General features: G+C 42.8%; 3 protein-coding genes across 3 annotated transcripts; 1 reads left to right on the top strand and 2 right to left on the bottom strand.

The window, feature by feature from the left end:
• Positions 1-9652: 9652 nt before the first annotated feature.
• Positions 9653-42817, bottom strand: cngb1a (cyclic nucleotide gated channel subunit beta 1a). The gene is made up of 39 exons (XM_085351228.1): positions 42692-42817; positions 42096-42135; positions 41946-41997; positions 39825-39927; positions 38622-38641; positions 38492-38506; positions 38092-38191; positions 37570-37594; positions 37413-37485; positions 36730-36830; positions 36128-36179; positions 35748-35777; positions 35500-35560; positions 35374-35401; positions 32857-32990; positions 31817-31914; positions 31528-31665; positions 31301-31339; positions 29605-29724; positions 27766-27780; positions 26692-26905; positions 24484-24520; positions 22916-23057; positions 20688-20789; positions 20452-20600; positions 19973-20203; positions 18611-18819; positions 18472-18522; positions 17428-17514; positions 17284-17348; positions 14483-14605; positions 13715-13856; positions 13461-13620; positions 13271-13368; positions 13077-13160; positions 12797-12915; positions 12321-12467; positions 11187-11379; positions 9653-9913 (listed from the first exon to the last, which is right to left on the bottom strand). Exons 1-39 carry the CDS (start codon positions 42815-42817, stop codon positions 9653-9655), a joined length of 3984 nt encoding a protein of 1327 aa, XP_085207354.1.
• A 6815-nt stretch (positions 42818-49632) lies between these two features.
• On the top strand, positions 49633-58813 carry LOC146639226 (annexin A2-B-like). The gene is made up of 13 exons (XM_085351227.1): positions 49633-49712; positions 52440-52501; positions 53054-53147; positions 54724-54818; positions 55885-55998; positions 56126-56216; positions 56323-56402; positions 56848-56907; positions 57363-57456; positions 57810-57905; positions 58103-58161; positions 58254-58376; positions 58485-58813. The coding sequence occupies exons 2-13, from the start codon at positions 52451-52453 to the stop codon at positions 58542-58544; spliced, it is 1017 nt and encodes a 338-aa protein (XP_085207353.1). The 5' UTR covers positions 49633-49712; positions 52440-52450; the 3' UTR covers positions 58545-58813.
• Positions 58814-120064: 61251 nt separating this feature from the next.
• On the bottom strand, positions 120065-120988 carry LOC146639225 (forkhead box protein B1-like). The gene has a single exon (XM_085351226.1). The coding sequence runs from the start codon at positions 120986-120988 to the stop codon at positions 120065-120067; it is 924 nt and encodes a 307-aa protein (XP_085207352.1).
• Positions 120989-121896: the final 908 nt, after the last annotated feature.

The raw sequence follows: 121896 nt of genomic DNA, 5'->3' as shown, positions 1-121896 counted from the left end.
GCAGGAACAGGAAGCGTCTGACTCCAGAGGAAAAACTTCAGCAGCTTCTCGTGCAGCTCGCTTTAGGCCTCATCTGCGCGCGCACACACACACACACACACACACACACACACACACACACACACACACACACCTTCTTCCTCTCAGCTGAAAAGTTTCCAGCATCTTTCCTGAGCCGAGCTCTCGGCCCGATTCAAAGCGCCACAACGGCGAATGTTTGACTTCAGGTTTAAACAGTTTATTCAGCTGAAAGAAACCCGCAAAAGACCAGGAAGCAAGACCAACACGCTGAAGCAACTCCTGCAACCAATGCAACCACGGCAACCAAAGCAACAACAGCAACGACCACAGAGTGGTAACAGTCAGCTGACTCGGCGTTTACAGGTGCTCAGATGTGAAAACGTGACACCTTTATTGGTTCTGCTTTCTAAGACTTAACTGTGAACATCAATGATGAAGATCCAGAACATTTCTCATTGATGCGTCTCAGCAAAAACGATAATCGATCATTTTTAACAGAAGTCAGAAGACTCCTGCTCTCCAGAAATAAATGTAAATAGATCACCATCCCACCCCAGGCCGACCTGATGGTCCTAAACGTGAGGTTGTAGGTCTACTGTTCTCCTCAGAAGTTCTTTAAACGCGTCACTATATTTAAAAATGAATTAAAGTTGTTCTGACTTATGACCATTTTGCTCATTCTTGCTCCAGTTATTGATGGATATCAGATAAAAGAAGGCAAATTTATTCCCTCCGTCTGTAAACTGCCTTAAATGTGACTGTTTCTCCTGCTGCTGTTTAAATGCAACTTTCAGTAAATAAACTCCTCGCTGTTCCTCCTCCGCTCTGCACAGCTGCTGCTCAAGGACACGAAACCACAGCAACGACAAACCGAACCAAATATTCATTTTTATTTTTCTGCTCCGATGATCGTTTAGATCAAGTTTGAAAATAAGTTTAAGATCTTTGAAGGAGAAAATCCAGATATTTGTTCTCCTGCATCTCTCCCTCTTCAGCGTTTGTACACTCACAGACTAAACCTGCGATCTGCTGATCAAAGCTAACAGCAGGGCAAACGATTAATCGATTAGTCGATGAGGTGGACACCGTCTGTGTCATTTCCACGAGCATGCATCTGCTGCCACTCTGAGAATAAACTCTAAAAACAAACCGGACGCGAAGCAGAAGTTTTCTGTGATGTGGACAAAGTGTCCGAGAACACGTGCGTGCAAATATTTCACTTTTCTGACTTTTTACTGAAACTCCGATGAGCTGAAAACGTGTTTTCCCAGCAGTAAAGCAGAGAGCTGCTGCTTTCTGCTCCTGTGAGGTAAAGAAGCTGCTGCTGACAGAAACTTGGTCGTCTGCTGATGGTGAAGCTGAGCTCTGATCAGCGGGATTGCGTAAACGCAGGTTTCGGACCTCTGTGCTGCAGGTCAAACTGAACCCCTGCCATCGATCAGGGCATGAACTGATGGAGCGGTATTGACAGCCGGCGGGCCTGTCGTCATCATCACCATGGAAACTAACACGTGGAGAGCTGGCCAGGTGAGGCCGCGGGGCTTTTGTCCGCGTAAAAACCGCTGAGAAAGAAAAGAGCTTTGAAGCGGTGGAAGCTGCTGGACGGCCGGATGAAAAGAGGCAGAAACAGGCGGGCCGAGCCGGGTCAGACCCGGGTCATGTGAAGGACAGCACCCAGAACCCAGACTCTGAACAGCTGACAGCCCGACGGAAGGAAAAGTTTAGAGGAAGCAGACTTCTCCTTACCTCCCGGTCCCGAGCAGCGCCTCCTCTCCCTCCTTCTCCTCGTCCTCCTCTTCTCCCGCTCCTTCCTCGCAGTGAAGTCTTCTGCAGACTCGGGCAGACTCTCCAGCAACCAGACGCGGATTCAAAGTGAAACCTGCGGATCTCCGAGGCCCCGAATCCGTGTGCGCCTCCTGCCCTGCGCCGCTGGAAACTCCGGACTGCTTGCTTGGTGCTGCTGCCTTCACGGACTGTGGGATATGCGGTGACTCTGTGGTTGCGTGTGTGTTTGAGCGCGCATGGGCGGAGTGGAAAAAATGGCACTTTTATAGACGGAGGGCGGGTCTGACTGTGAGACTGTCAGTGAAAAACATCAGGCTAAGATCTGGCACACATACGTCATCAGCTCAGATGAGCTCTTTAAAATTTAGATTTTTCTTTATTTCATGATTATTCTTTTTTGTTTTCTAAAACATCAGCATGACCCGCACATGTGTCAGTATGTATCACTGCAAAGAGTCAAACAGGTGACAACATGTCAGTAATATGACTGATACAGACATCTTTACAGACAGTACAAAGTGGCCAGTGTGTCACGTTGACCCACTGCAGCTGAAACTGTTTACATAACAGAAGCTCTCATCTTGGTGTTTTTGGGCAAATGTGACATATTTTTACATAAAACCTGCAAAGAGAGCGCGAGACATGTTTTCACTTTGTGAGATAAAACCACAACAATAAGACTTCAGACTTTATATAAATGCATCTATTTATGCAGTATTTGCAGATGCAGGTGAGCGGCACAAATAACAGGTGTTTCCACACAGGTGTGGGGGTGTGACTTAATCCGGACTTTGGACCTCAGTGCCACCCTCCTGAATGCATCACTGTAAATGTACACACCAGCACAATGTTTGGACACACCTTCTCATTGAATGGTTTTTCTTTATTTTTACTTCTCTCTAAAATGTAAACACAAACTGAAAAAAATGACAACTAACTCTAAATATGTTTTAGATTTTAGTTTCCTGTAGCCGCCCTTTGCTTTGTTGGCAGCGCTGCAAACCTCGCTGCCTTCTCTCAGTGAGCTTCATGATGTAGTCACCTGAATGGTTTCACTTCACAGGTGAGCCTGTCAGGGTTCATTTGTGGAATTTCTTAATCTGGTTGGGACCATCAGTTGTGTTGTGCAGAAGTCAGGTTGGTTCACAGCTCACAGCCCTACTTGACAACTGTTAGAATTCATATTATGGCAAGAACCAATCAGCTAAGTAAAGAGAAACGACAGCCCATCATTACTTTAAGAACTGAAGGTCAGTCAGTCCAGAAAACTTTGAATGTGTCCCCAAAAACCATCAAGCACTACGAGGAAACTGGTTCACATGAGGACCGCCCCAGGAAGGGAAGACCAGGAGTCACCTCTGCTGCTGAGGATAAATAGAATTTTATATATAATTCTAAATGCAAAAAAGTCAAATTTAGAAAGTGTTTCTAACTTCTTCACTTGAAAAAAAGTGACACAGTGATCTTCATCCTTCATCTTGGTGAAGGAAGCAGATTTAAAGATTTAGGATTCTCGTTTAAATCGGGCTTTTCCTGCTTGCTCATAGGAAGATGTTTGAGTTTGGGGGTCTTCTCTGTATTATTAGCATCTTAACCTTACAATATAAAGCACCTTGAGGTGATTGTTGTTGTGATTTGATGATGTGTAAATGAAACTGAACTGAACTGGCACTATGTTAACCATTTGAAAAAAGATGCAGGAACCTGCCCTGCAACGGTGCGCTGCATAGTGCTGCTCCTCTGGCTCAGTGCTGCCATGGGGTTTATGAGGAGGCCAGGTTTACCTTCATGCAGAAATCCCCAAATCAATATGAAGGAGAACAGGAGAACGTTCATTCTGAACATCTGGATGTGTCGCTTCCTGTCCATGCAAGTAAATGGAAAGGACCTGAGGTCACGCAGAGCTTCATCTTTAAGCCTCGGAGAAAGAAATGCATCGTGTGTGCACCGAAACAAGCAGCTGGTCCTCAGACTGTCGCCACAGCAGAAACCTGTCATTACCAAGGTGAGCGCACAGTTATCCATGAGGCAGAGCGAGCAGCAAACTGACCCACGTGTTCTCTGGATCCAGCAGCAGTTTATCTAACAGCCCAAACAGGCACAGGGAGAAGATGCAAACAGCAGCGTGACGCCTCCTCCTGAATATTCTGTTTTATCAGACTAACCTTTAAAATGTTGTCAGCGGCTATTTCAGTCGCTGCTTTGTGTAAAAATCTTTCAGCATCTGTCAGCAGGCACATCTGTTGCTGAGCTGCAGGTTTCAAGATTCACAGGAAAACTGATGAACACATGAAAATGCTCTCCAATGCACCTCCCACCAGTTTCATCCAGCAACTGGAAGCCTCCCAGTCTGTTCTGCTGCTGCTGCATTTCATTTTACTGGTGGTGGAAGTTTCATCATATCCCACAGACGTCTGTGTGGCTTCAGACTTTTGGTGATTTTCCACCTCAGGCTTCGTGGAAAAAGACGGCGACGTGGAGGCTGGAGGCCTGTGGGTCTGTTATAGGGCTGAGTCTCAAACACTGCAGCCAATCAGGACGTGCGAGGATGACCCGCAGGTCTCTGCTGTGAGAAAAATTCCATATTCTCTGAGGTTATGAAACCATTACTCAGTCAGAGCTGAACATGTGAAGCGCATGTGTTTGGGCTGAGAGTCATTTCCACTTCCTGTCCTCGTCTCCTCACTGATATCCATCAGGAAGCTTCAAAAATCACTTAGAAATAGTTGCCGCGATCCAGCAAGAAGTCTGAAATCTAAAATCGTCTTATTTTAATCAAAGCACAATTAAACCTTTGAACTAACTCAGCGTTTTCTGTCTAAAGAAGCCAAAGACTTCACACAACACCCACGTTTAAAGGAAGCTTTTTATGTTTGTATTGTTCATTTGTTCACTTTGGTTTGAGGACGTGCAGGTTTGTTTGTTTCAGTTTCATTTTTGAGTTTCAGCTTCTTCACGTTTGATCAAACTAACAGAAACTAAAACTGACATGTTAGATTTTGGTAAATGGCCTGTATTTGTATAGCGCTTTACTTATTCCCTAAGGACTCCAAAGTACTTTACACTACATTCAGTCATCCACACATCCACACACTGGTGATGGCAGCTACATTGTAGCCACAGCCACCCTGGGGCGCACTGACAGAGGCGAGGCTGCCGGATACTGGCGCCACCGGGCCCTCTGACCACCACCAGTAGGCGGGAGGTGAAGTGTCTCGCCCAAGGACACAACGACTGAGACTGTCAGAACCGGCAACCTTCCAATTACAAGACGAACTGCCAACTCTTGAGCCACGATCGCCCATTTTACTTTGCAAGTATAGTTTATATTCTATTTCTACTAAGAAAGTATTTTTTTCACATCTGGTTTTAGTTTTTAGTTTAGTTTCAGTTAAGAGAGTTTATGTTTACCCATGGACCCTGAAGGCAGCACCTCTTACGCTCACACAAACACGTGAAACACATCAAGGCCTCAAACAGTGAAGCAGTTAAAGACAGCAGCCTCTTTAAAGGTAAACTGAAGGGTTTCATAGTTTTTCCATCAGTGCTGAAAACAAGGAAACGCAGAGATCGTTAATCGACTCGAGATCACAAACCGAAACCCCCCAAACACCTTCCTGTTTTCTAAAACAACAGTTTGCATCCATGCAGTGTTTATAAGAGACACACAGCCTCTGAGTGACGACCTAGACCTGCATTGTTTGCAACAGCCAGCAGGGGGCTACAATAACACAGAGAAAACCTCAACAATCACGCAACCCCTCTATGAGCAAGCACATGGCCACAGTGGGAAGCAAAAACTCCCCTTTAACAGGAAGAAACCTGGTAATCATCTGCTGTGGCTGGTCAGGAGTGAGAGGAGGACGTCTATGAGACAAGGAGCCTCACCTCAGCTCAGTGAACACTTACCTGATGACTTTGGTCTCAGTGCCTTCAGGTTTGTAGAAGCTATCTGCATTTCTACACCTGTGGTCATGGAAGTGATGGAACACATCCGGATGGTTGAGTGACAGAGTGCGAGCTTTAAAGGACCGACACTTGGAAGCAAAGTCCATGCTGATATTAAGCAGTCAGACTTGGTGTCACGAGGTTCATTTCCAGTCTTTGGGATGACCATTCTCAGAGGAATGCTTTTGTTTGCTTAAACCTCTTAATCCCAATCTATGAATCATTCAAGCATAAAAAGGCTCCCAACTGAAGGGATGAATTGGTGTTGTGTCGACACGTAACAGACAAGTTAGCAAAGAACCTGTTTGAGCTTCAGGCTCTTTGTTACGAGCCGCCTGTCACAGAAACACATCACTGACGGCTAATAAGTTTCTTAATTATTTTGTGGACAAGGTTGCTAGTTTGAGACCTCCGACTCTACCTATTGCTGACCCAGCCATGCATGGTTCTTGCTCAAGTTTGTTCTCTGCTTTTCTACCAATTGTTTTATCTGATTCAGAGAAACATGTGCTGAATGCTAAACCGTGTGGCTCTCCAAATGACGTTGTTCCTCCCCGTTTTCTTAAAAAGGTATTTCCTATCATCGGACCACACATTCTGAACATTATTAATACTAGTCTTTTGTCTGGTCAGGTACCTAGGTAATTTAAGCATGCAGTCATGCATCCTTTACTTAAGAAACCGGGCTTAGACAGTTCAGTCATGTCAAATTTTAGACCCATCTCTAAGCTTCCCTTTCTTAGTAAGATTCTGGAAAGGATTGTTTATACTCAGTTGATGGACTACTTGAATGACTCTAAATTGTCAGAAATCTTTCAGTCCGGCTTTAAGCCATTCCACAGTACGGAGACAGCCCTCGTAAAAGTTATGAATGACTTCCTGATAGCAACAGACTGTGGTAAATATGCAGTGCTGGTCTTGTTGGATGTGACCGCTGCATTTGACACAGTGGATCACGATTTGCTGATCTCCAGCTTGCAGCACTGTGTGGGAATTTCTGGTTTGGCACTTTTGTGGTTAAAGTCCTATCTCTTATGTAGGACCTTTTGTGTTAAGTTGGGGTCGGCTTCATCCTCTGTGGCCCCTCTGCTTTGGGGTGTGCCACAGGGATCTATTCTTGGGCCGTTATTGTTTTCGTTGTACCTCTTGCCTCTTGGCGCGATTTTCCGAAAGCATAAAGTGCCATTCCATCTATACGCAGATGACTGCCAGCTCTACTTACCTTTTAGTCATTCTGATAGTCTCCCAACTGGACCTCTGCTTGACTGCCTTACTGATGTCAAAGCATGAATGGCAAAAAACGTTTTAAATTTTAATGATCGGAAGACAGAAGCAATTTTATTCGGCCCAAATCGTTCTTCTCATACTCTGGATGTTGATCTTGCAGCTTTGACTTCCCAACTAAAGAGTTTGATCACAAATCTCGGAGTTAAAATTGATTCTGCACTTACCTTTGATGACCACGTAAACGGCGTGGTAAAATCAGCATTTTATCACCTCAGACGTTTATCGAAGGTTAAGCCCTTTCTTTCCAAGCGTGACTTGGAAAGTGTTATTCATGCCTTTATTACCTCACGTTTAGATTATTGCAATTCTCTTTTAATAGGGGTTGGGCAGGGCAGTTTGTCACGCTTGCAATTAGTGCAAAATGCTGCAGCACGATTTTTAACTGGCAGAAGGAAATTTGATCACATCACTCCGATTTTGGCCTCTTTACACTGGCTTCCTATTGAATTTAGGATCCGTTTTAAAGTCCTTTTATTGGTTTTTAAATCTCTAAAATGGTCTGGCACCTGTTTATTTGTCTGACAGCCCCACGTCCCCACTCGTTCCCTTCGGTCAGCTGAGCAGTTGCTGCTTTCGGTCCCAAAGTCACGGCTGAAACTTAGAGGAGACCGAGCGTTCTCTGTTGCTGCGCCGATGCTTTGGAATAACCTTCCTCTCCACATTAGACAGGCTGCATCAGTGCCAGTTTTAAGTCTTTGTTAAAAACCTATTTTTATTCCCTGGCTTTTAACTCTGTGGATAACTGATTCATTATTATTTTTTATTTTATTGCTATGTCTGGTTTTATTACTATGTGCATATTGGCAGCAGCTTCATTTTCAGCATAACAATGCCGTAAAAGCACACCTGGTCTATCGGTCATGGGTCGGCCTCCCCAGAGTCGGACCTCAGCGTTACTGAAGCAGTGTGGGATCATCCTGACAGAGAACAGAAGGAAAGGCAGAAACACCCAAAGAAGAGCTTTGAACATCCTTCAAGAAGCCCTGAGAATAAAGGTGCTACACCAAATATTCGCTTTAAGCTCACCGGAGTCGCGCAAACTCTGATTTTGCCTTTATTTCCATGTGTGTTTGCATGTTTCCCTACAAAATATGAAGAAATGAAATGTGCAGCAATCTTAGCTGAAACACAGACGCTCGTTATAATCATTTTATTTACAAACTGGTTTTTAATTCTTACAGTGACGTCGTTGCTTCAGTACAAATACAATAAAACCTGAATTCTGAGCCAAAGCAGCACTGTTACATGTTTCTTCTTCTACTCTCGACAATCAGCAGTAATCACGAAGCTTCCTGTGCTGCATTGTTTCTGTTTTCCCGCCTTTTTCTCGGCTCGGCCGACACAGTTTCCTGCGCTTCCTGAAGCTTTTCCTGTCCTGTATAAACACTGCAGCAGCTCTGTGGGCAGGAGCTTCTACCCCCAGGCTCTTTATCCTATCATAAAGCTCAGCAGCGCCCTCCAGCAGCTACAGCTAAAATGACTGTAGGCTTTATTGTATTAAAGCTTGCCTCATGATTTCATTTTTAATTGCTTATTTTAGATTTTTCATGTGCGGTTTTTGTTATGAACAGAAGCTTGTTTCAGTACATTTTTGACATCATAAATTCAAAATTTCAGGTTCAGTATCCCCAAATTTTATCTTACTTAGTCAAACTTTTTGGGCAAATTTTGGTTCATAAATGGCAGAAAATCTTTTTTTCTATGATAGAAACAAGCTTCCAGAGTTCAAACAGTGAACCATTTGTTCTAACTATGATATTTTTTACTGTGTTATAGGAAAAGCAACATGTTCAGACATTAAAATATATGCTGCACTTTTGTGCGTGCTGATGAAGACCTCATGACTCAGAGGTCCAAACTGACCCGCTAACCCTGAACCGTCATCCTGGTGACCCTGAATGACCTGGAAGCTGCCGGCTAAAATCATTGGATGTCCTCAGAGCTCAGCTGATGTCAGACAGCGTTATCGAGCAGCTCTCGGTGGAAAATCAATCAGCGGCTGTCAGATCTCTCACACGCCACAAATACATGTTCAGTCTGTTTTTACATGAAGAAGACGCAGCTCACGCCTTTCTTCTTCTTCTTCCCGCTGCTTCCTGTAGTTCCCAACACATGCCTCTAAAATCAGCTGAGGGAGGGCCCCAGAAAGTCAGTGGTTAAGAAGCTGCAGGACAGAAACCGGGGATTCTGGGAAAATGAGTTTCTTTAATCATTTCTGTTACAGACACACTCCTCCTGCGTGGTGAAACAGCGCCCCTCTGGGTTCTAATGGCTGGTACATGTAAGTCAGTTCGTGTGGCCAAAGACGGTACTGCAGCCAGACAGTAACCTCCGTGAGATCAAAGTTCTCTGAAGCTCTGAGACCTGAAAAAACCTGAATTAAGGTGGGAGGAAGGAAGAAAAGAAGGAAGTATTCTTTCCGTCCTTGCTTTATTTCCTGCTTCCTTTCATTTACATCATTCTTCTCCTTCCTTCCTGTCATGTGACAGTTTAGATGAAATGTGTTTTTCTGTGACAATAAAATCCACCACAGAAGAAGAAGCATGTCCTACACCTGAGAGTGTCCTGTTTCCTCCTTGGAGCAGGTGGAGGGCAGCAGCTTCCTGTCAGCTCACTCCTTTGACGGCTCCTCTTCCTTCTCCTTCGTCTCCTCCTTCTCCTCCTTCTTCTCCTCCCCCCCTCTCTCTCCTGCCTTCATCTCCACGGTGAGAAGCTCCTCCCCTTTGTGCCGCGGCGTCATCCTGATGATGACCGAGCTGTCGGCTGTTTCTGCCACCGTTTCCTCTCCGTCTTCCGGAGCTGGACTCAGGGGTACCGGAGACCGGCGGTGCATTGGAGAAGGGGGCGGGATTGGAGAAATGGAGGGAGGAGCCTGAAGAACAAAGAAGGAAAGGACAGGATGAAAGATGGAGGACAAAATGACTTTCCTTTGCTGCTGGTCTCTAAGGGCGTCTCCAAAACACACAGGAAAAATCCAAATCCTGAAAAACCCACGATTAATTTTTGATCCCTTTTATCTTCCTTCCTTTCCATCTTTCCTTTACAGTCTTTCTTTTTACTTCCTTCATGCTTTTCTTTATTCCTTCTTTCCTTTCCAACTTTCATTCTCCTGTCCTTCCACCCTTCCTTTCTTCCTTCCATCTTTTCTTTCTTCCTACCCACTCTTCTTTTCTTCTTTTTACCTTCCATCCTTCCTCACTTTCTTCCTTTCTAACTGCTCCTTTCCTTTATTTCCTCTTTCCTTCACAAACATCCTTCCTTCCTCTTTTCCTTCCTCCCTTCTTTCCTTGCTTTCTTTTCTTTCCACCTTTCCTTTCTTCACTTCTTTATTATTTCCTTTCTTCCTTGCACCGTTACTTCCTTCCTGACCTCCTCCTTGCTTTCTTTCATCATTTCTACTTTTTTTCTAAAATTCCTTACCGCCCCCCACTGTTCCTTCCTTCCCTCCTAGTTTGTGCTGTCTCCCAGGTGCTTTGCTCCTCTACAGAACTCCATGGCTAACATTAGCTAACATTAGCTGACATGAGCTAACATTAGCTAACGTTAGCTACCTCTACCTAAGAAATGGAGTCTGCTAATTTGAGAAAACTCTATGTGGGCACAAAAATAAAAGCTGATCCAGGTTCTGAGAGCGTTTAACGTTATCAAGTAAGTTAAGGTCAAGCAGTTTTAGTGATTGAGGTGAATGTTTCCCGAAAACAAACGAGCAAATTAGCTTTTATATGAACATTTCTATCAAGGGATGATGTTCTAAATCTGTTTCTTACCAATCAGCACGCATTAGGACATGAATCGTTTCATTTCAGTTTTGACACATTACTGATATTCCTAATATGGCAGTGGACGCAGTAGCCCCTCCCACCTGCTGATCAAACCTTCTGTCCATGAAGAAGACCCAGTCAGAATAAAGCTGGTTTAAAGAGGAGGAGTTAAACAGCTCATTTCAGACAAGGGATAACGTGAGGGCCTCCACAACAGTGCAGCATCAGATTAAGGTGGCTTATTATAAACTGTGAATCATTCAAAGCTGCTCTGGTGGAGTCACTGAATAAAGCACTGAAAAGAACCTTTCAGTCTCCTCACTTTATCTATCTATCCTTCCTTCCCTGCAGCTGCACAGAGGTGATGTGGTGATGCTGGCCTACCTGTGCCTCTCCCGCCTCAGACGGTCTGTATACTTTCTTCAGCTTGGCGAAGGTTCCCTCGATGCCTGCCTGCTCCGTCACCTTCAGGGCGGCCTTGAACATTTCTGGTGTGTCCGGTCGTGGCGGGATGACTGTCTTTGCACCTTTACCCTCCTCCTTCTCCTCCGGCTTCTTGTCCTTCGTCAGCATCTTCCTGCACAAAGACAAACACAGGGCGGCAGTCCAGACAAGCTCAGAAACTGAAAACCTTGCTCCTACATCTCCAAACCTCCACAATCTGACATTCAGCAGCTCCGGCGGCTGCCGCGGCTCCGGCCGGTCTGCTTCAGCGCCATGGCCTGACTGAGCAGATAAAGGAAGGTGGATCACCTCAATGAGCTGACCCGATTCTCAAACACAAACTAGAGCGAGCGCCGTAAGCTGATTAGAGGTGAGTCTAATCCTGTCCCGGACAGAGAGATCAGACAAACGAGAGGAAGGCGAGCTGAGGAAGCAGCAGAAACAATCAGCCTCCTATTAACTGATGGTTGTTATTAGCAAGTGGGGCTGCTTTACTGACATGCTGGATCCGCCTCCAGCCGGATGGTGACCAGAGTCCGGCTGGTTAAAGTACAAATCTGTCCTCAGGTATTCATCTGTAAACTGTGGTAACATAAGTGTGTCTCTACAGACTCTGCAAGGTCATGAATGCAGTGAATCAGTATTTATTAATAATAGTGTTCCTACTGTGACAGGACAACAGGACCTAACCCTTCCAGCTCAGTGTGAGAGTCTTTACTGCTGTTTATAAAACAGAGCTGGTGGGACGCAAACACTAACCTCGTTGTCTCTCCACCCGACGGCCGTGGTTTGGACAACGTGTTGCAGGTTAGCAGGTTCTGTAATAGTTCTCCACCTTAACTTCCCAATAAACCCTGACAATATGCTTTAAAAAATGCCAAGAAGGTTTCTTGGGGTTACGATGGCAGCCATAAACCAGAAGGTTGTAGCTGAAGTCTTTGCTGCTGCGAGAGTAAAGATGCTGACTCAAAGACGAGCTGGTTGTGTTTAAATGTCGTAATTCGGTGTGAAAGGACTCGCATTTGGATTAAAATAATTAAACTGCGTTCCGCTCTAACAGGGTCTCGGTCTTACTTGGCCTTCTTGCGCAGCAGTTTTTCGGACTCGGGGTAATGCACCAGGATCTCTGCCAGGTCATTCTTATCCAGGATGAACAAATTGGCAAATCCGTGGGCCTTCACGTTGGCTGTGCGCCGGTTTCCTCCGCCTCCCGCCAGCAGACTGACCAATCAGAGACCACAGAGAGTTTTTTCAAAACATCCTTTATTATGATTATTGATCATGAAAAACTAATCTACTGACATGATTTCACTTTTTTGAAACATTTAACACCCTGTTGGGTAAATTTCATTCTCCCTCTGTGGTATGAAAGTTGTCTTATTTTTATCATTTTAACAAAACATAATCACAGTATGATGATATATCTATAATATATTTCAGTCTGGCGTGCTGCCCAGCCGCACATCCTGAGAACGATTGAACGTCTTTATTTGCAGCCGCCACGTGCAGGTTTTTAATTGTTTAACAGGATGACGGGAAGCAGCTCTGACCTGATCTCTCCAAACACCGAGCCGGCTCTGATGGTGACGAACACCGTCTCCAGGTCAGGACCGCCCACCACCTGAACCTCGCCCTGCTTGATGATGTACATCTCCCTGCCGATCTCCCCCTGAAACACAAACACACACACACACACACACACACACACACACACACACACACACACACACACACACACACACACACACACACACACACACACACACACACAGAGTCTGTGTCACCATCAGCTCAGTAACACCTCTGCCGGCTCGACAGGTGCGTTCTTACCTTTTTACAAACAAAGTCTCCGGGCAGGTACACGACAGACTTGAGCCTCATTAGCATGTCAAACACCATCTGCCTGTCACAGCCCTGAGACACACACACACACACACACACACACACACACACACACACACACACACACATTTATGCATTCATGTGTATAAAAATGTTTTTATTTTTTATTCGCCGTTTCTGACCTGAAACAGGGCGACTTTACTGACGATGGCGTAGTTAACGTCCACGGCGATGTCCGTCCTCATCTTATCGGGAAGCTGGATCAGAAGCTCCTGCTCATCTGCACACGGGACACCACAATGCTCACTGTTACTTTGAACTCGAGGCGTTCAGGGACCAGGTCTCAGACAGCTTCTCTCAGACATTTCTTACCCAGCATGCCCTGGCTCTTCCAGGTGTAGTCGTACCAGGTCTTGATGCGGTTCTGGACCTCGCGAGGGATGTTGTAGGAGGTCATGTACTTAACCGTGCTGTCCATACAGGCACGGTAGTAGTTCTCCCCGGCAGTCGCCGCTCCAACTACATCCCTCATCTGACACATTGCACCAAAAACCAAAGGGGGCGGAACCACGTTAGGTCATGGATGGCCAAAAAGAAGCAGAGCTGTAAATGGTGGTTTTACCGACCTGACCGATCATGATGGAGAAAGCAAAGACGCCAACAAAGTAATTAATGAGTTGGAAGCAGATTTCAAAGACAGTGGTTGGGTCGGGCAGTCCTCCAATGGTGATCAGCGTCTTCACGGCAAAGTAGTAACAGCGGATGTACCTGCAGGAATGAAAACAGTCCATCGATTCATGAAGAGCTTCAGCTTTAGTTTAGTGGAAATGCACTTTTAAGATATTCTAACCTGATTTGAAGAACCTAGAACATTTTAAAATTCAAACTTCTACTGGGTTTTGATTCCTTCAAGGATTTCAGCAAAATGCAACATAAAGCTGACGAATCTGTGATAGTTAAAATTTAATTATATGGGTAAATTCAATCAATAACCCAGCCACAGCTGTGAGGCCAAACTAACCATCACCTGTGGATCAGAGACACAGTATAACACATTCACATCAGAAATTTCCTGTCAATTACAGTGAATAAAAGGTTTTGTTACAATAAGTCGGTGACCCTGATGTTAGTAGATCTGTCCACTGATGTCTGAGCTACAACTATAACCAAATCAGACACAGTGAAAATGAAGCACGATCACACTGCTCCAGTTTTACAGATGACGTAACTGCCATACAGTCTGTTTGCCCTGTTGAAGAGCAAACAGTTATGGCTCTTCTATATTCAGATTTCCTCTTTCTTCCTCATTCTGACATCCAGAAACAGACAGAATCAGTCTCACATCGTTAACATTGAACCCTTCTTATTGCAAAAATATAAATCTGAATTCTTACGCGTTGCCTTTTCCATTGTAGACCCACTTGGTGGATCCCAGTCCTTCATAATCGGAGCCCCAGTAGAAGAGGCAGGCGTTGATGTGCAGGGAGTACAGCAGGTACATTGAGGTTCGGATCACCCTGACATACAGCGGCAGAAACAAAAATAACATCAAAAATTCAAGAACAGCAACAAGAAAGAGATCTACTGAAATAAATTATATTTAACCTGGGCGTTCCTCAAGGATCCAAACTGGGGCCACTACGAATGCATTTAGGCTTTTTGCAGATGGTACACTGTTTTTGTTGCTCTGGGTAAAAACTCTTTTGGCCATTTTTGGTGCCTAAATGACAAAACTTTCTCCCATCAAAATAAAACTAAAATGATGACCATTCTTATCAGCTGAAAAAACTGCACCATGTCCCTGAACCCTGCCACTGAAAACTAAACTAAAGTAAAAGAATAAAATAGTTTTTCTGGGTGTGTATTTTATATTTTTATGCTGTTAAATGTAATATTTTACCATTTTTATGTTGCTATTTTCATATTTTCTATGATCTCTGAGGTAAATATTTCTTACAGGGCAGAGTCAAAAAAACATTTATCCTGATCGGAGAAAAGAAGTTTAACGAGGTTTGTGACATCATCACTTGTCAGTTTAGATGTGTGAAGATTCATATAGAGCTAGAGACAAGACTGGCAACCTTCTGGGAACCTCCGGTAATCAGAGATGGGCAGTAATCTGATTACTTTTTTCAAGTCACGAGTAAAGTAAGGGATTACTATTGCAAAAACGGTAAATAGATTACCGTTACTTTCCCGTAGGAGCGCTGCGTTGCTGCGTTACTAAAACCATGATTTTTTTTGCGAGAATGTCTCATGACAGTGACGTAAGCGAGTGCGACGTTCGTGACAACAGCTGTGTGCAGATCAACAGTGGATCATATATCGAGTGCAGAGAGAGTATGAGCGTGCAGCGTTTAAAGCGTGGAAGTACTGGCCTTACTTTGAGTTTGATTCCATACAAAGTGACAAAAACATTAGTGTCCGTTGCTCACTGTGTGGGAAGAAAACTTCTTTTTACAGCGAAAAAAAACCCCAAACTTCCAAGCAAGCACCGAGTAGCTACGACGTAATGGGAAACTCACAGAGAAACTCGCGGATTAATAATAATAATGGATTGCATTTATATTGGGATGCCTCAAAGCGCTTTACAATACCACTATTCATTCACTCTCACATTCACACACTGGTGGAGGCAGCTATAGTTGTAGCCACAGCTGCCCTGGGGCAGACTGACAGAGGCGAGGCTGCCATATCGCGCCATCGGCCCCTCTGGCCAACACCAGTAGGTGGTAGGTGAAGTGTCTTGCCCAAGGACACAACGACCGAGACTGTCAGCCGGGGCTCGAACCAGCAACCTTCCGATTACAAGACGAACACCCAACTCTTGAGCCACGATCACCCCCCCCCCCGGATTCTTCAACTGACCGCTGCAGCACACCTGCACCAGGGTAAACCTCCGCCTACCCCACTCCCGCTTTACAGGTGAAAATAGAGCAACAGGACCGCTGAGTCTTTGATTTGATTTATTTTCTGCAGTGTTTTACTTACTTACTTTGAAAGTAAACACAAAAAAGATTTTATTTTATGTGCTGGAATGTGCAGAAAATAGGTTTAAATGTTAAACTAATTTCTTCCAGTCAGAGAATGTTGCATATAATTAAATTTTTGCTTGATGCATAAAGTTAAAAGATTAAAACTAATAAAACAAGTTTTAAAAAGAGACTTTTCCATTTGATTATATTTTGTATGATGGATTATGCAGAAAAAGTAGAATTGGGCTGAAAGATCTATCACTTTATCACCTATTCAGGGTGTAAATCGTGTTTTTAAAAAGTAACTAAGTAATTAATTACTTTTGAAAATAAGTAATCAGTAAAGTAACGGGATTACTTTTTGGGGGAAGTAATCAGTAATTAGTTACTGATTACTTTTTTCAAGTAACTTAACTTAGTAACAAATATAGAATGTGCTTCCCTGACTGGTTTGTGAATAGTTCCTGGTGTTTCCTGGTTATTGCTCACAGTAGGACTGCATGTGTCTGATTGTACACATCTTGGCATTATGGGCTTGGAGGCAAACGTTCTCCATTTCTTGCACTTTTTCAAGTTTCACTGCAGCTAAGAATTCAGTTAGTGTTTACAGACAATTCAGAGTCTTCCATCAAATAACAGACGACCGCAGCAATCCTATGGACGGTTTTGGTGCATCGCACTCTTTGGGACTGATGACATCCAGCAACAGCCAGCAACCACTCACCAGCCAGTCAGGGAATATGCTTTCGGTAAAGACAAAAGGCTGCTGGATGGACTGCAAGCCTGTGTGACTGAGACCTAAACGACTGATAAACCTGCTGAAGGTAAACGGGACAAACTACACCCTCAGCAATGAAGTGAAACACTTCCAGGGTGACCATCGTGCCTGTTACGTGGAGAAATTGAGGGCTTATGTTTACTTACTGCCTCCGGGCGTGTTTGATGCTGTGATGACGATTTCATTATGTCATCAACAACGCCTCAAATTATATGGGACAAGATCTGAAGACCTACAAATTTTGGGTGCGTCTTGGTATTTTGTGCCAGGATGGGTTCAAACATCAAACACAGGAACAGGAACAGGTGGACACCGGTCACTGCTGAGGTCTTTAAAACATTTTCTTTACATTTTCACCTTCACACCTCCAACCTGAACAGTGATCCTGAGTGATGTTATGTCCAGGACAAACAGTGGAGAGTGAGGCTGGAGACCTTCTCACCTATAGATGTACGCTTTCTTCATCACAGATTCCATTCTGTCGTTGAACTCAGAGAAAACCATGTACTGAGAGAGGAAAACAGAGGTCAGCTGTTCATCCCGACCACAAAGATCAGCTGTGAACAAAGCAGAAAAACCTTCTGACCTTCAGCAGGCGAGGGAACCTCAGCAGAGAGTTGACTCCAGTGAAATAGTAAAATACCTCCAAAGGAAACAGGCTGATGATGTCCATCTGCAAAGCACACAGCAAACACTCACCAGGGGGAAACCAAAGGGTTAAAGAAGTTCTAGAGATCTGAATCAATCCGTACTTTATATTCAGAGAACCTGAATATAAAGTACGGAGACAGCTGAGGTTGTGCTGAGTTTAAAAAACTGTGTGCACAATGTAAAGACGCAAAAATATCAAAGATGCAGACTCGTTTGTTTTGTTAGGATTCATGAATCTATAGGATTATAACATCTTTTTTCCAGCAGCGTACACATATTTTAGCATCCACATTATGACCATTACCAGATACATCAGCCATCACTAGAAGCCAGATTTTATAAACCGGTTTATATTTATACATCTTATAAACCCACTGGTCCTGTTTTTAAGACTTGTCCATTGGCATCTTAGATTTTTGAAGCCAGACCTCATAAATGTGCTTTATCACTTTTCCCCTGTAATGTGACCATGATTCACAAAATAAAGATCAACTTTAATGTACTAATATTTAAAACTAGAGACTGAGACTATAAACTGTGTTTACTGAGGTCAGACTTTACATTCGCCCCCTGCTGGACGTTAGAGAGAATGCAGGCTTCCACAGAGAGTTATGGTTTTTATATACAACAGCAGATCCTAAACTTCAGATGAATGCAGCAGTTTTAGAAATATGAAAATCTTTTCTATCCCAGCCGAAGCTTTAGTGACAGCTGTGTTTCTTTATTATTATTTTTGATCTCATCATTTTAGTTTTTCCTGCTATTTGAAAAAAGAGAGTTCCGGGTTGAGAAAAGGTCAAAGGGAGAATAACGTTTGTTATTTTAAGTGATTTGATTTGTTTTTTAAAAAGGGAATATTAAAATGTAAACCCAATTAAAACATAATTTTTTTTAAATTATCATTGTATTTTCTAACTTCCTGTGGCCCGCTTGCAGTACCTTTACCATCCACCAGGTGGCCCTGGCCCAAAGTTCTCACCTTAAATCTCTCTGTGGTCATGTAGTGCTCCCTCATGTCCTTCTTGTCGCACTGTGGAAAAGAAGTTCCAGATCAAAGGTGTTTGTGAGAGTTTATGAGATAAAATCAAAGTTTTATTTATCGTTTCATTTCTGCTGACCACGATGTCTCCTCCGCGGACGAACTGCAACCTGGGCTGGAAGACGAGGATATCAATGATGTAGATGAAGTCGAAGGTGTAGTCGGCCAGCAGCCACAGGTGGATGTTTTCGGGGGTTTGGTAAGGAAACGCCCAGCGGACGGGGATCAGCCATACGTTCCAGTTCCACGCCGCCACCACGAAGAACAGCCAGATGACGTAGATCAGGTCTATGGGGCAGAAATCCACAGTCAAACGTCTCTCTGACCTCCGTACATGACGGAAAAAGAAGAACCCATAAAAAAACCCTGGTAGCAGAGAGCTGACTATCATTTAACTTCATGTTCTTACTGCAGCGCCACCTGTTTGTGGTGACCTGAACTTCAGATAACCAAGAACCTGATCTTTGTGTAGCGCATCGTAAATTCGTCCCCCCCGGTGACAGTCTGACCCGGGGGGATGACCTCACCTGACGCGTCATGTTTCATCTCAAACCAGCTCAGAAACTTTTTGGCCACCAGCGTGACCTTTGCTCACCAGATTTCACTTCCTCTGACTTCGTCCACGTCCCACAAATAAAAATCAAGTTCAATCAAATTTCGATCCAACCTTAAAACTTTATGGTCAGTGCGTCAAGTGTGACATCATCAGATCCCTGTGACCCCTGATACAGGCACTTACGGTGTTCTGGCCTCTCTGCACCTTCTGAGGTGTCTCCTCCACAGGATACATGAGAGACTGCACAGCTTGTGTTTTACACTTTGCTCCAGAAGGTGCCCTGATGCTGCTGCAGCATCGCCCTCTCACTCGTCTGGGACCCTCTGAGCTCCTCACTGATCTATCTCTGAAAAGATATTAAAGACCGAGCTGCACCTGCTGGGCCAGAGTTTGAAGATCCAGAGGTGCACGACAAGGTGAAAGGACACCAAAGCAAGGTGCGCACTGCCATTCAACGGGGAAACAATCTACTTCTTTGTCTCTTGGCTCCTCCCTTTAGGGGCCACCACACCAGCTCTGTCACACCAACCCCCTGCAGTCCTCCTTCACTACATCCATGAACCTCCACTGAGGTCTTCCTGGCAGCTCCGTCTTCATCCTCCACCCTCCCTCCTCTGCACATGTCCAAACCATCTGAGCCTCTCTGAGCTGTCCCCCTGATGGACGCTCGCTCCCAATAAACATCTGAACATCTTCAGCTCGGCTTCCCGTGTTTGTGTCTGTGCCAACGAATCACAGCAGGTCTCACTGCCATCCTGTAAACCTCCCCTTCCCTTCTGTCACAAATTACCCCTGAAACTCATCTCCACCCAACTCCAGAAGCTGAAGCAGTGGGTGAATATGGCTGTCCTGAAAAGTGCGGTGATGGAGAACTCGATTTCTCACCGGTGAACGGGTCGATGCTCGAGGGGAAGCGGAACTCCAGGATGGCTCGGAGCCAGCCAGGCATCTGGGGAAGTTTGGGCAGATTGGGAATTTTGACCTCATATCCCAGAAGCTCAAATTTAAACTCCTTTTCCTCCTCCTTTTCCTCTTCTCCTCCTCCTGCTGCTGTGTCTTTCTTCTCCTCTCCCGGGGGAGGCGGGGGAGGAGGGGGAGGCGGAGCTTTGCTTGGAGCTGTAGGGATCAGACAGGAAGCGCGAGAACATCATTTTGATGGTTTTACACTGATGCAGCTGAAAATCATTCAGTATTTGATGCAAACTGTTTAATCTCATCATTTATTCAAATCCTTCATGCACGAATATTGTTAAACTCATACAATCACTGAGCAAACCACTGCAGCGGCGTTTTGATGCAGGATTTGGTTCTATCTTATCAAAGCTTCTGACTCGACCTGACTCGTGAAACCGGTTTCTACGTACAGGCTGCGGGACTTTCTTCCTCCGATTCGTCCGGGTCGATCAGCCGTTCTTTCTGCCGCTCCGTCCGACCTTTGAACAGTCTGACGAGCTCGTTGAGGCGGTCCTGGACCACCACGCTGCCGACGCTGGTCGCCGACAGCGGACGTGTCCTGCAGGAGGAAGAACGGGAAGGTAAACATGGTGGACAGACAGATGGAAGCAGGGAGCTCATTGTGAGTCTGTGGGGTTTCTCTCACTTGTCGTCTGCAGACAGGTGGTCTCCCTGAGTGGACCAGACTTTCAAACCGACCCTCAGCAGCTCGGGATCGTCCTCGTCTGCAGACACATCACCTGCAACACTACAGACATCAACACGGACACGTGGAGAGGAAACAATAAGATGTTCCAGCCTGCATTTAGTCCAGATTCAGAATGGCAGAACACATTAAAGCTGTCAGAGACTGATGCTCTTACTGAGGTTAAAGGAAGTCCCTCCATCCAGAACACAGCACGATAAAAAATGCCTCTAAAACGTTAGTGAGCTCAACAAATCAACAACAGCACCAATCACAATACTGAAGAGAGCTCAGTCAAATCAAGAAAGCTCAAACCCAGAAACTGTGAATCATTTTCAACATTTCCAGGAGACGCTTGGTGTTTCAAGGCCCACAGAGAACCCGAAGCTCTTGTGAGTTCAAACACAGACTTCAGACTTGCTTTTATCTTCATCAGACAGGGACCAGACGGGAGTCCTGGACAGAAATTTGTCTGCTCTTTCAACAGAGAGCCAATCGGGATTAAAATTTGCAATATTAGTGGGCGTGGCCTCTGTGACAGAGGGGGATGGTGAACCCTGAACTGGACCTCTGCACCGTGTTTGTGCTGTTGGAGCCTTTTGCAAAATAATTTTACTCCTTAGACTTCCCCTACACACAATATGTTTACTTTTTGTGTCATAGAGGGTTAAAACGGCAAAAAATTTTGCCAGTGGGATTAAATGGGTTAATGACATCATGTGACCAATAATATGGCTGCTTTGAGGTCACAGTACTATTGTACTATAGTGAGAGAAGTTCACCAAAAGCGCAGGTGTCCATATGATGCTCACATACCGTCTGTGGAGACAGACAATCTTAAAGATGTGTTTATCGTGGTACAACAGAACATCGCATTGGCCCCTGAATCAACTGATGGTTGTCTAACTTGTGTAGTAGAAGCAGAAAAAAAGCTCTTTAAACTGTTGTTAACTGGTCTCAGTGATCAATGACAATAAAGTCAAGACTCTCCACTGACTCATTCAGATAGTAGCCTTAGAATAACTGCCCCAATAACCACCCAAGACGTTACTCACACGGCTGCTGAGCGGCGAGACCAGCTTCTAATTTCGACCAGATTAACAAGTCAGCTTCATTAATGGTTTCAAACACAGTTTCAGATTCACAAAGCTTTTATTCGAGCTCTGTACTCCCCTACATTTACACTGTCAGACTCTCTGAAGCTAATCTTCAGTTGTGGCCACACATCTGAAAGCATATTGATTTGCTCTCCTGATATTTAGACTGAACCACTGTGAAAAGTGATTCTAATTTAATTCTTTGGGTTAAAAACTGCTTTAAAGATTTTGGCTTCGTGTAGCTCTGTTTTATTTTATTCCACCGAGACGTCATCTGAACATACGACTTACCTCAAAGACCATCGGAGGCCGATACTGCGCAGGAAGATTTGGGATGAAGACCCTTCAAGCAGAGCAACCGTGCATTGCTCTGCTTGTCAATACTGACAAAGTTGTGTATATTGTAGTGTGTATTGACCAGCAGTGTTTGTCACTACTGGTCATTTACAAATATTCTTTGCTCCCATTGCTTTCATTAAAGTTGCGAGAATATTGACTTGGGACCCGCCCACTGCGTGTTTATTCCGTCTCTTGTTGCTACACGTCGAGGAATTTCATTGATATCTGAAGATTTCTGGTTATCTTTGAGATCAGCAGATACAAAAATACCACCTACTGGCCAATCGGATCTCTGGAAAAGCACGTCTCTATTCCTGTAAAATTCCTTGGATGTTTGTGTGCTGAAGGTTAACTGGGTTAACTTATGGAGCTGAAGACCACCTTCAGGTGACCTCTGACCCTGACAGTGATAACATGGGTATGTCAAACGTCCTTTGGTGTGCAGGCCTCTGAACATGGAGATATGAATCAGTTCAAACAGTTTCAGAAAGGATGGAGCTAAAGAAAGATTTAAGGAAACCATTTACATTGATTTTAACTCAGAGTTGTGTTTTTAATCATATTTGGAGCTGTTAGATGTTTCGCTCAGCAACTTTTAGCAGGACAAGAACAACCATGAAAGGATGCAAAGTTGGACATGAAGACAGGATAACACAGACATTAAACATGGATTCTTTCATACATTTACATGTCTTAGCGTGGTAACAGCGCCCCCTGAAGGCCGTGAGCAGCAGCATACACGTTGTGTGTTACCTGAGCTCTGGGGCTGTGAGATTGTTCGGTTCTGGTTCTGGGGTGGTGATAATCTGGGGGATGTTCAGACCTTTCCCTTTCATCACATCCATCGCCTCCACCTTCAGCTCTGAAGCTTCAGCCAAACGTTTACTGCAGTTTTCTGAGGACCAGAAAATAAATGCAGTTGGACCTCAGGCAACGTCTTCCTACACGAATCAACTCGCCCTCAACTGAACCGCATTTCAGGTCGACGTGTTAAACTGCTGTTTCCAAAGCACCAGCGCAACTTTAAACTTCTGCTTTCATTTATTTGTAGATGATAAAATGCTGATTGTTGCCTCTGGACACATCCAGAGGAAAAAAAAGAACTGATGAGGTTTTATGGTAAGAAAAATGTGTATTTAAATAAATATATAAATTTTTATACGTTTACGGGCCAAGTGTGTTCTCCAGTTTACAGATGTGTGGTGTTTACAAGAGTTATTCAGCATTAAATATGTAAAACTGTCTGGAAATAACCCCAAATCCACAGAAGCCCCCCTGCATTTAATGTTACCAGCTCGATAAATGGCCTCTCTTATTCTAACAGGTCACAGAAAATATGATGCAGGTAAAGTCACAGAGTTTCTCTTCAGTCTTAAATGAGAATCACAGGACTGAAGTCCAGTTTTGATTTCCTGTGTCCACATAAATGGAGCAAAAACTGATTCATGCTTGCTTAAATATTTCGGCCTCAACAGGAAATCTGCATCACGCTGCTTCATGAAAATCCATCACCAGGGGCAACAACGTGGCAGATAAAGAACTCTTCAGTAACAAATCCCATCACACAGACTATCGCGAGGTAAACATGGAGATTCTGTTGCCCAGTTTTGTTGGTGATTCAGCTCTAAACGACTCATTAAAAACAGCAAAGGGACAAGCACACAGCCTACAGCAGCTCAGACATCCACCTCCTCCTGATTACCTGTGGCGCGCTTAGTTGGCAGCTGATGGTGAAGCACATCAGAGCTGCAGAGCATGATAGGAGTGAGGATGAGGGGGAAATAGGACGTTCGGAGGCACTGGAAGTGTGTTTGTTTGGTTTGGCACTTCAAAGGTTTCGATCTACACAGATTATCTAGTCTATAATCTATAAGGTGTCTCTAGGAGTCTGCTGGAGGGGGGTGGGGGTTACGGCTGCTAAGGATCCTGGGACTTGGAGTTAAGGCCCCTGAAGCGGCTGTAGATGCTCATACAGCACTGCTGCGCCTGCTTGGTGAGCTGCAACAGCTCCTGGGTCAGCTGGGCGAGCTCTGGCGGTGGTGCCGGCACGGACAGCGTGGGAGGGGTGAGGTTATGGTTACGCATCAGCTTTGTGCAGCTCTCCAGGCACTCGGCAGCATGAGGGAATCGAAGCAGAAAGCTCTTTATCGGAGAGCAAATGTCAGGAACTAGACAGAGAAACAGCAGTGAGAAGGGTTAGCGTTAGGGTCCTAAAACCGGACCAGTGAAGGTAACGAAGGGCAAAGAAATCCATGAAGAGAGCAGTCGGAACAAGAGAAACAAGAAGACCGAACAGATAAAACCTGATTTTTCAGTCTCACCTCCACATCCACCTTCTTCTGCTTCTGCTGTGCTGGTCTGAGAATTAAGAAGAAAACAATTATTAAAAACAAGATATAACTGTCAATCCGCCCTGCAGTCACAGGAACATGACATGGTTGAAATTTCCTTAGAAAACCAGTGAGTGATTCTCAAGTAGAGATGCTCTTTTCCAACTGTTTCCAAGGAACCACAGGAATTGGATTTCTCACCGACGTCCACACGAACTAATGACCTTTAACACCAACAGACTGATCTCCACGACAGCTTAGCCAGCTCGGTCCTCTGATGGAGACCACTCAATACACTGAAAGCTCAGGACAAAGTCAAGCAGCTGGAACTCCTTTCTGACATTTTAGGTGAAATATCTGGGATAATCAGAAGAAATTAATCAGAGATTAACTCTTCGAAGTACGTATAATTCAGGTTGTAGAGTGCTGGTTTAGGAAGTGAGAACATACCAAAAAAATTAAGACCAATAAATAACAGTGCCAGTGGTATCTGGCACCAGGTCAGCAGATCTTTCAAGTCCAGAACTTTTTCTAATGTGTCCTCCAATAATAAGTTCTTCAAGTTCCTAGATTGTCTCTTTGACTTTCACCAGGTTCTTCCTTTTGCTCTCTGGGAAAGAAGCCACAAAGATTCAGAGCCACTTTGACTCGGTCTTTTGTACATTCCTCCTTACATTCCTCAGGTTCTCAGCTACACCTCCCTCTGTACTCTTCCACCTTCAAGCTCATGGAGGGACACCGATTCATTCCCAACCAGTCGAGAGACAATCTCTCCAGCTTGTGTTGGTTCTACCTCACATGGGGTCTCCTCCTGGTTCGACATGCAGCAGGCATGCAGGAGACATCCTGGGCAAATGATGAACCACTGCAGGTGGCTCCTTTTCAGTGTGTAGGAGTCATGGCTCTACTCTAAATGAGTTCCTCCCCTTCCGTCCAGAGTCCCTTCAGGAGAAGCTCTTTTCCACAGGATATGTCCTCGATCTCATTCTTTGGGTCACTACCTCATGACTAGGGATGTGTACCGGTATCCGGTGCCATGATGGCACCGGTTCTGACATAAACGGTAGTAACCAGACCGAAAAGCAGCGCACATTTCAGTGCTTTATTTCGGTCCTTTTTTTTTTTTACTGAGATGTCACACACTTTGGATTCTAGCCAATCATTTTACCTTTGCGAGCGTAGTAGGCAGGCCCAGGTACGTCCGTTCTTTTAGAGCAGAGCTACAGATTAAAAATGCCCAAGGCGAAGCGGTCAAAGTCTGGCTGTACTTCACAGCAAAAGATGCAAACTCAGCAGCAACAAGTGCTTTAAGCTGATACTGTGATACTGTCAAAGGAGGTAACACCTCGAATCTGATGAAACACCTGGCAACGCATAGCATTTTTTTAAAAGCCGAGAAATGCGCCGTATTTGATAGCTTGCTGCGAGACCTCACACCGAGCACATCTACTGCGGGTGTGGTGCCTGTTATCGGACCCGGAGTTAGCAATATCCCCCAAGAACCCAAAGAGGAGAGTCCTGGCCCCTAGCCCTGCCAGTGTAGCAGAAATGATGAGGATGATGATGCAGCAGCAGCCGTTCTTCTCTGCACGAGTAGCTTAATGTTGTTCGTGTGTAATTTACGTTGAGTAGGCTAACCACGTTATTACATTAATGCATGTAAGGTGAACTAGCAAACACAGACGTAGTTACATGCGGCTGTCTTCTTGTTTGATGGCAGATACTCCCTTCACCCTGGCCAAAAAGGCTAAAATGACCAAAGAAAAAGTGGAAAACAGTTAAACATGAGAGGTTTAGGACAAAGTTTGTGTTTTTTCCATTGTTTAAGCACTGCTTCCAGCCAAGAGTGATACCATATATGCCCCATAGCTGCAGAAAAGGCTAACATTGTTATCTTTTTACAAAAAGACAGCTAAACGAGGTTTTTGGACAAAGTGTGTGTTCTCCATTCTTTAAGCACCAGTTCGAGCACCAGTTCGAGCACCGTTTAAGCACCAGCACCGTTTCAAAAGTACCGGTTTGGTACTGGTATCGGATAAAACCTAAATGATACCCATCCCTACTCATGACCAAAGGTGAGGGTAGGAAACTAGATCAAACAGCCCTTCTGTCAATCTACCGCTCACCTGTCAACATACTCGAACTCTTCTGCTTGGATCAAACTACCATCTACTGAAGCAGAATCCAGGAGACCATCACCTGATCCGTGGTAGTGGGTGGAGTTTCTGGAGGCAGTGGCTCAGGTTGTTGGGAGACTGGTTCTGCATCTGTTGAAGGAGTGGCTTCCTCTGGTGCTTCAGATTCAGTGGGTGGAGTTGGGGGCTTGTGGGTTTTGTCTGGAGCAGGCTCCACCTTTTCCACTTGAGTTGTTGCTTTGATTTCATCTTCAGCTGGGCAGACGTCTACCATGCACCTGGTGAAGAGGAGCAGCCGTCATTAACATCATAGAAGAGCGAACCAGACCTGCACAAAAGCTGCAGAGCTGATCCTTCCACTGACATCATCTGCACTGACAAGCAACAATTCACAGCAACGTTCATGTCAGAGTTTACAGTGTGAGGTGAATATCTCAGTGAGTTTCCTATGAGAAGCACGTGGGCACAGGAAAACTTACAATTGCAATGTAAGTGGCTTCTGTTTGAGGTATAATCTACTGTGGAAGGATCTGATAGGGAAATACTGACATTTGTACTCTTGGGTCCTGTTTTTCTAAATTATGAGACAAAATGTTTGCAACTGGTCAAACATTCAGGCATAAGGTTGTACCCTGAACCCCATGGGGCAAATATCTGAGGTGAGATCTTTTCTCATTTTTGCCGTTCACTGGATAACGTTGTTATTATGGGTAAGTGTGTACAGAGGACACGAATCGCATTTAAACACATCAAATTCTTTCTAGAAATGGTGAGCCAGTTTAGTTTGGTTTATTTTGTTAATTGTTGGCGGTTATATTAGAAATAACAGGATGCTGTCAGCATTATTTGGGAACATCAATATAATCGATTACAATACCTGCCCTGTTCAAGCAACACTGCTAAAGAAGACAACACTGGGCTGTGTCTGGGCCTGTTAGTATTTTTTTGTTCTAAGTAATCAAGGTAATCGATTATACAAAGCAAAATGTGCCCTCTTGGCTGTATCTTGGACTGAATCTTCAACTATAGTTAACCATAATGAAGCCACCAGAAGCAGGTGAAACACAGTAGCTGGCTGACAAAAACAGAACTGCTTTATTCTGTGTGGTTATACCGCCTATAAAAAAATCCAACCTACCTTTTGAGATCTGCCCTGATTCACAGAAGAAAAGTAGGCAAGACGCAGCAGAAAATAAAAGGTAAATGTAATCACTGGAAAAACTGAAAGAAGCAACTTCTACAGAAGTAGTGCATAGTAAACGTCTGGGCATAAAAACTATTTGAACCAAAGTCCTGCCCTGATTTCTGGATAACCATAAACTCTGAAAGCCCCTCTATACATACAACAAAGGAAACATCTAACGACAGAAAGTTAGTTGTTGGAGACCAAAGAGAGCTTTACCAGGAGACTCCACGTGAACCCATCATGCCAGTTTGCTGAAGTCAGGCCTTTGTCAGCGTAACGAAACAAGTACAACATGCAGTGAAATGTGTTGCGTCCGAGCTGCAGACGTAGCCACACCATTCCAGGGCATTCGTGGCGATCGTGGCTCAAGAGTTGGGAGTTCGCCTTGTAATCGGAAGGTTGCCGGTTCGAGCCCCGGCTCGGACAGTCTCGGTCGTTGTGTCCTTGGGCGAGACACTTCACCCGTTGCCTACTGGTGGTGGTCAGAGGGCTCGGTGGCGCCAGTGTCCGGCAGCCTCGCCTCTGTCAGTGCGCCCCAGGGTGGCTGTGGTTACAATGTAGCTGCCATCACCAGTGTGTGAATGGGTGGATGACTGGATGTGTAAAGCGCTTTGGGGTCCTTAGGGACTAGAAAAGCGCTATACAAATACAGGCCATTTACCATTCCTTTGGACCTAGCCAGGACCCTTACTGGATACTCGGAAGGAATCAAACTTACCACTACACTATCCAGCTGCCAAAAGCTTGCCCATTGTCTGCTTACCAAACCCCAGGATTAAACCAGGGACCTTTAGATCTACGGTGTAACGCTCTCCCAACTGAGCTACTTCAGCTGGCTGTGTCTGACATTCACCGTTAACAACAGGAATCAGCTTCTTAGGTTAAATCTGTGGTGTGAGGTTGTGTTGTTCAAAGTCTGGCCTGCTGTGCTTTTTGGGGCCGAGCTGTTATGACAGCTGGCTACGCTGGTGCAGATTAGGTTTGAACTTTTTATAAATATGCATTTATGTACAGGTGTCACTGATGTGACACATTTAAAATGTTTTCACAGAAGCACTGTATGGCCAAAACACATGTAGGAAATTAAACAATGTGTAGGGTGGACGTCATCAGTGACCCATCATAGGAAGGGCTGGATTTTGTTTTAACTACATGGCAAATTTTAAAAAAGTCTCTAACATTCATCTTGGGTATACAGTTTAATTCAATTCAATTTTATTTCTGTAGCACCAAATCACAACACCAGTTACCTCAAGGCGCTGAAAGTTTAGTTTAACAACCGAATGACAACTTGAAGATTTGAAATGACCATTTCTCGTTAGGTCTTATTCATTGGCGCTAGAAAGGAGCCAAATAAAACCGGGTAGTGTTTTATTTGGCCAACCAATTCCTGCAAATACATTGGACTCTTTAGTACCCAGGCAACATTAGTGCTATGGAAAAGTAAACGAGCTGTGAACCAAGTTTGTGGAAAAAGCTATGGGAGAACTGACTGCGCGGCCCTCTGGTTTTATCCTTCAGGATGTTCTCCAAGTGACAAAACTGATTTCAGCTCCTAGTGCAGCGAGTCAAGTTCGAACAAACACCTTCTGTTAAAAAGAAGAGATGCCAGCCAGGAACAGGGCAGGACTTCAGTTTGCTCTAAAAAGATGTAAAAGGTTTAAAGCTTCATAAATCTGATAATGCCAGCAGGCACGTCAGCCTCTTAGTGCACACTTGTGTGTGCAAACTATTTGAGTATCTTTTAGTTTCTTACTCTACAAGCAGACCAAATTCTATGACCAAACTTACTGCTCAGATTTAGTCTCTTCCTCAACAGTGGTCTTGATTTTATCTTCCTCTGTCACTTTATTTTCCTCAGGACTCTGATTCTCTGTGCTGTCTTCACTGTCCTCCTGCAGGTTTTGTAACCTGAACAGTGTGCAGCAAATGTTAAATAAGATGGAGAGTCCCAGTCAGACACCTGAGCTCATCTTTTAACCATTCTGAAGCTAAAGGCGGTAGCGACAGAGCTAAGCAGAGAGCAGCGAAGGTGAAGATGAAGCCTGCTGTTAAACTAAAGAGGCTAGGCCAGCAGAAACTGTCCACAAACTACACTACTGTTATCCATGGACACATGGATATGCACACAGCAAACCTTTGGAGGCCTTATGTTGAAAATGTTGATAAAATATTTCATAACTCTACAAGAACAGAAACAAGTCGCACAGAGCGACAGCAGCGATCTCAAATCAATTTTCTATCAATTTAAAGAAAAACAGGCTGAATCCAACAATAACGCTTCCTATTCCAACAGCCTGTTCTTTGAATGGGACCTGAATGTATAGTATTTTTACGATTTCGTGCTCTTCTAATTATTTTAGATGTTCTCATAATTATAACATATAGAAGTTGGAATTCTTCAAGGTTTTATTTTTTTTTGACATTTAATAACTAGTCGACTGGTTTGCGGAACCTGACTGATGTGGAAGGTCAGTGTTCAGGGAAGGATCTTACAGATGGCGTGACATAAAAACAGCTGTTATGAATGACACTCATGGTGTATAAACCGACATCAGGGGTCTGTATGACCTGTATGTCCTGTACAGTGACATTGCTGCCATACTCCTTGGCTTTGTGTTGTTACATGACTTACTGTTGGCTAAGGTCAGTACAGTATAACGTTACATGTAGTACTAGTTAGTGTTAGCAGTTGTTTTTAACTTAGATGTAGCCAACTAGCCAATAAGCATTTACATTCCAGCGATTTTCTCAAGTAGTAACTTGAGGACACTACGGTTAGCTAGCTAGCTAATTTAGCTATGTAAGCTATCTACAGAAATATGTTAGCTGTGTTATTAGCTAAATATAACACTATTAGCTAAATATGTTAGCTAATGTTAGCTGATAAAGTAACTTAGAAAAACCTAATTTATCTGCACAAACAGCCCTGGGAGTGAGGTGTGTGAGGTAGCTTACAAATCTTTAAGACTAACAAGTAAGCTAGTGTTTGCTTATATTAGCCAAGATTGACAGCTTTCAATCAAAGAGCCCCCATCAATAAAATGCTCTGCTGACGATAATCCTCATTTCCCCACACTTCAATTTGGCTAGACAGCAGTCATTAGATAAAAAAGATTTTTTCCTAGTTATTGTTATCTAATGTTGCTAGCTAATGTGGCATCCTTTGATTTGAGTGCAATCAAAGATGAGAGAAACCAGCCTGTTGTTAAAGGCAGCAAAGAGAGCTGGGAAATTTCTCTTTTCATGAAAACGTACATGTTGCTGATAGAAGTTCAGCAGTAGCATGTAAGTTATTTAACACACTGTTCAACCCAACACTTGGAATATAAAGTGCTATGTGGATTGTGTTTGAGATAAGAACATTGTCTCACCTGTCCCATCACTTTCAGGTGATATAAAAGCTGCAGCAGCCTAAGCTAGGAGCACAAAAGCAGCATGTAAGACCCACAGCATTGTTATTTGGGCTTCACCAAAGGAAACTTACTCTGGATCATCCTCATTTTCTTCTTCCAGGATGGGCAGCCTGTTCAAAGCAAACAGGAGCAATTCGAGGTTTCAGGTCACGTTGGACTGTTTTCTGTTTACCATACTACTGCTCAGATGTTTGAGATACAACAAGGATCTTTTTTGATAAATCCCAATAAGCTCATAGGTTAGAGCACTTTGCCATGGCGCTGCTCATGTGTGATGTTTTGAATTGATGTTACTTACTGTTCATTGGACTCTGGTAGTGTTTCTATTACAATCTTAGCTGAATGCTCCACCTCGAGCTGGCGGACTGCCTCCTCCGCTGCCTTTCTGGCCATCTCCTCGGCCACACGAGCTGCCTCCAGACGCTCCTGCTGCAGCCTGTAACAAGATCAATCAATAGTCATGGATAGAAGAATTTATGTGACTTAAATAACAAAGACATCTTGCTAAAATTGCTCCCCAAGAACGCCCAAGAGACATCATCATCATCATCCTTATTGCACATATGAGACAAAAGACTGAGGCTAACCTTTCCTCCATGTGAGCTAGGACTGCCTCTCCAGCCTCCTTTTTGATGCTGTCAATCAGTGGACTCAACTCATCCACCTGTGATTCTGCATCTCCAGTCTGCAACCAGCCATGATTTTAGTTACTTAGCAACAGTTCACTCGAGCAGTCATCAGTCACCTAATGAACTCTGGTAGCACCATGATAACATTTACACAAGGCCTTTGTTAGTATTACCTTATCCTTCCCCATAGTGCTGAGACTGGAGTCTGATTCTGAAAACATTGTCAGACATAAACCGGTCCATGGCGCAAAAAAGGTTGGGGACTGCTGTCATATATCACACTATTTACCACAGTGTTTACAGTTCTCCTGCCATTTCACTTTTGCCATGGTACTGGAATACTGGTATCCTGGGTCTGCAAAACATACTATGGTACAACCAGTACTACAGTGGTATTTGAAGTGCTGCAGTACCTAAAGTGCTTACTAAATAACTTATTCTGGTAGTACCAGTTTCCCACTGAAAGTGTTAATTCAAAAATGACCGTGGTAACATTTAGATGGCCACAGTACCAGCACTGGTATTAACACTTATCCTTCCAAATGCCACTGGGGTTATTGGACCCTTGTTCTTAAGGACAAAAGTTTATACACCATCTACAATCTTTACTACAGTGGTAATAGAAGTGCTGCCATTACTTTGGTGCTACCATAGTAGAGTGCCCTGTAGTTACTGTGAAACCATAATACCAAACATGGTACCATATAAATAGACACAGTGCCTACACTGGTACTACCATGTTGATTGTCCCATGGCATTGGGATACTGATATCCTGAAGGACATGTACTGGTAACTGAAGTGCTGTCATGCCTTTCTGGGACTACGACTGCAGAGCTGCTACCATACCATTCTTCCACATGGGTTAGTACCATGTTAGTATCATGTTACCTGTGGCAGAACTACAATTTGATTTAAAATACTTATGTTCATAGTGAGCATATTACACTGGTGTGGCTCAGAGCTGTGTGTTACAATCATGCGGTCAGGTCAGGCTCACCTCCTTTTTGGATGGCTTCACATCCTCTTTCTTCTCCAGCTGTGGCTCTTCCTTCACCTCCGGCTTTGTTTCCTTGACTTCTTCCTGTTCAATGTCCTCCAGCACCAGGTCTGTGTTCTTCTGTATGATACTGACTGAATGGCACATGGCAGGAAGAACAGGGCTGAAGACTTTCTCTATATTTATGTGTTTAGAAGTCTCCAAGAAGGTGCAGTAAAAGCTGGAGTATTCATTTAAAAGGTTGTAATAAGAAACATACATCAATCTAGTAATCCTAACAGATGGCTAGTATGAAACTTTTGCTTTAAAAAGGTTAAAGTAAAGAAATGGACTGTGTTTGGGGTAATTCAGGTAATTCATACTGAGTAACTGCATTTTCATTTGTTTTAGATGTGCGGGTTTAATTATTAGAACGTCTAGATTTTCAAACGGCTCCTTTTGATCCATATTGTGAAGTATTTAAGCACCTGCTACTTAACTGGCATGTCTGAAATAAATATTTTAATTGAAGAATTTAGAAATAAATGTGCTTTGAGTCCTAAAAAAGCTTAAGTTGCTAGAAATGATTAGATTTTTGAACAGTTGATAACTGATTGATTGGTTGGTTGATTGATAGGTCTATTGCCCTTTTCAGGTTTATAACAACAACACAACAGACACCTTTTTTCCAAATAATGTCTTTATTATAATAAATATTAAGCAAAAGGCTTCCTTTGTAGTCGTCTGCAATGATTTAGCAAAAACCTTCAAAGGGGACCAGTTGTGCTTTACCTCAGTTTCTGGCTGGTATCATTTTAATATGAATAAACATATTTATGTTTATTTGTATTCAAAGTTTCAAAGACTACGCAGAAGTCACTTGCTACAGGAACAGCACCCTCATGACGTACAGGCAGTACATCTCAAAAACACAAGGTGCTGCCCCTCTGTAGGCTTCCATAAGTCAGGCAATCAGAAGGCATTGGGCTTTTAGAGATGGGTACCTTGAAGAGACGGGAGCTAAAGCAGCTAGTTTCAGACAGGAAACTACATAAAGGGGCAATATACGATAAATAAGAATTATTTTCACCTGAGAATCTTGCCAAGTTACTCTGGTTAAGTTCCAGGATTAAAAGATTAAAGAGCTGGAAATGAGAACAACTGGTCCCCTTTACCAAGCAAGCAGTTGACGTGGACTACCAGCAATCCAGAGTTCCCAGTATGAAGGGGCACCAAAGGCTTGGACTTTAAACAGAGCATAGCAATAAAGACTTCCTAATCATAACTGGTGTTCATTAAAGGGGACATATTCTGCTTTTTGTTTGTTTTCCTTCAAATATCTCCTGTTCAGATGGTGGAAGTTCATATTAAACATGGGCAAAGAGTGAGATTAACCCTAATATGGTCATCTCAGACACGGATGCCCCGCCCACCTTATAAAGGGCAGCTTATCATAAGAAAGGGGGAGGAGCTAACATAATGTTTTAGACAAAGAAAGAACTTTGTGAATGAACAACGACCCGGTGTGAGACAAAGGATTATTTTGGACTTTGAATCATGCAAAGCTACTCTGTTAGAGTCAAACAATCAAAACAGGGAGCAGAAGCAGAATGAGTCCCCTTGAATAAAATCATACAATTGTGCCCCTTTTCTAAGTTTAAGTTCCGCACGATGGCTGTGCAAAACAAAAGCAGTGCAGCTTTGTGAGCGCTACAGGACTGAATCTTGCCGTAGCTGTGCGCAAACAGCTCTGAGTGTCCGTCAGTCAGTTAAAGTGTCTGCTGCTGTCAGTGTCAGTGTGAGCGACTCTGTCCCGCTCTTCCTTCTCCTTTTATTTTAAGGGGCTCTGTCCACCTTTCCCCCCTGAAACAGAAGGAGAAGAGCAGCCCAGTTACAGTCTGCCTCATCACTGACACCAACCCCTGACCTACCACTAACCAATCAATCAATTCGCCAGTGCACGTGTCACAGAATAATATAAATGGGGTCTTCTAAAAAAATAGATGTAGTAAGAAAATTACTTTTTAATTGACTTAAATCTGTAGCTCGGTTTAGGGTGTTTGTCATCGAAAAGTTTGGTTGTAACAATGAAACGCGAGAAATTTCCCACCTCACTTCTATTAAATCAGTAAATGTTTTTATATAGAACTTTAGTATATTTAATGAAGGCATCCAAACAACCAAATGCATTTTACACCCACTCCAAGAGTCACAGTGTAAGGATGAACCAGGTTTTCAGTCAGCATGATTTCTATAACCAACTTTCAGCCAACTTCAGAAAGTCTATATTGGGATCTTCATGTGTCAGTGGTGGCTGCTCAAAACAAGCTACAGCATATAAAAAGTCTCCTTTTCACGTGCATTTATATCGGATCATCGAGCTGCGTTTCCTGTTGTATTGTTCCCTTTGGGATGGATGGATGTAAATTATCTGTATCTCAGTATTTTCTGTCCAAGCTGCTCATCGTACAATTGGCCACTAATAAACTCACAACTGAGTGTGATGCAACTCTGATGTTGGTTTGTTGTTGTACTTACTGGTCTGCACCTCGTCATTTCCTGCATCCTGTATGAAGGAAACAGATGACACCTTCAGGTCACCTGACCTAACTGGAATTTTATGGCATGTTTGCGAGAGCTGAGCGTCGTGTAACAGCAACTCACCGACTTCTGCACGGGCTGAGGCAACATGCGACCGATCCCATTGACGATCCAGCCCATCATGCTGGAAGAACAACAAGAAGAGTTGACTACAGTCAACATCCGCATAGAATCATGGAGGTATGGTTTGTTTGGTTTTCAGGACCAAACCTGACGCTGAACTGCTTTTCTTCTGTCTGGACTAACGCTAGCTTCCCTGCTAACAAGGACAAAATACTTTTCTATCTCAACATAAACATGTTTCCACTTACTTTGGTGGCTCCTCGGCTTGCTTGGTGGACCTGTGAGGACAAAAGTAGGAGAGACCTGAGCTTCCAGCTTTGAAAAATCAAGCAAAGCTGCCTTAAACCTGCATTCTTCCTAATAACCAGCAGGGGGCGACTCCTCTGGCATGATTTTGTAGAAGGCTGTGAGAAAATGTACTTCCTGCTCACCTGATCTCTGAGCTAAGTAACACCTTCCGGTGAGTTTATGGTCTCAATCACTAGTTTTAAATCTTACCGAATGAAACATGATGCTCATTTTGTAAATTATGGTCCAATTTAGAGTAAAATAGATCATTCCGCAGGGCCTGATTCCCTTTTAAAGACTTTAAAACAGGACACAACACCGTGACAAAGGTTTGACTCACTTCTCGGTCTCTGGGGCTGGTTTGGGGACAGGTGGAGGAGCTGGAGGCGGAGCTTCAGCTGTTTAAAAGGGGAGGAGCAAATCATATTAGCACAATTTTACAAAACGGCACCACTGAATCCTAAAGTTTTACATGTCCAAGAAAAGGCATCTGGCAGAAAGAGGCTAAGTAGAATTACAGATGTTGGACGCAGCTTACACTGCTGTTAGCAACTGCATTTATAGTTTAAAAAAAATCAGAAAGCTGTCATCAGTTCGTAAAGATTTTCTTGCTGAATAATATCTAAACATGTATTTCCATAAAATGCTGATTCTATTGGTTTTTGTGAAGGTTATCTACAACTATGCTGACCTCTGTGTTTTCAACCAGGACCAAATATCACAAAAGTACAGCCAGTCGAAGGTGATTAAATGTCCAAATGTTTGTTTTAGAAAGAATAAGTACTCTCTTTTCTCCAGCTGTCAGCAGAACATGATGTTTCAGGTGAGCTCAACCAAGCAAAGCAGTTCAAATCAAACATTTACCACCACAACATGAAAGAAAATCTCTGAGCTAAATAGGTCTATAATGATGATTTGTGGCTGAATGAGAAGTAAAGATACCTTTAGCTGGAGCTGGAGCTTCAGCCTCCGTTTTTGAGCGAACATGGATCTCTGGCTGAGGAACCACCTTCTCGATGCCCTGTTTGATCCAGTCTATCATGCTGTGAGTAAGAACACAGGCAGATTGAAATATCACATGAACAGTTAGCTCCTGTGAGGTGGCTGAGTTCTGTTTCTTTGTGTTAACCTTCTGTTTATGTCTTGTTTGTCTCATTTTCTCCTCTGTCTATCTCAAGTTTTACTTCTTGTTTTGCTTAATTATCTTCACCTGAGTCTCATTTACCCATCCATCTCTCACCTCTAACATCTGATGCAGCGGTCCACAACCTTTTATGCCAGACAATATTTTCACGGACCGGCCTTTAAGGTGTCAAAGATAAATACAACAAAATAAAACCAGTACCAGTACCACAAAAAAGAAGATTTATTCATAACACAAGGAAAAGACCTGGGGAAACAGAGTTAACAATAAAGACATTTAAAAAATAAAATTAAAAAACGATAAAAATCTTGAAAACCATGAATTTCACACCTGAGCCTCAGCCCTAGTGGCCCGGTACCAAATGGCCCGGGGGTTGGGGACCGCTGATCTAATGTATAAATAGTTCTGTCCGCCCCTGCATCTTAATAAAACACAGACGCTTATTTAAAGGAAAGATAATGTTGTAAAACAGGACGCTGACCTCGGTGGCTTGTTTTCAGTTTTGTCATCTCGGTCCGGTTTCACCTCCACCACAGTAACCGGAGGCTCTGCAGCTGAAAGACAAGGAAACTGATGATTGACTGAGCAGCAGCTAAAATCCAGTCCGTGTCTGCAAACATATTCAGGTCTGTTCTCACCTGGAGCAGGTGCAGCCTGACGCACCTGAGGAGAAACAAGCATGTAACCAAGGCAGGAATATTTTTGGTAAAAGCTAAAAATATGATCATGGAGATGGAAACACTGCAGAATCTGTAATCAATGATTTCCCAATGTTTAAGATTACTTTTAGCTTTCCACACACTGTTGGGGTTTCAGATTGTGTTCAGGATTTCTTTAAATGATTGTGGTGGATGTTGGACTTTAGCAGAACTTTTAAAAAAAGAACTATTAATGATCTAAACACTCCAGAGTCAGATGTGTGTTTTTGTTTAAAATAAAATTGAAATCAGAGATGTAAATTAGCTTTAATAACTTTAGCTGACAGTCGATGGCCGGGTTTGGTCAGATACTTAAAACAAACACTATTTACAACAACAGTGAGACCTTCAAAATATGCTGACTGCTTAGGTGCAATTAAGGACTGGCCAGGAGTAACTTGGCCGAGACATGAACAGCTTTCAGATGAAGCTGCTGGAGTCCATCAGTCAGTGCTGGCGTACCTCTGCCGGCTGCTCAGCTGTGGGCGGCTCTTTGCTCTTCAACTCAGGCTGAGGAACAACCTTCTCCAGACCCTGAGATATCCAGGCAATCATCCCTTTGCTAAGGAAGAAACATGCATTAATAACTGTGAGAGGGATTTTACGGGACACTAGGAGGCGCTGCGGAAGATCCAGCGAAGCTTAATGAAGGATTAAACAGCAGCTCGCTATCTGGCATCTGATCTATTGGTGCTTTTCGTAAAGAATCTCGATCTCTGGCATCCTGCCTTTGATAAGCTGCTCACTATTTGGCATTCCGCTCATTGATAGGCTTTTCAAGCTGCTCACTATTTGGCAATATGCCTGCTGATCGGCTTATGAATCAGATTAGTATTTCGTTTTTATTATGGTGGTTACTCACTCGTCTTCGGGTTTACTGTCAGGGCAGAAAATGCAAAGTCCATTACTGAGTCTAACAGTTCTGACGTTTCCGGCTTCTACACAAATATCACGAGACTGAACACAGAGCTGTTTCACACACAGCTGTTTACCTGGCTGGTTCAACTTCCTCCTGTGAGTAGGCAGCATGAGTGAAAAGAGAAGGAAACACTATGAGAACAATAAAAGAGCTGGACCTGAAAGAACTGCTGGATCCAGCTGCAGCAGATGTTCAAATCGATCAGACCAAGACTCGTAAAAACATCAGCGTTTTCTGAATCACAAACTAACTTCTCAAACTGGCCCTACGAGCGCTTTCAGAGAGACATCAAGCAGGTGTGGGGTTCAGATGAAGCTTTCAGGAAGGACTACAGGTATAATCCTGGGAAACTGTTATGGTGAGATTGTTAGCCAATTATAAAGATAGTGAGCATTCAGGGTCAGGTCAGGTCTGGACACTAGAAGAGTCGATCATGCTTGGAGAATATAAGTCAGCAGAAGAAATGGGCAAAGAGATCAGTTTCTGACTGTAAGTGGTCTCTTTGTGTCTCTGCTTCTGTTTATTTTTGTCTTTTTGTGACTCCTATTATTAAAAGAAGGAACAGTTTATGTTCTGGAAGGTTCACAGCACACTTAAACCACTAATGAGATTTTAAAAAGTATCATTATTATGCAAGACTTCCGTTTGCTGATTTCTCCTCTGCTTTTAACAAGATGCAGCCTCATATTTGTGCGAGAGCGCGAGTCTGTCCAGGTCCTTGTTAACGGACAAATGTCCAGTGGGATTGTGTGAAGCTCTGGTTCACCTCAGGGCTTTGTTCTGGCACATCTTCTTTTTATTATGTACACCGACATCTGCAGGACGTCTTATGAGAACAGAGCACTGTGATCCCGTTTTACCTGAATTTGTAAAGTGGTGTGATGATAACTATCTGGAGTTAAATGTGTCAATAACAAAGAAAATGATTATGTAGTTGATCATTTTTAGACATTTCTCCTTGTATTCTAGTTTTTATCTTACTTTTAATGTATTTATTTATTTATTGACCTCATTGTTGTCGATCTCTACCTTGACATGCAACAGTGTTTGTGACTAGTGGCTCTGTGTGTGTAAGCTGCGATCAATTTTCTGTTTTTTGAAAATCTAAATCTGAAAAACTGAAAAACTGACTAAGGGCTAAAATTAGGACTGCCACCTTGTAAACCAACAGAGATTTCATCTGATGTTTATGAAAACCTCACAGACTTATCTTTTTGAAAAATGTAGCTTGAGTCTGACTCTGCGTCAGACCCAGGGTCGTTTATCAGGACCTCACCTTGGCAGTGGAGTTTGCTCGGCTCATTTTCGGTGAGACTGCGGGTTGAGGCAAAGCGCCGCTGATCCACGTCAGCATGCCGCTCTGAGACCCAGCTGCTGGGCTGAGGATGTAAACGTTTAAATTCAGGCTTTTTATTCACTCTCCTGGAACAAAGCAAAGATTTTTTTTCCCTTCTAAAGTAACACTGAACCGAAATATAATCAGGGCTCAAAATCAAAAATGCTACTGAAATTATGCAGCTTGTTTAAAGGCTGAAAAACATAAAGAGATATTTAATCTTTAGTGTGTACAAGGAAAATGTCCCTGGTTACTTCCCTCACTGGAGTCAGAGGTAAGAAAAAAGGTACTAAAATCATTAAGAAGGGAAAAGTCTCTTAGCAAGCTAATGGTGCATTCTCCAGGGGAGTATTATCACAGATAAAATTAAACTATGAGACATTCACAGTGAAGAATCCATCATTAACATCATGTTTCCATCGTGTAGTACTGTATTTTTGGACCATAAGGCGCACCGGATTATAAGGAGCAAAACAAAACACTTTACTCAACTAGTTCTTCTTGCTTCCTCCACTTCTGTACCAATGATTCATTAATATTGAATTCTCTCACAGCTGCTCTATTCCCATGTTATTGCAGTATATTAATGACTAACTCGTATTGTGGATGGATTATCTCAGTTGTTCTCCTGACTGAAGTTTGGCATTTGTCCCTAATGATCGGGAACCCTCACGTTAACTTTTATTGAATGGAAAAAAGTTAGTGTTTATCCACCAGCTTCACGGTGTTTATGTTATGCTAACATAGCTGTGCCGCTAGCCACCACGTAGCACATCATTATATACCAGCTAGCCCAACTTCAGTAACCCTACAAACGTCACTACTGTTTAGTTTTCTGTCTTCATTTATGTTGGAAGTGGTAGCAGAGCTGTACGTTTGAATTGTTTCAGAAATCTCTCAGTCAGAACATGCTATATCATGCTCAGGTGGAAGCTAGCGAGCTAACTTCCTGCTAACTTCTAACTCTGTTAAATTTAATAAATCCTGTTTTCATGGATGCCTGGATTTTAAACTTAATTGTTACACCTGGTAAAGCAGCAACGCTGATCATTTTATTACAGATGAAAGAATTTAGACAGTTTGTAACTCTCAGTGATGCTGCAGTGTTCGTTTGACTTTGGGACCTGAAGCGGACGGAGTTTTGGATCCAGATTACTCTGCGAGGCTCCTGACTATGGCAGCCGTAATGCTCCAACAATCCATCAAGCGGTGCGGCTTCATAGCTTACCAAAGTCGTACTAAAACATTTTTTTGAAAGATTTTTGAGCGCCGTGTAGCACATAAAATCAGTTCGAGGTCAGTAAGCACAACCAGAATTCTTATATAAGGCGCACCGGATTATAAGGGGCACTGTTGATTTTTGAGAAAATTAAAGGATTTTAAGTGCGCCTTATAGGCCGAAAAATACGGTAACTGTTAATAAAGTCTAACAGCTGAATCAAACAGGAATTTTAGAGCTATTAGTACTCATTAGTAAATCTGTATAATATTAGGTTTTAGGATTAATAAAACCTTTAAGTTAGGTTTTACTGAAAAATAATAATAAAAATAAAAACAATAAAAAAAACATTTTATAAAATGTCATAAATATCCAGCTATTTTTTCTATAGAAGTATTAAGAAAATTCAGAGGAAAATTAGTTTTTCAGTTATCTTTGAAGGACTAGGTTAGCATTAGATTTCAGCTAATTTAGCAGCAGTTTAGGCTAATGTAGCTATCAGCCATAGCTTGAACTGGGAACTCAGAGTTGTATATTTATCAGTTGTACCATAATGTTTGTTATAATACTGTTCATGTGTACTTTTCCAAACAAATAAACTCATTTGGAAAAATATTTGTCCTTATAAATAAAACCAGTGTGTGTTGGGATTTGCTGGAAATACAGTTGTAACTTGCGTATAAATAACAACTAATTTTTATGCAACTATGAGGAAAGGTTTCAGGAAATAAGGAGGAAAATATGAGCTGCACTGCTGGCTCCTTTTGTATAGTTTAGGTTTAACATTGTGTTTAAGTTTAAACATTGTGTCTTGTGTGGTATATTTGCAGGTTATAACTTACCCATTCTCCGCTCCTGTCTGAGGTTCCTGCATTGGTTTTTCAGCTTTTGGTGCTGTCAGTCAAACATTGATATATGTTTAATATTTTTAAAAAACAAAGATGCCGACTGAGCTACACAAAGTTAAACGATTTGCATGTGAATGATCTTACTTTCACTTTTGACTTCATCTTGAAACTTCACTTTCTTCTCCTGTTTAACACACAAAGTCATCTTATATATATTTAACTAAAATAATGCATAAAAAGTAACAGTGCAAATACTACTTCTGGATAAAAGTATTAGTATCATGATGGACATTTAGCACACACACTTCAACACCATAGTTTACAGAATCATGATAGTCCATATGGATTTGACAGTGACCGTAGTGAATTTCCTGTTCATTTTCTCTGATCAGTTTCAGAAAAAAGAGTTTTAAGCCTTGAAACAAGCCAATTAGCTCCAAGCTGAATCAAGATTATTAAAAAAAATATTTGATTTTGATGATGAGTTTCAGGTTCAAATAATGGGTCTCAACATTTCCATAGTAACGGTAACCTCCGCCAATCACCAACATTGTTGTTTCAGTTTAATATTAGACATTGTTAATAACATGTGTTTTTGTTAAAGTGTGGCGGTACCACACAGACTTGTGGTTTCCAGAACAGCACAAAAATTTGAGTTATTAAGGCAAACAACCCATTCTGCCTCACAATGCTCCGTAAACATGACACAATAAAACATTTTTTAGTTGGGCAAAGCTTACAGTAACTGGAGGCGGAGCAGCTGCAGGGGGCGGGGCAGGAGCAGGGGGCGGGGCAGCATCCTTCTGTTCTTCTGATTTTTTGGGCTCAGGCGGCTGGGGAACAACTTTGACCACCCAGCTCAACATCCTCAAAGAAGAAGAACAGACACTGTCAGCCATTACAGTGTGAACCTATTACTAAATATTATCGTCTTCTTCATGTCAGGGCAGGCTCTGTGTTTACAATCACTACGGAAACGCCTGTGGATATGAGGACACATGGAAACCAAACACAATTAGCTTCCCGCTGCACTTAATGGTGTTTAGATCATGTCTGGCTGAGTGTCAGTCCGAATTAGATCAGACCGATGCTGACCCTAATCCTCCACAGGAGGCCTGGCAGCACAAAACGGCTTTTCACTGCAGCCATACGTTCATTTACACTGGTCTCCAGTTTGGCACTTTTACTTTCTAATTGGGGTATGTGCCAATTAACCAGTTGGGAAGCTGACTAATTTGTTAGTCAGTTTTCCTTTTTTCCAGTTCTAAAAAAGGAAAGCCAACATGGAAAGATGTGAACATGTTATATTTATATTCTAAAACACTGCATTTGATAATGAAATACAACAACATTACCATAAATTTAACACTGAAGTATATTGTGTTTACGTTATTAGTCTCTATCTGGCTTGTTTTCAACCACAGAACAAAGTTGACGCGTTAACTGGTAAAGCTGCATGATTATTGTGATAAAATGCAACGTTAGCATTATGCAATGTGTTTTTAGGGTACAGATGTTACCATTTTAGGGCTGTCCCACAAAAACCACCGACTGACTCATGACGACCTGGCATCAGGATCAAGGCGCAGCAATGTGAAAGTATGTTGCGTGCATTGAAATAATGGACTCATCTAACAGCCTGAAGTCTCTTTGTTTTTCTGGAGTTTAAAGGTTGGTCGACTAAAAATGTCTTTTTCAGTGTTTAGTTGGACTAAGTCACACTAAAGAATCAGCTGTTTATTTTTTATATTTATATTTAGTTTTAATATATTTAGCTAGGTTAGCTAGCCTGGTTTCATATGCTACAATTAGCATCTTGATTACCGTCGCAAAGCTAATCAAGCCGGGTTGTATTAGCAGATAACATCACAGACTCACCTTTTTTTTTTTTTTTAAATATACGCAAGTCTAGCTTTAAAAAGTAAAACTTAAGGATTCATCTGTCTGTGTCTTCATGGTGTCTGTGTCTCTCTCACTTTTTGTTTTTGTCTATAAAGTAGCTGCTAAGCTAGTTGGCTCTTTCGCCAGGTGAGCGAATCAGCTGGTTTAGGAAAGCAGTAGAGCTTTTCGAATTGACTGGTTATTCTTTTTAGACTTTCAGATAACTGCCAAAAGAGAGAGCTTCCTAACTGATCGAACCCTCAGGTTAAACCAGATTTATCAAAACTAATCTGGACCATTGTTTTCATCCTGTAAAGTAACTAAGTATATTTTTTAAGTTACTTTCATTTTATGCTTCTTTATGCATCATCACCTCCTTATTTATGAGGTAAATATTCTACCTTTTGTTGCATAATGATGCGTTACACAAACCGTAAACTTAACCAACGAACCATATAAAGAGATATTATTATATTTCAGGAGTGTAATATTTAAAAACAGAACACTTACACATTGAATTAGTGCATAAATGATATTTTTACTTTTGCACTTTATATTTTGGGTTAATTAATACTTTCACATAAGTATATTTTTAATATAGGCTGATTTTTTGGATTTTAAAATTAGTGTAGTGCCACTTTTTACTAAAAGATTCGATTTTTGTTTCCACACACTGCAGCTCATTATTTGTGTTAAGTCAGTTTTAACTCTGTCATCCCAAATTACAAATTGCTCTCAAAGGATTTCAGAGTCACCAACACCCTCCAGCTTCAGTTCAGGTAAAGAAAAACTCACAGAAGAGCACCTCTGGTGAGTTTACAGCAGACATAACTCGGAGTTTTAAACCATTTTGACTTCATGAGCTCAAAGTTACTTAAATATACCCCTCACCCGGTTCAATTTTGCGACTTTGGGAGCTCTCCTGTTGATGCTTATGCTAAAATGTTAAAAAAGAAAAACATATTTTGAAAATTCAACAGAAACCACGTTTAATTAATCTCTGCCTCAGTTAGACATCCACAAGACCCAAAACTGGGGATCAATATCAAACAAATGAGTGTGTGTTAGCAGAAGTTCACGGCATCAGCAGCAATCAAGTTTATCAAATTTACAGGACAACCTGATAAAACCACAGACCAAGAAGAAAACAATAGTTATGGTTCAGCCTTGTGTCTCCTGCCCTGATTCGTTGGTTCAGGAAGCTCAAATTGAACTATAAGTATAAACAAATTTAAAGAGTACAAATCACCAGCTACTACCATTCGAAACCAGGGCATGCACCTGAACTGTAAGCGAAACAAGGCACCTAATCGACTTTATTTCATTGTTCTCAAAGCTACGCAGCATCCATGGAGGTGTCAGTGGTCAAAGTGTTGGGCGTCTCTTGTCCTACCTGAGTTGCTCAGTTGGGGTCCAGCAGCATCCCACAGAGCTGCGGGGAATAAGCCGTGTAGACCTGCAGGGATCTGAACACTGTGGGAGGATTACGCAGGAACTCTGCTAACAAGATTACTAAGCCGATGAAAGGCAGAGCAGGGCAAGACATGGAATCAGGTTACACTTTCAGAAGCTGAACCATGAAGGGAACCACAGTCCTCAAACCAAACCACAATGGTTTATCAATAAAGTTCAGATCTATCCAGCAATCGGACACCAAATAAATAACTGAAAAACAATCTTCCGATGGAAACCTTGGGTACCATCGATGTAAACATTATCCCCGACCAAGAACATCCCCTCTGTGCAAATGGCAACAGCCGACCCCTAGTCAGTCACTCTTTGCTAAGGAAGAGCTCACTGAGCAACAAAGAGCCCGAAGTGCTGATGGGACTGGGGATGATCAGTCTATGTTCCTGCCTCACCTATGGCCACGAGAAACAAGCTTCCTCTGGGCTTAGAGGGCTGAGGAGGTGCAGACCTGCTACTCCTCTATATCGAAAGGAGCCAGTTAAGGCGGCTTGACCATCTGACTGGGACACGTCCTGAATGACTCCTAGTTGAGGTGTTTTGGGCATAGAACAGACAAGGGGCAGAAAATGAAAAAGCTTTCTTTTGAGGTTCTGTTTTTAATGAAACGATCCACTGATTTATTTCTCTGTTATTAGAATCCCACCTGCTCCATATGACTGAATCTACGTCAGGGAAAAAGCTTCCAGGTCCAACGGTGACTAACATGTCAAGTTCAGTACCATCACTGTCGCTGACTTGTTGTAATAAAGCTGTTAATAACTCTAATTTACAGGTTTGATTCCACAAGTCAGAGGCCTCGTTTGTCCTCAGAGCCGTGGACGTTTCACTGCCTTTTTTGTCTCTGGTTTGGATAAAGGTGGTTTGGTAAGGGCCTGGTTTTGGCTCTGGAGCTTGTTTACAGCTCTGGGCTGCAGCACACTGTGGCGACTCCGTGTTAAAGCTGTTAATGTGGCCCTGAGGATTAGCTGCTAACGAGGTTAAGTCCAGTGTCAGCAAAACAGAGGATCGGATGAGGATCAGAGTGCACCTTAAATAAGGGTCGGACATTTTTCTGTCCTTCCTTCCTTCTTCTCTGCTTCTTTTGCTTTTCCCGTCTCCATTCTGTTTTTAATGTAATCTTCTCTTCTGTCCTTCCCTTGTCTCCTTTCCTGCACCCGGCAGATGTTTGACCTTCAGTTCTGCTGCATCATAAAAATTTCATCCTGTTTGCTTCATTTTTCTTTGTGTTGTGTCATGAAGTGTAATAACAGTCACACAATGAGCCTTTATGCTCTGCAGTGGACTCGGGTGAACTGGGCCTTTGCTGCCCTCTTGTGGATGATCTGTGTCGTCCTCAGTTCCACACACGGAGCAGACCTGGCTCTCGTTTCTCAGCTCTCATATCTCTGACGACATTGAGTTTCTGATTGTGTTATCAGCGCCACGCAGACAGCCCTCATTTTCTTTTTCTGCCCCTCAGAGTTCAGCTCGTCCCTTCGAGGGCAGCTTGAACTCAGCTTGCATTCCTCTGCATTACACCACTGTGTAAAGCTCCTCACCTCCCAGCAAGTAAACACCCTTCATCAGGACTCTTCACTTTTAGAGAACAGCTTTCAAAGGAGGAATCACATGTTTACATTTTTCTAGAACAAGTAATATTCAGAGACGTTGTTTATCCAAACAAAATATATCTGCAGCCAAAAAAAGGGGAGTTTTACACCTGCACAGATTACTGTAGATAAAACGCACGCAGCGGTATGAAACCTTTAAAGAAAGAAATCTTTTGCACAACTTATTCAGAGAAGCTAATCTCACTCATGACCCCATACTGCACACCTCGTTTTTATAGCCCCAATACACAGAAGCCAAACCCTGTACCATGAATCCAGTCCAGCATTCCCAGGATATCTTTTTCTTATCTGACTTGTCACATCCCAACAACATTGTCAGGATCATCAGGGTGGTTCAGTAAATCATCCCAGGGTTTCCCAATCAAGCACTGACTCATGGCTTTGAGTCTGGATTTTATCCAGCAGCTGTGGAGAAAGCCGAGGGTGGTGTCATCACCGTGCAGGTCAACCTGCCTGTGCTATGCACAAAATTACAAGCCATACAGATTTCAACAGAAAGGGATAAACTAAAAGGATCGACCACAGACTGTGAAACTGCTTACAGCATGAAGCTCTGTGGGCTTTGTGTCTGTTTTTTCTTTTATTAACTTTTCTCACATAAAAGCTTTTTATAAAAGAGAAGCAGATAAAAAGGAAGAGAAAACTTTAGCTTCTTTTTCAGGTGTTACTCTGGTGTCATTAACGAGGTCTACAATCAAGAGTTTATAACGAGGTGCAAGCCACGGATTACACTCAAGAACAGGAAGTCGAAAAAATCTAGAAGAGCCAACACAGCGCTGAAAAAAAATTGTTTGGTGGAGGAAACCAAGATGAACTTTTACCAGGATAATGAGAAGAGAAAAGTATGCAGAAGGAGAGAAACACCTCATGATCTAGAAGCATCCATATCATGTGTCTAACATGGTGGAGGGGTGAGAGAAGGAAGAGAGATAGAGATTAATAACAGGTATGATTCAGTGCAGAGAGGTCTATTAACACATAGTGAGTGAAGAAGAAACACCCAGTGCATCATGGGAATCTTCCAGCACCTTAGACCTATTGCAGCATAATTCAGGTAACCCTGAATCCTCCCTGAATCCTGGTCACCTTTTCCAGCTGTTAACTGTTCTCCAGGAGGGTTTCCTGCTGATCCTGCTCCAGCTGTGACCGTCTGTGGTAACGATGAATGTGCCTGTTTCTGTTCATGCAGGGAAGATTAAAACTGTTGGGATCAGAAAGGCTGACTCATGGATGACTGCTGAATGAGTGTGACGACTCGCTCAGCATCACCATAGCAGCTCGTTTAGACAATCTAACCCGTCAAGGCCCCGATTTCTCTGGCCACCATCACCCCCTCCCTCCACAGGGAGGTCACTTCCTGCTGGGACACACCTGAGACCATGTGGCCCTGTTACGATCAATAAAACTCCGTCACTGTCCCGCTCCACCCCGCCGCACCTGCTTTATCACACACTGTCTGGATAAATATTAGCAGGGCTGAACCACGCTGTGTCTCACTCGGGCCGTAGAAACTGTCAGTGAACCTGTCGATAAACTTCAGAAGAGGACAGAAAAGGGAAGTGTCACTGCTGAAGAGTGATCATGACATACAGTCTCTTAAATCTGATCTGACACCACTGTAAAAAAAACTCATAATTAAAAGTGTGCAAGTATAAATTGATTTTGTTTTTAAAGGCGACCCATTCTGCTCAGTTTGAGTTTAGTATTTTTATTGTGGGAGTGCATCAGAGCAGCTTTGCATAATAACACGATAAAAAAAAAAGATTTTAAAAAAATCTTTAAGTTCCTTAATTCATCATCTCCATGAAACAAGCTGTTTTATCTCCTGTCTCTTCAAGGTCCATCAATCAGAAGATAGATGGACCCTGGATGTTTTAGAAGCATGCACATGAGTTAGAGGTCACTACTGGACCTTGAGTACTGCTCTTCTTGTTCCTCCTTGCACAAAGAAGATGATACCTGTGCTGCTGGGCTGAGAGACACAGCAAACCTACTTCTGATGACACTTGGATGTGGATGTGCCATCACAGAGGAGCAGGACTACCTGCACAGCCTGAGTGGGCTGGCTGGTAGCCCTGGTAGGATTCAAAATCCTACGTCACCTTGTTCTCAAGTTAGTGCATTCAGAAAACCTGACCTCTGACCTTGAGGTTTTTAGCAGATGCATCTATGGTATCAATCTGAAAATCCTAGGTGACTTCCTTCTCGAGTTATTGCATTTAAAGCTTAGGTGTTCACATCTTCTGCCCACCAGCCCGACGGGGTGACGACAAAGATAACAAGCTAAAGTCGGTGACCTCCTGTGGACCCCGCTCTGCCACGACACTTGAGAAAGGCAGACTGACTCTGTGGTTATATAACCAACTTGTTAGGCCCATCGGATGATATAAAACTAGCAGCCTGACTTCACCTGACTGATCACCGAGCAGAAACCTTTCTGAATCGCCCTCATTCACTTTGCTTTGTTTCATGAACTTGACTCACAGACGATGCAGGAAGGAGTTAAATCATGAGCTCAGATTGAATTTAAGAAAAAATTTGTATCTAACTTTTAAAGCCTCCCACCAGCCAGCCAGCCAATAAGAATCGAGTGTTTTCTCGGCCCCTGGCGAGGCGATTTGAGCCTCGCTGAGGAATTTCTGCCCATGTGTCCAGCCTGATGTGTAAAACTCAGTGAGTCATGCAGGCAGTCAGAAGGCAGAGTGTGTGTGTGTGCGTGTGTGTGTGAGTCAGCCTGTATTTAAACACCACACCCAGCCTCGTCCTGGCTCATAACGGAGCTGCTGCTGCGTCTCTAAAGGTAAGAACTCATCAGAGTGAGCGGGGATATCGGGATATCAGAGAGCTTTAGCAGCAGGAACGATTTACGACTTTTCTTCTTTTTTCTACTTCAAAGAGTCAAAAAAGAACGAATCGTGTTTGTTTCCTTACTTAGCAATGACTGGAGGCTTTTATTTTGAAGCCTAGAGGATGGAGAAGTAGTTTCACTTACTTTTAAAGTATTTTTTAACCAAACATTCAGAAACAAAACCATCAATTCAAGTGTTTGTTTGTAATCTTTTAAGCAGCATGAGCAGTTTTTACAAACGCTTCCTCTAAAATCCGCCAAAATAAGAGTGAAATGAGTGAAACCTAAAGCCACCGGTGATTAATGCTGGACAGAGAAGCTGCAAACAACAGTGATTTTATAAAGCTGAAGTGCTTTGTTGATGTAAAATGTCTGCGGGGTTATAAAGCTCAAAGTCCGCTGCAGATGGAGTCGTTCTGTCGTGCATGGAGCCGAGCCGCCGCCTCGGAGCGATAAATGAGGACTGGCTGCAGTTCGCTGTGCTTTCATGTCGCCTTTCATTCTTCAAGCTGCTCAACTTATGTTAGCAACTAAAGTGAGTGCGTGGGCTCATTTCTGACTCTGAGTTTGGTTCAACAGGTAGTTTTAGGTTCTTCCAGATGTTTGGAAGTAAAAACAGCTTCACAGGGAAACATCGCTGTGACCATCATCTCCACACTGCTCTTTATCTATGACAGATGTACCCTCAGGCTCAGGGAAGCTCTTATTTTACACTTGGGTCGTAGAAACTACAGCTTGTTTTACAACAATATAAACCTGTAAAATATCTAAAAATCTGAGCTATATCTGTTGTATCTAAGGTGAAAACAACATTTCTCCCAGGACATTTACTTTTTCTGCAGCCCCAAAGAGCCCCAATCATTTTGGACCAGCTCAAGAGCACCCCCTATGGGACAGGCTTTCCAGACAGTGGGAGCTCCTGAAGACTAAATTAAGCTGGTAAACTTAAAGACACAGGAGTGAAAAAGGGTTAAAATGATATGGACTTTAAACATGACAGCAGTCCTACATACAGTACAGTAAAGAGACTACAGTATCAGAGAGAAAACCCACCAATCAGAGAGGAAGAAACCTCCAACGTAACCAGGCTGATGAAGCGGTAACCATCTGCAACGACTGGCTGAGGGTGAGGGGAGAAAAAGAGGAAACCATGAATAACAAACAAGAAAAAACTAACTGAGGGACAGAAAAGACCAAAATCTAAAGAACACAAATAAGGAGAAGTTCTCAGTGCATCACTGGAAGTCCCCCTGAGCCTATCGCTCCACTAAGCAGAGGTTTAGGGCCATCGGGGTCAGCTGATCCAGCTCTAACTATACGCTTTATCAAAAAGGAAAGCTTAAAACTAGCGGCATTGTTTTCTCTATCCAAACTGGGAGCTGGTTTCCAGCTGAAGGCTCTCCCAGTCTGAGAGCAAAGTGCTCTATTGGGGTGATAGGTCACTATGAGGTCATTAAGATAAGATGGGGCCTGATTATTTAAGACCTTGTATGTGAGGAGCAGGATTTTGAATTCTGGATTTAACAGGAAGCCAATACAGGAGAAATCTGCTCTCTCTTTCTCGTCCCTGTCAGGACTCTTGCTGCAGCATTTTGGATTAGCTGAAGGCTTTTCAGGGACTTTTGAGTAATAATGATTGATCAACTAGTTTTGGATGTTGAGTTGAAGGAGACTCTGGAAATATAATTATAACTCTGTAAACAACCATAATATTGTTTCTTCATGTAAAGATGCTTTTGCCATGTTGGGCCATTAGACACCAGCAGAAACAGAAATCACTACGAGTTTTAGAAATACTAAAAAAACTATACAAATATTTACAAACCACCCCCAAATTTCAATGCACTGATCGGTAAAACACTGCCCCCTGGTGGTGAATGTCTTAGTTACATATGGCGATGAGATCTACAAAAAGTACCTTTAATAAATACATTTTTGTGTGAAGTGATAGAAAAAAAACTTATTATTATTATTGGTGTCTCTTAGACGCTGCTATAGAAAACTGGGAAAGTAGAAATTGTCAGATTGTTGTAAATTAATTTCTCTTCAACTATTAATCTGGTTGGTTCCCTGAGGAGGTTAATCGGGACGTGTTCTCTCTGTGCTCCGTGATTTATTTCGATATGTGGAATTCCTCTTTGAACGGCAGCAAGCAGACGACGGGACGAGCCGAGACTTCAGGACTGTTTGTAGCAGCTGCGAGATGAAATGCTGGCAGAGTCTGTAAGAGGGTCAAAGGTGGAGGAAACTCTGCAGTAATCACTTTACAGCTTCAGCTTCACCGTGTTACACAACGCACTCGAGATTCCTGCAGATCTGTTTGATTCATGCTCCTTATCTGCACACACGCCCTCCGCTGGCACGTCCCGCTCAATAAATCAAACACCCCTCCAGCGTATGAGTGTTTACAGCCTGCTGGAGTCTGAAGGCCATTGTTGGTCTGTTTTTAGACAGTCAGAGGAGGAAACCCAGTGTTTCCACTCAAAGGTTAAAGAGGACATATCACAGCTCCAGAGACTCCTCCAGAGAAGCTCGACTGCCAGCAGGCTGCAGACTTTCTGATCCTGAACCTTCTCTCACTGCCTTTTTCTTAACTATCAAGTAAGCGATAACAGAAACTGTACGACTGCAGAAAATGATGTAAACTCACCTTTAAGCTGCTTGAACTGTGTGTTGCAGGTGAATCCATCATGGCGCTGGTGTCTGAGTTTCTGGGTCAGCTGACGCTGTCGTACAGTGGGGTGAGTCACCGATAACACAGCAATCACCATAAATGACTTTGATATATCAGGTTATTCCTCCAATTACTGATGAACCCAACTGTGCCCTAATTAGAGCAGCATTACATCACACTACTGGTACTGTACCATAACACAGGTCTCAGGTACTGGAGGCATTTCTGTGTTATTCAATGTTTTCTGCACACCTGAAAAAATCCAAACAAAAACAAAGCAGTGAACTGACATATTTTCACCACCTCAGATTCATTAAATTAACACAAGAATAATGAAGTCAACAATAAACAGAGAACAAGAGTCGTTCTCCACCTGGAGTTCATCTGTACAGTTAGAAAGCAGATAAACTGATGACTGATCAGTGCTTCATTCAGATGCTGACAGACGAATTACTCCAACCTCAGAAAGCTGCCTGATGGAGAACTCCTCCCGTACCCCTGCGTGTGTCTCTAACAGTCTGTTGGGCATTACGAGGTTAAATCACAGCATCAGCGTCTCGTCCGGTGCTTTCTGTCAAGCAGCTAACAGGAGCTAATGGTCAGTTTCTGTCCTCTGTAGGAACCAGAGGCCAAATACCCCACCGTGGTGCCGGCCCGAGACTTCGACCCGGCCCGTGATGCTGCCAGGATCGACACGGCCATTAAAACCAAAGGTGAGCGAGTCCAGGAAAACTTCCTCCCTGATATTTCCCTGCCAAGCCCACCGGTCAGGAAGTTTCCACTGAGTTATGTAACTGTGATCCCACCACTTCTCTCTCCGAGTTTAACTGTTCAACTGTGCACAGGAAACACAGTGTCCACGACTCGGACATCACCGACACTGCAGCAACAGTTTTCTGATGGTGTTTCAGCTTCTTAACCGGTTTTTAGCAATTAACGGATTACAAAAAGAAGGAAAAGATATCGGTATAGCCAACAGTCAGGGGTTCAGAGCTTTGCTCAAGCGGATACTAGCTACTGTTTTACTGGTATTGTAATGGGCCTAATGGTTTATTAATGCTATGGTAACGAGTTTTAAGGAGATTTCACCATAACCAACCATGAGAAGAAAAAAAGTAGGCACTTTAAATCATGACCTTAAAGCTGCACATTTTATATATCTATTTATTTAAAAGTTATTTTAAAAAGTGGTTTTTGGTTGTTGTTGTTTTTTAAGTTATTTAAATAAAAACCTTTATTTTGAAAAGTTTTTTTTTTGCTAGCTTAATGCTAGCTTTCCTGCAAACATAAATCAACTTAAAGCTATCTCAGGAAAATGGTGTCTAGAATAGATCTGAGTGACTAATTCAACCAAACTGATCTAGTAACTTAGCTGCTCATTTTCAGATTAGTTTATCAGCTAACGTTAGCTAGCTTGCCAAATTTATTCAGCAGCTAATATGACCCATAATGCTAATTGGTGCAAATTCATGCACAATGTGAAACAGTAGTGATTTTAATGATCAATAAATGTGTACAGGTAGAAAGCAAAATGCATAATGTATAATATGTAGCTTCTACAGTAACATCCAACATGCCTACAGCTATAACTGAGCCACACATCATGAATCAGACACAGGTAGCCTCATCACGTCCACGTCAGCTTCGGAGTCATTACACTGTCAATATGCTCATTACAGTAAATGCAAAGGAGTGTTTGTCTTGTTAATAACAAATTTGTTCTGAGGTTAATTATTGTAGTATTTACAAAAACAGCAAAAAGGTTGAGCAACAAAAAAAAAATCCTGATGGAAAGAGGAAGGAAGAACACGGGGACATAAAATCCTAACAAATAAAAGCTCCCAGCACTCTGAATCACAGGGTAACACATCTGTTCACATCTGTCCTCTTCAAAGTACAACATAATTTCATCTGCCTGGAAAGTGACTCACTCAGACGCTGCAGAGGACTTGCTGAGCGAGGCTCGGCCTCCATTTTCCAGCTTCCTTTGTGAGAGCTGCTGGAAAAGCAGGATGTCCCTCGGCAGAGAGACTTCCAGCATCAGAACAAAAGAAACTGCTGGAGATAATCAGAGGAACAGTTTATCAGGGTCAAAGTCACTTGTAATGATGACGGATACCTGAACCGTCACCATTCTCACTGGCCCTGTGAGAATGTGTGATCTCTGATTCTTTAGAAAAATAATAAAGACATGTATGCAATCAACAGGCGAAAGTTGTTTTGACGTCTGTATATGGTATTTGGTAGTTGAAAACAGTAAGTAACTTAGTTTCTTTGACAAATTTGCAGGTGTGGACGAACAGACCATCATCGACATCCTGACGAGACGGAGCTGCGAGCAGCGCAGAGAGATCGCCTTTGAATACGAACGATTTGCCAAGAAGGTCAGAGATGCTTCGCTGTTAACGAACAAAAATGAACCTTTAACGTATACGTTACTTTCATTATTTCAATCAATCAATATACAGAAACTAATCAGGGCCATCAGTTAATCACATTTTAATTTAAATCTTGGCTTCCAGTGATTATTAAAACCAGATAACTGAGGTCAAATTATTTCTGTTGCATTTTGTTCGTTGTGAGTGAAAATGTTATATAATCATTGACCAAATAGCTTAGAATTTTTAAGGGTAGTCTTATAGAATAATTAAAAAATAATCACCAAAATGTTTCTGGTAATTTCCCTAAATATGAAAAATAAACGTAAAAATTTGTTGTTTTTTTCCCAGTTTTTACTCAGTAACGTTTAAATATAAATTAAACAATAAATCATTCAAAATAAATCGACCCTGATTGATTGATAATAACAATGATCTTGGATAATAACTTATAAGGATAAAAATAAGGAAATAAAAGAAACATCAAAAAGAAATTTGCTAAACATGATCTAGAGATTATCGCACAGATCAATCAGCTGGATGATGTAATTTACATTCATTTTAATATAAAAACAAATCACGACTGCCACTACTTTTAATTTTTGGCAAACTTATAATTTCATAAATTATCTTCAGAGTTTTTCATGAACCGACAAACTTTTGGTGGACAACAAAAGTCAGCAACACTGAGATTATTTTTTAAATCTTGTTTTAATAAATGGGATATTATTATTATCATGAATAAAATAGCGATTTCTGTAATGACAGGAAAATAACTGTACACAAACCAAACTTGCATAAACCTGAAGTCCACAGACAACCCTCCATTTGGAGCCTGATGTAAACCCAAAGGCCGTGAAGCAGCCATGGTGGTAATCCAGCCAACAGCTAACATCTCATGCTTCGAATCATGAGCCAAAAATAGAACCTTTACTCTGAAGGTCGATGGAAAATGAAGGAAACTGACAAACAGAAAAGGCAGTGAGAAATACAACAGATCCTGAACTTTTTGCTTTTGTACAAATGATTATTTCTAAAGTGATTTTTAACCCTGTGTCTGTGGTTGTGTCAGGATCTGGTCAGTGCCCTGAAGGGGGCGCTATCCGGTTCTCTGGAGGCTCTGATTTTGGGTCTGATTAAAAGCACCGCTCAGTATGACGCCTCGGAGCTCAAAGCCTCCATGAAGGTCAGTGTCACGCTAAAGACCAAATGAACATGGCTCACCGGGTATCTGAACGTTCCAGAAAAGACTCACTCTGATAGCTGAGAGCTGCTGTTGGATGTTTCACGCAGTTTGGGGTTTTTTCATGCAGGGACTGGGGACTGACGAGGAGACCTTAATCGAGATCGTCTGCTCCAGGAACAATGAAGAACTAGCTGAGATCAAGAGGGTTTACAGAGACAGTGAGTCACGTTTCAGGAACCTGAAAATACTAAATAAATATATAACAGAGGTTTTCATGAGCTAAAGGCAAAAAGTGAGAGAATGTGACTTTGACTTTCTCTGCAGTGTTTAAGAAGGACTTAGAGAAAGACGTCGCAGGAGACACGTCGGGAAACTTTGCTAAACTGCTGCTGGCTCTGGTTCAGGTAGGACTTCATTTATCTTCACAAAGCAGGAAATATAAGAACTCTGACAGGTTCCCATAAAATCCTAAAAATGATGTTTCACATACAACACAGGAAATGTTATTGTGAGTATCGGGTCTGTGTTTAACTGCAATAACACATCTGACTTCATTTTGACTTTAGTGGATTTGGTAAAAATATTTCAGAGAACTAAATATTTTCTAAGAACAGTTAAATATTCAGACAGATATGAAAAAACCTACAGAAACTACTTTCACAATATTTAATAATAAGTTGATAGACTTTGTCAGACAGTGTCAGTTACACTGGTTTCTCACCGACACTCTGAAAACACGAATGCTTTTCTAGGATATTTATAGTTTTGATGCTTGGATAAGAAAATGAGCTTTGATTTATTTTAGTCGACAAAAACCTGTTTTTATTTAATCTGTTCTTTTTTTCACAGACGAGACGAGATGAACCTTCGAATGTCGTCGACTATGAAAAGATTGATGAGGATGCCAGAGTAGGTCAAAATATACTTTTTTTTTCTTTAAAGGTACTTTTTGTAAATTCACGTGACTTAAAAATGCTTTGAAACCTTCTAAGAGTTAAAGTTATCAAAAGAATATGAAAAAACAAAAGAAAGTGACCGTTATTGAACGGGGTAGAAGAGTAATCATTGTTACAGCGATGGCGTGAAATAAACGGGGGTGGACCAAAAATAATGATGAAACTTTGAAGCAACGTGTCTGAAAACATCTCGGTGCCCCCTGGTGGTGAAAGTTAAAACTCACAGGACATGATTACAAAAAGCACCTTTAAAGACTTGAAACGAGGTTTGGTGTCCTCTGAGGGGATAATCTATTCAGAGGTATAACTGTTAGTTTTGTACATGTGCTTTTTCTCTTTTTTATGTAAACCTGACCTTTTTTTTTCACAATTTCTTCATTAAACCGTCCTCCTGTGTGAACCTCCCAGGCTCTGTATGAAGCCGGAGTGAAGAGGAAGGGAACCGACGTGGTGACCTGGATCGAAATCATGTCTCAGAGAAGCGTCCCCCACCTGCAGAAAGGTGAACTGCATCCTCAACACTGATGCAACAAAGCTTTATTTATACAGACAGCACATTACAGTGCTAATGTAAAACTCAGTCAATAACTAAGAGCAATAAAAACAAAACAAAAGGCAAACGACACCAACAATAGGCCAGAAAACACGAGAACTATAAATATAAGCAGGACAGATGAAATGAAATACTAAACAACAGGAAATGTAATGAAACCTACAAAATAAGACCCATGAAACCAACAAATGTACAAATAATATGGAATTATAGTTGTATACTTGAAAGAAACCAGTGCTGTGAAAAAGCATAGCTTGTGTTTGAAGCAAAGTCTCACGTTTAATGTGTGTGTTGTGTGTCAGTGTTTGAGAGGTATAAGAGCTACAGCCCCTACGACATGAAGGAGAGCATCAGGAAGGAGGTGAAGGGGGATCTGGAGAAATCCTTCCTCACTCTGGGTACGTCTAAGAAACATCAAATATTCAAGTCACAGATTTAGACCCGGTTTAACGGGGAAACCGAGCACGAGGGCAAGTCTCGTTTTCATTTTCAGCCACATGTTAAAAGAAATAGACGCCATCAGAACAAAGTAAGAGTGAAATTCTACTTCACGGTGACAGGACACATTAAGCAGGTGTGTATCGTTTGTCCACAGTGGAGTGCTTTGAAAACAGGCAGCTGTACTTCGCCAGCAGACTCAATGAAGCCATGAAGGTGAGTTTCCCACTTTTCTGTCCAACGTTTCCACCTGGAACTAAACATAACACCTCCTCCTTCTCCGTCCATGCTGACATTTTGTGTCTCAGAGTAAAGGAGCGAAGGAGAAGGTGGTGACCAGGATCATCGTTTCTCGCTGTGAAGTCGACCTGATCAAGATCAGAACAGAGTTCAAGAAGCATTTCAAGAGGTCGCTGTACCAGACCATCACTGTGAGTCCTGCAATATCCCACACACACGGAGGGCATCGAACACACCACGGAAAGGGCATGTTTGTGTTTATTGCCGATGGATAACTTTGTGTGTGCGTTTGTGTTTAGGAGCACACTAAAGGAGACTACCAGAAAGCTCTGCTCAGTCTGTGCGGAGGAGACGACTGAAACTACATTTCCCAGAGGGCCGCAGGGCCTTCAACCATCAGATGAAATCCTTCACGGTGCTCAGATTAACCCTCTCAGGCTCAAATTAAGTTTTTGTTGCTAATGCACAAAAGAATACCTGCAGTGGTACTTCTGAGTAAAAAAACTCATAAAATATGTATGTGGGGTAATCGGGTTGTTAGTTTTTAACTGTTGCAAATCGGCAACGCCTGCCTCGAGAGGGTTAAACATGTTTGTCTCTGTGATCGACGTCAGTTTGTGGAATAAAAAAACGGGAAAAGAAATGATTTGTCTTTGTGTTGTTTGAGTGAAAGAACACCAGGGGGCAGCAGAGGCATGTTTAACACTGCGCAGGCCGCAGTACAGGAAACCACAAAGGATCAAACTCCGTGTTAAACACACACAGATGGCCTCGTTTACAAGAATCACATTGAGAATAAAATCTAAAAAAAATAAAAGTTTAACTAAAAACGCCAAAAATAAAAAACAGAAAATTATTTTTTCTAATAAAAATTAGAAAAAAAATCACTTCCTTTTAAGTCCATCTCTTAGTTCTCAAATCAGGTTATGGATTAAACTGTTCTTATACTCTGACATGCTGATTTTTTGTCACTGAAATAAAGACATCAGATAATTACTGCCATTTTATTTTTTTAAAAATTCCATTTGACTCTTTTTCTGGAAAGGGGACCAAAGTGTATGACCTTTATTCTGGAGCCACGTTTATCAGATCTGATTTATGCAGTTATTCGTATTCAGGTTTTATAGACAATAAAATTACAGTCACTGCTTTTCGTCTTCGTGTAAATCAGCGCTGGCTCGTTCGTGGTTGTCTGCCGTGTGGAGAGACTTGATGTGCAGCAGGTTTAAGTTAACCACTGAGCCATAAACATCCTGAATGATTCTTTAACTCACAGAGCAGGATAACTCTGAGCTGTTTTCGCTGTTATTATGCGGTTTGGTCCACGAACACGTTGGTTTGGATTCTGTCAGGCTGCCGCGCTGAAAATAAAATCCGAAGCTGGCTCTCCTGACGATTGATCAGTGTTTGTAGGATCAAAGTCTGTATTTGATGTCAAAATATTGGTTATTAATTAGTCCCCGGCAGACTGACGTAGACACATATTTGTGGTGTGTGTTTGTGTTTGTACGGCTCCGCTGCTCCTGCGGCTTGTTTTTCCTTTAATCGTTCGTAGGTTTTCTGTTGTTTGTTTGCTGCTAATTTTTTAATTAAAGATGCTGATTTTACCTCGAGCAACACTCGCCGATTTGCATTTGTGGAGCTGAGGAAAAAAAGCTTTTGCTGTGTAGAGAGAGAGGAAGAAGAGGAGGAAGAAAGAGAGAGCAGAGAGCTGAGAAAAAGATTTGAATCTCCATGTTCACTGTGAAGAAATCTGACCTGAACTAAGAAGTCAAACAGTTCAACTTCCAACTTCCATTCCAAGGAATATAATTTAGCATCTAAGCTATAATGATATTCTTTTTTTGTTTATGCACCTATAGCTGCAGTTCCTCTAATGTCCACTGGAAGCTCCAGCAGTGAGTCAGTGTCCACAGACTGCAATGTTAAAATGTCATAATTAGCAGAAATCTCCGAATTATGATTCCTGGACCTCTGCACTGTGTTTGTGCTGTTGGAGCCTTTGGGGGCATTTGTAAGGATATCATGTGACCAATAATATGGCTGCTGTGAGGTCACCGTACTGTCCGAGAAGGCGGAGCATGATGTCACTGAGCATTAACAAGCTCTCAGACAGTCTGTGGTTGCTAACCAAGCTTGCTAGCATTAGCTCCATTAGATCTAAAAACCAAGATGGCGGACATACAAATTATAAAGGCTTTTTATAGGTTTTGCTGTTACGGTTTGTGTGTTTTATTAATATGCTCGGACATTTTATCAGAGCCTCTGGCGTCTCACATTCATGCACACGGAGTCACTTTCTTTAAGAGTAATTAATAATTTAATAGCATGACCTGTTTCTAACCAGCAGGTGATGCTGGTGTGAGAATGATCAAATTTAAGTGAATAGTAAACTGCTTGTAGAGGCTACGCTTGAAGCCACTGAGGTGTTTGAGGCGGCGTTGACGCGATGCCACCGTTATGAATGAAACTACAGAGGAAGTCCAATAACTCCAGCCGCACTTATCTGGTCCGTTTAACACATTTATTGCTCACCATCGGTTGCATTACTTGTTCGACAGTTTCTCTTAGCGTCCACCATGAATCACAACTGTCACAAACTCGTTGCTCCTTCCAACCAACAACACTTGACGCTAATGAAATTTGCCTACCTTAAATATTAGTTTACAAACACTAAAAGTGACCCCTAGTGCCACACATAAGGTAATAAATGCAAAAATGACTCTTACGCTGCTTTTAATTAAGGCACACCTTTCCTCCCACAGGTAAATGTGGAGGAAAAGGTGGTTTAGGGATTCTTAGGCAGCACCTGGCTGAGAATCCCAAGGTTTTAATGCTTTCTTCAGTACTGCAGTGGGGGTTGTTGAACGTTCACTGGCTCATCACAGTCAGAGCTGCTAACACAGATTCTCCAACCTGTGAACAGCCACGAGCTACAGTAACAGCTCACAGGTGTCACTTTCCACTCTTAGATCACCTCTTCGTTCAGACGTGGATCAAAGTCGTGGGGAGATTTTGTGATAATGAAGTCGGCAGCAGCTCTCCAGACCGAGTGTCGCTCTGCTGACCTCTGCGAGCATTATTTGTTTAGAGCCCGGCTAATCCTCGATTGTCACGCTCCTCTAATCCCATCGCTGGCCTTCCTTCTGAATCCCACCGCCTCCCCCCTTTCTCCTCACACACAGACTTCAGAAATCACCACGACCGCCACTCCAACATGAACCAAATGTCAGCCTCAAATTATAGCTGCTGCTCTACCATAGGTCACAGCTCATCAAATGTATGTGGAGGACTGAGGAGGGGAAACTAGCAGAGGAGGCGGGGTTAATAAAAAACAAACAACCTGTGCTGAGATTAAAGAAAGATGGTGACCATGTTTAACCACTTCTGTTTCTACCTCTGACCTTTAATTTTGGTCCAGAGTGAAAAATTAAAAGTAAAAACTCTTAGACCAACACACCTTCTACCTTTACTGTCCAACAGCGGCTGTCCTGTGGTGATGGTTGGGTTAACGGGTAAACTAGAAACAGGAGGCAGAACTAAAAGATCAGCAAACAGCAAAACAACGAAACTAAAAGTAAAACTCAGTCTAAGGGAGCTCTGGCTAAAATCATCGAGATTCTGTCCACTTTCACTCGCCTACTCTTAAACAGGAAGTGGTTATTTGTTGTTGGTAACCTAAACTACAACAGGAAAATCCACCTGTTAGCCTTAACGTGGAGATTTGTAGATAATAGTGCGATGCGGAGGACAACCTGTCTGTGACAAGATCATCAGACAAGATCAAGTGTACCAAAGCAGAGACGGAGTGAAAGTGGACATCTTTGGTCTTTCAACATAAAACTCAGACGGGGCAGTACAAAATAAACGCCGCTTAGACTGCTTGGCTAACATAAACTAATATAAATCTATCTATCATCTGCTTATAACCCGGTGATGTCATGTTCTGGACTAACACAAGACGGCGTTAAACATCTCGAGTCAGTGCAGTGGACGGTATCATTATACATGTGGTGTTTCATGTGCATTTTAAAGATACGTTGTGTAGTTGAAAACTTTGACAACATTTTACCGACGAGTGTTTTCGATGTGTGCAGCTGGTTTTAATGTTTAATGTTTCTTTTACTCATCTTTCCTTTTCCCAGGCTCTACCTTTAACAGGAAACTGTACTCAGTGTAAATATGTACTTTGCCTGGTTAACTCACTGCACCATCGTGTGGTACAAACTGGTATTACATGAAAGTACAGCCCCCGCTCTGATTCAGCTCAAGCCAATATCTCTTAAACACATTCAAAGATGACGTAAAGTCATGAGGTCATAGCCATTGTTCCTTCATCTTCTAATTATATAATTAGATAATTGTTCAGATGACATTCTTCAGATAATTTCTGAAAGAAAAATGTATTTTGTTAAAAGTGCCTTTAATTTTCTATTTGAATTTATTCTGTTTAAATATTTATTTTTGATATTTTTCTTGTATGTCTGTGGAAGCAGCTGAATGAATAATGTTTGAATGACTGATGATTTGAGGTGTTTTCAATCATCTGTTTTTCAGTCATAACCCTGATTCACAAGGAGCCGCTCTCTGCTGGGGGGCGGGTTTACCTCGGACTCCCCTCGGTCGTGGTCCCGCCGCAGGTTTGGTTTTAATGGTGGCGTTGCTCTCGGCTGCTTCGTCTCAGACCGGTCTCTCCTGGATTTCTTTTTTATTGTCACTGACCAACCAAAATGTTCCCAGATTAGAAAAAAAAAGGTGGACACCTGAGTCGTTCTTCCAGCTGTGAACGTGGATAATTTACAGGAAGAAGCAATTACAGAAGATTTGAGAGATAAAAAGACAAACGATTCATGCATAATGCAGAGCAGCAGATTTCACTGAAACCATTTAGTGTCTTTTCAGCTCGAATCAAAGCTTCAAGTCCTGAATTCTGATGAGCGCACCAGGCGGCCGCGATCTGGAAAATGAACAATTAAGAAGCGCGTTGCTAATTAAGCGCAGAGATCAAGCGCCTTTCTCTCCCCGCCCTCGAGGAGCTTCTTCCACCGGGCCCACTTTGATCAAAGCGAGGCCCCGAGCGGCGATCGAGCCCCGCGACGGCGCGTTTCCCCCGCTGGCTAAACGCGGATTAGCACTCAGAAGAGAGAGGAGCAAAAACCGACAGAGGCAGAAAACACAACAAATATTTCCTGCTGAAGGATCCATGAAAGCCGCGGCTTGTTGAATCATCATGAGTGAAAACAAAGAGGCCCGCTGCTCTCTGCAACTCTGCTCTCCGAAGCCAAATGCAAATGGAGCAGCTGTAAAAGTTTGATTCGCGCATGTTTAATGTTCCTCATTCCTTTTCTTCTGCTCTTGTTCTTGGGGAACATGCAAAGTTTATCAGCAGGGCCTGCGTCCCGGCTTTCATGTCGGGCCTCAGCACGTCGACGGCGCCGCTGACAGAGATTGAGGAGTCAGGTAGGAGCAGAGTTCGCCTGCAGGGCCGCGTGACGCCCGTGTCTGCTAATCGGCGCTGACGTGCTCCTGATGGCAGCCCTTCATTAGGAGCTCCGACCTTCTGCGGGACCCGGCGCCCGCCTGTGTTGGCCTTTGATTCCCGCGCCTCCGCCGCTTTCAGCTCGTCATAATGACAGCGCCGCTGACAGCTCCTCGTCACGCGCCTCTTGTCGTCTTTTGTGGGAAGTTTTGCAACAATTAGCATAAATATTTGATCTCCTTCCGCCCTGATGCTGCTGCTGCTGCTGAAATGGGATCCGGCTGAAAGGCTGCCGGAAAACGGCAAACCTTTGTAAAGTGTACTTTTCTCCCCGTTAACATACAAAGATGAAGCGAGGGAGGCAAACAGCCAAACATATGTACCCTTTGTGGAATCTTTTATTGAACATATTTGGGAGCAAAGAGAGCAGAGTTTGATTACGAGGCAAATGCAAATCTCCCCACACTTGTACGCGTTATGTATTTCACACCAACTTATTTACATTCTAGATGGAAAGCAATCGGCTGGAAGTTTACCGAGGGAATCGCGGCTCCCCTGCCGACAGAGAGTCAAGAAACTTTCAGGTAAGTAGTGCAGAAAACTCACAGAGCAACTTTTCCGTCAGTTGTTGGCGGCGAGAAAACGAAGGCAGGAACGTGATAAGGCCATATTATGTTGTGCCAATTAATTTCTGTGTCTGCGAGCGCCCGCAGCCACCAGCAGCAAAATTAAATATATACTCACATGTGATTTCAAAGGGGGTGGAAACCCGGTGCCCACTGTGGAAGACTTTACTTAAGCTGGAGGAAGAGCATCATTAAAATTAAAGGCAGGCACAGAATTTTACCAGTCGCCGCCGCCGGCTACCGCTCAGCACTTCAAAACAAACCGCGCGGCCCGCCGACTCCAGTCAAACGCTCTTCGTTCACTATTTGATGCCGTCTGTTGGATCGGAGCTGATTATCTCCCCAGTGAAACATTCACCGAAAGAAAACGAGAAGAAAAAGGCGAAAACTCGAGAGAAACACGCAGCCTGAGATACGACCGGAGGCCCCGATTTGTTTGGACTAATCCAGTTTATCGAGGCTCATCGTGTGACCCAGAGAAATCCCACGAGTGCAGAAACCAGAACGTCGGTGTCCCGCCACGAGGCAGGAGCAATACTCCAGAATCATAGACTGGATATAAAAGATGGCTGTAGCCTGTAGGAATTGGCATTTTAACCAAATACACAGAGTGATATACACCGTGAGCGGTTCTGTGTATTTTTAACAATTACCCAGCTCACTATTAGTAGCTACAGCCACCTGTCAGTCACAGGCCACGCCCCTAATAATCCCTAAAACGATATGCCTTAAAACAGTTTAAACTGGTGTGTTATTAACTGCTCCCTAAACGTAAACATATTCATGATATAAGGTTATAACATGAGTCTATGGGGTCTGACTCACTGCTGGAGCCTCTGGTGGACATTAGAGGAACTGCAGCTTTTAGCACTCGAGCTTGCTGCCACCACACAGATAAAACTTGTGAAGCCCTGCCATGCATAACAGTGTGAATGGTTGATATGATTCCAGCTTTGGCTGTTGATTGGTTCTTTGGGGAAAGTGGTGGAACAACAACCGCCTTCACAGAGTCATCGATCGATTTCATCTCAGGACTCTTAGAGTGGCACGATGGAGGCTGGTGATCAGTAACAACAAACCAAAAAATATACTGTAAGACAAGGAAGAGTTTTACAAACTATTTTGATCTAACAAATAGATTATTTATATTTCTAAATCATGACCATCCCCAGTAGTCACTGTGACGTCAACCAACGGTTTGAGACATCCTGCTTTAAAAACCCAGCACGAGCATTTTTCCATCTTGGCCTTTTGATGTGATGAGTGATTACTGGTGACTACAACCAGAGACACCGCCCCCGCTGGACATTAAAAGAATGCAGGTTTATGACACTTACATTAGGAATCACACAGTAACTTCAGCACTGTTGACTGTTTCTGGTCTTCTTTAATGTTTCATTATTAAAACCTTTGAACAGAAGTGTTGGTAACGATCAGTCCCGAAGGCCTCCCTGTGTCCGTGGGCCTTCTTCATGGATTATGAAACACGGTGTCGCTATCTGACAAATGCAGAATGTAAAGTTAAACAAAGGCATCATCATCACAGCATGATGGCTAACGGTAGTGTCACCGTGCGGCCACTTTAAAGAAGAAACGGGTAATGATGTGATTCAGAGCTGAGCTTTGATCCGACTCTGTTGGCAGTTTTCACCTCCTCGTCACAGTTCTCACTTTTGTTTTGTATATACTTTGTATGTCCAGCCCATCTCCACAGAAGATGGTGATTCTCTCCCACGTGCTCGCTCTTCAGTCTCTGAGAAACAGCTTTTCACTCCAAGACCCTCATCGTCATCTGTCACTGAACTTCCTAACAAAGCCGTCATGTAAATGGACTCAGTCAGCTGTGTCCTCCATCTCTGATCCTCCTCTCCTATATATATATCATCAGCATAATAACCCTCATTCACCCTCACCCGCCCCTGGGTGACCACAGGACTCCACCCACCTTCAGGCACTGGCAGCACCACTGGGATTTATTACCAAAGGCATGGAGGGGATCCAGCACAGGCTTCATTACAGGATGTCACTAACCCACGTCGACGACGTAAGATTCTGACATCTCGGCCAGCTCTGCTTCTTTGATTTAAGATTAGTTTATTTGGTGTAGTGTTGAGGAAAAAGGTCAGAGGACTCGCAGCAGCTCATCCATTATTTCTTACCAAATTTAAATTTCGCGGTACAAAGAAAAAAACACGGTATACTAAACTATTCTGTTAAAAAACAGCATGTAAATAACGGAACTAACCACAGTGTTTACCAGACTTTATTTCGGGGGTTTTTAGCTCTACAATCTTGATGGTTTACGAGACTCTCCTGGTCTCGCCGCCTGCTGGGACGCCATCTCGTCCCTGGCGCTCTTCAGGCTGAGCCAGGCCCCAATGAGTTATTATTACATCCTGAGAATATGCAAATTGAGGCAGAGCGACGGTGTGTATTTTTGATGGAAGAATACAAATCACTCCAGACATGACACTTTTTTAATTTTCCTGATGAATGTAAGTCTTCAGAAAGAGGAAGGATTGATGACGGGGCGTAATGAACTCTTTAGCACGTGGAAGCTCGCAGGCTTTTCATTACACCGTCCTGAGCGAAGACGCTCGGGATCCACGGATCTGTCCTGACCGGCTCACCGATGAACCTCGGGTCCAGGTCCAGGTCTGCACGGGGAGAAGAGTCTGTTTATATACACACATGTGATCGTGTTTTTACGAGCTCCATCAGTGCGCGGGGAGAGAAAAGGCGATGTATGTATCTTTGTGTCAACTGTTGCCTCTTCTTCCTTATCTCCCTCCCTCTCACTCTATCCCAGCATCCTCCTCTGTCACGCCAACCCTCTGCATGTCCTCTGTCACTACATCCATGAATCTTCTCAGAGGTCTTCTTCTTTTTCTCCTGGCTGGCAGCTCCATCTTCATCATCCTTTTTTTTTTAATCTACTCTCCCTCTCTGCACATGTCCAAACCATCTCAGCCTTGCCTCCATAACTTTGACTCCCACACTCAGAACAGCAAAGATTATAAACTGTATTTGAATCAGAGACTTTGCAAACATAATTGTACATCACCTAAATAAGAATAATATCTTGTATTTAAATAGGAATTTAATAACAATAAATATACTTTTACAGCTCGTAAAAACACAGAAACAGACAAATAAATATTCTCTAAAGCATTTAAAACTTAAATACTGACAAATGAGACCCACGCAGCATTTTTCACATCCTGACATAACGGTCAGAATAATTAGTGAAGTTGAGATTTGTCTATGTTTTCTTTAAAGGTATAGTGTGCACCGTCTTTATTACTAGATGTCAGTAGATTGCAGTAACTGAGCTCTGTTTTCTATCCCCCCCCAATTCAAGCATAACCCTACAGTGTCGCCTAGAGGACAAACATGTTTCAGTCAGCCAAGAGAAATCAAAAACATTTAGACTGCACCCCGAAATGACCGCGACACCAGACTTTTTCCCCATCCGTGTCAGTCTGCTGTTTACCTCAGCTGTCAATGCCGGGTGAGAAGTTTTCACTTGGCTGTAAAACTGTGTGAAAGGAGTGCGATATGAGTCGATGTGTCAGTGATGTTTGCTGAGGATATGCTGAACTGCTGGTAAGCTCTGCTGTTAGCCTCTGTTAGTAACTTTGTTGGACTCTGATGCTTGTATGTAATCAAACTGCTGTTTATGAGAGGGAAAGTTAGCCTAACGTTAGCTGGCATAATGTTGATTTACTTTTGGGCGGGCAATAACAATAATGATAATGTGCAATAAACATTCACTCATTCTTTTATTTATTTTTGCTCATATCTTTCTTGCACTTAAAAAACCCCCAAACAATTTAAGTTTGTGTTTCGTGTTTAGTTGTGCCTAGTGCCTGCTGTTGTACTAGGCATCACTGTGCAATGACAATAAACTGTTGTCTTATCTCTATAACCAGCTTTTGTTGTTTGTTTAGCTCTTGTAGGCTGTTCAGAGACTGGAGGGTCACGCATCTGTGGGAATAAGTAATTGTGATATTATTGGGAATAAATAATCATGTTTATGCATCTTTCCATGTATTAGAGTCCTGACTGCAGTTTATGAGATGCAGCTTGAGGTGAGGAGGAAGAGGATTATGATCATTTTCGTTTCTTTGGTAAAGGGAACCGCTTCTTCAACAATAAAATATAGGTACGATCTTTCGTATGTTGAGCCTGAAGGTGCAGCCATGAATTTAAATGTCACGCCACGTGAAACCCTGTGATTTCTCTTCTGCTCAGCCTGTGTCATACATATGTGGCTGGTCTCTAGGTACATACGCAAACTGCGATTAGTTGGAAGACCGAACATGACGGCTACCACAAACTGCAATCTCGCGCTTATGTACTTTAAATAGTTTCATTGTTAGTTAACTGGAATTCAGTTCATTTTAAGATGTAATTACGCACTAACAAGTGCATATTCATGAGTACAGTATTATTTTTTTCTGTTAAGTAACCTCAAAAATGAATGACTGTACCTTTTAGTGTCGTGTTACCTTTGGCTCTTCAGCAACAGAATTGGTATCCGCCCACCGCTATCCAGTCAGCGAGTGGTTGCGGAAGCTTGCTGTTGCTAGGTAAAATCGGTCATTCTCTTTATGACTGATTTGTTCCTGCTTTTGGTACAAGATCTGACGCAAAACCCTTTATGAATCATGGGAGTAGTAGTCTCTACAGTTTGGCTTCATTTTTGTATTTCAGTCATCTCGACCACTCAGTGTAACGTTACAGGTTTCACCAACAACTTTGTGTTTAATGTTTTCTTGGATCTCAGACTGAAAGCCTTCGGTTGGCTTTGTGCTGCTGCTCTGTGTGTGTCTGTGTGTGTGGTTTCAGTAGAGTAATGGCCTCTATTCATTATGAGGCCAGTTGATTTTCATTTACTCTCTGGGCTTCAACAATTAAAAGGAGCAGCTGAGGAGGTGATGGAGGGACCGGGACACCCAGAGGTCGACCACCACTTTAAGTGATAAATTAAATACTATTATCAGGACTCCTCCCCCACCTTTTTCTCCTCACTCATTTCAGCTTCATCGCTACACAGGAAAACCGAACACGCCAGCACTTATCATGACCACAAGCCAGGCGAGCATTTCACATGTGGGAGTGATTTCTACGTAACTGCAGAATTTTGACTTTGTTCTTCACAAGTAACTTTTTTAAAGATCTGGCCTGAAAAATCACAACAACTTCTTGTCACGGACTCGAGCTCCTAGCCATGCAGTCTGCCTTTAAAACCACGTGTTCGAATTTTTTCAATTCAATTCAATTTTATTTATATATCGCCAAATCACAACAACAGTCCCCTGTGAGTCGCGGCAGATGGCCCCGCCCCTCTCTGTGCCTGGTTCTTCTTCAGAGGTTTCTTCCTATTAAAAGGGAGTTTTTCCTTCCTACTGTCACCAAAGTGCTTGCTCATAAGGGGATATATGATTGTTGGGTTTTTCTCTGTATGTATTACTGTACTTTATACCTTACAATATAAAGCGCCTTGAGGCGATTGTTGCTGTCATTTGGTGCTGTATAAATAAAATTGAATGACAGGACCTTGTACCAAGTCATTTTTAGCACCTACTCTATCGGGGTTCCAATGAATGCTGTGAATGTGATGTCAACAGACTGCATGCCACTGATTGGTCAGGGAGTGGCATCACTGGATGAGTCATGAGAGCGACTCCTTCACAAGAGTCCAACCCGACATTCCTGACACCCACAATGAGGTGAAAGGCAGCACACAAACCAACGCCATGGTCCAATACCAAGGTGCAGACACTTACCTCAGTTTAGCAGCAGGTACACCGTTGTTTGGATGTCCTCCATTGTTGTGTTGTGTTTATTTTGCATACAAATGACATTACGAGACTTTTGTCCCACGTTGCTATAACAACCCCGTGCACATTGAGGTGGAATACCACTGTAATGGAAAACAACCAAAACGAGTCGAGTCGAATCGAGACAAATATGTGTATATACGAGACATAAAACCATCTTTTTATTCCATATTTAAAAGCCATGGGGACAATAGTTGATTTAGTTGATAATCAGTAGACTTAAAAGTAGCCACTCCAGTATTCGTCTATTTTATTGTTTCTTTAAGTACTCCAATTTAGCTCTTTTTGTTACCGTCCCAGGACTCAGAGATGTCACTACCTGCACATAGAGCTGATGAGGAACATAAAACCCCCGTAGCGCTACGTTCTGCAGAATAAATTCTGCAGCTGAGCTTCTATTTTCTGTTGGATCGTCCTGATGCAGACCAGGCCAACCAACAATCATCCTTGAACAGCCTCCGAATCAGGTCGTCTGCTTCACCAAAGCTCACTTTTTCTTGTAACTCTCATTCTGTGAACTGTACAGGGTGTACAGCGAATAAAGCTTTGATTGATTGATTGATTGTTATCTGTAATTATTCATGTTTTCATTTTGCTTTAAATTACGGGCTTTTTAAATAGCATTTTCTTGATTGTTGTGCTGCTCTTTGGTGTGCTTAAAAGTGCCATTTAAATCAACGTGACTATTGGCCACCGAGCTAATATTTATAGAATAGGAAAACGGGCTTTAATTCAAGTTAGATTGTGAAACTTGTGAAGCACTCTGATGGAAAACCTGGTTTTAGTTTTTCTCCCGAACCCTCTTGTGGCTCGCTGTGTCTTTTGAGCGTCCATCCTCTGGTTTGGCGTTTTTCTCTGAAACTTTTCCTTCTCGCTTTTCTTCCCGTCCTGTTGTCGAACCCGAAGCCTTGGATGGTGCTCAGAGTCCGGCAGCACCTCTTCCACAACAAAACACATATTAGCATTAGAGAGCAAACTAACACATTAGTGTGCGGCTCATCTGATGGGATGGGCCGCTCGAAGTGATCAGTCATCCGGCGGGGGGACAAACACAATTACAGCGAAGCAATAAGAGAGGAAAAAAACCCAGTGAGAAACTCCTGACCTCTGCATCTCAGCTCCATTTAAATGTTTGATGTCTCATTGAATTAGTATCACAGTGTGAAAGACAAAGCTAATGGAAATGAGCCACAGACAGGCCATACTGCTGATTGGGCCGGATATAATTAGAATAATATCACGTCCGGCGTTAATAACAAGGAAAGGAAATAAATAACGGGCAGATCAGTTAATAGCTGCCGCGCTAAACTGGCTGCGTTTAAATATGCCGAGGCCAGCGCTTCTTCCTGTTTACTCATGGGCCGCTGATCGTCTGAATATTGATGTGGCGGAGCGATCGGCAGTGAAGGATCCTCCACTCTCAGCTCCTGGGCTTGGGTGGTGGTGGTGGGGGGATATTTCATCCTGATTATTCATCTTGATAAATACATAAGGACGGTCAAAATTATGGCTGTTTTTCAGCCAGCACTGCTTCATCCTGGGTGCGAATTAGCTCTGCTGATAGATGGGAGACGCAGCCCGGCCGCTAAACTCCTCGCCGGATCCTTGGGTTTATTTTCTGCCTCCACAAATATTAATTTACCGACTGACAGGAGTGAAGATGTGGTTTTGTTTTGAACAGCTTTAATTGTTTTCCCTCCCTGGGGAAATTATTATTTGTCATTTTTAGGAAATTATCAGGAAACAGCAGCAGCAGAAAAGAAACTAATAAAAGCGTCCGCATAGATTAGAAGGAACTCTCATTTCTTAAAGCTTAAAACCATCGATATAAATCAACCGGTTATAGAGTTAGATGTTATTTGACAGTCAAAGAGTTTTAGTTGTTATTAAATTCTAGACTTGTAGTCAAGACCGCCTAAACCAAGACCAAGACAATACCAAGACCAGAGGCTATCGAGACCAAGACAGACCGAGTCAAGACCAAGACAAGAGAGTCTTTAAACTGCAGCCACCAATTTACTCACATGGAGTCTACGAACCTATCAGAAGCTTCTTCAGCTCAGAATGGAATCGTCCAGAGTTTTCTTATTAATTAACAATAAACTTAGTGTACATGTAAACCTAAATTTGATGAAAGTGGTCAAAATAGACAGCTCTCTCTCTCTTTATTCTGACATTTAACTAATTCAAAAGACATTTCAATATTTATTTATCTAAAACAAACAAGTTTACTCTAAATTGATGTTCAACAGTAAAAAAAAAAAAAAAAAGTTTTTATGTTTTTTCCCTAAAGTGTAAATATCTGGTTTCAGCTGTGAATATACTGCTGTGTATTGAAGTTCCTCTTGTTTTGCATAGAAATATACTGAACAACATACAAAGCATAATATATAAAATAACATCTACCAGAGTTTTTTCTTTGAAAGAAGATCCTTATGTCCATTGTTGTGTTCACCAGTACATAACTGAAACCGATTTAGAGAGTTTTGTTCAGCCGTGGAGGGAAACAACTGAAAATATGAAACAAACACATGTGAGCTAAGACTCAAAAAAACAGCATTGTTGTTGTTCGGCTTTTCATTTCGCCTTTTGTTGATTCACTCGAAGAGCAAGTAACGTAATATGGGTCAAGTGATCACCGCTCCGCCGATGGTTGAATCCAAATCTCCCGAACACTATGTCGATCTGAGACAGCGAGACGAAGACAGCGAGACGAAGACAAGACCAAGACCAAAGTCCGCCGAGACCAAGACAAGACCAAGACCAAAGTGGTCTCTAGACATCCAACTCAATTAAATTCTCCAATCAGTTCAGGTTTAGTTTCACATCTCTTCCCCTGGAGTTACATATCAGGTTTTTAGAGTAGCATTTGTGTACATAAGAGGAAAAATAATCAATTATACATCAAACCATCCACAAAAGAAAATCGATTTCACAGATATGTCAAGTTTTTTTCTATCAGTGACACCAACACAGAAATGGATGTACTTCTAAAGTAAGTATACTCTGTGTCTGCAGCATTTATGCTCTCTGGACTCTCCAGCAGGACGAAAAAAACGAACTCAAACGTGACCGTTTGTACCCAGAAGCACGAGTTCGTGATTCTTTGCTGTGTTGGATTATTGGCCCAGTCTCTGCTCCTCTCAACATATAAATTCAATACAAATTTCCTAAACACCAACAGTTCTAGTTTATGGCTTTTCACCTTCTTTGAGTTTGCACACAGAAGAAGATGAATCCTGACGTGGTCAACACCAGCAGCTCATTAGTGACTTGTCCAAGGTTGGGTTTTGATTCACCCAGGAAATCAGTGCTACACAGAGTGTATATAAAAAGACGATTGGAGCTAATCTGACATCAAACAACATCGCTCTGAAGCCTGAACTTCGGCCTCTGTGATCGTTTTAATTATAGCACGAAAAAATACTAGCATTTCTCAGAAACGTAGGTTAGATTACAGCTAATGCTAACCTGATGACTGGACAGACGTCAGGCTGTTAAACATAAAAACCTTTGTGTGTTGTTGCTGTTTGGGGATTTCCTCTATCTTTCAACTCGAGACTCGAGGTGGAGAGATTGAACCAAATATCGATAATATCGATACTGGCATGAACAGATGTAGCCCACTGAGTGGGTTAAATACGTTTTTTTTTTTTTTAAATGAAACATTGCCATGGAAAGTGTCTGAACCTTTTTGTGTTGACTGTTACATCTGTTTTGTTTATAGCACATTTGACCCAGAGTGCTTCAGAGGCGGGCACAATTACATTCCAGCTCTCCTAAAAAACTAAATATATAAAAAGCTGAAAGGCGTATTTTATTATATTAACTATAGGGCTGTGTATCATCACTGATTTCTTGAATCAATTCAATTCAAATGGATTTGAATCTGGGAAATTTTGCCTCAGACAGTCAGAAATATTATAATTCTGATCACTAATCAGTACATATACATATTTTACATATATAAAAAGAAAGCTGACATTTGTGAGACTTTATCAGAGCTGTGAGCATCACAGCAGATGCCTTTGTGTTAAAGTAACTGAGGATAAAACAGAAAAACATGAAGGAAATTTTCCTGGTCTGGCTTTTTCTAACAGATAACCTTAAAAATATTCTGCAGACGAACAGAAACGGAAGAAAACCATGAATCAACATCTGAACATTACCTGATGCTGCTGAAGTGAAGCAGAGCAAAGTTAAAGAAGTTTCTATTAGAGATACAGTTAAACATTTTGCATAATTTAAAAAGTTGAGCCTAGATAGCTAGCTAGCCTGGATAGATTTGAAAACGCGTCCACACTAGTGTTTTCAATCGTTTTCACAGAGTTGTGCGTCCACATTGAAACAGCCGAAAACGCTTACGGTTCCAGTCCTGCGCATGTGTAAAATGCAAGAAGATTCGACCTGCCTCATTTCTGTCTGCCGCTTATTTACTTTCTGGCTCTTTGAAACGTCGCAGCAAAATGTTGAGGAAAAGCAGCGAGTTTTTTAAATGGACTAACAATGAGGTGGAGTTGTTGCTCCGAGTAACACAAAAGTACAAAGTTGCCAAAGCGAGTGAGAATTACAGAATTTGAAAAAAATAGTGATGGGATTTCCGGCTCTTTTTAGAGATCCGGCTCTTTCGGTTCGGCTCACTAAAAAGAGCCGGCTCTTTCGGCTCCGAACCGGCTCTTCAGGTTGTTTTGTTGCTTTAGTTAATTTATTATTAACAATAATATAAAATTATGCACAAAAGGAATTACTAACGTAAAAAAAAGTGGTTTTATTTATATATAAATATATGCGGTGGCCCCTAGAGACAAAACACGTACAAACTCCAAAACACATTTCTAGCATGAACTGAACTTCCAAAGCAGAGCTACTAGATCACTTAAATTACACAATTGAAAGCATGTGTGTATTTGTGTATTTATACACAGGCACTCATATATATTCAAATAATTAAAAAAAAAAGTTCATTTACCTGTTACTACCACACACCAAATCCGGTCGTTGGTACTTGCTGGCTTGTGTAGCCAGTAGGTAACAAAAGCTCAACACTGCGCCCAGCATCCTGGAGCACTTCTGTTGATTTTGTACGTGTTTTGAGTTTTTATGTGCTCCTGAGTTTTTACGTGCTTCAGAGTTTGTACATGTTTTGGAGTTTGTACGTGTTTTTACGTGTTTTGGAGTTTGCACGTGCTTCAGGGTTTGTACGTGCTTCAGAGTTCGTACGTGTTTTGGAGTTTTGTACGTGTTTGTACATGTTTTGGAGTTTGCACGTGCTTCAGGGTTTGTACGTGCTTCAGAGTTCGTACGTGTTTTGGAGTTTTGTACGTGTTTGGGAGTTTGTACGTGTTTTTGAGTTTGTACGTGCTTCAGGGTTTGTACGTGCTTCAGAGTTCGTACGTGTTTTGGAGTTTTTACGTGCTTTGTCTCTAGGGGCCACCGTAAATATACTTTTATTTATTCACTCCACATAAAATGTAATAAATAAATCATAATACAAAAATCAACTATTCACATTTCAACTTTTAACTATTTAAATTTTCAGCTTTTTCCTTTTACAAATTTAAAGTGAAACAACACAAAACACCGCAAACCACAACACAATTAAATATAACTTATAATATGAAAACAAAAAGAACATGCATATTCTCTGTCATGCATGAACTTTCTGAATCCTTTATCATCTGCAACTGAATATAGTTGTGGATGATTACTATACCTTTCTAATGTGACGTTGTTGTCCCTGGCTCTCTTTCTCTCTGTCTCCCTCCCGCTCTGTTCCTGTGCTACTCAGTGTTGCCAACTCCTCAGTAAGGAAAATCGCTATTGGTTGTCCTAAAAGTCGCTAGAAGTCGCTAAATGACGTCATCGCCTAATTTGCATAATTGGTCATGCTAATCTAATTGTAACCTATGTTGTTGGAGAGAGAAATAACATCGTGGAAGAGACATAAAGTGAGTAAAAAACTTCCTAAATGCATTTAAAGTTTATTTAGAACTACAAATTAAATTTCTTTTAGCAATTATTGTTTTTTTTTTAATGTCACAATTCCAACCCTGCTCCTTTACCCGGGCTTGGACCGGCAAAAGTGACCCGAAATTGGCACTCTGGTGGAGTTACTTTGTGTGTGTGTGTTTATAAGTAGTTTTAAACCTTGTGATCCACAAAACAGCATAAGAGTAAAAGAGTAAAAGAAGAACTGACTGCGTTACAGCACCCGCTGCTTGTTGAGAGTAAAAGCGATACGCGCTTTCACGTCTTTTTTTAGCGACTTTTTTTTAGAAAAAAAGTCGCTAAGGGGTCTGAAAATTTGCTAAATATAGCGACAAAGTCGCTAAGTTGGCAACACTGGTGCTACTGAGTGTAACTACCGCCCCTCCCCCCTCTGCCAAGCGTAAAGCAGAAGGCTCGTGTGCAGAAATAACCGGCTCTAAGAGCCATTTCGTTCGTGAACGACCCATCACTAGAAGAAAAGCTCTCTGCATGTACAGACTGATATTTTGGTTGGAGAGACACAAAACCTGCAGCTCCAGAATCCAGCGCAAAAAAAGATGCGTCGGGTCCGCGCGCTGTGTTTATGTCTTTGTGCAGAATCCGTGTACCTGCTCTCGTTTACTGTTTTAGCTGTTCAGTGGTTGTTGAAATTTTGTGGGATTTATCCTGAGATTGTGACGTTTTGGGCAAAATACATGAATGAGTTAAAAATGAATTCAGGATTTTAATGAATCGATATCGCGTTACTCAAGCTAGAATCGATTTTAAATCGGAAAATCGATTATCAAAACCCACACCAAATTAACTAATTACTGTGGAAAATAAAAATCTCAGCCAGTGGCAATAAGGGACATGAGACACTGCTCTCCCCAACATAAGCTACTTTTACAGGTTAAAAGCGTCAGTATTGGTTTCGGTATCAGCAATACCGGCCCCGTATTTACTTGGTATTGGATTGACACCAAATGTACATTTTCGCACATCACAAAGTGCTTTATTTTGACTCTGAACCTCAAACTATGCTTCCTCTGCAGCGCTGCGAGTTAACATAAGATGCGCTGAGCGTGTACTGATGTGAGAAGCCATTACTGTCATATCCTGCAGCGATTCAGCAACAACGCGGCCTGCCGACATCACCTGAAGAAGCGGGGGGTAAAAATAAAGGTGGCACGGGGAAACGCATGGCGGTGGACGTGAACATCCATCGCACTTCAAATATTATCTCATAGCGTCGGGACTGATGGAGCGCTGATGCTGCCATCATCCATCTGCTGAGTGAACGAGGTCTGAGACTCCATTACTCTAAATCTACCTCCGCTCCCCTGATCTAATACACATTTGAATCAATCAACACAGCGCGCATTCTGATCACAGCGTAATGGATTATGAAGAGCGAAGGTTGACGAGCAGAGAGGCAGAGACGACGCTGCTGAGATAATAACTCCTCTCAGACTCTGTGGGATTAATCCAGACCTGAACGCCACACAGAGGAGGAGACGCCACTGCTCCAGCACTTCCTGTTAATGATGTGACTCCTGGGCAGCGAGAGAGCGCCGATCTCGAATTGTTCCGCTCAGCGCCGCCTGAATTAACCCTCCTGCCACCAAAGAAGCAACTTGACAGGATTAAAGAAGCACTCATCACGTGAAGTACTGTGTGTGTGTGAACACAGGTGCAGGTTACAATTCACACATGAAAGAAAAAAGAAATCACAATGGCATCAGTGTTTGTGCTTGAAATAATAAGCATAGTGTAAGTGAATGCAGAGATTAGGAGATGTGGAGGGCCGCTGTCAGTGAATAACCAGCTTGTGCTTGTTAAGGAATGCTGTCTTCATTTAAGTGACTTAAGAACTATAAAAATACAATACTGTGAAAGAAAATCTACTGAAAAGCGACACAAACCAACTTCAAGGAAACACAAAAACTTCAAAGATGCACAAAAATACAAACTACAAAAATGACAAACCAACTACAAAGTGACAAAACTTCAAAAGGAAAAAACATGAAACTGCTCCAAAAAGACAAATTTACTACGTAGAGTGAAACCAACTACAAAGTGACGAGTGTTACAAAAAACAACTGTCTGACTGCAAACACAACTACACCGAGCCAAGACATCGTGAAGCTTTGCGCGGTGGGAGCTTCTGGACTAACCACAGTGTGAGACGACTCGTACGAAAGTACAAACGTTGTCACGTGCATAACATTGTACTAACATCTAACAGCTAATCGAAACCATTTTAAACTTATTAAAGTGTAACACTCATTCAGGATTACAGGTCTGTAAACCTGCATGGAAACCAAAAACAAGTCTTGAGCTTTTAATTTGCTTGAGAATTTTTTATATTTTCTTTAATATCACAGTAATCCAGTTGCTACTAGAGATGGCACGATACCACTTTTTTATGTCCGATACCAATACCGATATCATAAATTTGGATATCTGCCGATACCGATATGAATCCGATATAGTGTTTTTAATCAATAAAACTGTTTTTTTAATATATTGCTGCATTTTGTATAAGTTTATACTCAAGTTTAAATAAACAACAATACTAAAGCTATTCTGTTATACCTGTATGTAAAAAATACACTGCACCCAAAAAAATTCATAGTTCAGCAACACTGATCAATCTAATAAACTTAAACCTACTCCATCCTCCCTATTCTGGTATTTTAAAGAGTACTTAGCAGAAATATTAAGCAACCTAACTAATAGGGTATAGTAGTATAGTAGTACAGCTTACTAGGGTATATTAGACTTAACAGTTACTATATACAGTAATGGACTTCTACATATTTTACATAAGATTAAAACTTTGGTTGTAAGATTCAGATAATTATTTATTAAAAGCTCGACATTTTAAATGAGAATAAGAAAGAAAAGTATGTCTTTGTGCCCCCTTTTCCTTGTTAATGCCCTATTGGCCCCCCTGGCTAAACTTTGCTAGATCCGCCCCTGCACAGTTACCAGCCGTCAGCTGCGTGGAAAAGGATCCTGGTGTAGAAATTAATATTAAATAAATTCTAACAACAGATTATCAAGCTTAAACGTGCTGCTGTTGTTCAGCTGCTGGTTTCCTCTTTCTGGTGCAAAGTGGGCCAAAAACAAACAAGAGAGACGGACTCGCGACAGAAAAGCCGATCAGCTGATCAATGAGCAGTTTCATGATTGAAGTAGCAGCAAGAAGAGGCAGTCGCTCCATATATCGGTTGTTAAGCTTAACGTGGAAATGCTTCACAAACATTCACAGATGAACTTACACACTTGCTTTACTTCTCTCTGGGATAACTTGGAATCTAAAGAAGGGCATCAAAAAAGCCAAACACCATTACAAAAAGAAGGTAGAAGAACACTTCTCCAACTCCAACCCCCGACGCATGTGGCAAGGACTCCAGACCATTACAGACTACAGGACCACCAAACCCTCCCCCGCATCCTCTGATGTCTCCTTCCTCAACGAGCTCAACAACTTTTATGCTCGTTTTGAGCGAGGGAACCCCACAACCACAACCAAAGCAGACGTGACGCCAGACCACCAACCTCTGACTCTCTCCCCCACCGATGTAGGAGCGGTGCTGAGCAGGATCAATGTCCACAAGGCTGCAGGTCCCGATGGCATCCCCGGGCGTGTTCTCAGAGCGTGTTCTGAGGAGCTTGCAGGAGTGCTGACAGACATATTCAACCTGTCCTTGGCCCACGCTGTGGTACCGGCCTGCTTCAAATCCACCTCCATCGTCCCGATACCCAAAAACTCCAACCCATCTTGCCTCAATGACTACCGCCCAGTAGCACTCACCCCCATCATGACTAAGTGCTTAGAGCAGCTGGTCCTAGCACACTTCAAATCCTGTCTCCCCCCCACCCTGGACCCCCACCAATTCGCATACCGCCAGAACAGGAGCACAGAGGATGCAGTCTCCATCGCACTGCACTCTGTCCTCTCACACCTGGACAACAACAACACCTACGCCAGAATGCTGTTTATAGACTTCAGTTCAGCATTCAATACAATCCACCCCTCACAACTCATCAGGAAACTGACAGACCTGGGCATCAGTTCCCTCATCTGCAAATGGTTACTGGACTTCCTGACCAACCGCCCCCAACACGTCCGGCTGGATAACCACTGCTCATCTACAATCACGATGAACACCGGTGTACCACAAGGCTGTGTGATGAGCCCTTTCCTCTACTCCCTCTTCACCCACGACTGCAGACCTGCTGATGGTTCCAACACCATCATTAAGTTTGCAGATGACACCACGGTGATTGGCCTCATCAGTGACAACGATGAGGCCGCCTACAGGGAGGAGGTGGATCGTCTGGCTGAGTGGTGCGACACAAACAACCTGCTGCTTAACACCGAGAAGACCAAGGAGCTCATCGTGGACTACAGGAGGAATGCTGACCCACATCCACCCATCCACATTAAGGGGACGGCTGTGGAGCGTGTGAGCAGCTTCAAGTTCCTGGGAGTCCACATCTCCGAGGATCTCACCTGGACGACCAACTGCTCCAAGCTGGTCAAGAAGGCTCACCAGCGCCTCTTCTTCTTGAGGACTCTGAGGAAGAACCACCTGTCCTCAGACATCCTGGTGAACTTCAATCGCTGCACCATCGAGAGCATCCTGACCAACTGTATAACAGTCTGGTACGGGAACTGCTCTGCCTCGGACCGGAAGGCGTTGCAGAGGGTCGTGAAAACTGCCCAGCGCATCGCCGGAGCACCACTTCCTGCCATAAAAGACATCTACAGGAAGCGGTGTCTGAAAAGGGCTGGGAAAATCATCAGAGACCCCAGTCACCCATCACATGGACTCTTCACCCTCCTGCCCTCTGGGAGGCGCTACAGGAGCCTCCGGACTAAGACCACCAGGTACCGGAACAGCTTCTTCCCCACAGCTGTCAGACTCCTGAACTCTGCCTCCTGACATCTGACCCACGTTAACTCATGGACTGAACATACACACACACACACAATGGACAACTGTACCCTCAAACACACAATAATAACATGGACTGAACCACCACTCACAACCACTAGCACTTTATATAGCCTCTGTAGAAATTATCCACACCCTCACTTACCTTAACTGCACTACTGTATAGCTCTGTAATAATCATTCTGTACATACGATAATTTTTAACCCTACAACTGTTTACAACTTGCATAGTTCCCATTTCTGTATAGCTGTATATCTCAGATTCCTGTAAAGTTATTTATTTCATATTCTGTATAGTTTTTCATATTTATATCCTGTTCATATCCTGTACATAGCTTGTACTCACTACAGCCTGTACATACTTATAGTTATAGAATATTCACAACATACTTCATACCGTGTACATTATAACATACCATAATAGACCCATTTCTGTAATATACTCACATATCTATATTATTGCTAATATATATATGACACTACACACTGCCCTGTCACACCTGGAGAAGAGAGACACGTATGTGAGGATGCTGTTTGTAGATTACAGCTCAGCATTCAATACCATCGTTCCCTCGAAGCTGGACAGGAAACTGCAGGATCTAGGACTGAGCAGCTCCCTCTGCAGCTGGATCCTTAGCTTCCTGTCTGACAGACGCCAGGTGGTCAGACTGGGCAGCATCACCTCATCCCCCATCACACTGAACACTGGTGCTCCACAGGGGTGTGTACTGAGCCCTCTCCTGTACTCACTCTACACCTACGACTGCACAGCCACTAACAGCTCCAACATCATTGTGAAGTTTGCGGACGACACTACAGTGGTGGGTCTTATCACCAACGGTGATGAGACGGCTTACAGGGAGGAGGTCAGCGCCCTGACCCACTGGTGTCAAGACAACCATCTCACCCTCAACGTCGCAAAGACAAAGGAGTTGATAGTGGACTTCCGGAGGTGCAGAGAAGTACACACCCCCATCACCATCAACGGCGCTGCTGTGGAGAGAGTGAGCAGCTTCCGGTTCCTTGGCGTACACCTGGCTGAGGATCTTACGTGGTCAGTACACACAAACAAAACAGTGAAGAAGGCGCAGCAGCGCCTCTTCTTTCTCAGGAGACTGAAAAGATTCGGCATGAGCCCCCGCATCCTCAGGACCTTCTATCGCTGTGCCATTGAGAGCATCCTCACTGGATGCATCACCACCTGGTATGGCAACAGCACCGCCTACAACCGCAAAGCTCTCCAGCGAGTAGTGCGGTGCTCTGAACGGATAATTGGAGGTGAGCTTCCCTCCCTCCAGGACATCTACAGGAAGCGGTGCCTGAGGAAAGCGGGGAGGATCATCAAGGACTCCAGTCACCCCAGCCATAAACTGTTCAGACTGCTTCCATCAGGAAGGAGGTTCTGCAGCATCCGGTCCCGTACCAGCAGACTGAGAGACAGCTTTTTCCATCAGGCCATCAGACTGCTGAACACGTCATAGACACCTCAGCTTCACTACTGGAACTTCAACATTATGCACTCCACACTGTATATAAATGCCACTTGTTTTGCACATATTCAACTCTGTATATTTTATATATTTTATTATTATTATTATTATTATTTTATTTTATTTTTTTACTATTTAATTTGTAAAAATGTGTATACACACACACACACACACACACACACACACACACACACACACACACACACACGTAGGAAAATATTTAGTATACACATCCAGAAATGCATACACTATTATATATTGTACATATATTTATTAGTTTCAGGTTGGCCATTCTTGTATTTTGCTCGTTTGTGTTGTTGTGTTTGCACATCTCTGTTGCTTGTGGGGCTCGCACACAAGAATTTCACTCGCATGTGCTGTGCCAGTGTGCCTGCACATGTGATGTGACAATAAAAAGTGATTTGATTTGATTTGATTTATTGTAATATATCTATATCACTAAGCACTTCTGGATGGATGCAAACTGCATTTCGTTGCCCTGTACCTGTGCATGTGCAATGACAATAAAGTTGAATTCTATTCTATTCTATTCTATCTGAGATGAAATGCTGGTGAGGCTACAAATACACACAGCTGCTCTATCACGAGCACACTGCTCCGAGATGCTACGATTATGAGACGAGTTACGCCATGTTGCAAGTTTTGTGGGGTGCTTTTTTGATATTTAATGGATCGGATTACATTTTTTATTTCTCTCCGATATCCGATCCAGTAATTTACGTCAGTATCGGACCGATACCGATACGTAATATCGGATCGGTCCATCTCTAGTTGCTACACTACAAAAACACATCAGCTACAGCAGATAATAAAGCCGTTTTTAACGGAACAGATTTGAGCAAATGTCAATAAATTTAAACTACCTGTGGCTGACATTACAACCAACCATTATGGAGCTGTTTTTGTAATTTAAACAACTAAATAAGAACTGTTATTAATAACAGAACACGCCAAACACTGAACCTCTGATAAGGAGATGTTTTAAATAAGGGTTTCCATCAAATAATCGGCTACTATCTGAACATACGCTGGACTAAACTGAACTACAAGGGAATAAGAGATGAAACATATATCTGGGAAGATATGCAGAAGAGATGCACTGGTCTGCTGGACTTACACACTGATCTCTGTCGATTTACCGTTCATCTCACCTATGGCCATGAGCTGTGGGTACCACCTGAAGGAATAAGGTCACAGGTGCCTAACCTTTCAGCTTTTCTGGGAGGAAACCTTCCATGCAGAGAGGATAAGTGGACGAAAGCTGATTGTTGGATGGGCTCCCCAAAGCTCCAACCTCAACCCTATTGGAAATTTGTGGACTGTGCTTACAATTGTTGTCCACGTCAGGGACACAGCTTTGTACGACACACCAGTCACCAAAATAAATTTCAGATATCCGCAGAGATAGTAAATTAATAATCAATTAAGTTCTTGCACCTGGAAAGAGATCTGGATTACCTAATCCACATCATAACGTCTTTAAGAATGTCTGCAGACCTATTTGGCACTCTGAAGTCATGAATGCTTTGTGAGGGTCGATATGATTTGAAAAGGTGAAAAAAGCAGTATTGGAATGTGTAATAACACATTCAAGTTCATTGCTAAGCGATCGGGACTGACAGCAACTCAACCACAAATTCACTTCTATTAAGTTCAATTACTTTAGCTATATAACACCAAATGACAACACCAGTTGCCTCACCGCACTTGATATTTCAAGGTAAAGCCCCAACAATGATAGAGAGAAAACCTCAACAATCAGATGACCTCCTGTGAGCAAGCACTTGGTAACTGTGGGAATGAAGAACTCCCTTTTAACAGGAAGAAACCTCTGCAGAAGAACCTCAGAGAGGGGAATCAATCACTACTGAACTTAATGTGGCCTTCAGATCTGCTCGAGAACAGTGCCAAGCCAAGCACCGTGCAAACTGTTGGATGGAGTGTTGTGAAGCACGCTGTCACATGGACAGCAGTGGGGACGCGTGGTCTGGCAATCCGATGGATGAGTCTGGGTTTGGTGGTTGCCAAGGGAACCGTATCTATCTGACCTCACTGTGCCAAGTGTAAAGTTTGGTGGAGGAGGGATTATGGTGTGGGGGTGTTCTTCAGGAGTTGGGCTCAGCTCTTAGCTCTAGTGAAAGGAGCTCTTCATGCTTCAGCAGACCGAGACTTTTTGGACAATTTCATGTTCCCAGCTCTGTGAGAACAGTTTGGAGATGGCACTTCCTGTTCCAACATGGCTGCACACCAGCGCACAAAACAGGTCCATAAAGACATGGATGAGCCAGGCTGGTGTGGAAGAACTTGACTGGCCTGCACAGAGTCCTGACAGAACATCTTTGGGATGAATTAGAGACTGTGACCGCACAAATGTGCTCGTGGAAGAATGGTTAAAACTTCCTATAAATACTCCTAAATCTGTGGAAAGTCTTTCCAGAAGCGCTGAAGCTGTTATAGCTGCAAAGGCTGGACTGACACCACAACATTAGGTTTTCTGAGCTAATATTACGTAGAGGACATTCTGTGACACATAACATAATACAGAAAGTGTCGTGGACTGAGCACGATATCCTGTGATCAGGTTTTATCGCAGTGTTTTCTCTGCTCTTCATCCTCCCGCTAACAGCACGCCGCACTCGGCTGTAACACAGCAGAAGAAGAGCAGCAGCACATGTTTAATTCATCGGCCCCGCGCGTCCCTCAAGTTAATTCCACCGCGGGCCGTGTTTATTTCTGCTTTGTACTTTTGTTTAAAGCCAGTTGTTGACAACTCTTGAACATGTCAAACTATCACCGCTAATAATTGCTTAAGGAGCTGGAACTTTCTGCAAATGTTGGTTCCAGCATGAAAAACTCCTCCTCCTCCTCCTCTCCCTTTTTCGCTCGTGAAAGTCTCTCAGATGAATTTTTGATTTTTTCCTCCTCACCGTCTGACTCTCAGCAAAAAGATTCTCTCTGAAATTCAAAGCGATGGCTGCGAGAGAAAGAATAAAAAAGAATAATGTAGCGCTGCCGCCTGCTGCTGCTGCTTCCTCTTTTTTTGTTTTTGGTGGTAAAAAAAAGTCAAGAGCTGCTCTTTTTCTTTCTTTTTTGATTAGTTCAGTTTCTTTTCTCCCACTCTGGCTTTTTGTTCTTGACCCAGGAATGCTAAAGAGGCTCCTTCTTCTTCTTCTGTGGTGGAGTTGGGAATAATAATGTTATGCTGAGGAAGATGAATCGGTACAAGCGCCGGCCCCGGGGCGGTATACACCTCTCTCTTTGGGTCAATGCCATTTCTCTTCAGATCGTGACGCCGCCACTCAACTGGAGCTGCCAGTTGATTAATCCCAATTAGACGGGCTGTCACTTTCCTGCAGAGAGAGGAGGAGGAGGAGGGATGTTTCCTCCACAGTTTGGAGGGAAAGAGGATTTTTCCATGTCTGTCAGTGATGTGCAGACGGACAGACGGAGGAATAACGAGTCTCTGCAACAAAATCAGATCTGAAGACGTCTTCTTTTAGTCTCAGTCCTCACTGAGGAGAAGAAGATGCGGGTACAGGAAGCTGACATCACAGCGTCGCATTTCCAACCGGAGCTGAGAGCAAAATTTAAATGGTCACAAAAGAGTGAATCTGTTTGTCTGCGTTGATGCAACGCATTCTAATAATTACATTTCACGGCTGGAGAACGTATTTTATCCAGCTCTTCATCAGGGATGCATCACCATGGCAACCAAGAAAATCATCTTTTAAAGAACTGGGAACTGTTTCATGTCAACCCAAACCTTTTCTTTAACCTAACCACGTTGTTTAAATTACCCGAGTAGTTAAACTGAAAAGTAGTTTTTAGTTAAACATATTCAGCTCCAGTCAAACCTTTAATAGAGCTGAACTCACCACACCTGCTCAGTCAGACCAACAACAACAAACTACTAAATCATATTTTATTCCACTGAGGGGCCCTCTAACATGGTCACATGGGTGTGACACAAGTGCTCGGGGACTGCTTACAAAGTTCAGCAACACAACAACATAATGCAAAGTTAGTCGTTATATTCAAAATGAATTATCCATGCTGGTACCTTTACCCTGTACAGTGTTGTGACATTTCTCATGTGCATTTTTTAACCCGGTAGTTTGCAAAAAGCACTGTGTGATAGTGTGATCAACGGGCCAGCATGCAAAAAATGTTAAATAAGAGACTGAGCCGTCAGTCGAAGAAGCCAGTGAGCTATGAGAAGTATTATTCATTATCTATAGAGACAGAAACAGTAAATAAATGTCTTTATCGGGGTGTTGGCATGTGAAGTTGGACATGGGAGTCTATGGGGGCACGATCTGATATCGTCGTGTTGGTGTTGTTCCCAGATCATCATAGTAAATGTTGCTCCAGGATCAACATTGCAAGTGACCAATCAGAATGTTGTGACGTCATACTTTTGCGACTTCGGGAAAAACCGCCGTAAAAAACAAAAAACTGTACTTAAGCTGCGAGAAACCGCCTCTGTCCGCCAATCAACGGGCCGTGACTCTAACCCTTTAATAAACGGTAAGCAGAATTAATATTGTCCTTGCAACATTGGAATTTCATAAATGCAGGAATGACTTGGCGCGCAAACGAATAACGTCACAACAATGTGATTGGTCACTTGCAATGTTAAACCTGGAACAACATTTTCATGATGATCTGGGAACAACACCAACACGAGGATATCAGATCATCCGTCTATGGCTAGGGATGTGTACCGGTATCCGGTGCCATGATGGCACCGGTTCTGACATAAACGGTAGTAACCAGACTGAAAAGCAGTGCACATTTCGGTGCTTCATTTTGGTCCTTTTCTTTTACTGAGATGTCATACACTTGCACACTACACTTACCTTTGCGAGCGTAGTAGGCAGGCCCAGGTACGTCCGTTCTTTTAGAGCAGAGCTACAGATTAAAAATGCCCAAGGCGAAGCGGTCAAAGTCTGGCTGTATTTCACAGCAAAAGATGCAAACTCAGCAGCCTGCAACAAGTGCTTTAAGCTGATACTGTGATACTGTCAAAGGAGGTAACACCAAGAATCTGATGAAACACCTGGCAACGCATAGCGTTTTTTTTAAAAGCCGAGAAATGCGCCGTATTTGATAGCTTGCTGCGAGACCTCACACCGAGCACATCTACTGCGGGTGTGGTGCCTGTTATCGGACCCGGAGTTAGCAACATCCCCCAAAAACACGAAGAGGAGAATCCTGGCCCCTAGCCCTGCCAGTGTAGCAGAAATGATGAGGATGATGATGCAGCAGCAGCAGCCGTTCTTCTCTGCGTGAGTAGCTTAATGTTGTTCGTGTGTAATTTACGTTGAGTAGGCTAACCACGTTATTACATTAATGCATGTAAGGTGAACTAGCAAACATCATCATAGCTACATGCGGCTGTCCTCTTGTTTGATGGCAGATACTCCCTGCACGCTGGCCAAAAAGGCTAAAATGACCAAAGAAAAATTGGGAAACAGTTAAACATGAGGTTTTTGGACAAAGTTTGTGTTTTTTCCATTGTTTAAGCACTGCTTCCAGCCAAGAGTGATGCCATAAATCCCCCATAGCTGCAGAAAAGGCTAACATTGTTATCTTTTTACAAAAAAACAGCTAAACATGAGAGGTTTTTGGACAAAGTTTGTGTTCTTGATTCTTTAAGCACCGGCACCGTTTCAAAAGTACCGGTTTGGTACTGGTATTGGATAAAACTTCAACGATACCCATCCCTATCTATGGGGACTGACTCAGTGCTGGAGCCTCCGGTGGACGTTAGAGGAACTGCAGAGTTTGGCACTTCATCGTTGGCTTCACTTTTTTGTTGGTTTTACATAAGATAAATATCATAATTAAAGTGAAGCTGCTGTCTTAGTAATGATTATAGTTAGCAATAAAGACCCGAGGCTGTGCTGCGTGACCTCTTTGGACACTTTGATCACAAAAGCATTAAAAAGCCTGAACACTTGAAAAACCAGCCAGCTGCACATCACTACAGGACTGGCTTTAATAAAGTGAAGAACATATGAAACATTCAGCAGATTTGAGCATTTCCTCTGTATTATAATAACCACACTGCCTTTACAGAGTCGAGGGCGACTGTGTGAACAGCGCGTTACAAAGTGCTGTTTCCTTAAATCACCTTTGAACCTGCCATGTTGGAAGACTCGCTGTTGTTCTGTTTATTTGCTCTGTTGTCTCTCGCTTCGTCTGCTTGTAATGAACTGACTGAGGGCCCAGAGGTTAGCTTTAATGCTCCCTGTTGTTTTTCTGTTTTCCGCAGGCTGGAAACAGGCGACACATGAGTGCTCGCAGTCTTTATATTACAGGCGATTAAATATTCATGCAGCTTCCTGCGTGAGTAAAGTGTCAACAGGGTGTTTGCATTCTAACGACAACGACATGGCAAATATTGAAAGCTGCAGTCAGACAGATGTTTATGAGGGAAAATGTAAAAACACGATCCTTTTCAGGAGGATTTCAGACGCTTCGATCCCGTAAACGTCTCTGTGTGGCGATCAGATCAAAGCCGACCAGCTTCATTAGCTCTTCGGCCTCTAATTGACAGCATGCAGAGAAACAAAAACCCAGAAACAACAAAAAGATGTTAGAGAAGCTCAAGCCTCAGTTTCAACTGTTTGAACATCATGAAGATTCATATAATTTTTACTTACTTAACTCGAATTTATTTAATATAAAACACTTTTAACAAGTTATAAAAGCACTTTAAAACAGATTGATACCCTTAAAACACAAACTGAAGGGACTACAAAACTAAAATCAGCTAAATAACTGTTGAAATTACAACAATTAAAATGGAGCTACTGTGTTTTTTCTATATGCTGTGTAATGTAGACGATCTCTGGTTTTAGACAGAGGATTATATGAGAAGCTCTACAAAAAGCTAGAAAAAAAAGACTTGTGGAAACTGAATATGTCCTCACTAGAAGAGAAACTAGCTTTACTGGCCAAGTGCTGGAAGCCTACTGAAGAGCACTACATCCTGCTAAGATAAATAATAATTCAAACAAATCCCTGACCCTCAGCAAAGAAAAGTTCAGAGAATCTGACAGTAGAATAGTTGAAAACAGTATTTGGAGTAATTTAAACAGTGACCTTTCAGCTAATGGGGATTGTTTTTGTAATACTTAATATAAATATATAAAAATGGCATAATAGTAGAAAAATTGCTCCCCATTTAACTTTCTAGCCAAACATGAAAATCCTGACGAGTCAGTAAAAAAGAAAATGCTATCAAACACAGATATTTCTCACTTTAAGGGTTTATTAAGAATTCGGGGTGTAAAGGCAAGCAGTTAAAAGAAATCTAATCCAAGTAAGTGAATAGCTTTAATTATGAAATCAGTGAGGGGTCATTTAACGTGTCTTTCAGCATCAATAACCATAACTAACCCTGTAAACCAGCACAAAACACCTCAAAAAGTTCCCTTAATGACTGCAGCCTTCATAAATAAATCCCTTAGAAACCGTGGATGCTAACCCTTTACCGCTGTGGCTGATTCATGGAGAATCCGCCTGGATTTAATGAACAAATTAAGGACATTTAACGTATGAAATAACATGTTTTGGTTCATTCAGAGGCCATGTGGGGGATGGAGAGAGTTCTGTCAGAATAAGAGCACAGATCTGAGAGTCTGAGAAAGGAAGAAGGCGCATTAAAGAGGAAACAGTCGAGTCGAGTCGAGAGTGAACTCCGTTTGTCTCCGAGCTCCAAAACAGCAGCCAGCATGGTGCCAATTAGCACGGAGCACGCTAACATGCGCCCTCCCGCCGCTTCTGATTAAACTGCATACTGATGGTATAAATAATCTCCAGCTACAACAGATCGGCGGGCATCTATATGTAAATGTTTAATTAACCCGTGGCTGAATCACCGCACCGGTCCACTGTGGAGGTTATTAATCTGACGATGGCGGCCATAATGCTGGGCCAACCTCGCCAAAATGAGTCGTCTGGACGACGCAGCAGATTCATCAGAGACGCCGGCTCATTAAAGTGCTGTTTGTTCTCAGTGATGAAGTCAGCAGCACATCGCTCTTTAAGGTGGACTCAAATCTGCTTAATGGTCGTTCTGGCGGGATCCCACACCCACAGCATTTCAATTTATCCCGAGAAGTTCGCAAACTTCCACAGATTATCACAGCCGGATGCTGTCAGTCACAATGTGTTTGGCTGGACAGGAAGTTAGAAAGACAAATGTGTTAACATTCATTTCCTGTTTATATTTGATTGTAACTGAACAGGTAAATGTGCCCCTTTGGAGCCTGTGTGGATCTGAGGCTGAGATAAACAAAGTCACATCTTTATACAAAAAACTGCAGGATTATCCTGAGTTTCCCAGTCCTGGACCTAGGCTACCAAGAGGACCCCTGGCCCGGGGGTCCTCGGGTGAGCTGTTAGCCGCTGTCATTGCTGCTCAACCTAGAACCAGGATCAGAGACATGGATGGGACGCCATGATTGAGACTGTGGTTTTTCTTTTCTGGTTGGCTAACAGAGTATCCTACAGCACAGCCTCAAGAGTGTTTTGCATGCTTTGTTCCGCTACATCGTCCATAAACCCACAGAGGAGTTGGTGGCCATTTGCCACCAGGTAATCCACCTCCCAAAGAACCCAGAGCACCTGAAGTTCGTGTCCTGTGGATTTGCAAGGATGGCGAGAGTGCAATCGACAGCTGTTGCATCCACATTGAGCCTCTGAGCAGTTCTTATAGTCCGTGCTACAGAAACAGGAAACTGTTCCCATCCTCCATCAGGTTTGTGACCATCAGGGTGGCTTTACTGACAGGTAGGTTGACCGATCTGGGTCAGTACATTACTCTAGTACCACAGGAGACTATTAGAAGGTGTGGGAGCCCAGCACTTAAACAGTCATCATTCCAGAGCACACCTCTAACGATGAAGACCAGGATCCTGGCTATCTTTGGAAACCACACCTTTGTAAGTCACATCTGATTTCAGCTATTTTGGGTCAACAGCATCTGCATCTCACCTCCTCGGGATGAGCCTGAGGAGGACGTGACGAGGAGGAGCGACAGGTTTGGAGGCAGTCGGTGGTGCTCTCTGGAAGGACCAACTTTCTGTCCTGGAGGACGAGGTGCCACCAGACCACGACTACTGATAACAGGCGAGTAAAAAAAAAAAAAAAAAGAATATCTGTTTTTAAAAGTTCTTGGTTCAACTTGGTTCACTCTTTTAAAGTGATCAAGATGGCGCCGAGTATGGCAGCCTCGTCGCGAGCTCCCCCAAGCAACGGCTTTCTTCTGTGTTTAATTTTACTTTTCCTTTATTTTTTCACGAGCAGCACTTGTCTCCTTGTGTACGACCGACAAACCTTACTGGACATAAAAGACGGTCTTTCTTATAACTTTCCGGAGTTCAAGTTTTGCAACACGGACGCTCCGTTTGCAGACCCCCCATTCATCTCACCTGAGACGCCTTTGTTCTCTGGCCCTGGAGGCCGCAAACGCCGACGCAGAGGGAGAAGATCTGGCGTTCTGGTTCGACTGAGACGGCGCACTTACAGACCACCGTTACCCAGTTTATTACTGGCTAATATGCAGTCTCTGGAGAACAAGCTGTGCGAGCTTCGGGCACGGATCTCATTCCAGCGAGAGATGCGGGACTGCTGCGTGATCTGCCTCACAGAAACCTGGCTATCGGACAAAGTACCGGACTCCGCAATACAACTGCCGGGGTTCTCTGTGCACCGCGCGGACAGGTCACAGGATCTTACTGGGAAAAGCAGAGGCGGTGGTGTGTGTTTCATGATCAACAACAGCTGGTGTGATTATGCGAACGTGCACCCGGTCAAATCCTTCTGCTCACCGGACCTGGAGTACCTGATGATTAAGTGCCGGCCATTCTGGCTACCGAGGGAATTTACAGCAGTGATTATTACGGCTGTTTACATTCCCCCACAAGCCGACACTGACCGTGCACTCAGGGAACTGTACAGCACGATCAGCAGCGAGGAAACCGCACACCCAGAGGCAGCGTTTATCACAGCCGGAGACTTTAATAAGGGAAACCTGAAGAAAGTCTCACCAAAACTCCATCAACACATCCTTTTCAACACACGTGGAAACCGGCAACTCGACCACTGTTACACCTCTTTCCGGGATGCGTACAAAGCCCTCCCCCGCGCCCCATTCGGCCAATCAGATCACTGCTCCATCCTGCTCCTGCCCGCCTACAGGCAGAAGCTGAAACAGGAAGCTCCAACCCGGAGGGCGGTGCACTGTTGGACGGACCAATCGGAGTCTGCGCTGCGGGACTGTTTTGATCACGCGGACTGGGAAATGTTTCACGTGGCCGCCAGAGACATTGATGAATACACAGACTCAGTCTGTGGATTTATCAGGAAATGCGTGGAAGATGTCGTCCCATCCAGAACAGTCAAATCCTTCCCAAATCAAAAACCCTGGATTAACGGAGATGTTCGCGCGGCACGGAACACCGCCTTTGCCTCCGTGAACACATCGGACTACAAACACGCACATTACCAACTCCGGAAGACGATCAAAGCAGCCAAACGTGAGTACAGGGACAGGGTGGAGCAACAGTTTGACAACCCTCGGAGTATGTGGCAGGGACTAAACACGATCACAGACTTTAGAGGGAAAACCAGCACACCGCAGACCACGGCCTCTCTGTGTGAGGATCTAAACGTATTCTACGCTAGATTCGACACAGCGAACACCATGAGACCGGACAGTGTGCGCACCGCGGATGACGTCAGTGCGCACACTGTGTCTGAGGAGGATGTGCGGAAGTGCTTCAGGAAGGTGAACGCACGCAAAGCTACTGGTCCGGACGGGATTCCCGGCCGCGTCCTCAGGTCATGCGCGGCTCAGCTGGCTGGAGTGTTCACGCACATCTTCAACCTTTCCCTCTCTCTGTCTGTAGTCCCAGCCTGCTTCAAAATGGCCACCATCGTCCCTGTACCCAAATCCTCCACCATCTCCTCATTGAACGACTGGCGACCTGTAGCCCTGACCCCCATCGTAAGCAAATGCTTCGAGAAGCTGGTCAGGGACTTCATCTGCTCTGCACTACCCGACTCACTGGACCCTCTACAGTTTGCATACCGCCACAACAGGTCCACTGATGATGCCATAGCCCTGACACTACACACTGCCCTGTCACACCTGGAGAAGAGAGACACGTATGTGAGGATGCTGTTTGTAGATTACAGCTCAGCATTCAATACCATCGTTCCCTCGAAGCTGGACAGGAAACTGCAGGATCTAGGACTGAGCAGCTCCCTCTGCAGCTGGATCCTTAGCTTCCTGTCTGACAGACGCCAGGTGGTCAGACTGGGCAGCATCACCTCATCCCCCATCACACTGAACACTGGTGCTCCACAGGGGTGTGTACTGAGCCCTCTCCTGTACTCACTCTACACCTACGACTGCACAGCCACTAACAGCTCCAACATCATTGTGAAGTTTGCGGACGACACTACAGTGGTGGGTCTTATCACCAACGGTGATGAGACGGCTTACAGGGAGGAGGTCAGCGCCCTGACCCACTGGTGTCAAGACAACCATCTCACCCTCAACGTCGCAAAGACAAAGGAGTTGATAGTGGACTTCCGGAGGTGCAGAGAAGTACACACCCCCATCACCATCAACGGCGCTGCTGTGGAGAGAGTGAGCAGCTTCCGGTTCCTTGGTGTACATCTGGCTGAGGATCTTACGTGGTCAGTACACACAAACAAAACAGTGAAGAAGGCGCAGCAGCGCCTCTTCTTTCTCAGGAGACTGAAAAGATTCGGCATGAGCCCCCGCATCCTCAGGACCTTCTATCGCTGTGCCATTGAGAGCATCCTCACTGGATGCATCACCACCTGGTATGGCAACAGCACCGCCTACAACTGCAAAGCTCTCCAGCGAGTAGTGCGGTGCTCTGAACGGATAATTGGAGGTGAGCTTCTCTCCCTCCAAGACATCTACAGGAAGCGGTGCCTGAGGAAAGCGGGGAGGATCATCAAGGACTCCAGTCACCCCAGCCATAAACTGTTCAGACTGCTTCCATCAGGAAGGAGGTTCTGCAGCATCCGGTCCCGTACCAGCAGACTGAGAGACAGCTTCTTCCACCAGGCCATCAGACTGCTGAACACGTCATAGACACCTCAGCTTCACTACTGGAACTTCAACATTATGCACTCCACACTGTATATAAATGCCACTTGTTTTGCACATATTCAACTCTGTATATTTTATATATTTTATTATTATTATTATTATTATTATTATTTTATTTTATTTTTTTACTATTTAATTTGTAAAAATGTGTATACACACACACACACACACACACACACACACACGTAGGAAAATATTTAGTATACACATCCAGAAATGCATACACTATTATATATTGTACATATATTTATTAGTTTCAGGTTGGCCATTCTTGTATTTTGCTCGTTTGTGTTGTTGTGTTTGCACATCTCTGTTGCTTGTGGGGCTCGCACACAAGAATTTCACTCGCATGTGCTGTGCCAGTGTGCCTGCACATGTGATGTGACAATAAAAAGTGATTTGATTTGATTTGATTTGTCTGCTGAAATATTATTAGTATTATAGAGTTAATATTTTGTATGCACCGTTTTCTATGGCCTGCTGTTTAAAGAAAGGTTCACTCGGGTTAATCCTGCATTGGCCACTTTAAATAACTATGCAGAGTCCTGTAAATATTCCTGTAAATATTGTTGATTTCTTATAAATATTCTTGTTTCATTAATATCTTTTAATTTTTTGTCATTCATTAATCAGCCACTTAAAGTATTATAATTATTATAAATTAGTTTAATGTTCATAATGTTAAAAAAATACTATAAATAAAATACTTAGTTACAGTTACCTTTTGTTTAGATCATTTTATTCACAACATTTGATTGGTGGCCAGCATCTGTGTCTGTGACGGTGGAGGGATCACCAGTCCCTGTCACAAAGCTGACCACCTGACAAATATTCATCCACATGTTTTGGTGAGAACATCTGCCCTCCCTCTGGGGCGTCCCTCCCCATGTAGGTACCACATGCTCCAGACTTGATGCTGGTCGGGTCCAGGACGAGTTCAGGACTGGTATAAAAAGTGTCCATGTAAACATGCTATCCAGGGCCCAGGCAGGGTGGCTGAATAAGGCTCATATGCTGAACCACTTCTAGATTCAGTTAATATAAAAAATTCTATCTGCAGTCAGCGGGTCTTTTATACACTGTGTCGTGCCAGTTTTTGCCAGCTCCCTCGTCAGGTTGTAATATACCCGGCAGGCACTGAGGATGTCATCATAGAGAGGCCTGACCCTAAAGGGTTGTCATGACCTGGTTTTTCCTCCTCAGGATTACAGAGGTGGATGAACCTGTCTCCTGTCATCACTCTGTGTGGACGGAGCACAGATGAGGTGTGATTCTGTCTCCAGTCTTGAGTTTTTTGCAGCGTTTTTCTTCATGTTGCTGTAGATTGTCGTGACTGTGTCACTGGTCAAAAACAACAGAAAACGTTCTTTTTGGACTCTGATGGGGAACCTGCAGTGTCACCATCCTCCTCCTCCTCCTCCTTCCTGGGCTCAGAGCTGAACCTTTCTCTGTGTGCATGCCGGGGGCTCCTCTTCCTCTTTCCCATAACAAAACTTCCTGGTTAAAGTTGTCACTGCGTGGCTCGGACTCTGTTTGGCTTATTCCAGCTGAAAAAGAGCTTCGCTGATTGCACCACATTCAGTAGTCGTCGCATAGATTTAACAAACAAAACAGAACTGCAGAACAAAGCAAGCATACACGCATCACGCTAAACCTCACAAATCTAAAAACTCACCATCAACATCGCTTTCTCGCTTTCACCGCCGTCACTCGCACAGTTTACCCCTCTTACTCGGCAACCAAAGCTTGCGTGTCACACAGTTTTTTGATTGGTTGAAGTGGTGCAGTTTCCCACCAATAGAATAGGGACAGGTTTATTTGTGCACTTCCCTGGAAAATCCAGTTTTTACCATTTCTTCCTGACAACATTATTCAGGAAAAAGCACGAGGTAAACATTCACCATAACTGTGGGTTTACTTTGCCTAGTAATTTAAAATGTTGCATATAGTTTGAAGTCTGCACTTTTGACGCTGGTTGAATGGGACTCAGCGAGGCTGCGTCTTAAAGCAGCTTTCTGCAGATAAAGGTGTCTATTTTTTTTAAAGATTAAAATAAAAGCATCATTCTTTTATCCTTTTAGTCACAACATTTTCTCTACAATTACATAATATCTGACTGATTGTTAAAATCATTCAGTCATTGTAGTCATAATAATGCCTGCAGCGTAACCTCAATTTTTGGCACTGTTTGGCTTCCGTACATTTCAGGCTCATCTGCAGGAAAGAGTCCAAGTTTGTTCCTCCGGTAAACAACCTCAATGAGACAAAGTGCTTAAGAAGCTGCTTGGTGTTAATTTATGGAGCCCAATAGATATTTAATGTAGCATGTTATGGTACTTGGGCTTTTACTGCCCGACTTAATTGCTTTTTTGTCCTTTGTTTTCTTTACAGAGCAGTCAGCAGAGAGTCTGCAGGGCCGCACCACCTATTAGACTTAAAGACGTGAAAAATGTGACAGCCTGACTTCCTGTTTCCTTTTTACATTGAAAATTAAAATACAAAGACATGCTGATAAGACATGTGGATGCCATCAGCTGAGCAACTGGCTTAACAGCAGATGAAGAGCAACACTCGTTTTCTGAACGTTTTCTTGTAATGGAGCATTTAATACTGTAGTGGTTTTAGCTTTTAGTTTTGTTCTTCCTGGAGATGCTGAGCTCTTCTCATGTCAGAACAAGATAAATAATCTTTCCAGAAAGTTCTGGGTCTAAATGCCAGAAGTAAAATGCAGGACATGTTTCCGTGTTTTCGCACTTGCGTCCGTGGTGATCTACAGGACAGCACTTCACGAGATCTCACGTGTTTCCTTGGAGGAGACGCAACATTAAAGTGCTTCGGTTTTACTTATTTGATTCAATAGCGAGCTATCGAGGCACTTTTGCTTGGATCTACGCCCGAGACTGAATAGTTCAAATGTATTTTTTATTGTTTTATTCTATTAAAGTTAATTACTGTTGTTATTCTGCATATTTTGTGCTTTTCTGTTTTAACAAAGCTTTGACACGCCATCTCAGAGCTATGTATATTTTAATTTGCAGCTTTGATGCAGACTGAAGGCAGAACAAAGGCCTGTGTGGGATGCCTTTGTCACACTCTGCTTTAATTAAGATTAATTGCGTACCTGGGAAGAGTCCTCTGGCAGTGTTTAGCCCGGACGCCAGCAGCTAAACGCTGTCACATGGTGACGTTCAGCAGCCGGAGGAGGAGGGGGAGGATGCGAGCACTGACGGCTCTTTTTGTTTTGACTCGCAGAGCTGAGACAGCAGTAAATACAACTGTTTATTGATGTCGTGTTTAATCTGGCAGCAACTCCGAGGCTCCGGGAACGCGCAGCACGCATCAGTATTTTTACACAATCGCACATCTGATGAAAAAACCTGCCTGAGAAACGTCACGTTTTTATGATTTACTGCACGCTGTGCATCATTTTTAAAAGATATACAAATAAACAACAACACACAATCACAGCAGTTCCTTAAATACTGAAAATATTTAGCTACTGTGACATTTTCATTTGTACTTCTCAACACCAGTTTTTATATAAAAGGACTTTTTTTTTAGTTGGTTTGAGTTTATGGACACAAAAATTCCCACTTATGTTATTTTAGCCTGAGCATGATTTCTATCACACTGCTCTTATTTCTACAGTTTCTACTTTTGTGGCATTTGACTAGGCAGGCATAAAGACTACTTGGTATGGGTCAGGGTCAGTAATAATAATAATAACAACTCAGGGTCACCTTACAATCCAAATCAACAAGAACAACATTAGGGACATTTAAAATCCAGGAATAATAAGAATGTAAAACAAAGCTTATGGCTGATATGACTGTGACAAAGAGTCAAGCTGACGAAGGTGTAGTGGTAATAAACTCCAAAGATGAGGTGCAGCACAGCTGAAGGCTCGGGCGTCCACGGTGTTCGGCCTGAAGTGAGAAGTTCGGAGAACAGCTGAAGCTGAGCAGAAAGCACGGAGAGCGTGTGAGGAGGAGGCAGTCCTGGAAAAACTGGTTTGTGCAGAATCACTGACAGATTTGAGAAATAAATTCTTGTATTTAATACGCTGAAGAACTGGGAGCCAGTGAAGCTGGATGAGAGCAGGTGTGTGGTCAGTAGACTTTGTGTAGGTGATCCTCTGAACTAATGAGGACAACGTGACTTTTATTGTCGTTAAGGTTGAGCCAAGTAATGATTGCCTGTAGGCAGGAGGTGAGGAACGGACAGGAAGAGAAGGTCTGGGGTGTGTAGAAAATATAGTTGTGTGTCATCTGCATAAAATATAACAGAAGAAATAAATTGGAACCGTTTACAAAAATGAAGATATTTCCTAGAAGAAGAAGATAATTTATAAATAGCAGGGGTCACGTCAGTAATGCCTGAAGGACACCGCTGATGGGACGTGGACAGTATAGCCTTGAACAAACAGTTTCCTGTACGGTGTGAACTGCTAACATGCTGTGTGCTCAATTCCAGTGTTAGCCAAAGATTCTGACAGAAGACGATGATGATGCCATCAAAGGTTTACCTGCTAAACACTCTTTTTGAGTGCTATAAAATACTGGTTACAGTCACATATTAAAAACTGCTTGGTAATGTTAAGAGATGTTGTGTTATACAGTTGCATTTGTTGTCATATTTAACATACGTCACCCAAATGTTACTCACTGGTAACAAAAATAGGACAAAATATAGAATGAATGTCTTTGAGACCGTACTGAGACTGAGCGCCTCGAGTCCACTCGTGTGCACACATTCACACTGTTACCAAGTCTTAAACTCCTTAAAGCTTCATGCACACATAAACCAACTGAAAAATTGCAAGTGCAGGAAATGAAAAATATTTTTGACTGCTTTTGTTGCTTTTCTTTTCCACTTTAAGGAAAGTTGCGTTTCCGCCGGGCGAGTGCCGTCTCTGCAGCTCATTTCCCACTGAGAATAAACGGGCCGGCGATGGAACATTTCCCATGAGTCCGTCTGTCTGTCACGGATGGCGAGGGGCTCTAAGCAGCCCCGTCCCATCTTAATCTGTTCTGCATGCTAAGCAGAGCCCCCCGCCCTCCCTCCTCAGATTGTTATAAATGCTGTTTATGGTCTTGCTATGACAACTGTGAAGGGCACGGCGAGGATTTATCACGGGATTATCTCCTCAACCAATGAATAGACGGGACAGGTTGTAAATGACCCTGCAGGGTAATAAAAGAAGACGCTGCTCCTCTGGGACAATAAGAGGAGGAGGTGATGTTATTATTAATATTAATAATAACATCACGCACAGACAGATCGGCTCACTTTAATTCAGCCATGTTTGTTTTAGTTTGTTGTTTACCTTTTAGTTTTTATTGATTTTAAAGAAAGCGTCCATTCATCTGTACGTTACTTCAGGGTCACACATTTAAACTCTGGGCTGCATTTAGAGCAACTTCTTGTTGTGTAACAGTTTAGAGCATGCTCACGCGTACGGAAGACAAGAAGTCCCCACAATAAAAAGATTTTGTTTATAAAGGTGCCAAATTTGGAAAGTGCTTCAACAGACAAGAAAGGTAGAATATTCAATTTAAGACAACAAACCAAGATCCAATGCAAACGGCCAACATAGTTATTGAATAGCAATCAAAGCAATAAAGCAGCTGTAACAGAGATAAACATAAAAACATGTCTGAAAAATACTATTTTAAAAAATAATATATGTGAGTTAGTGCCTCGCATTGTGTTTGGCTCATTATATCATCATATTCTTAATGAATCCTGCTGACGAGAGTTAAATGAATAAAAATTTACTAAAGCAGTGATCATGTGACTCAAGTGTCAAAGTTTCTGTCATCATTTGTGCTTCTGTGATTGGTTTGTTTTGTGACTGCTGGATTCTTGTGAATTTCTTAGTTTTCCTTCAGTCGGAGTGAAAATCTTTCCTGATTAATTTTGCACTTTGAGGCAGGAACAATATGTGACACACATCTTTAGTTCACGTCCAAGTGCACATTTTCTGATCATTTTAAGCTTCGTAGTTTGATGGTTGGACTCTACTAGAGTAGCTTTGCATGATTAACAGTTCAGAGTAATCCTTATTTATCTGAGACTGAGCCTGGAGGTCAGTTTGAACTGTCTGAAACAAGCTGTTTTAGCTCCTCCCCTTTTAAAATCAATATTAGCCATCTCTGTGACATCATACAGATCCAAGAATAAGAAAAAGTGATAAACTGAGTTTCTGGAGCTGAATGTACACTGAAAATTGACCAGGTTTGACAAGAAAATTTAAAAAAGCAGAAAAAATCCAGAATAAAGACCGCAGCTTACAATTAAAAAGTAAACAAGCTCTAAGGGTGGAACTAGTGGCCCTGTTTCGGAGAGACAACATTATAATCAAGCTGCTAACAGACGGTAAAGGAGCGTGAAGTCTGCAGGCCTCTGAAGAGCAGAGGATGAGGAATCTCAGAGTCTGGTGGAATATCTGACAGCATCAGTCTCTCAAACTAAACCCGTGAAACGTTCACAGCTCCGCACATGAAAATAGGTCAGGAAGACAGGGAGCCGTCTCCTGCCAAATGTCGAACATTTTAATGAGCCAAGAAAAGAGTCCCGTGTTTGACTTGGTATCTGGAGCATATGGTGGCTGAAAGGCGTGGCCCCGCAGTCCCCCAATACCAACGTCCCCGGGCCCCCGAGGCCCCCGGGGTGTCAGTTTTTAGAGCTCTGCCACTACAAAGACAGCAGGACTGCCGCTCACATGTGAGCCACTCAGCTAAACTGGGTTCAAGTCCACACAAGTAAACAACGAGCACTGCCAACGCAGAGGACACGGCGACTTCATCGTCTGATGATGATCTTTCTTTACTTTAATACTGTCTTTTAGCTACAGTTACAATATTGTAGCGTTAGTCCGCTCGTGGCCCCCTTTAGACTCCGTCTCCTGCACGTTGCAGGTACCTCTGCTTGAGAGAGAGGTCAACCAAACTGAAGTTTCACTGTAACCTTCACCCACCTCAGCGTCCTGCTGGCGACTGATGCAGCTCATACATGTGACACAGAGCTGAAGCTGTGTATGAGAATCACTGTGAAACTCGGAGCTCCGCCTAAATGGTTTTAATTGGCACGCTCATCCAAACACCACCCGCCGCATGTCCATCACCATTCACACTGTATCCTCTCTTTAAACTGAGACTCTTTCGGCTTATTGTTCACCGTCAGCGTCAACAAAACGACTAAACTGTGAGATGTAAACAGACTAAACCTGCAGCCGTGGAGAGAAACAATGCAGCCCACTCCCCCGGAGACTGAAGCTAATCCCGCCGACCGCTTAAACCTCCCCATTAAATATTTAATGAGCACAAAGAGGGAACCGGCGGTGGGAAGCGAATGAAACGGAGACGATCCCACACGGCTGCTCAGAGTTTAAAGAAGACGCTGCTGGTGACGGCGAGTCCCGTGAGACCGAAACCACCGGCCAAACATTCACCGCCTGACGGGAGGCCGGCACTTCAGGAAGTCCATTATGTGAAGGAGCGCCGGCGCGATGTCAGTTTATCAGCTCAGTTATTGCAAAGCTGCTTTTTAAACCTGAACCCACAGTCGGACTCAGCCTGATGCAGTCGGTCTCCACAAAGTCTGCTGCAGATTTAGAGACACTTTGTGTAAGAAGACAAAACTGTAAATGAAACTTTAAAGGAACCGTCTGTCTTTTTAGAGCTTATTTTAAAAATATACACAGATTAGTGTGTGATTACATCTTCCAACAAATCTCCTAAACTTAGAATTAAGCTGTTAGAAATACATAGGAGCGGGCACCGGCTTATGGAGGACGCCATGCTGCCGCCATCCTGAATACAGTGGCCGAGAGAGACGTCACCATTCTGACTGATCGTGTGTTATGAAAGCGCCACGACAAACACAGACGAGAAGTCGCAGGTGTTCACGTGCCGACGAGTCAAATTTTAATCTGTCATCAGTCAGCGTACGAAGGACCAGTGGAAAGAAACGACATCCAAAGAAAAGAGCGTTAAGGAGGAAAAATATCGAAACTTACCATAGTCTGAAAAAAGGACAGACAGCAAGGTCTCATCCGCCAGTTTTCCCAAGTCTGCATGAAGTCTCCAGCTGAGCTTTTTCAGCTATGTGAGAAAGATAATCTACAAATTAAACTGGCTTTATTCGCCAAGTCTTAAAACCAGCGACTGAGACCATAAACTCATCAGGAAGTGTTTACTGAGGTCACAGAGCGAGGGCGCCAATACATCTGGATATGTCTGTGCAGGCTATTGGTGCACTTTTCCCTTAATCCTAATAACCACACTGCATTTATGCCTAAATATGAATCAGTGCATCCTGGTTACTAAACCTGGCTTTGAAGTAACGTTTTGTAGAGGCAGCAACACTAAAAGTCTTATTTTGATCCAAAATTTCCACTAAATTCTCAAAATAAAATCTTATTTTTCTTATTCTATACAATCTGATCATTTTTACATGGTTGTATATCGTACATGTTAAACTCAGAGCCATTCAAAGAGAAAATTGTGTTTTATTTATCTGCTAAATTTGACCTGGAGCCCCTGATCTGAGTGACGTTTCGTGGACTGACAGAGAGATCTTGTAAAAGTCCAAACACGACGCCCTGACTGACTGATGGAGGTGAAGATAAATCGCCTCGGCCGCCGCCTCGCAATCCTTCTTAAAAGTTAAACAGCCATAAAAGGCTGCAGGAACTCTGACCTTCACAATCTAACCGAGCAGGAAAAGCCAATGATGTGTACAAGGCCCCGCTCGGCAGATTATGATAAAATATGTCTCGGCGTCACCAAAAGATAACTGTACGTCTCCCCGTGACAGATACGAGCCCGCTATTTTAATAACAGCCCAATTTCTGCGGCACTAAAATGTTTTACTGTCGGCCATAAAGCACACAGCGTCTGACATAGGAAGCGTGCAGTGCCTCCCGACCCTTCAAAATAAGGCGGACCACGTGGTGGTTTAGAGGGTTTAATTGTCACAACATGGAAACACACCGGCGCGCCTGATGTTCAGCAGTTCATTTTATAAAGAGAGATGTTGTGCTTTTCATTTAAGCAGAGAAAATTATAAAATATGTATAAAGAATATTTACATTTTATTTTTTAATTACATAAATTAGGAATAAGTTGCCATTCCTAATATGTTTGTTTTTTTTAAATCATATATGCGGTTTATGTACAAAGAGTTTACCTGATGGGAGGAATAGTGATAGCGCCATTTCATAATTATCACAATCAAGGATTATATTTTACTCTAACCCCAGAATCTGTCACACAGTCTTATTTTAATGGGAAGAAACAGGAAATAGCCCTTTTTTTCCACATGAGCAGAACAAATTAGGTTTCTGGAGCAGACTGGGCGTGACTTTGGTGACACAATCCGGTCGTTAAGTGATGACGTGACGAATCCTACTTCCGGGCCTAAAGTAGTCTGCGTTTAATATGGCTTTTGTGTTGTTAACATGTTTAATGTTTTGTATTTTCTTCTATTTAATCTCAAAAAGCTCCTAAAACAGTCAGTGATCCCTGTTGACCTCCCTCGGCTTTTATTACCGCTAATCATTTATTTAAGCTCAGTTTTTAAAACCTTAGGATATAACTACAGCCCAGCCCATGCAGCAGTATATGAATGACTAACCTCGTATTATGGATGGATTATCTCATTTGTTCTCCTGGCTGAAGTTTGGTCCTTTTACAGCATCCTGCCATGCGATTACATTTGTTCCTGACCACCGAGAACACTCACGTTAACTTTTATCGAGTGGAAAAAAAGTTAGCTTGTTTATATTATGCTAACATAGCTGTGTCGCTAGCGGTCACGTAGCACATCATTATATACCAGCTAACCCAACTTCAGTAACCCTACAAACGTCACTGCTGTTTAGTTTTCTGTCTTCATTTATGTTGGAAGTGATAACAGAGCTGTACGTTTGAATTTGTTTCCAAAACCCCGCAGTCAGGACATGCTATATTGTATTTAGATAGAAGCTAGCGAGCTAACTTCCTGCTAACTTCTAACTCCGTTAAATGTCATAAATTTCGTTTTCATGGATGCCTGGATGTTAAACTCAATTGTTACACCTGGTAGAGCAGAACGCTGATCATTTTATTAAAGATGAAAGACTTTAGACAGTTTTTCAACTCTCAGTAATGCCATAGTGATCGTTTGATATATGGACCTGCAGCGGAGTTTAGGCCCAGACACGGCTAGTGACGTCAGACTGAATGACCGGATTATCCTAACAGCAGCAACAGTAACCAGTCGCCTACCAGGCTAAAGCTAACCAGGCTTTGATTAGCACTTAGCATGAGCTAAGCTACACAACAATGTGGCGAGTCACTGCAGTGATCGAATTCTGTTTTGATCCACCGTCGAAAACCTCGCCTTACACAGCAGTTTGATTGTAGCACGTATTTCTGACGCTGCCCCCTGGTGACAGTGAACATGTACGCCATGTAGCCAGCAAAGCTTTTCATACGATCAATGAACAATCAGACTGAGAGAAACTGCAAGCTTATTGGCTAACAATTAGTTATTTTATACCTAAACAATTATTCCAGTCCAAACTCACTCGACTCCTTCAAAACAAAAGCATCACAAATGCATATTGGGACATTCACAATCTAATTATTTATTTTCCCCACTGTGATTAAGAATGCATGACTAACTCGATCTAATAAAGGTTACTGTCAGTCTCAGCAACACTTTGTGGTACAATTTGATAATACACCGAAGTACAGATCAGCACTAGTTCGACTTTAGTTGACGTCTCTTCATCACAACGCAGATCATTTTGGAAGCCGTTGAGAGCGACTGTTTCTTCCCTTTCTGTTAACAGGGTTGATTTTGGCAGTTTTAAACCATGTAGAATCCTTTCTTAATAGCATGTGTTATCAATTACATTCAACTTATTCAATCACTTATAAATTACTTTATTTTGATTTACCATCAGGCATTTAAAGAAGCAAACCTCAAAGCTAGTATAGCTGTAGTTAACTGTAGAAGCATTTAAACCAGCCGAACCTCCACAAAAATAAGTAAAATAAAACAAAAAAACATGAATTTGCATGTACTACTGTTAAAATATATTACTTAGAAATGCTGACATGAGACATGTTTCTTTCGTATATATGCTGGCATGTATCACACTGTGACGCTGTAGTTTAGGTTAAAGATTTCTCTCGTTGATCGTCTCTTTTTTATTTCAGTATGAATTTATTGGACGCTTCGTTTGTTTACTGTACGTCCAGAGGAAATTTCCCTCTGGGATAATAAAGTCTTGCATGTGTGGTCCTGGCAAAATATGACTTGTCACTGCTCTGCTGTGGACGCTGAATGACTAACACAGATCTGAGTGCTGTAAAGTTTCGACCTGGAACAAACGGGGGGACATTTCTTTTGTCCAATAACACTCGACAGCTTTTACACTCATGCTTGAAATTTGTTTGGAAGTCCTCGAGGGTGAAAAGCTGCCAGAGAGAAAAGACCTGTGGCTGAAAACAGTCTCGCCCTCCAGAAAAGCCAAGAAGAAGAATTAGCCGGGCACAGAGGACGAGGAGTGTGTGTGGTCCCTTTAGTCGCCAGGTGATGTGGTGGGGAAGCTGTCAGCCGGCTGGACGGCGGCTGAATCCCGGCGAGCGGAGCGGGAGGAGGAGGAGGGCGAAGCATTCTTCAGTGCTGACATTCCCATTGAGACTCGGGGCAGCCGTGAAATAAAAGCTGCGAGGAGGCTGAAAGAAAGAAAAAGACGGCTCCGGTAGTTTATTTTGTCGAAACAAAACGTGAGTCCCACTTGTGGATGAACGTGATTGAACTGTGCTTTGTGTGCGGCTGAATGGCTGTGAGCAAATACGGCTGGAAGTGACTGTTAGTTTTACCGATTTTAACAGTGAACAGGAAAAAAGAGCTTAGCTCCAGACAAAGAGGCCATTGAGATAATTTTCCAACAATTAATATTTACTCACTGACACACTTAGAGGACAGACTCGCTTTATAATGCTGGGAAAATGTTGTAAAACTTCATGCGTGGCTCAAAAATTTGTTTTTACCTCAATTTTTTTTTAAAATAATGACTGAAAATAATTTTTTTTAAATATCTGTTCTTCTAGGAATATCACCGATAAGAGTGTACAAAATATACAAATATCAGAGCTTGTGTAAAACACAACTTTCAATGAATTTGAACTATATAAATCACCTTAAACCAAAAAGTACCAAGAAAAACTGAAATATACCGTTAGCCTTATCTGCTAACAAAACTTTTAGACAATTTGAACCATTAAATTATTGCTTAAACATGAAATAAGCCGTTTTTGCTTCTAAAGTTAACTGTTAACTTATATTTATTAAATTGCTTAAGAGTTTTAGCCGCTAACTTTTAGCTAACATGAATCCAACTATAGTTAAGCTAACTAATGCTTAAGCTGGGCTAACATTTCTATTCTAAAAATGTATTTTTCTCCCATATTTCTATTTATGAAATCTGAGTTTAAGCTACCCAGACTTTTTATTATTAAATCAGTTATACATTTTGAACTAAGCTACGGCTAAGGTCGTATATATGTGGGAAATACAGAATGTTTTAACTAAATACATAAAGAACTACAAAAAAATATCTAGTTGGATCTTCATCTCGCTCGCGTGTTGACAAGGAAAATCTGTTTATGCTAGCTGAACATAATGAATACTAGGAGTGGGTTTTTATAATCGATTCATCGATTAAAATCGATTCTGGCTTGGATAACGTAAAATCGATTCATTAAAATCCTGAATCGAATTTTTAATATAAATTTATTTTGCCCGAAATGCCAGAATCTCTGGTGACATCTCACAAAATTTCAAGAACCACCAAACAGTTAAGACAGTAAATGAGAGCAGGTACAGGGATTCTGCACATAGACTTAAACACACAGCGCGACCCGCGGATCAGAATCAGTTAGATGTCGCCTTTCTCACAGTCGGGGCTGAAAGCCGACAGCTCGCTGATTCTGATCTGTCGGCGGGTCCGCGCTTTGTGTTCACGCCCTTTATGCGCTGATTCTAAAGCTGTTAGTTTGATGTCTCTCCAAACAATATTGACCGAACCAGCAGCAAAAGAAGATCCAAAGTTTGGATCTTCTTTTGCTGCTGGTTCGGTTTGGATTCCAAACGCTTCACATAAACATCGTCATGAATTCACTCTGACTTTTACTGTTTTGCTTCCACCGCGATGCACAGCTCTCTCTCTCTCTCTCTGTACTTCAAGAACAGTTTCCCTTTCTTCATTATTCGCTTGCTTGTTACGCACAAGTCTACCGCTGTTTACAGGCTGTTGGCCGCTGTTTTTTTCCCTTTTACATTCTTCCGAAAAGAAAACCTCATTTCTGCTGTTCAATACTGAACAAATTTAAACTTTTTAAAATTATTCAAAATGCAAAATGCTTAGCCGTGTCTCTAATAAAACCGCTGTAACGTCAGAGGTAATGTTCATATGTTGATTAATGGTTTTCTTTCGTTTTTGATGTACTGCAGAATATTTTTATAAAATCCCAGGCCAGGAAAATCACCTTCATGTTTTTCTGTGTTTTATCTTCAGCTACTTTGACACAAAGGCATCTGCTGTGACGCTTACACCTGTGATAAAGTCTTGCGTGTGTCAGCTTCCTTTTTATGGATACAAAAATATGTAAATGTACTGATCTGAATTATATTTCTGACTGTCAAAATTTCCCAGATTTAAATCGAATCGAATCGAATTAAATCGAATCGTGGATCGAATCGATTCGGGACCTTGTGAATCGGAATTGAATCGATTCTAGAAATCAGTGACGATACCCAGCCCTAATGAATACTGTGTATTTCTTAAACATCACTGAATATTTAGTGTTTCTGCAAAATTAAAATAAACCCTTGGATATCATAACTGTTCTATCCTCATTTGGTAAAACAGCTTCTACGTAATATGTAGTTATTAATCTGAGCTTCTCTCAAATATACATTTACTGTCCTGTTTTGGTCAATTCGCAACTTCAGCTGGTCTTCAGTTTTAAAAATAGCTCGACAAACTTGGAAATGTGTTTTTATGGGCTGCTGAGGTCCAGAGGAAGAAAAGCAGCAAACCATGACACTTTAAGCTAAACAAGTCAACCTGCTGGTTTTATACAGTGTGAAAGTGCTGGAGCTCCTTTTTCTGCCAACAGCAAATATCAAGTGAAAAAAAAAGTGTCATTCAGCAGTGATTTTTCAATGTCAACAGCATCCTGCACCAGTTAGACTTCCTGAAGTGTTTAAACTGATCTCGTTTCAATTTTTAAAAAAGACTAATTATAAAGCTACAAATACACCATTTGAATGCAAACTCAGACCATTACCAGAGCCTCACGAGTGCATTAAGAGGAATCCGTTGTGAATTAGCACTTGAGAGAAACACAAAGGGCTCTGTCTCCTCGCCTCCTCTTTCTTTTCTCTCCCCCCTCTGCCTTTCACCCTCCAGCAGATAAAAAAAAAACACCAGAGGAGTCCTCTCGGCTCGTCTGTCCCTCCCCTCGTCGTGTCTTTCAAGCTGTGGAGGAAGAAAGGAGGTTGAATTGGGCCTAATCTTGTACATGTGAATGTGTGCGGCCTCGGTTCGTCCTCTCCGCCTGATAAAAAGGATGCAGGTGCAGGATGGCAGGTCATAAAGATAAAATCCATGTCAATTCAAGATTCCTCCAGCGAGCCTGGTCTTTAGAGCCTGAAGACTGACCGAGTAGCTTTTAGGTCCTAATGTTGCATTCTGGGAAATCGGTAATTCCAACTTTTTGAGTCGGAATTTTGAACTGGAACTTCCTTGAAGTCAGACTTCCAATTGGAGTGTGGCAGAAGCCCCACAGACCCTGACTTCACAATCAAAGAGGGTGGTGTATCTCTCATAATGTGTAAGGCTCTAGGTCCACGCTGAATATATACTCGAGTCTTCATCACCTGCAGATGTGAGTTTATTCTCTGACGGGACAACGAGCTGGGACAGCAGCCAGGAGAAGACTGGACGTGGTCTCTGAATATGCCTCTTTTACACGTCGTGCTTTGTTTAAGAAACAAACTGAAATCTGTCAGAGGAGCGAGCGCTCTCCGAGCTCCCGGTTTGTGAGCGCGGCAAACCTCCGTGTCTCTGCAGAGCGTCCTCTGATGGCTTCCCTTTGGCGCCTTCAGGCAGATCACCAAGAACACAATCTGCCGCCGTGCTGAGCGGCTGCCAGCGTCTGAATAAATCATCCGTCTCAGCTAGAGGTGAAGCTGTTTGATTTCATGTGTGACCCAAATAAGACGGCTTCCCCTGAGTGACGGTGTAAATGATGCAGCGACGGGGAGAAACGAGTCCATCCCGACGGGTCAGCGCGCCATCGCTGACCTGCTTCACGCATTTATGTTGCTTTTTCTTTTGCACGATGTAACGTTTTATTTACTTTACACCTTCCAAGTAATTACCTTTATTCATATTTCACCGGCACTCCTCGCTAAGAGTTAGGTAAAACTGGCGAGAACGAGATTATGAGCCTAAAAGATTCATAGCAGTTTAACTGAGAATAAAATGTGTTTTCAGGGTTTCGAAGCAGCTGGTTGAAAAAGTAACTGCCGTAAACCCAGAGTTAATATTTAAACTGAAATGTTAAGGTTATTTACTTTTTATTGAATCGTAGCAGTGAACATGAAACTTTCCGGTTCTTTATCGCAGTGACATCACTGAGCTTACTTTTTATAAAAACAGCCAAAATAACTTGAGCTCCAATAAGTGATGGGTGTGGCTGTTTGCCCAGCTGTTAAAATAAAATCCAACATCCATGAAAAAGAGGATTTAAGAGGTTTAGGGGAGTTAGAAGTTGGCAACCTGCTACCTTCCATGTAAAGATGATCCACTGATGATGGATTTATTCAATATAAAAATTTCAACATGAAACATTTAGCTCTGGAGTAACTTTGGGAATAAACAAAGGCAGAAAACTAAACACCAACGCAGCTTCATAGCTGCAGTCAGGCTAATTAGAACACATTAGCACAGGGAAGATGGAGGATGAAGGGTAAATTGTTCCTGATAAAAGTTGAGGTCCTTGGTGAAGACACCAAAAATGGAGTAAATCCATCCACAACACAAGCTTTCTGTCTCCTGGTGAATTTTCCTGCAAATGCATTTGCCAAGAAAAGACTTTAGCATATAAATAAAAAAAGTATATTTGAAATCGTTAAGCTAATTCTAAGCTTTTATGGACTTTATTTGGTTCTCATGAAGTACACTGGGTGGGACTCATTAGATGTTCTTTTTCAGTCAGTCTTTGGTTTGGTTAAAGGAAACTGCTCGATTAAGTTTATAAACCAGAGCTGGAAAGGTTTGGAAACGAACCTGATCCACATTTGAAACCAACATCAGAAACATGTGTCATCCAGGTTCCCGCCCCCCTGAGATCTTTGTTTTCAGACTTCCCTTTACCGTCAGTTGCTATTTGTCGACGCTAAGGCCTGAAACCCGCAACTTCCTGTGTGCGGCGTCCGGCTCTCGCTGCTTGTTTGTTTGTGATGATGCTGATGAGCCGTGTTGGTCGCAAGCACAGCGGCGGGTTCCTCCCCCACATGTCTTACGATTAGTCATAGAAGTTGGAGGAGGATGGAGGGGATGAAGATGGGGGCTGCTGAGCATGGCGTTGCCTGGGAACAGACAGGGGAGGAGGTGGCGAGGTGGTGCTTTTATTACCAATGAATTAGTGTCGTTTTCTTTTCACACGCCCACTAACTAACCTCCCCCTGGCCTCCCCTCTCTACACCCTAAATGGTTTGTGGCAGGCGGCTCCGCCCTCCCGTAACCCACCTGTGCACGGCACTGACGGGGGTGTCGCCCCCTGCAGCCATCAGGTGCTTCAACTTAGCCATAAACTGTCAGTGAACTTCTGAACTCTGAGACCCCAAACTGATCCTGAACCAGGATCACCAACGCCAGGACAGATCCCAATTTACTACAAGAATAACAGAAACAATCTAAAAATATGAAACTTATGATCATGTAAACTTCAAGTAAGGAAAGCGTGATGTCAGGAAAGTCCAAAATATGAAGCAAAACATTAACACAGAGGATATCAAACTAGTGAAAATTTCAGCTTTTTATAAAATATAAAAGCTTTCCAGTTCAATAATATGACAATTCATTTTTTAATAACTTCTAAAATAACAAAAACTGCAAAAGTTAAAAAAACAAACCTACAAACAGTCTTTTATTTTATTTTAATTATTTTCCTTTCTTTTGTTCGTGCGTTGTTACTTATTTTACTTATTTCCTTAAAGGGCATGCGTCAGATTTTTAAACTTAATTATATAAATATTTACTAATTCCGGGATATCAGATTTTTACGGCATGATTATCGTAGCTCAAAGAATTCCCGATAACAAGAAAATTCATCACCAAGACTCATTTTTAATTCATTTCATTTTTCACTTTATTTGTGGCAAATTAAATATTCTAAAACTGAACTATACAAAAGATTTTATTAATCTTAGAAACACAATCTGCACATTTCATCACTGAATGTGTATTGTGAATATTTCACTGTGATTTCTTTGGCTGTAAATGTTAGTGAGCCTGCTGGTAGCCTGATCTGAGCTCATCGCTGTTCTCATAAGTTTCAAGTCCCACTGAAAAAAACACAAAGTTTAAAACTAAAGTTCAATTTTGGGTTAAAACAATAAACCCAGCCATGCTAACAGATTAAATTATCCGTCATTCGTTAGCTAACGTGTGAGCTGCATCGCTCAGAGTCTCGCTCATCACGTCCAGTTTCAAGCCAACAAAACGGCAAAAATGAAAACATTAAACCCGATGTGTCACGATGCACGCAGCTTCATAATGAGACTTTACAGACCCTGGTGTGACATCACAGTGGATAAGTCCATCTTTTATATACAGTCTATACAACTGCTGCGGCTGTATGCACTGTAACCTATGGTTGGCTAGCTGTGTCTTCATTCAGCGACTAGTGAGCAACACCCAGATGAAATCCTCAAATTTAACTCAACTAAACTGGACTTCTGTAAATAAGCAGACTGCAGATAACGGAGATCGTTTTCAGAATTATCTGTCAGATAATTGCATTTTAATTAGTGTCAGTTTAGCTTTTGCTTGAAAAACGACTCATCGTTTTATTTTATATGAAGTTTTTTTGTAGTTTCTGTTCTCACTGCCCCAGGACATGAAATGACATGAAGATAATAAATGTGAACAGCTCACACACTGGAGGTCATGAGTAAAAACTTTATTCAAACAGACGTAAAGCTTCGGGTCAGGCTGTTGAAGAGCTTCTCTTGTATTTGGAGAATGTTCGAGTTGATAACAGACTTTCAGGTTTAATGACCTCGGTGTGTTTTTGCCTCCAGCCTCTTTTTTAAACCTCTGTAGTGATGGGTTTAATTTACGACCCATTCAGGAATCTTATCTCCACCTTCAGCCCGTAAACTAACACCTCAGAGCCGCACTTCAAAGCTGCCGAGGTGCCAAAAACCTGCCCAGCGCTTAAAGGGGAAAGATGTGCAGATACGTGAGGTCTCATAGATTATGATAGGGAGGGTAGAAACATTAGCTGAAAGGAGCTAAACGTTCCTGCAGCTGGGAAAAAGGCCACGTCGGCCCTGGAGGAGTTTGGAGCAGTTTTGACAGGAAAACCAGTTTCCACATCAGGACGGAGACGAGGGGGTCTGAGCTGCAGGCTCAGGGTACTGCACAAATATGAGCTGCACATCACATCTTTAGGTATTTCATGGCTCTCTTGTTTTAACAACAATCATCTTAAGAACATCATCCGAGCTTTGTTGAAACACCGTATACGAGTGTTTCAGCCCTGAGAAAGAATCAGAAAGTCCAAGCTTCAAATTCCAAGGCTGAAAAATAAAAAGTGGGGTTGGATCTGAAACTTTGAGGCCTTCACAGACCAAGAGAGATGCGACAAATGTTTTAACACATGAAACATTTGGACAAATTTTACACGTCTGGGTAATTGAACCAGAAGTTTAAGACAAATATTTCTTGCTGCCTTCTTACATGTGGAAAAGGTAGAATGAATATTTAGATAATCTCTTGCTGTTGGTTGGCTATAAAGAGCTTAATGTTTTTATTTGTTTCTATTTTCTAATGTTAAGAAAATAAAACCAGAGACCGTCTAATTAAAAAACCTCTGTGGAAAAATTCTGCAACAGCAAACATGACCAAGTAACTTAAAGAGGGAAAAATTCAATTTCTCAATTTGAAGGAAGGGACCTGAAAAACCTGCGAGCTTTCTGTTGATCCAGTTTTTATTATTGGGGACCATTAAAATTGACCATATTTTACCTAACATCATAATAACAGTCTGGGGGTGTTTCAATATGGCTGCCAGTTGTTGAGACTGGCTCATAGAAGGACGCGACACGACGGCTAATGTAGGAAAAACCATATTTGTGTGTTTAGGATTATTGGCTGGATGGTACTTTGTGTTATTTCTGTTATTAACATAAATCAGAACCACGTCTTACATGACTTTAAATATTTGTTCAGCCAAACTGGAGATGACTCGATGATGAAAGCAGCGGCGAGTTGTGTTTTCTGCCGTCCTGCGTTTTCATGTCGTGTTTCAGGACCAACAATCTTTCACAGCCTTTCATCATCTGACGAGTTCGTCAGTGTAAATAAGCCATGTGTTGTTCGGCTGACAGCAGACGGCACGCTCTGTCATCATCATCATCGCCACGTTCTTCTTCTTTTCTTCTTCTTCTCTCTCTGAGTCTTTCTCCACAGATCGTCTGTACAGTTTGCTAATTAATGCTGTCACACCTCTTCCTGAAGTCTCTAATTAACGAACAGCAGCGAGGGGCTCATGATTAATTGCACTTCAGCGAGCAGCGAGTTTAGCAGCTGATGTTGGACATCCAGCAGATCTTCGCCTTAAATCGTGTTCCTGATATTTCCCAGCTTCACTCGACTGAAACTGAAGTCGAGGCATTAAAAAGCTTCTCAGCTGCGTATTAAAATGTTTGCGAGGGTTAAACGTGGAACTGCAGGATTTAAAACAGCTCACATGTTCATCCTTACTCAGTAACTCAGCTTCCAGCCTCTGTTGGGTCTGACCATGAAAACAAACGCGCTGAATTCCCATGTAGGAATGGCACACAAGCCACAAATAATCAAACCTGCTATGAACGCCTGCAATTCAACTCAAATGCCAAAAAAACTTTAGATATTGTTGACTGCTCTGTTGCTGCGTGTAATAAAGTTTTATTGATTTCAAAGTTTAGTCCCTGTGGAATCAATAGTAATCAATAAATGTGGAGTAATAAGTCGTGTTTGTTCTGTTCCTTCTGTCCCCTGGAGGTCCATCTTTCCCAGCACCACCTCCTCCTGTACCCGTGTGATTATTTTAACCTCGTCTTTTACGTCTGTGGAGGTTTTTCCCTTTAAAGTCGGTTTGTTTTACTTGTGTGTGGTCACACAGCTCAGGAGGATGGAGGTGGTGGTGGCAGGGGTGTTCAGAAACTGACATTTTTATGGTAACAGTCGCCGTCTCTTGGCAACACACTCAAAGACCCGTACGCATTGATGGAGCACAATTGTGTTTGGCACCAGGAAAGTGTTAACTGGCTAATCCCTTACGGCCGCCCAGATGCCGCCCGCTGCTAATTCACTGCTCCGCACAAACCGGCCAGTGTTTACACACCAGAGCTCGGTCACTGCGGGGGGAGGAAAAGCTCTTCACACGAGCTGCTGGCTCTCAGCGCTCAGAGGAACAGAGTCCATTAAACAGAAACCACCTGCAGGATCTATGCTGAGCTACTCCCAGGATTTAACAATAAATTACACCTTAAACTTTAACTGCAGAATCAATGCAGCCATAAGTGTCTGCACATTAATCTACTACAAAATTTACACTCAAAACAATGTGAAACTCCTGGGAGTCAATGAACATCTAAGAAAGATGATTGTAGATTTACACAAGATGTGAAGGTCTCGTGGAGTCGTTGCTAAACAGCTGCAGATATACTTCAGTAGAAGTTATTTTAATGCGTCACCACTTTGCCAAGAGTCTGGAAGAAAACCCAAACGGACCCTCATGAGCGCCCAGTGGTTAGGATGTTAATAACAGAGGAACCACCAAGGCTCTGCCATGAACTGTAAACTGCTGCAACACCAGCATCACTGTCCACAGTGAAGCCAGCTCTACATCACCATGGACACGTGCAGGGAAGAATTTGGTTTTGGCTCCAAAAATAACACCTTCAAGTTTGACTGACACCTGCAGCTGCCCACACGAAGTTCTACGATCAGACGAGACAAAGATTGAGCTGCAATGACGAGAGGTTTGTTTGGAAGAGTAAAGGTAGGAGCACCGTACCAACTGTCAGGCCTGGTGGTGGCAGCAGTTTCGCTATGCTGCACAAAGTGGATGGAACAATGTTGGAGGAGGTCTACATCCAAACTCTTCAACTTCACCTCAAAAGAAAAACAGCTAGATGGTTGAAACTTGCGCTTGGATCCCACGCACATCAAAACCGGGTTTGGAAGGCATAAATATAAATTCAAACTTGTGCATCCAATAAAGATGTTTCTGACGTAGACTGTGACTTTTCACAAACTGCTGTGGGAATCATCATAGTTTTGACTCAAACATGAGATTTTTGCAGTTTAACTATGAACAGGGCTATGAACCGTTTTTAATTAATAGACGACTAAAATAAACACAAATAAACTTGATTATGTTTACATTATTCAAGTGACATGGTTTCAGTATCCGGTTCAGGTTTAGGAAGAGGGCTTGGTTTGTGTTAAAACACTTCCTACTTCCTGTTAAGCTCTGGGTTCTTGGTTGTCATGGTGACATCTACGCTTTTTCTAGACAAAACTGACACTGCAGACTTTACTTTTGGTCTCTACTAGAGCAGCTTTGCATAAATCACAGTTCAAGGTAAATCTTGCCTTGAACTGGATCTCGGTGCCGCTTCAGCAAGAGGAGGAAGTGCCAAGTTCAGCTCACGGTCTCTTGGACGCTCTGTTAGCGCCGTTAATCGCACAGGAGCCGCATTATTGGTCAGATAATTACATAAGAAAATGCCCCAACAGTACAAATGTGTTATCATTGTCAGACTACATGCGTGAAAGCTGAAGTATCCAACTTTATTTGCCCCTTTTCTTCAGGTTCCAAGTAAATGTGAAGGATAATGAGAAGCTAAAGGCGCTTAATTAAAAGGTTAAATGCTGCAGTTGTGTCACAGTAATGACAACAAGATAAAAGTTACAAAAGCTGAAAATAATGGATCACATGATTGGAGCACTGAACTCCTGCTAAATGTGATATGGAAATGTTTGTAGTGCCGCGGCCGCTCGACATACCAGGTTAATGTTATCTGAAGGGAAGTCATCGTCCATGGTTCATGTTTTACACTCGTGTGTAACACGCATGTTTGTGGAGCGTTTCCATGTGAACGTGCTGCACTGATGGTTCACACCCTGAGAATATATTAATGTGACTCGGCACTAACGTGAAGCGGGACTCGGTCTTCTTCTGATTTACAGTCACGACATGTTGAGGATCCTCACAAGTGTGAAATATTTAGTAAATAAATTTGGTACGAAGAGATTTTTCTCTTGACATCAGTACATGCTGCATTTATATTTTATTAATATCCGAGTTGATGTATAAAGGAGTCACATTTATGTTGATTTACTGTGAATGTTTTTACGAGGTTTTCCATTTCCATCTTATTTTTTTAATGCGATAAATCAAAGACGCGCCACTTCCTGTTTCTCAGCATCTTTTATCCTGTCACACACGTGGAAATTCATCTGATGTAAAGAAAACAAAACCAAAGAAACTGACTTTGTTTTGTAGTCTAACAAAAAAAATCTTAGTTATTAAGTGAAAGGATTATTTTTGAATTCGTTCTGTGTTCACTCTCTGTTTCACATTTTGTTTGTTTTCACATTTAGACGTTAAAACTGAGTCAAAGTTTATCGATGACGTTTTCTTACAGCGTAATATTAAATGAAACATGTCGGGTCTGCTCAACGGGACTTTTTACGTTCAGTCAAAAACCTGATTCTGATATCAGCTCACTGCACGAACATCAGTGAACTATGACAAGAACAAATCTGCAGTCACAGGTGACTGAAAAATATTCAAACCTTTATTTAAACTTATATTTATGTTGTTGTCTCACTCAACAGATTTGCCACCTGAACAGGTTAAACATAATTTCACATTTATTGTAAATGTTTTTTGTGTATATAAAAAAAGACAAAGCAAAATAAAGCTTCACTCATTTTTATTTTCTTACTTACCAAATTATAAAGAATAAAGAATTTTTAGTGTGCATTAAATATTTTTTCAAATGATTTTTTTATGATACTAAAATAAAAATGTGTTAAGATTATTCACGCCCATTAGTTCAGTGTGTATTTTTATGTTGCTGTCTTATTAAATAAACGATTTAGCATTAAAATGCAGCGCAGCATTGATGAACTGTGTGAGACGGTGCGTTGGTCCAGTTTTAATATCTGAGCACGTTAATGTGTTCCAATAGAAACAGTCTGAGGGTTCATTTAATCCTGATTTAATAACACTGAGCCTGAAATGTGAATCTCAGCTTCCCAAAATGAACTCTGATTTTATATTTGGCTGCACTGAAATGATCACCTATAAATCACTGACAGAAGTTCAGTTTCTCAGCTGCTGCTTTGTGAAAGTGACAAAGAAATGTTAAAAATAAAACGGGCGAGACAGAGAAACCGTAAAATCTCATTTTAAAACTGGTTTGTTGTCGGAGGCCTCCGGCTCCAAATCTCAGGAATACAGACGTACTCGTACTTCACGACAGGAGGCCTACACTTTGATAAAACGGTTTGAATTTAAGGTACCTTTGATCTTGGGTTTATATATAACAGAAGGGAAACAAGAAGTAGTGTCAGGCTGTTAAAATACCTGAACAGGTGAAATTTCACAGAGTGAGGAGTTCAAAGAAAATACAGCTGTTACCAGGTAAACTGCTGAGTTTATGTAACACCTGGTAAAGCAGATTTATTAAACCACATTTCAGGTTACAAGAAAAATAAATTTAAAAAGAATTCTGCAGTTAAAAGAAAGTCAGCTTTAAGAGCCACGTTTACTGAGATTAAAGGTGCGAATCTAAATTATTCTTAATTTAATTTTAATTTGATTTAACAAAGATTGTGAAATAGTCATAACTTTTTCTACTTTCATTTGTTTTTTGTGACTATTTCACAATCTGCTGTGATATTGGGCTGAAATATAATAAATATCCCACTCAAATAAAAAATGTCACTTTGTGATTTTAAGAAAGGGAGAAAACAGCAGGTTAGAGGTTAAATGTACAAACTTAGAGGACTGAATTATAACTGCACAAATCCACGAAAGCTGAAAATGTTAAAAATGCACTCGGACTGGTTTTATTTCCTGTATTTTTGCCCATGAAGGTTTCTTTAATGGATCTGGATGAGCAGACACAGCGAAGGGAATAAAAAGCCCATTAGTCATGTTCATGCTTTTCAATGCCCCCAAAATGAAAATAATCATTTAAAAAAAACATACAAACACTGGATTATTCTCTGCTTTTCAGACGGAGGAGCATGCAGCAGTACAAATACACAGACAGCGGCTCATTGTAACACCAAACCTTTAAATCAAACCAACATGGCCTCGCTACTCAATAAAAAACATCTAAAGTTGGTCTTTAAAAAGTGCTTCAGAGACATAGATCCTTGCATTCAAACCTCTCCGGTGGGTTTTTAGACTGTGACATAAATATATGCTTTTACGTTTCATCTTCTCTGCGATTGTTCATATCGATTATTACAAAATAAACTCGATTGAGAAAGGAAAAAACAGCGGGGACATATTTGGTTGTTCACACGCCTGCCGGCTTCTTTAGGCAGATTTTCCTCTTGAGTTTTACAAATGGGATCAAATTAACCTCCTTTTAGGTTTAACTTTTGTTTTGGGGGCAGAAAAGAAACGGAGAGGCTCAAGAGGGAGAAAAATCTTCTGGAGTCATTAATCTGAGGGTTTCTTTGAGTCCGAGAAGAAAAGGCTGCAAACACAAAAGATCCGGATAATTTGTCTGTGCGGGATCCACCGAGCCGTTAAACTCAGTCACGGTGAAGCGAAGGAATGTGGAGCAAATTTGTTTCTGACCTCGGTGGAAAAGAAAGCCAGTCGATCATTTTGATTAATTCTGTGGAGGTCAGAGGTCAGCCTGCGGTTTCCTAAACTCTCTGCGGTGGAAGTTTTTTTTTTTTTTTTTTTTTTTTTAAATATAGAAAAAGCGGAGCAGCCCCCGTCAGTGCACCGCCACCGCGGACTGCAGCGCTTCTCCGGGGCCGCCCGGGCTGCTCTGGCCGGTGGCTGTCTGCGGGGAGGTGGGGCTCAGAGACTGGGGCGAGTTCGCGAGGAAAGCCGGAATGTGCGCGGGCAGCCCCGGCAGGCCGGGTACCGAGGCTGGGGAGGGTTTGATCGGCACCGGGATGGCGGGCAGCGTCTGCCCGCCGTGACAGATGGTCGTGAGTGGCATGCCGTAGGCCGAGTAGTCGCTGGCGGCCATGGAGATGGGGGCCGCAGTCTCCATCATTCCGGAGCCGTACATGTGCGGCCAGGCCGGGGTCAGCTGGTTGTGCAGCGGGTACCCGGCGGTGGAGAAGGCCGCCAGTCCGCCGGGCATCTTGTACTCTCTGGCGATGATGTTCTCGATGGCGAACGGGTGCTTGAAGCTGGACGGCTGCGAGACGGAGCTCAGGTTGTATCCGGCCGGCATCTGCGGGAGGTGCGCGGCTGCGTGCAGCGCGCTCAGCCGCAGCTTGGCCTGCTGCTGCAGGTAGTGCGCCGCATCCTGCGGCTTGCTGGCGGCCAGCGGGTCCGCGGCCTGCATGCTGCCCACCTTGAAGCGTTTCCGGCGCCGCAGGAAGCTCCCGTTCTCGAACATGTCACCGCAGCTGGGGTGCAGAGCCCAGAAGCTGCCCTTGCCGGGCTGGTCCGGCCTACGGGGGATCTTGATGAAGCAATCGTTGAAAGAGAGGTTGTGGCGCAGCGAGTTCTGCCAGCGCTGCGTGTTTTCCCGGTAGTACGGGAACCGGTCCATGATGAACTTGTAAATCTCGCTGAGTGGGAGCATCTTCTCCGGGCAGCTCTGGATGGCCATGGCCGTCAGGGAGATGTACGAGTACGGAGGCTTCTGGTCGCTGTACGTGTTCCTCCCGGGGCGCGGCATTTTGTCCTGCCGAGCCGGACCGGGATCCCGTCAGAAGAGCCTCTCTTCGCTTTGTTTTCGGAAACTTTCTCCAAACTCTTCACTGCGCCTTTACGCATGAGACGGAAACCGCCGGCTGTCCTGGACGCATGCTCCCAGTTTTTACGCACAGCTGGTAGCGAAACTTTGGGAGAAGTTGAAGCGGTGGGTGCTCCTCCTCTCCTCCGCTTGGGTGGCAGGTGCAGCGCGGTGTCCGTCCTCCTGCTGCCCGCTGGTGAGCTGCGCTAAGCGGCTGCTGCTGCCTCTTCCATGCCCCTCTCAGATCTGTCCCGTGCGCGGTGACAGGAGCAGAAAAGACCCCCGGTGAGGAGCTTCATTAATGGGCCACTTCTGCGCCATCACATGATCACAGCCAAGAGGAGGAGGAGGGAGGCGGGGGTGTAGGGGGAAGCGGGGGGCACACCGTGCTGTCATTTACACGGTGAACCGACACGAGTCTTTCATTTGAAGCTGCAGCGGAGAAAGAGCAAAAGAGAGGAGCACGACTGTCGGGAACGTGTGCGCTGAGCGGAGGTGTGTTGGCACCGTTTTACGCGCAGTGTGTGTCTGTGTGTGTGTGTGTGTGTCGGGGGGTTGTTTGTGGCCTCTCGCACCAATTTGCATTGACTAATAGAGCCGCTGAGAGCTGCTGTGTGAGCGCTTTAATTTGTTTTATTTGTCTTTTTGTCGTTTGTCTCTGTTCACAGAACCGTTACGAAGCTTCTCTCCAAACATCCAGGTATCTTTCACAGAGTCTGAGCTGATGAAGACGAGACTTCTCTCACTGTGGGAGAGAAACTCCTTTAATAAGCTCCAGTTTTTCCACTTTCCTTGAACTACGGAATTAAAGGGAATTTCCACGAAATTTAAACAAATTATTGTTATAATTA

This window comes from Diplotaxodon limnothrissa, linkage group LG1 (genome assembly GCF_057381915.1).
Source record: "Diplotaxodon limnothrissa isolate DT_005_m linkage group LG1, D_limnothrissa_male_GT1.1, whole genome shotgun sequence".
NCBI classification, from domain to species: Eukaryota; Metazoa; Chordata; class Actinopteri; order Cichliformes; family Cichlidae; genus Diplotaxodon; species Diplotaxodon limnothrissa.
The sequence above is the reverse complement of the archived record's forward strand: the minus strand, read 5'-3'. Positions and strand labels throughout refer to the sequence as shown.

What these genes read in the sequence shown, in the direction of transcription:
- cngb1a (XM_085351228.1), bottom strand. Translation starts at nt 42,817, where the DNA reads ATGTTGAGCTGGGTGGTCAAAGTTGTTCCCCAGCCGCCTGAGCCCAAA. An exon ending in CTACCAGAGTCCAATGAACA is followed by an intron (nt 31,340 to 31,527) that starts GTAAGTAACATC and finishes TGCTTTGAACAG; the next exon opens with GCTGCCCATCCTGGAAGAAG. An exon ending in TCTCCATCATGATCGGTCAG is followed by an intron (nt 13,621 to 13,714) that starts GTCGGTAAAACC and finishes GCAATGTGTCAG; the next exon opens with ATGAGGGATGTAGTTGGAGC.
- LOC146639226 (XM_085351227.1), top strand. Translation starts at nt 52,451, where the DNA reads ATGGCGCTGGTGTCTGAGTTTCTGGGTCAGCTGACGCTGTCGTACAGT. An exon ending in CACGGCCATTAAAACCAAAG is followed by an intron (nt 53,148 to 54,723) that starts GTGAGCGAGTCC and finishes ACAAATTTGCAG; the next exon opens with GTGTGGACGAACAGACCATC. An exon ending in GACTCAATGAAGCCATGAAG is followed by an intron (nt 58,162 to 58,253) that starts GTGAGTTTCCCA and finishes TTTGTGTCTCAG; the next exon opens with AGTAAAGGAGCGAAGGAGAA.
- LOC146639225 (XM_085351226.1), bottom strand. Translation starts at nt 120,988, where the DNA reads ATGCCGCGCCCCGGGAGGAACACGTACAGCGACCAGAAGCCTCCGTAC.